The 127,425-nt window shown below is 40.5% G+C and overlaps 2 protein-coding genes across 8 annotated transcripts; both read left to right on the forward strand.

Annotated features, from left to right (window-relative positions):
- The first annotated feature begins 1,769 nt into the window (after window positions 1-1,769).
- Window positions 1,770-79,257, forward strand: slc12a7b (solute carrier family 12 member 7b). 7 transcript variants are annotated; one of them, XM_074621925.1, is made up of 26 exons: window positions 1,772-2,120; window positions 47,594-47,688; window positions 49,085-49,213; window positions 51,008-51,154; window positions 56,303-56,357; window positions 57,082-57,212; window positions 57,331-57,572; window positions 57,672-57,883; window positions 59,558-59,725; window positions 59,829-59,927; window positions 60,273-60,330; window positions 61,136-61,310; window positions 61,513-61,631; window positions 61,792-61,890; window positions 62,977-63,096; window positions 63,926-64,030; window positions 65,945-66,113; window positions 67,344-67,539; window positions 68,161-68,330; window positions 68,587-68,718; window positions 68,843-68,950; window positions 69,164-69,280; window positions 72,124-72,299; window positions 73,256-73,270; window positions 75,451-75,584; window positions 76,576-79,257. In XM_074621925.1, exons 1-26 carry the CDS (start codon window positions 1,898-1,900, stop codon window positions 76,665-76,667), a joined length of 3,486 nt encoding a protein of 1,161 aa, XP_074478026.1. In that variant the 5' UTR covers window positions 1,772-1,897; the 3' UTR covers window positions 76,668-79,257. The 7 variants fall into 7 exon arrangements, with proteins under 7 accessions (XP_074478027.1, XP_074478026.1, XP_074478030.1 ...); XM_074621927.1 differs by lacking the exon at window positions 1,772-2,120 and adding an exon at window positions 21,213-21,595; XM_074621930.1 differs by lacking the exon at window positions 1,772-2,120 and adding an exon at window positions 35,925-35,970.
- A 6,217-nt stretch (window positions 79,258-85,474) lies between these two features.
- On the forward strand, window positions 85,475-121,023 carry gfod1 (glucose-fructose oxidoreductase domain containing 1). Its single transcript, XM_074621287.1, has 3 exons — window positions 85,475-86,250; window positions 116,900-117,093; window positions 117,283-121,023. Exons 1-3 carry the CDS (start codon window positions 85,998-86,000, stop codon window positions 118,021-118,023), a joined length of 1,188 nt encoding a protein of 395 aa, XP_074477388.1. The 5' UTR covers window positions 85,475-85,997; the 3' UTR covers window positions 118,024-121,023.
- Window positions 121,024-127,425: the final 6,402 nt, after the last annotated feature.

Consider the following 127,425-nt stretch of genomic DNA (forward strand, 5'->3'; position numbering starts at 1 on the left):
CCTATCCTGAGGTTGTGACAAACCATTTATTTTAAGCTGTACACTGCTAAAGTCGTTATGGCGAGGTGTTGGCAAATGACTAAACCATCACAGATTTTTTAAATGAGAATGATTTATTGACTTTCCACAGCAGGCTATTGATAGGATAGGATAGGATAGGATGTATAGAGTGAGTGTTAATTAGCCGATCATTTTGAAACCATTAAAGAAGCTTGTAACGAGTTTAGTGTGACATGCCTGTACATGTGCTCCATTGTGACAGCAGGGCACGGTCTCACATGCACTATTTTAAGGAGTATTCTATTTACAGTCGCTGCGTTGTTTTTGCTCGTTGGCCTATCTCAACTTTAAAGGCGTGAAGCAAAAATACTCCAAAACGTAAAGAGAAAAAGGAAATATATTTTTCATCAAGGCAAGGCAAGGCAAGGCAGCTTTATTTGTATAGCACATTTCAGCAACAGGGCAATTCAAAGTGCTTTATATAAACATTCAAGAACATCGCGACAAAGTGCAAAAGAACATTAAGACATAATTAAAACAGTTAAATAAAAACAATAAAAACAAGCTAAAAATAAAAGCTAGGATCAAAGCTAAAATAGAGTATAACACACAAGAGTAAAAGTTCTAGATGATCTTTATCTGGTTTAATAAAAGGCAGCAGCAAACAGGAAAGTTTTAAGCTTTGATTTAAAAGAACTCAGAGTTGTAGCGGTCCTGCAGGTTTCTGGGAGCTTGGTCCAAATATTTGGTGCATAAAAACTGAACGCTGCTTCTGCGTGTTTAGTTCTGACTCTGGGGACACTAAGCAGACCTGATCCAGATGACCTGAGATGTCTGGATGGTTCATAACATAGCAGAAGATCAGACATGTATTTTGGCCCTAAACCAGTATGACATTGATTAAAAAATATTTGATGACTGGATGAAATATTTAGCTGAAACAGTTTACGAGAAAAAAAGTCGTAATATTATGTGAATAAAGCCATAGGTTTACGAGGAAAAAAATCGTTATGTAATGAGAATAAAGTCAGAATATTATGAAAATAAAGTCAAATGTTTACGAGAAAAAAGTCATAATATTATGAGAATAAAGTCATAAGTTTAAAAGACAAAAACTCGTAGTATTATGAGAATGAAGTCATAATATTATAAAGTAGTAATTTGACGTGTTATTTTCTTTATTTCTCGTAAAGTTATGATTTATTCTCGTAATATTATGACTTTATTCTGGAAATTTGCACTTTGGCCCTCACTGCATTAGACTTATGTACTATATACTTTGACTATAAGCTGTGGTACCTTCATCAAATTGCTCAAATATTTTGTGGCTCCAGACAGATTTATTATTTATTTTTTTTCCCCTAAAATGGCTCTTTTGATAGTAAAGGTTGCTGACCCCTGGTGTAGGTTAATTTTAAAGGCGAGAAGTAAAAATTCAGAGAAAAAGGAAATATATTTCTCATCAGTATGACATTAATTAAAAAATATTTGATGACTGGATGAAATATTTAGCTGAAACAGTACTAAAAGTATTTTTTTTGTTTTTTTTTATATAATAAAAAATGACAGAGAAATTAAATCATGTTGATGATATCATTAAAGTTGATGCAAATTCTAGAACTCCCTCATTCCAACAATTAACAAATTTCAAGCACTCTGATTCGCTACTGTGAGTGATTGACAGCGCTCCTCGGCCCTCTCAGCCAATGAGGGACGTCCGAGGGGCGGGGCCGTCTCTACTGTAATCAATCCTCTGATCAGCCCGTTCAGCGTGTTGTCTGCTCTCCGTCCTCCTGAGTGTGTGTGTGTGTGTGTTATCGCTCTGTAGAGGAAACCAGGACGGCGTGTTTTCCTCTCTAATAAAATAAAGAAAGTGGGAAGAAAGAGAGGAGGGGACATGGGGGAAAGATTTGTGGTAGTGCCGGTTGACAGAGGAGTTGCGGAGCACCACTCGGACGCAGTTGTCTCTGACCCGGCTCCGGCAGCACCGGGAACACCGGCACCGGACTCACCGGAGGAGAGAGTGTCTGCTGCGGGGGAGGACTCGGTGTTCGAGCCGCAGGAGGACCCCGACGCTGTTGTTCCGATCCTGGAGTACAACAGGGAGCCCAACAAGTACGGTAAGGACAGCTTGACCAACTCCTGGTTGTCCCACTTCTTATCTCCTCTGTGAGGATTAGCCCGGTGCGTTTCACTTTGTCTGTCTGCCTGTCTGTCTGTCCTCCGGTAAGTTATGTAACAGAACCGGGGTGTCCAGCAGCACCCCCAAAAACACACATTGGCACTTTACTTAACTACCTACTTAGCATTGCATAAAATGTTTTGCCATCACATTCAACGAGTCTGTGATGAACTACATCCCTTCTGTCACTTGAACTCATCATAAGAGTTTGATTTACTAGCAGACTAGTAGAAGACTAGTTGATATATTATAGTGTTTTTGGCACTTGTTGTACCCTTTTAAATAATGTAGATAATTTGAGTTTTAAACAATGGAAAGCACAAAAAAGAAACTTGAGATTGGCTTAACAAATCTGTTATTTAAACTCACTATTGTGTAAAGAAAGGTGTACCTGTGGTACTTTGTCATTCAGAATGGTATCATTACTATGGGCTTTTATTTCTAAAGGACATTTTAACCTGTTATATGACATGATATTTCCATCATATAATTCTACCAGACAGGGAAGACTATAGTTGATAAATAGGGTTTTGGCTTTAAATAATGTAGATAATACATTAATAATTTGAGTTTTAAACAATGGAGAGCACAGAAAAGAAACTTGAGATTTCTTAACAAATCTTTTGTTCAATATCCTGTTATTTAAATTCACTATTGTGAAAAGAAAGGTGTACCTTTTTTTTTTTTTTACTCTTGTGTATTATATTTTATTTTATCTTCTATCGTAGCTTTTATTTTTAGCTTGTTTTTTATTTTCTAATCTTTAATGTTTTTATAACTGTTTTAATTATGTCTTAATGTTCTTTTGCACTTTGTCGCAATGTTCTTGAATGTTTATGTGATGCACTTTGAATTGCCCTGTTGCTGAAATGTGCTATACAAATAAAGCTGCCTTGCCTGTGGTAATCAGAATGGTATCATTAGTATGGGCTTTTATTTCTAAAGGACATTTTAACCTGTTATATGACATGATTTTTTTCCATATTATAATTTTAGGGTCACTGCTGATGTTTTTTTATCATATTGAATGTCTTTGCTCTGAACCATAATTCGTGTGTTGTCTTGATTCTCAAGCCTCGTTCAACCAGTTGCTCACAACACACACGGTGCTTCTATAGCAACAGGTAGAGAGGGTTAGAAGGTGCTGGAATAATTGCCCTGGCACACAGTTCAAGCAAGCACGCTGAATTACAGTGTGCTGGTGGCTAAGTGTGTGTGCAGACAATCTGTGCTGAGCTGCTTAAGATGGCTCTCTTATTAGTTGTGGTTTCGTTTATGAATATAGATTGTTCTGATGAACGTGGGTCCCTACTTTCCACTTATATGATTCACACAGGCTTTTTTCATATGTCACAGTAAAAAAAAAGGAGAAAAAGGAAGACAGTTATCGTGAAACAAATGGAGGTTTTGAGCAATGAAAAATGGAAAAATATGGATAAAAAAACCCAAGAGATTGCTCTGGTGATTACTGGTGATGAATCATGGTGACAGAAGAGATTGTGGCTGTTGACATATTGTATCGGGGTGTTATGTTTGGATTGAAAAAAAATTGTCTCACTGCCCAGGGCCAGTACAAGATGCTGGGTGGGTAACAAGTCAGTTTCTGGCCCAACTACAGCTACTGATAGCGATTTAAAGTCCTGAAATGTTACGAGTATTAATGTGTTCCATTTCTTTTGTGTAGACTCGGAACAGTATTTGACGACATTAGACAAAATAGAGATTATAATTGTGATTAATCATGCATTTTTTATTTGCTCAAAATGTACCTTAAAGGGAGATTTGTCAAGTATTTAATACTCTTATGCTTGCTTTTTGCAAAATGTATGTATATATTTATTATTGGAAATCAATTAACAACACAAAACAATGACAACTATTGTCCAGAAACCCTCACAGGTACTACATTTAGCATAAAAAAATATGCTGTAATCATGACATGGCAAACTGCAGCCCAACAGTCAACAACAGCTTCCAGTGTGTCAGTGTGCTGACTTGACTATGACTTGCCCCAAAACTGTGTGTGATTATCATAAAGTGGGCATGTCTGTAAAGGGGTGACTCGTGGGTACCCATAGAACCCATTTTCATTCACATATCTTGAGGTCAGAGGTCAAGGGACCCCTTTGAAAATGGCTGTGACAGTTGTTTTTTTTAAAGTTTGGAGCGTTATTTAACCTCCTTCGCAACAAGCTTGTATGACATGGTTGGTACCAATGGATTCCTGAGGTTTTCTAGTTTCATACGATGAAGTTGCGTTAATGCATTAAAGAAATTTGTGCCGTTAAAACAAATTTGCGTTAACGCGTTATTATCATGTTAACTTTGATTACCCAACATGGGTATAAACAGTGGTGTATTCTCACCTGTAGCTTGATTTAGAGTGTGGGAATGTTTTTTAAATCAGTGCGGTTGACACCTGTCTGTTCAGTTTTAATGCACGGATTGAATTTCATTCAAAATCAGATTAAGTTACTATTAAGAAGGAGATTGGCGTGCACATGTACCCATGCATTTGGAGTAGCTTGTGTCTGCAGTGCGTGGGCTTGGTGCAGCCTTTGCCTCGCGTTTCTTTCAGCTACAGTACATGTAGACAGTGACAGAGTATATCGTGTGTGAGCTTTCATCAGCAAACACTCTAATCTCCGGAGCATTTGTTACACGTCTCTGAAGAAGATTGTATCCCCTCTGTGGACACTTACTCAACTGGGTGGTGGCTTTGTCATGTGATTAGACTTATTTGTGTGTGTGTTAACGGTTATGTAGACAAAGTTGATTAAGTCATTCAGGCCTTTTCATTTGACCCATTTTGAACCCAAACAACCTAATTAACTACTCGGAGCAGAAAGGATGAGATGTTTTATTTCACTGTACATTGAATATCTTTGGGGTTTGGACTGTTGAAGATGTCTCTTAGAAGTTGTGATGGGTAGTTCTACTTTGACCTTTTATAGACTAAACAAGAAAATTAGAAAAAGAAACCATCCTCTGCTTGCACTTGGACTCATTTTAACAGCTTTAAGTGCTGGCTAAACTGGATAATGTAGTAAAGATTTGTCTGTTGGACAGTGAATTTGATACTCAACAATCTTACTGTCATGATAAATGCTGGTATTAACCCATTTGTACCCAAAGACTATATTTAGTATGATAAGGAAAAATGCCACATTTGTTCTGAATGGTCAAAAAGTCTTGAAATTTGTTGTGGACATACTTTGGGCAAGGTATCTAACAGTGACATTTTTAGATCACTTGAACAAATCACACTTTTATGTCAAAGTCAGGATTTTTGAAAAATGAGGAAAAATGCTAACATTGTGTTTATTAAATGTTTTCCATATGAAATATTTTCTATGTGTGCATATACTTGATAATCAACTTGTTATGAGTTCATAGACACCAAATACTTGATTGTGCTCCTTGTAGTTTCTGAGATACAGCCATTTCCTCATCATACTATATCTAGTATTTGGGTACATCGGACTACTGTTTGTCCCTAAAATATAATGAAGTCTATTGCTAAACAGTTGTCCCATGTGACCAAATACTAGATATAGTATGATATGAAATACTCACTTTTCAGCCAAACGGGTTTGACTGCATTTTGTCTTCACATTTGTGCTTCGGCAACCCCAGAGAACACTTCCACCACCAAAGGAATTAAAGACATCAGTTGTGGACCTGGACATCAGGAGTAATGCATCACATTAGTATCTTATTATTGAATATTGACCCTTTGTTTTGTGAGTCAATTTGCCCTGGATTTCAATTTCCTCAGTCCCTTCCTCTACTGCAGTCATTGTGCTGCAATCAATACAATACTGATAGCAGGGGGATGCCTACTTGTTTTGCTGTAACCTATTTACTGATATCTATTGGATTAAATTAAATTAAATTCCTGGATGATGAATTTGATAACCGTAGATAACAGACGCTAGATGCAGATAATGAGTCTAGATGCATTTATACCTTTACAGAGGCACCTCCTCTTAGAGCGCATTCTACGTACAAGCAGGCTGTTCCAAAAGATTCTTCTTTCATTTTTCTTGTAAACTTTCTGGGTCAGGACAGATTTTATCAAGAAGATATTGTCTCAACTGAAGCATCAGGTTCTGGATAAAACAGACTGATTGACGCCAGTTATCTAAAACATACAGAAAGATCACAAGGTCACTGATGCAGTTTACTTTAAGGTTTTCTACTGTGAGTGTTGATTTCTATTTTTCTCTCTCTCTGTTTTGCGTTACTTTTGTCTTTGAGGTTGCACAACAGCTGTAAAAGAGGAGGTTAAGTAACATATTGTAAAAGAGGAAGCAGTGGTTATGAAGAAGTGGAAATTATAGAAAAGAACATAGTGTTGTCTGAATGATGGTGGCTGTGTGTGTGTGTGTGTGTGTGTGTTTCACTGAAAGCCTTCCAGGCGATCTATGAATGTGCTTTATGTTTGTTCCTGTTCAGTCTGCGCGAAGCAGAGGCCAAGCTGTGAGAAATGTAAATAGAATGAATACATGAACATGGCTAAAATGTTTATGTACATATTCAAAGAATGTATTTGTTTGAACAAGTATGCTCTGTAAACACAGTGTCTTAAGAGATGTAATGAATATATAAATAGTAATTGAAATCACATGAAGAGGGTTTCAGGGTGCAACAGATGATGCACTCGCCTCAGATACGTAGGATGACTAAGATTGCAATTGGATTTATGAGAGATTAAGCAGGCGGTGAAAGATAAATGAGGCTCTACGGGGATAAGGGTCTGCGAAAGGGCGTCAGATTTCAGAGCGACTGTCAGTCTATCTCCCTGACAGTTCGCACTTTGGCAGATTTTCGGGATTGGGAAACACTATTGAGGCGTGTTGCAGAACCTGTTGCAGCTGAGGCACTTTGGCGATAATGCACAGACACAATGACAGTTGCTATTGTTTTCCTATACACATACAGGGTTCAAATAGCAGGCGACCTCCGGGTCTGAAAAGTGAAGCCAATGCTGAAGTGCCTTAAACCTGCGTTCTTTATAATATCCAGCAGGGAGCGACTCCTCTTGTTGCAAAAAGAAGTCTGATTGTATAGAAGTCTATGAGAAAATGAGCCTACTTCTCACTTGATTTATTACCTCAGTAAACATTGTAAACATGAGTTTATTGTCTCAATCGCTAGTTTCAAGTCTTCTTCAATACAGCATGATGTTCATTTAGTAAATCATGGTCCCATATGGAGTCAAATAGAGAGGTGAAGTCCCGCCCCTTCCGTTTGAATTGCGCTATCAATCACACATATGATATTTTGCGAAGTCAAGAAAGTCACACTTCTGTTGTAAAACTGTTGCAGTATCAGACTGTGAAAATACATAGTTAGAAAGACGGCACACCCAAAAGTCGCGTAAGTGACGTCTCTCTCTCGCTGCAGCTACGATGCCTGCGTGTTTCCTACTGGGATGTGCTCACACCAGCAACAGGTCTCGCTCGTTGTTTCGCTTCCTGGCTGATAAAAAGTGGCAAGCTAGCTAGTGTTGGTGACGTATATTGTGTGAGATCAGAGATGTAGTTCACTGAGCGGTGTCACACAAAGCTAAATGATACTACGACAACCTGAGACTTTCTTGACTTGCAAAGTTTTATTTATTTGCGGTTATCAAATAACAAGAAAGACCAAAGATAACTGTCATGTTTAATCTTTATTTAAGTTAATAAATCTGGAGTTTCGCCCACATCCTCTAACCCAACTAAACTCCACTTTCCAGGATAATTGAAATGCTTGCTTGCGCTTTAGCTCATAAACTTTGTGTTTACTCACCGCCACCCGATCGGTACTGCGCATGTGCAGTTCTCAGCAGAGATGAGAAGTAAGCGAGATGGCGCTGCCCCTTCTTTGTCGATTAGTCGACTAATCGGTCGTTTTGGTCTATGATTTCTTTAGTCCATTAGTCTGTTTTTTCATGCTTTTTCATGTCTCTGGTAAACTCAAGTGGTGCTTTTGTGTGGTTCTTTGTCGAGAAACCCAGTTTCACAGACCTGTCGATTAAATCAACAAATTGATTTGTTTCTTTGGTCGAGGACAGAAATAGAGATGGCTCACTCCGTCATTATCTACTTCACATCATCAGCTCTGGAAAAAACAATGTGCTTAAATATTTGTTACCACTTGCAGTTGCTAGATTTCCTAGCCAGAAGTAGCATTGTACTTGCAAGCGGGCAATCCTGAGCCCTGACATACTGTGTGTGTGGTAGGTTTGTTTTGTTAAAATGCAAAAACCCTGAAATGAGGTTGGTGTTTCAGGCTGTTTAAACAGCTTTTTACTGTAACATCAATAAGTGCTGTTATACAGTACCATCTGTTAGAGTGACAGACATGTCATGTTCTAAAGGTCGCTTTGAAGTTAACACATACAGCATGTACGTATGTGAATGCCTGTGATTGTTTGATGTGTTTTACTACCCTTTGGCTTCAGCAAAACCTTAAAGACAAAGAGGACTATGTTTCAGGTGGAACCTGAAGTTACATAGTAAATACAGCATAGGTATATTGTTAGTGATTTGAGGTGGGTGCAGTAATGAATGGGTTTAATAAATGAACGTCTTCACCACACAGTATTGTGTTTGCATGCATGTGCGTGCATTCATGTTTATAAAGGCATGCACCTTGAGCTATCATGTGCTGCCCTCTGCTTTATTTGGAGCCCAGCAGGCAGCACATGGACACCAACTGGGCCCTGGCGTCCACTATATCTGCTCCTGCTTCTGTGTGACCTCCCAGTCCGACGCCCCCCCCCGCCCTGCCAATCCTGCGTGGGATGTTTGTTCCAGTTGCTCGTTATTTACACGCAACACTCAGGAGGAGGGGTGTGTCCCTCTCTGGTGAGACAGAAAGGTTCTCAGAGAACTTTCCTCCTCTTTTGGGAAATGCGCACGGACCCAGTTTAGCCTAATCCTTGTGGCGGTACTGAGTTCCCCAGACTTTAGTTGTTCAGTCAGAAGACTGAAAAACAGTTCCCATCCACATAATATAAAATAAAATGCCTTCTTAATAATAATAATGAACAAATGCCTCTATATTAACAAACAATTAAGGAAACTGAAATATTGGTTTGTGTTTTTTCCTTTTACCCTCCTTTAAAGTTTTCCCAAATAAAATACACTAAAAGAAATGGGTATAAAGGGTTTCATTGAAAATCAACAAATGAATAGAATACAAAAATACAGCCTGCAGGCGTTAGGCTATCGTAAGGCAAGCCAGCTGTTGCACAAATAGCACCTAATCGTCCAAGTGCAGGTAACCTAATTGGTTGGCACTTAACTTGTTTCCCCAACTAGGAGTCAACACTCTCAACAAACAGAACACAAAGATCACAGAATCCCAAAAGGGCCCAAAACAGACCAGAGTTTCTGGTAAAGCTGATAACACATGTTGCATTGAGTGAAGGAGAGATCAGAATGACACTGGGTGTGCAGTTTCCCTCCTCTTTTAAGCCCTACAGAAAGGGCGTCGTTACACCCTGATTGGCCAAGAGGGGAATACATCAAGCTGCTCTCAACTATCATTTAAGAGCCAGTCCCCACACCCTGCGCAACAGGTGAACTGAATAACCCTCTAATCACTCAGCAACTCAAACAAAAAAACACCAGGGAAAAGGGAAACAACAGCAAACACCAGAGAATTGGCAGATGCCACACTCTCCAAATGGCTTTTTTCCTCCAGGACATTTATACCAGTTTAACAGTATACTTAATGATGCAAGTTTAACCCCTCTGATGTGAAAAACCTGAGAGAGGGAGTCTGTCAGTGTCAATTTCAGCTGCAAATGCACTTTTACTCAACTCTGACCCCAAGGCATGCTTTCTTGTCTTACAATTCTTGAGTCACTGCACAATCCTGCATTATCCCATCTAGCAGCTGAAAGGCTTCATCAAACTATATTTGTTATTCATTATAACCCCCCACTTATGGAGGACAAAAATCAATCAATAAATGATAAGGGAAAATTGTGCATAAATAAATAAATAAATAAATGCTAAGATTTAAAAATAAATACAAAATAAATGCATTAGTAAGTAAATACAAAATAATTGCAAAATAAATAAATACATATAAAATAAATGCAAAAAATAAATAAATAAATATAAAATAATGCAAAAATAAATACATTTATTTAAAAATGATAAAAAAATAAATACATAAATAAAAGGAAAAATTAAACAGAAGAATAAATAAATAAGGGAGTTAATACAGATAAATAAAGATAAATAAATAAAGAAGCAAATTAAAACATATCAATTTATGTCACATTGGATCAATTATTTAATGGCTACATTTATTTTGTATTTATATATATATATTTGTAGTTATTTTTTATTTTGGCAGGTTCCGTCCTCTATACCCACTGATTAGCTGTGATCAGAAGATTTGAATCTTCCAATGTATGGCTCTATATTAACTCAACATTGTCTGAAGTGCAGTATAATAGTGCCTGAAACTCATAAAACCTTGTTTTACTGGCTCCATTCTAAACTTTATTTTTTGCTATTTGAGTACCGCATATCAATTACAATTCCTAAACTATTTGAGAACAGTCTTGTATCTGTATTGCCATCTCCTGTCAGGGACTTTCAGAGACTGTTTTCTCAGTGCATTTAACAATAACCCTGTGTTGTGCTTGTGAACTCATGACACGCACTACACAATGCACAAGTATATAATCATCTGAGATCCAGTGAAGGTCTTTTTTGAAAGCTTTATATTGTTTGATACAATAGCCGTGTTTCCATCAACGTATTTCTGTGCGCATTTTGAAGTACTGCATTAGCTGTATGGAAATGGCAATATTATAATAACACCTCCTCAATTGTGTAAAAAAAGTTTTTACACTTGCTTGAGGTGGTTTTTGCCTTTGTCGAAAAAGAGTTGATACGCTAAATGGGATATGGAAACACCTTCACAGAATAAGTTCTCAGTTCTCAGGCCCAAATGAAACTTGTCTGTTGTCTGGTTGATGTGCTCTCTGCAGCAGTCTGTACTGAACAAAGATCAGTGTTTCTGGAGTTCCAACAAATCCAACAGAGTGATATGTCGTCTCTCTAGCTGGTCGCGTCACGTTTCAGTCACATTCTCCAGTTAAACTTTCATTCACCTCGTCATCAATAATTATTATTTAATAGTATTTGAACCAAGACCTTCAGTATTTGGATCAAGTAGCTTGTGAAAAATAAGGTGTGTTAAATTCAGAAGCTACAGCTGTTACAGCTGTGTTAGATACATAATCAGCATTTAGGTAAATATAAGTATTAGATTGGATTGTGTATCAGCTGATACACAATATTAAAGGGCTCTAAAAAAAATAACAACCTGCTCTTATCTCTTCTCATGCTCTTTACATAAAAATGAAGCAAGTGTTTATTTTGGACACACAATGCATGTGGTCAGATAACAGTAACAAATTCCCAGCAGCTGAAAGCCGCCGCTGCTACTGAATAGACATTGAACAGACGTTGTGGGAAAAACTACTTAACATGTTTTTCCCCTGGAGGTCCTCTGCGTTTGCTGTTGGTATATTCATGGGGCTTTCCAGCACTTGCTCAGCACCATGTAGAAGGCTAAGTATTGTCAGGCATTTACACTGAGTCATTTTGGCACTATTACCTTTGCTTTTAGTAATAAATGCTGTTGTAGGACAAAATTAAGATTAGTGGACCAATCGGCCGTTTTGGTGTTAGTCAACTAACATTTCTTCTGTTAATTTTATAATGCTTTTTTCATGCTGAATGACTTATTATTCCCAAGAAATGTATGAGCACCTCTCCGGTAAACACAAGATTTAAAGTGGTGCTTTTGTAACTTTTTGAAACTCAGTGTTACAGATCCTTTTAATTAAATCAGCTAATCGATTAGTCGATGTTATTGTGTCCACCCCGAGGGGAAAAGACAGCTAGGTACAGTACTGTGGGAGTTCCTCAGTTGTGGCGTTGGTGGGTATCAGATGTCAGAAATGTGTAGGGAGACGTGTGAGTGTCATGTTCTGCCTGTCTCTGAATGAAGAGCCCAGGGAGAACCTTCTTACCCGTCACAGTATGGTCAAAAGCCAGAGATGAAACTGATACAGTGGAAGCTTCAATCATTTCCAGCATCTCTCTCATGACTTCTACTGAGCAGTCTGCCGACAAGACACTTGAGCTGTTTTTGCTGGCTGATATTATTGTATGACATATCAAGAGCGATAAAAGACCGGCATCAGATTCCCATAATATTCCTGACTTCATTTTCAAGCTCAGTTAAGTGTTCCTGTAAGTGCAATTATCGGTTTTGAAACCAGCTTTCCAAATAATAATCATTATTAATGTAGCATCGTTCTATTGACTCGGATTGTTTATTCATTTTAGATTGTATTGTCCACCCTTCTGTGTAAATGAAACCTTCATATGCCATTTCTCACACATAAACTGGTATTTACAAAAGAAGAATGTGCAGTGAGAGTGTGCTCACCTCTCACTTATTTCAGACAAATACGTACACACAAATATACGGTGAGAGACGTAACTTTATAATAAGATTGTTTCTTTAGGTTGTTTGCCAATTTCACTGATTGAGTCATTACTTTTTGTAGTCTACAAATAAAAGCAAACTTTTTATCATCGTTTCCGTAAGAAAAATTACTAACAACAACCTAAATCACATCATATGTGTACATATAGTAACCGTAAATTGAAAAACAAAGTATTCAAAAACATGGGAGGGAAAAAAATGAACAGTAATAATTTAATAAATAAATAAGAACAATTTATTAGGAATATAATAAATGACAATTTCTAAATAAAATAAATAGATAATAATGATAAATAAATAAAGATAAATGAATGAATTAAATAAATTCACATACCAGATGCCCAGTAGCTAAGCAAAGGCACTCTTAATTTTGATCAATAACTTACGAGTGCTGCATTTTTTCATTCTTTTAATTGACATTTGAGCCATCATTTTGCTGTGAATGCTCTTTAATTTATCCTCAATTGCAAAGTACTTTTCTAAGTCTGTGCGTACACTTTTTTAGGTGTCTAAAATCTGTTTTGCTGCTGCCCTCGTCCACAGCAGTACATTGCTTTGCAGGAGTGCTGGTACTCCTGTCTGTTTCTCCAAACTGGGGGCGTGCCGACCGTCATCTACTGTAGGTAATACACCGACTATGGAGAAGAACCACATGCAACCCCACTTCAAAACTGAACTATCCCTTTAAAACAATTCCAGGAACTAATACATGAAACTCAAGTTTCATCCGTAATGCAAGCACTAAGCGTATTTACAAATTTGAAAATAAACTGGAAATGGAAACGTAGTTTGAAATTCGCTCTGATTACAGAAGACCCAGCATTCACAGAAAACGGTTAAAAAAAAAAAAAAAGGAAAAATAAAGGGGAAAATGTCTTCGCCTTCAAATGAGAGGAAAGTGTCACCTGAGCCTGTTGTGTCAAATACAGTTTAATGGATGACGGGCAGGCAAGTGTGCTGTTACCTGAGATGGTCGAGGTGTGGCCGCCCATGTGTGAAGTCATTACAGACTTCATGTTGCCTCATAGCACGCAGTGAGTGGCGCTTACCTTCCCCCCAGCTACTTCACTGTGGTTATACCTCCACTTTGAGTAACTGGTTGTGACCGGTGGGATTTTAACATCGTTATTTACCACGTCAATTGATTTTTCATAGAATTTACGTCTCGCTGCAGACTGGAGTTCACCTTCAACATCCAGCTAAAGTCTCCCTCACAGACCAATAAAGAAAAGTCATGGAAATGTTTCAGAAAGGAAACTTAAAGGTTCAGTCACCATTTTATAGTCAGACATTAGGAAAATCTGACTGAATATGATGGCTGGCATTGTTTCCCCTTTAGTTTCACTTGAGTCAGTGCTCGTTAAAAAAAATAAGCTTTCCATTTGCCAGTTTACACCTGATGACACGGCTTACTGTTAACACTGCTCGGTGCTTTTGATTGGTGGTCTGTTGGTCTAGATCAGGGGTCAGCGACCTTTACTATCAAAAGAATAAAAATTAATAAATAAAAAAAATCTGTCTGGAGCCGCAAAACAAATTTGAGCTTTATAATGAAGGTAACTGATATGACATGTTCTTCTTTCTCCATCTCCCCCGTCTCAGTGCACAAAACGGCGCCGCTGCCACACTACTGTACACATCTCTACACGCAACAAACAGCGATATCCGTCTGCTAATATCTAATGATAATTAATGTTGAATATGAATAATGAATAACGTTGTGGGATTATTCCTTATTTATGGGCTATTTTGGGATAATATTACATACTCATATATATATATAAGTTTTGTTTTTTTTAAATTAGAAAACAAAGCATTCAAATACTGATTTGGAGGTTGATTACCATGGCAACGGTCTAAGCTTCGAAGCATTCGGGTCAGCTCTCCTGAAATGTTAAAACTTATTTTTTTATTCAGTGCTACATGTTTGCAGTTGGTGAATCTAATCACTTTAGGCCTATAACAATGATTAATGAAAGTTAAAATGTTAAAAGATAACCATTATTCATTTCTATATCATTTTGTTTTGAGGGGTTGCATGCGGCTCCAGAGCCGCAGGTTGCTGACCCCTGGTCTAGCTGTAGAACGAATAGTTTGTCCATATTTTGTCATAATGGTGGTGTAACTGGTGTATTTCCGGATGTGATCAAATGGGGGCAACAGAGTGTCATTATTAGTCTTCAGCTGTCTGCTGCAGTGAGGGGGAGACGGGTGAAATTGAAAAGCAGAAGCCAGTCAAAGATGAGTTTTTATTTTGTCTACTAAACTGCTGACAGTTACAGTAACACACATATTGCACAGGGATCAGGCCTATCCTATCCTTTATGTGACGGTTTCAGCTGTCAAACAACTGTGTTATATCTAATTTACTGTGAGTTCCATTCAGATGGCTTGTGTAAGCACACAATCTCACACAGACCAACTGTACACTACCTGCCCTGCTCCAAAAGGCTTATAGCCTTGAAAATGTAGTGGACCAATCCTGAGCTAAAATACTGCAGAATATGGGCATGCATTTCTGCTGGAGCCGTAACAGCTTATAGTGTAGTGTAGTATAGTATACCAAGGGTTTTCTTTTGTTTACTGTACCTTCTGGCCTGCAGTTTTGGGAGCCGGAGGAAGTAATAGAGAAAGGGGAAGATGTCATGTGATGAAGACCATGACTAAGACTCACATGACATGATAAAGAGATGATATTCTAGCTCATCAGCCACGATGATTTTTTCTAGATTCATGCACTTTTCATTGCGTTTTACACAGATTTCCACTGTGTCATTCAGAATAATGATCCTCACAGTCAAGTTGTCCTTCCTCATGCCTCCTATAGAGGGCACTGTCAGTTACTGGTGGGGATTTAGAGCATCACTGAAAAGCTCTTGAGCTGGGTAAATGGATGATGTCACTGACATATGTACAGTAAGTGACGTTTCCTGACATTGCTGCCTCAGATTGTCAATCAATTGGAGGCAATAACGGGTTGCATCATGTGTCGTGCTTTCAGATCACATGAATTGAAATATTGAAATTACTTATTTTTCCATTTGGGCCCCCGAAACATCTCTTCAGTCTCATTTATCATAAAGCATCAAAACTATAACAGAGAAATGGAGCAAGGGAATGAAATTGTAGCGTTAGATGTGAGGTCATTAAAGAGGATAAAAGTCAGGAAGTTGGAATTATCAGTATAACACTTTATCATTACAATTATTTATAAATGGTAAATTAGTAACTACTAGTTGATAGTTATTTTACTGTTAACAAACAATTAAATGATAATAAATAATATTTACTAATTATTAGTAATGCTATAATTTATGTTATTCCAACAGTTTATTGTTGCGCTCATTATAACATTAACAAGTATTTGTTAATGATTAAGATATTATTTGTAAACCTTAAAGAAATAGTTGGTAAAACATCTATAAACAGTACATAGATAGATATTAGTAATACTTTGTTAATGGTTAATAACTGGTTTGTAAACCATCTATAAAATTATTTGGATGGCTATTATAAAGTTGCAACTGATGATTATAATACCTTGTGAAATGGTTGATAAATACTTTGTAAAGCATCTATAAACATTATTTATATAGTTATTACAATGGTTAATCATTGGTTTCTGGTCCATCTATCTATGTAATATATATAGATGTTTTACAAACAATTTTTTAATCACTGGTTATCACTAACAAATACTTAATATAGTATATAAAATGTTATAATGTGTGCAACAATAAACTGTCAACACATAGTTTACTAATGTAGTCAGAATTGAATTGCTTTCGTCTCTTTATCAGCCATGATATAATATAGAATTTATAGATTAATTATTTCATTGTTTGTTAACAGTAAAATAACTATTAACTAAGTTTAATTTAATATCAATTTACCATTAATAAACGATGGTTATTATAAAGTGTTACCATATTTTGTCCTCTTTGGTTAGAAAGAAAGGACGGGTCCTTGAGAAGAAAGAGCTGAGCTCCTCTCCACGCCCTGATTCACGTCCTTGAGACTGTACTTGGTGTATCTGTTGCAAATCCCATCTTCCCTCGTAGAATCAATCAATACATCTATTCTGGGATTAGAAATGTGAGCTGATGGAGGAAAAGCTCAGCTCAGTTCAATTGTTATTGATAGATTCATCACTGTCTGTGGAGCTAGTCCTTACTGTACCACAGACTGTATATACACATCATCTATGGGTTAATGGAACTTCTGTACAGGGGTCTTTAAAACCCCCTGTACAGAAGTTCCATTAACCCATGCTTTTCCATGCAGTAGTGATCAGCTGTTTTTTGTTGCTACAGAAAAAAACTTGAGTTTGTAAAAAGTCTGAATTCTTGCTTTGTCATGTCTGTCTGCAAGACGACAAGCAAACGACTTTTAAAATGCTTGTTTTCTGAATGGAGTTTGGCTGGATCAGTGCCAGGCTATGCAGCTGCTCTATCAACACTCAAGGTAAAGTCATCTAGGCGTTAACACGGCAGCGACGTTGTTGTTTATGCCATAGACCAGGGGTCTCCAACAACTAACTAACGCTTCAAAGAATATGTACATAAATTTGATAACACAAAGTCACTTTGTAAAACTTTAAATTACTACCCAACGAAATTCACAGACATCCCACCCCCTTCTGAGACCAAATGATTATATGCCTGTCGGCTGTCAGTGAAACTAGTTAGGCTGCTGTCAGGTTTGCGATGTTAGCAGACTAGCAAGTGCACACCAGATTTGACAATGACTGCAGAAAATAGCCAAGCCAATAAAAGGCAAAAAATATACTATTTTCATGAGGAATCGGTATGTGTCACATTTACCGGTGTGAGCGTGTCAGTCAGTTAAAGATGTAACATCGTGCACCAAGTCCACAGCAACTTTTCACGGGACTTTCCGGCTGGTAGCAGTCTACGGACAAAGAAGGTAAAGGAGCCAAAAACAACGCTTAAAAGACGACAGTCTCTGTTTACCAAACTGACGAAGAAGGCCGATGAAGCAAAGGGCCATCGTTTAGTGGCGCACATCCTATCGAAACACAAAAGCCCTTTGAATACTAACAGAGGCGATGACTGCGGTGGCTGAAACATTATCAAAGGACCATAAAAGTAAGACAGAAATGATGTCTGCTATTGGCGATGTACAACTTGGTGCTTTGTGTAGCTCTCAGCCACTTTCATTTAGTCAAATTAGCTCTCGGAGGGAAAGACGTTGGAGAGCCCTGCCATAGACAGTCTGTGGTTTATACACATTACATATTTATACACACGTATTATTGTAGCTGGGTGCCCACAGACAGCATCAAAACAAGAGGGAAGTGGTAAAGTAGTAATGTCCGCCTCTTGCTTGATCTGATTGGCTGCCCGGGCCAATTTTGACAGTGGCGAGCAGTGCGACTCCGCGCATGGTGCTGAAATATTTTTTTACTTTGTTTGCGCATCTGAAAGTGAAAGTGGGCGTAAGAGAGGACCGCACAGCAGGCACGCCGTACCACAGGAAAACAATGGTTTTGCTGGTGACGTTTCTAGCGACGTGTCTCTGTGCGATCAGCCCTCTTAGGCAGCAAAAGTTCCACGTTAGAAGGAGGGGGGATTCTCGTGTAGCTTGTCCACCGTGAAAATGTGTGATATCATATTGTGTCATTGTTGTCCAAATGAGTTTCACTAAGTAGTGCCTCTGTAAAGCCTTTTGTTTTTAGTATTTTATAATTTGATTATTTTTGAAGCAACAAATGAGTCTAAAATGAAGTTATGTAATAAATCCCAGGTTGTTTTTCCTGTTGTTTTCATATTGTGCTTTTGGCTGTGAGATATCGCATCAAACACAACATGGTGGAAAAACTGTCTGAGAACTGCTTATGTCACAACATTTTAGTCTAGTTCAGTCTCCACTAAACTCTCTCATAAAAGGGACATTGTCCTCCCGGCCTGGATGCACCGACTGTCCCTGAGAAGCAGTCTGACTGTCTGGCCACTTAATCAGCAGATGCCAGTTACATCACTGCTCATCCACTGAGCAGGAAGTAGATGAGTGCTCTCTTTGTTTACCTTAGCAGCACCACAATACTTTATGAACGCTGAGTGGTTGATCATTGATCACCTCATGATTAATGTCTTCCTTTCACTATGCATAGATTCTAGGAAGCATATACTAGTTATACCAGGCTCATTCACCAAACATTTGAGGTGGCTGAATCATGGAGCCCATATTTGCAACCACATCCACTTGCTGGAATTCTCATGCTTCATTGAAACCTGATCTGCCATCTCCATAGCAGGAGGTTTGTTAGTATAGTATAGTAATTCTGAAATACCTGATTGCATGGCTGGCGCTTTACTCATGGACCTATTACAGTATGTGACAAGAGAAGAGTTCTGGTAAATAGATTTCTTCACGTTTCTCTTGAAGTACAGATTTCAGATGAGTCCCTGAAATCCCCAAAAGTTAGTTTGTTAGTTTGAAATTATACTTGTTTGTAGACGGATGAAACAAGTTGAGTGTAAGGTTTACAGGTGGACAATATTCATCAGTTTTTTTGTAGTTATTATTTATAATTTTTATATATGCATCAACAAATCAAATGACTCCTATATGCATAATAGGTCCACTCTGGTAAAGCCTGTTTATGGGAAATATAGCAATCTCACTAAGCCAGTGTCTAAATATTTCAAAGTAAAGCCTGGATTCTTCTATAGTGAATAAAATTCAAAACTCTCTCTACCACAGTATACTGTAGTTCAAGATGGGATTTTCTCGCTCAGTCTTTGGAGATGAATTCTGAGTCTTGCACAAGTTGCAGTGGTAAAAAAGAGGCACTGCTTTCCTGGAAGTTGGTCACTCTGCATGCCCGTCAGTGCCTTCCTTCTGCAGCCCCCCCACCCTTTACTGCTATCGATCTTGTATGTCGTCATGTTGGGGAACTAAAGAGGGAGAGCGTCTCCAGATGTTAAGCAACCCAATGGGGCTCCAGGGCTGTTGAATTACGAAAGACCTGCTGAATGAATGAAACAACATTCACTGCTGTTTTATGCTTTTTCTCAGGAAGTGTTTATTTCAGCATTTCCCATCACACAGGGGTGAGACGAAAAAACTTAGTATTCACTTTCACTGTACTCCTTACCTTGAAGAAATGACTCGTTGTTTTTGGATTAGTCAGCTGATGGCTTACATTTTTATTCTCTTTCACCCCGCATACTTAAAATAATGTTAGCAACTCCACACATTTTCTCAGGCTAGTCATCTAACAACAATCCCATAATTCTCAGGCTGTGTTGTCAACACTGCACTCTGTATTTCAGAGGTTGCTCTGAAGAGATAAAAGCATGAAGTTGACACTTGTATTGATTCACTTGCCTCACCCACTCTACGCCTCCCTCAGTGCTATGGAGGACGGAACCGGCCAAAATCATGAATAAATGATGACGCCAAGATGAACACATGTTGAGTGACAGCCCACTCATTTGCATAAAGAGGCAGAAATGCATAAAGAAATCTAAAAAGAAATGTGTTTGGATAAATAAATAAGGGGTGAAATACAAAGGGAAAATCATGCATAAATAAATAAATACACACATTTAAAAATTAATATAAAATGAATGCATAAATAAATAAATATAAAATAAATGCAAAAATTAATTAATTAATAAAATCTAAATGCAAAAATAAATAAATACATTTAAAAATTATTAATAATAAAGACATGGATAAATAAAAGGGAAAAATTAAACAGAAGAATAAATAAATAAGGGAATTAATACAAAGATAAATAAATAAAGAAGCAAATTAAACAATATCAATTTATGTCACATTTTATCAATATTTTTGATATATTTTTATATATATTTATTATTATTATTATTGCTACATTAAATAACTATTTATTTAAAACTATTTATTTTTTATTTTTTATTTTGGCAGGTTCAGTCTTCCATACAGTTCCTCTTCCCTGTGTATTTAAGGGTCTTTTTTGCAGTAACATTTATAATGAGATATACATGTAATGCAGAAGTTGAATGTCTGTGTTATCATGCATGCATGTGTGCTAACCCTCTACGGGGGTGTGTGTTTAGTATACGTCCAGTATACGTCTTTAAATCAGCCCTGCCCACTTGTGACTATGCGCACGGGGGTCAAATAACACTGCATAGGAAGTGAGGAAATGTATATGTGTCCACTTGTGTGTGTGTGTGCGTGTGTGTGTGTGGGCTCAAACTTTCCACAGTGGATCCGCTCTGGACTTCCTCCTCTCTTTGAACAAAAGCTGACATTGCCGGCTTTTGTTGTGCGAGAGACAGAGCGACATTCCTGGGCAGAAGATCTGCCCTCAGGCACAGAAAAAGCCACATGTATGCTCTCACACACTCGTGAGCACAAGTGCTTGTCATGTTTTTTGCTAGTGTGTGTGTGTTTGTGGGTACTGCCCCCATTGGGCGTGGCAGTCGTGCTCTTCCTTATTTGGATAGTCGGTGTGTGTGTGTGTGTGTGGGGGGGGGTCGGGGTCACATGGGTGTACAGCAGAATCCTAGCGATAGGGACAGAAACTCAGGAGTAAGACCAGACGTCTGGCGAGAAGAAAGGAGAGGAAAGTACACCGCGGCTGGATGAAGACATAAACAACTGAGAAGAAGAGAGGAGGAGTGACAGCTGTTGGACGGAGGAAGAGAGAGAGAGGAGCAGCAGAAACAGAGAGGGAGGAGAGAGCAGAAAGAGATAAGAGTGAGGCAAACAGGAGACATTGAGAGGAAGCACATGGTGTAATAAAAATGCCCACTAACTTCACTGTGGTCCCAGTGAAGGACAACGACAGAAAGGCAAAAAAGGGGAGCGAGAATGTGGATGACAACAATGTGCTGAGGGAGGAAGACGAGGGCGCCACAGGTGAGATCACATTTTGTTGTTGTTGTTTGTTTTGAGATATGTAATGCAACTTTTTAGCTAATTTACAGATTCAGAAGTGAGACTTTTTAAAGGTTTGAAATCTGTGACAGTAGATAGAGAAGTATAGTCCTGGAAAGTTCCAGACTTTGCTTACAGTGTCCAAGTGCAAACTGATAATTTGGCTTTATTGCACCGGATACTGTTTCCTATGTTTTTCAGGAACAGTTTATGGGCTGTGTGGGTGGATAATGTGTAGGTAAGATGGTTAGATTTTAGGGAAGGGTTGTTCAATTTCTAGCAAGTGCGTGAGATGAGGGTTTCCCTCGCACGCCACTCAAGGGGAAGTTTGGCATGATTTTTTGTTTCATGCCAGTGTTTCCTCTCTGGCCTGAATCTATTTCCTATTTCCTTTTATTAACACCCCTCCACTACATTGGTTACCTGTTTTTTTTTATTGTATTCAGAGTATTTAGTTTCTATTGTTCTCTATTTCTTATTGTTTCAATATAGTGCCAGGTCTCCTAGTGTTGTAGTAACAAACACAGGACCGACACAGATGCTCTAATTGGGACACACACTCTCTGTGTTGATTGACACATGACTCACCCTCTGAAGACCTTTCAGTGAGTGTGCAACAAACCTGTATTTATTGACAGTTGGTAGAAGTCCAGCTTTTAGACTTGGTAACAGCTGGCTTAACTTTGCCCCACTGATCTGAATACCTTTTCCCTGACGCCAAATTAGTTCTATCTGGACATCAATGCAAACATTAGAGATTTGTATTAGAACAAAATGTTCTCTCTGTTCTCTCTGGCTTCAAACAACAGTATCAACCTGATATCAACCTGCCTGAAGGCATAAAGCCATTATCAGCCCAGAGAGGTCACGGAGTGCATATTTAACAAACTCTTCTCTGCCACTCCATGTTTTGCCAGACCGTTGCTAGTGAACTTGCTGCTTTTACAGCACACCTCACACGGCGCAGAGCGAATCGCTTCCCAGTATTTAATTTCTGCCGCGGAGCTGCAATTACGGCCGCATGCTGGGTTAGGATTTTACAGACTGTGCGGGAGAGAGAATGGCATTTTTTTATTATTATGATGGTCATGCAGGATATCAAACTGTGGCGTGCTTTGGTTTCCCCCTGTACGCATGCAACAACTTGTCTCTGCACAATGACTGTAGTGCCAACAATAGTGGGGGGGAGCATGTCAGAGAGGGCATGCACTGGATCTGAAGCCACAAAATGATGTGCCTTCAACTTGGCTTGTAGAAGCATCAGGACCACACACTTTATTTGGGTTCCGATGCTGCTTTAAGGAGGACAACTCTATTGTCATCTACAGTGGATTCAAGCCTGTGTTCAGCAGACAGAACAGAGGACAAACTGTACAGTGTTTGTACATTTTCATCCAAGCTTGGTGAGAACTTGATGACTACAATACGGGAAAATGATAGAGACAGTGCTGGGTGGACTGGAAAGGGAGACTGGTCAAAGGTTTACTAGGGAGGGTCCTTGATAGCATAAATGTTGTTGGCTCATGCAGTCACTGTTATTGATTATCCTGCTGGCTCGCTTCCTGTTGGCTGAGTGGGGGGAGGTGAGACCCCACCCCCATGCTGTAATGTAAAGCACTCTAGTTCTTCTCATTCCCTCTGTCCTACCCGCCCTTTTCTGCGCCTATAGGTTCTGTCTCTGTTCCCGTTGCTTATTTCCTTCTGAAAGGGAAGTTTGAGTCCTGGTGAACTGCATCACGCGAGCCCACAATTTCGGAGGTCCAGTTTAACTTCTGAGACATGTCATTGTTAATATCACGGTGAAGTGAAAGCATAGAGCAAAAAACCTCTATCCCTTTTTTGGGGTGTCTTTGTGTCACCGCTTACTACCTCTATCTCACACAGTTTTGCCGTGCTTCTAACAAGAAATAGATTCAAGCTGTGTGACGTGTTCAGCTTCGGTCTCAGGTTCCTTCAACTATGCTCATAAAATATGTATATATATATATAAAAGGGGGAATCACACTAGTAAATGTAAAAGCAAAATGATAATCTTGTGCAGTTAGAATAAATATAAACATAAGTATATATACTGTAAAATAGTAATGTAAATTTGTAATTTAGTTGACAGTATTTCAGATGTGAAAACTGAATTTGTACGTATATGCATGATGAGAAGTAATATATGTACACAGAGTTGTAGACAGGAATGTAGTATGTATAGAGAGAACACAGAGGTATAACAGTTTGTAAAGTATATAAAGGTAAATAAAGGTAAAGTGACAAGCGATGAGCTCAAGAGTTGAGTCTTATGGCCTGCGGGATGAAGCTGTCATAAGTGAAACAGAAACTGTTTTACTCCTCCTGTCAGCCACACAAATGCTAAACTTGACCACCTATCACCAGCTCAAGCTTCCTCGCCTTTATGAGCTTTCTCCTACACGTTTCCCTTTCCTTACACAATTTCCTTGCACAAGATCAGACCACTAGATTTATAGAAAACCATCAGTTGGTTTTGGTGTTGACGTGCAGTAAAACTGTTTGTGGCGAACCCCGTCCCATTTCGTCCTCTTTAGAACACAACAAGTTAATTAAACAATAAATGACGTGTGGCTGTGGTGTGGAAGGAAAGTAACAAGTGTTCAAAGAACAAAGCAAGACTCTACATGGTAACATGACGTCTCGGCCAGTTCATTCTATGTGTGTCCACTTTAAAACACTTTGAAACACAATAGGAGCGCTTGACTTGTGTTTTTGCCAATGAACCAGTCTCTGTTTGACTGTGTACTGCTGAATAATCTATGTTAAGTTTCTCTGGAACTAACAACATTGCGGTGATCTGTCTCTTCTTGAGAGTGTTTCTATGTTCTGAGAATTCTTTGTCCTGAAAATCCCTTCATCATCTTATTGCACCCCTCATTTTTCTCTTGGTTGTTCCACCTGACTCAAGCAAATAGTTAACATCAGGGTCTCAATGCTTCATTTTAGATCACACTAGCTTATGCTGAAGCTGTTTCTCTTTGCTCTTATAGTCTTTTATTCAGGATTCTCTTCAGTTATCATCTAAAGCTGACTCATTAAGCAACAGTTTTATAGTTGTTTGGATTAATAAAATCCTTAAGGGCTACATGTGTCTTATTTCCTCTGCTGCGTAGGGCAGATAGATAGATTCAACAGAACACAGTGTTGCAGATGTGAGTGATCAGAATCTCCATGGGAGTTGGTGGAGTGTGACGGTGTGTGAGCGAGAGCGTACGTAATGGTGATACATTTTGTGGGAGGTGGGAGGTGGCCGGTGCGGGATTGAACAAGACTCTGTCAAAACCGAGTATATGGATGGACTGTGTGCGGTCAGTCTGTGAATTTGTGGCTACACAAACAGTCAGTGGTCATGTCTATATTGTTAAATCCAGCGGTACTTGTCCACCAGGTCGCTGCTCGCTGTTTCAAACAGAAACAACATGGCGGCCTGTTCGTAAACTTTCTGTTATTCCGTCGACACAATCCACCAAAATCTACTTCAACAAAACATTTTAAGCGAGAAATAGGCTACGCCACTGCTGAATCTGGTTTCATTTTAGAACTAGATCGCCTAGTTTGACAGCTTGGTCCAAGTTCCGTGAGATGGATATGTCACTCTGGACGGGCTCATTTGCGTAAAGTATTGCTTTCATTTTGAAAGAGCAAAGGCCGATGAGGAAACTCCAACACTCGGCCGACCAATCGTGTAACTTCATCACTTTACATCACATGACTTTTGCGTTTGTAGGGCTGATCCTCTGTGGTTCAGCCAAACAGCAGTCCTGTGCCGACCTCCAGTATTGAATGTAAGTCCTAACTTTGGCCACGTTAGTCTGTTCATTGTGCTGCTGAGGGAATCTACTCAGACCTACGCACAAAGCTACACAAAGCCACGCCTTGTGAATAAATGACACAGAGTAGGTATAATGTGGAGCTCCTGGCTTCAGTATTAGTAGTATGTGTTTTGGTTGTGACCCAATAAATCCCTGGTTTACTAAATTCAAAACTGCTATAGTGAAATGCAGCCTTGTTTCAGTGTTGTTTAGGTGGAAACTAAGCAGGTGATCAGACAAAGTGCCTGCGGTGTTGCTGCCTCTGTCCGTTGGTCCGTTTGCCTGTCTGTCCTAGACATGTGTTTCCTATTTATTTCCTAAGCAGGTCTGGTTCTGTTCAAAGCTGACATCTCTATGTGGCTGTTTTCTGTTTCTCTTTCTCTCCCTATTATGTTGTTTAATCTCTATGTTTTTGCATACTGCCCATGTCTCTAGCTGTATTTTACAAGCATCAAATGCAATATGTAATCAGCGAGCTACCATGCAATTATGATGGCAGTCTGAGCTCTTATGATCTATGTACCGCTGAAAACGATTATTTTCACTGTTGATTAATCCGTAGATTAAAAAATGTCAATCAGTGTTTCCCAAAGCCTAAGATGATGTCTTCAAATATCTTGTTTTGTCCACAACTCAAAGATATTCAGTTTACTACCATAGAGGACTAAAGAAACCAGAAAATATTCACATTTAAGAAGCTGGAATCAGATTAGTTTTTCTTAAATAATTCATCAAATCGATTATCATAATCATAATTTATTTTTGTTAACATTAAAGTAACTCACTAAGTTTAATGTATTATTAATTTACCATTTATAAATGATGGTTATTATAAAGTGTTACCAAATAAATACATAAGAAAATACATTTTCTTACCATATACAGCTTCTTAAACCCAAACATAAAAAGCAAGGATTCTCTATATATATTCTCATAAACCTTTCCTTTGACCGTATATCATGAGCATAGACTTTCTCATCCTTGTACCATTCACAAATTTGATTGTCCACAACTAATACTATAATCTCTAACCACTCTTTGTGTGTATATTTTCCAGACAGTTTTTTCTGTCACTAAATCCCCGGCATTAACCCGCCAAGCTACAATCAGTGTGGTTGAAATAAAGCAACAATTTGCCCAGAGGGGAGCTTCTCCAAATCCTCAGTGATTCAGGGAGGGCTCCTTCCCTGTGGGAACATGATGACCTGTGATCATGCCTGCACATCTCTGTTTTGGGTTATGAGGCTCGGAGATTAAGTTGAGGTTGATAACGACAGGTTAAGACAATTATGAGACGTATAAGGAATGGCTTGTTTGCTACATTCTGCTTGAGCATCATTCTAAATTTATTATTGGAAGTCCCAGTTTGTTTTGGGGGGTGGGAAGTCTTCCTGTGTGTCCTAAGCAAACATAATTTGTATTTCTATTCTCTACCTAAATGCAACGTTAGTTTCAGTCAGTTCAAGTCTCATAATCTGGTGGTCCGGTGTTAAAGACTCTGTACGGACTGGAGGCCTGTACTACGAAGCAGGATTTGGGGTTAGCAAGGTAACTTCAGGGTTAACTCTGGGTTTCAGTCCTACGACGATGGTTCACTTCTTACCGGGGTAGATCGTCATGGTAACTTATGCCGAACAGCTAACCTGCTCCGGAGCAGGTTATGTTCAAGATAACAGATCAACTTGTATAAAAGCACCGCCTACTGACCAATCAAAGCTAAGTCATTACCAAAGGGCATAATGAAATCTATTCATCCATTACATTCTGTACGTTTTTTATAACATCACTGCCCCATCTAGACAACTATATCTAACTTTTGAGTTTTCCATTAATAAGTCTGTTAATTTAAGCATTCACACATCGGCAATTTCTTCTTTTGCCAGCTGTCCGTCCTGCATGTGGCAGCTTCAACTGTGTTAATTTTAGTCTGGATTATGTGTTTAACTTCTTGGTATTTGTCTAATATTATAGTTTGCTCTTGGCTCTACTGACAGTAGACTTGTCCATGTCTGGGATTGGTCATATGCTGCAAACACCACCCCCTTTCATGTGAAGCCAGATGGAGAAACCCTGGGTTGATTTACCGAGTTGATAACCACCATCATAGGACCGCTTAGCGTGATCTCGTTTGTTAGGGTTAGTTAAGCCAGATAACAAGAAGATACCCTGGGTATGTTGAACTTTGCTTTGTAGTACAGGCCTCTGGTTCTGGTCTCACTTTCATGGCCTTGCAGACCTCTAGTCTAGAAGTAGCTTGACTGCTTTAGATTATTTATACTGCAGCATGTGTCCAGCCTGACCCTACAATGTTGCTCAACTCATACTGTGTGTGTTTGTGTTGGCCACATTCCTTAGTTCTGCGTGTTCCATCTGCTACACCGAAACCCAATCACCCACAGTTATTCAACGTGAGTAGTTACACCATGCAGACATGAGCCATGGAAACATTATTGAAATAGATCTCCCATATAACTCTTTAATATTTGCTATCCTCTTGGTTGCAGAATGCTTTTTGAGTCTTGAACATGTAGGGCATCGCTACTGATTAGAATAATAGATTGCAAAAATCACCAATAGCATCCATATAAATTCTGTACCGTATGCAAATAATTCAGACATTCAAATTTATTTCCACTGTATAGATATATTAGTCAAGGCTGAGCATTGTCTCTGTGGTGTAGTGTGCTGATGGGTGTGTGCTGTCCGTAAGCGAAGAGCGAATGTAGGAAATAGAGTTACTTTAGGAATGTAGGGAGTGAGACGAGGACTGGGACATGACATAATGTCGTTTACGAGCCAACAGATTATTTCATTAAGCAAGGCCAGCCCTGAAGAAACAAACATTTGTGCCTGATTCTTAGTGTTTGTGTGTGTTACACATTAAAAAAAGGAATAACAAAGGCAATCACAGCAGTAAGAGCCACCTCTGTTAGGCCTCAAACATTTGCTAAACACTTAAGCTAACTGAGATTTGGCCCAACATGGGAAGTTCCCAAAACTACAAAACTAGTATGAACACGTGACAGTTTTGAGGCTTGCAAAGAAAAGGACTTAAAAAAAAAAAGTTCAGGCAAAATATTCAAGGTGACTCTTCACTTAGCCTGCACCCTATGAACAACACATCCTACACGTGATGTACCAACCCGATCTCATGGCAAGGCGTATAAATAGCACAACATTTTAAGGACTTTCCACGTCATTTAACGCCACGTTGTTACCGTGAAAGGGTATTTCTTTATTCTATGTCACTAGCTCTGAGCGTAGCATATTCACGCAGATTTGTTTGCCTTGCAGTCAGTACAGATTACATGACATACACATGATATGGCAAAAGCAACAAAGGCATTGTTATTGCACGCTAAATGCCTTACAAATTACTGTGTCGTTCGCACGCCATTTGGTGAGACCTGGCTGGATGTACACACATCATCATTATCGTCAGAGCTGCCCAGCAACTGTCCAGATGTCTCTGCCATTGGAGAAATCCCTCCATAAAGCCATTACCTCTTTCAGGCCTTCACTTGGATGAATTCCAAGGCAACACCAGGCAACAATCTTGAACCGTTCAGCCAAGTGAAATATGTTTCATACCCGCTGATTGGATGGTTTAGTCGGACCGCCCTACGTTCTCTGACTGCTGCTTCCTGCTTCCCGTTCAGTGATCTCCTCCCCACCGGTACCCTGCTCTCAATATGGTGTCTCTGATAAGACTTCAGCCAATAAGCACATATTTTCTCTTTTCTCTCTCTATGTATTCATTCACTGCTGGCTGTAATTTGTGTGAGGCCCTCAGGGTTCATATGGCCTTAGTTCACATAGCTTTATACAGACTGTACAAACACTCTTTTGATTATATTTACAAGCATAACAATTCAGATATCTGCTACAGTAGACATGGTGTGACCAGTGGTGGAAAGTAACTAAGTACATTTACTCAAGTACTGTATATACTTGTATTTTACTTGAGTATTTCCATTTTATGCTACTACTTTCTACTTCTACTCCATCTCAGAGGTAAATATTGCACTTTTTACTTTACTACATGTATTTGATGATTAAGTTAATCTTAACTTAATCTTAAATTAAGATTAATAATACAAAAAAATAATCAACTAATAAGTAATCAAAGTGTTGAACAAATAAAATATCCCAAAATATTAGTAAAATAGCAGACAAATATTAAAAGTGTCAGGCAAAAAAGTGTAAAATATCCAAAATAATATCAGTAAATTATCCCACAAAATAGTAGTGAAATATCAAAAAACACAAGTAAAATATCTTCAAAGAATATTAGTAAAATATCAGAAAAATATTTATACATTATGTAACAAAAAATTGTAAAATATCCCCCCTCAAAAAAATAGCTCCATCTTTATCAGCTGCAACATCAAAGTGTTGAACAAATAAAATATCCTAAACATATTAGTAAAATAGCAGACAAACATTAAAAGTGTTAGACAAATTTTTTTTAAATATCCAAAATAATTTTAGTAAATTAACTCCCAAAAATATTAGTGAAATATAAAAGAAATTAGTAAAATATCCCCAAAGAATATTAGTAAAATATCAGAAAAATATTAGCGGTGTCAGACAAAAAATTGTAAAATGTCCAAAATAATATAAGTAAATTACCCCAAAAAATATTAGTGAAATATTAAAAATATAAGTAAAATATCCCAAAGAATATTTGTAAAATATCAGAAAAATATTAGTAAATTATCTGACAAAAAAAAAAATAGCTCCATCTTTACCAGCTGCAACATTAAAGTGCATCCATAATTATCATACAATAATATATATTATTCTGAGATTTTGAATGCAGGACTTTTACTATATTTCTACACTGGGGTATTGTTACTTTTACTGAAGTACAAGATGTGAGAACTTCTTCCACATCTGGGTATGACTTTGCTGTTCTAATCATAAGCAAAGCAATAAAGATGATTAACGTAGCTCTTTGGTTAAAGTCTGGTTAGAACCAAGCTTCATTTTAATATCTATTAAATGTCCCCACCCTTGATGTGGTCACCAACAGCTATTAGCAGGCTTACTCTCCACAGCTAAGTGCTGGGTTAATACTATTGATGTGCCTGGATTTCCACTATCAAATGTGAGAGGACATAACACACCCGTATATTCATAGTGGTGGTTTTGGACATAAACGGTTGTTTAAAGGCGGCGCCGAGTGATCCGTTTCTGATCTGATCTAAGAAAGACAAGTAAATCTTCAGTAAATTACCCGGAAACGATTGTTTCTTTACTAATTGTTACCGACCACAAAGGTGTAATTTTGTAACGTGAGAAATAGGGTCGGGTATCGTTTCAATATTATCGGTTTCGATATTTTTTATACCCCGCGACAACATAATCGGTGTCACACTTTCATTTCCAGAGCAGAACTCGAAAATTATTTAACTTAGGAACTTCAAATTTGGTATGATGGTTGACAGTGTGGTCTAGTTGTGCCTTTTGGGGGTTAGAAGTCCAGGGTGCCCAAAATTTGTTAAATTTTTCCAAAAGGGCAAAACCTTTGGCACTACTTTAGCAGAGGTCAAGCGGTGAGCGGGGGTATGTGAGCAATGCAAACTTTTGCCTTATTGGAGGGAAAAAAGAAGCAAATATTTTATGAACGAAAATTAGATTACCTTTATTCTTGGTACATTTGGGCTATAATCAGTAAACTGAGGCCAAAAAGCCATGTGCAGTAGTAGCCAGGTCTAAACTCTTCTCTGCTGAAACGTCTTTGAACTTGACACTGAATCGCTGCCAACTTTTGAGATGCTGTTCTGTAGCTTGACCTTACTGGCCACAACATCATCACCTTGCTGGGCTTTGGTGTTGATGGCTGCACACGGCGCTGCAGTCCTCTGACTGATTCAGCATCCTATTGAAAATAATTTGGACATTGTACATTTATACTTTTTTCAAAATAGATGGCATTTTTAGGGAGCACTGAAATGGTGACATTCCCCTTTTCTTTATTTCTTTAAATACCTCCCACCATTCCTTATATTAAACACACTCATACTCTAGGAACCAGATCGAGCCCATCATATCCCTCTAAACTGACTTTTGAAGACACATTTGAAGACACTGGGAGTTATTATAGAAGGGTTAGAGATGGGTCTGGTGTGAATCAGGATGAAGTCCTAGGATTTAGCTTTGCCTACTACAGCTACAAGTCATAGTAAAAAATGTGATGAGGGGCGGTTTTGTATGTTCAGTGTTTTCTTCAGATTATGAGATGGTGAAACTATTCGGAGAAGGGTGGACTTACTTTCTTTGTGTGATTTCCGTGTTCCATTTTCTGCCTGAGGTCATAAAATAATGACATTGTTTGTCTGGCTTTGGGTGGAGGCTGCTTAGTTTTAGGGAAAAGGGTTTGCCTGCCTGTGAGCAGCAGTCAGATGATTTCGTCATTGCTCTCACATGACCAATGATTCATTTGCACTTTTGGTCAGAACAATTGGAAGGACTCTGTGATACAACCAGCTGCTGTTTTAAACTGTATTTACTTGTGACGATGCAATTTAAAGCACAGATGGATTGTTAACTATTTCTAGAATTATATTACTCTTGCTTGCCGGCCGATAGGTTTTCAGATTCTGTTGCGTTTATAAATCATCTAAATAGTTTTGATGCTGTTGATTTGTATTTTAAATCATGGAAGAGTACTTTGACTTGTGGAAGATTCATTTCAATTTGATGTGTCTTGCAAGACAAGAGGTGCTCTTAAATAGGGGTGTCAGAAAATATGGATAATCTTGAGTATCGCGTTATTATGTTTTGTGATACTGTATCAATTTTTGATTTTTAATTATAAGTTTACATCAATTGATTAATCAATCAAACTTTATTTATATAGAACCTTTGAAAGTATTCATGACAAAAACAACAGACTATTTTTTTCCGTGCAATTAATTCACAATCGCTCAAAAAAACAGTCTCAGGCCTCTTTTTCTATCTCAGCTCAAAAAAAAACAGGAATATTGTGCTTGTCAGTATTTAGCAGTGGCAGTGGAGAGGTACCTAATCTGTGCCAGCAATATAACGTACTATTTTTTTGTCTCACCCATCTCATGCTCAGTGTTTACACATGGGAGTGAGGATTCAGGTATAAGCGGCACTAAGTAACATTGATCCCTCAAACCTTGGCTGACCCCTCTCCCTCTTTGTGTCTTTCTTTTCTTTCTGACATACTCCCACATTGTCTCTGATAGGTTCCTCTCACTCAACAGTCAATCAACGATTTCCCCCATCACAGTATGGATGTTTTAAAGTATCATAAACCCTCAGCCCTATATAGACACTAGTACACGCTGTCAGCAACCATTGTCTCTCTCTCTGTCCTTCCTCTCACCCGCCCATGCTGAGGATTGCATAACGGACAGTGTTGTTTACCTGAAGGGTTTAAAGGCTTAGGACATCATTAAGTGCAACACACAGACACTTATGCGCACACACAAAATAACTATGACAGCAGCCATCTGACATGAAACCAAGTGGAGCCCTGATACTACTAAATCCTTCTTACTGTGTGATTTGATAGTCCCCTCTTTAAGCTCTGCCTTCACACATCTGTCAATTTAATGATGTCTGCAGCGGATGTTCAGTTTTGTCTTCACATGACGGGTGAGAGCTGGGTGGACGTCGCGGTGTTTTTCTTCAAGTTATTCAATTATTATTTATAAATTGCTCTCAGAAATCTTACAGATTTGTCGAAACTGTTTTAATCCTCAGTGAGTCAGCGATCACAGTCGCAGCGCCACACATAAAGTGTCTCCATCCAGAGCCTCTGCTGACTGACCATCAGCCAGTATGTCTCAACCCGGTTGAAGGACACTCACCTGGCGGCCTGTGGCCAGAAGACGGCAGCAGAAACTGAGCTGCAGCTTCGTCTGCGTCTTTAAAGCCGTGTCTTCTTCAACCCCCCGGAGCCTCGACACGGCTTCTTGTGCTTTATAAAAAGTTCGGGATTAGCCTAATCTGGTTAGGTGATTAGTGCCCACTTCACATGCTCTTAGACGGGCAGATTATTGGATAGCCAAGACTCTGCCGGGGCAGAGTTTGATCTGCCATTGTCTGGCCCATTTGTGGAGCTGTGGCACATCCTTGGCAACCTTCTAGCTCAGTCTGTCTCACATGAGTTCAGATTAGGGGTACATGATACTAGAGCTGCAACGATTAATCGATTAGTTGTCAACTATTAAATTAATCACCAACTGTTCTCTGATTCCAGCTTCTTAAATGTGAATATTTTCTGGTTTCTTTACTCCTCTATGACAGTAAACTGAATTTTGAGTTGTGGACAAAACAAGACATTTGAGGACGTCATGATGATCCATATTTTTAACCCTTTTCTGAGCTTTTATAGACCAAACAACTCATCGATTAATCGAGAAAATAATCAACAGGTTAATTGACGATGAAAATAATCAACAGAAATTACAGCGTGCAAAATATAGAGTTTACCTGAATGCTTTGATGCTTTAATTTTATTCCATAATGATGAAGTCAGAAATAAGCATGGAAATCTCAAATATTAATAATGCTAATAGTAAGTAAAAATATGAAAACAATAGTGTCTTTTCTAGACAGATCAGAAGGACACACATATACACATGGGAGAGGAATACAGTAAATAGTGAAATGATGAGTCAATTAATTCATCTTGTCATTCAACAAAAAGCAATCCACAGCAATTTCGATCATCAAGTAATCTTTCAAGGCATTTATTAAACAATAATGCCAGACCTTCACTGGTTCTTCTTTGTAGACCTCACCTTAGCCTGATGGGTGTTTATCTTTTGATATGTTATATGCATAATAGGCACATACTAAACCATTAATTGATTCATGAGAAAAATAGTGCACAGTTTAATGGATAATTAAAAAATGTCCTTAGTTGCAACCCTACAGTACCTTTTTATGTTTATGGGGTTACCCAGTATTAGTTAAGTTTACTATAATTATATCATATATCATATCTGTTAACATTGAAACGGTTGTACCTATGATTGCATGGCTCCATACCAGTATCCTATGAAATTCCGCGTGTCATTTGTACGCCACGTAAACATCCGCAGGTAGGCTTAGGCAAGAAAACCACTTAGTTAGGGTAAGGAAAAGACATCATGGTTGGGCTTAAAATAAGTAAGTAAACTACGTAAAACAGAAACAACTACGGAAAGCACGTCACAGATGTCAACAAAACAAAACACTGGTCAACGACGGTCTGGAACACGGGTCTCCTGGTTAAAAGTCCAGTGTTTTTTTAATGTAAATACCACCGATGTACCTTTTAAACAGAGGGAGATTTTTTCAGTCTGCATTTGGACTCAAGTTGACACCATTTATAGCCCACATGTCAAGTAAATGATCTTAAAAGCTTTCAGAAAAGGAACAGTAACAAGACTGGCATAGTCTTAATAAATCCAGATATTTAAACCTAAAGTCTAAAGCTGACTGTCACTGAGTGCTTCAACTTACAAATAATTAACTTATTGCTGTGTGTCACAATCATATCATCAGTAATGGACACATATGTGCCTGTTGCAAATCGTCCCCATCTGTAGATATGCACTTTTTAATGATACAGCACAATTTTATGATTTATAGCAAATTATTTCGCGGACCCCCTGACAGAGTGCCACGGACATCACTTTTAGAATCACTGCAGTGTGTTGTCGTAGCCACCAGCTGTGTCATCCTGTGTGCTTTGCTGATCGATCGACCATTTCTACCTCTAAGGCACCCTGGAGGTCAGTCAGGAGGTCACATTGTAAATGAAACTGCTCACTGAGGCAGCACCTGCAGTTTAAAACAGTAAAGGGCTATCGATTCAAAACGATGCACTGCACAGCTTTTTTACTTCGGATGGCGAGTGTTTCCTCTGCTTTCTCAGTGCTCCCAAATGTTTTCCCTGAAAAAGAAGTCGATTGACTTTTCTCAGTTTTTTTCTTGCTGTCTCATCTCTCCTGCTTGTCCTACATGTGTGTGCACATCCATCCATCCATCCATCCATCCTCCTCTTCTCTCCTGCCACACTCCCCTAAAGCGGTTTTACTACTGCTTCCCTCGCTTTCTTTGCTCCTCCCTCTGTATGTGTGTGTGTGTGTTCAAACATGCACGCGCACATGTGTAGCAGGGATCAGAAGCTCAGGGAAGTGTGTGTGTGTGTGCGCAGGTCTGTCGGTGGGAGGGTGCTTTGTGATGCATGGCTGATGTCGCTGACATCGTCGTCACAGGCCACTTTTCTCACACACACACACACACACACACACCAACACACACCAACACACACACACACACGCTGTCACAGAAATAGCTGATCCTCACATTATCCACACAGAACAGGCAGCATTCCTGACTCCTGCACCTTACTAACAGTACCTCTATACTTTGGACCCCCCCCCCCGTTACTGGAGTTACCCAGGGACCACTGCTAGGACCCCCCTCCCTTCCATCCCCCTTTTTCATCCCCGCTCCTCAGAATGGAGCCGAGGGGGAGCGCTCGACGGAAGGGTAAGTTTCCAAAAGTGCTCCTTCAGCTGCCCTTTACTAGCAAAGCTATATTCAAGCTAATACATTGAGACTATGTTGTGGATATTTTTTTTATAGGATTAGTTTGGAAGGATAGATGTTTTATTGATTTATTTATTTGATTGCTTTTTCTTTTTTTTTTGTCTTGTGTTATGATTTTCCTCAAGAGTAATTGTTCCACCAAAGACACATCTGTGTTGGTGTGTTTGTGTCCCTATACTAGATTTAGTGTGAATTGTTTAGGTGATGAAAAGTATTGACAGCAAATGGCTTAGCGGTGCTCCCGTTGTTAGGGGGCTCAATAAGTCAAAAGTCATATTTGAATGAACTCTGGTCCTGTGTGGATCACCGGGCACAGCATGGCACTAACTCTGCCAATTAGAGTTGAGAAATGTTGCCTTAGAAATGTATGCACTGTGCTGCCCAGCAGTTACATTAAGTCTGCACTAAAAGTCCATATAAATAAAGTAAATTTGCTTTTATTTTTCTTCTGCTTCTTAATCGTAAAGCTGAAAAAGTGTGTTTCCTTTTTTACGTTCACCTTGAGCTAAAGGAACTGATCTTTGACTTGTCTGGACTCCCAGTTCCTCCTAAAGCTAACCCTCTTTTTTTTTCTCGGTACAATGAGCCATGGGCTAACTCCGGCAGTGTTAGGCAGCTTACAGCGTCGTCACAGTGTGCAGCTTAGTGGTTATAAATAGGATGCATGGTCATTTATTACCACAGTGACCAGAGAGGCTGAGCCTCGCCGCTGAGCACATCCTCGGTGTACCTGTACCTGCTGGTGAATCTGTACCGGTCAGTAAGCAGAGTGCTTCTGTAGCCTGAGATTGTGAGCACAAAGCAAAAAGCACAGATGGCAGAAGTGGGCGGTTACCAATGTGACATTCAGTCTTTCATTTACAGCAAATAATATGCTGACAGACTGACAACTGTCCTGACTAATAACTCCTTTCAACTGTGCAGAGCGCTGGGGCAGGGAATCCCACTCCCTTATGTAACATCACTGCTCTTTAGAGATCAGATGTTGGGGCAGTTTAGCATGCATCGATGGCGAGGAGCTTCAAAACTGATGAGATAACTTCTGTTGTGATTTGACACTATATAAAAATAAATTGAATTGAATTGAATTGAAAAACCGCCTGCACTCGTAATTGCTTTATCTTGCAATGATACCTTGACCGAAAATATTGTAATGATGGGAATAGTATTGGGCCATATGGTAAAATTGTCCAACCGGCCACCGTCAGTCCAACAACCGGCAATTGCCGTGTGTGTGTGTGTGTGTCGATGTGCGCAACTCCTCCTTCGTTACTGTATAGTTTCAGCTGGGAAATGAGCTTTTCTAGCGGTGTAGCAGATTAAAACACACTTCATTCAAACTCGACAGAAACAAAATAAAACTCTTGGTCTTTCCATTCTAACAATCACCAACTCTGGTTTGGTCGAAATAATCCCTTATTTCACCGAGTTAGATGTGAAAATATGCCGGCTCTCGTTCTTCTAGTCCCGTTCTTGAAGGCCATTAAATTAGCAAAATAAAATGACAAACAGCGGCCAAAAAAATCGCCCCCAAAAAAATAACTGATATATTCGTGCAATCGCCTGACCCTAGATGAGGGGATTGTTCACTGGTACTTGAATATTTACCTATGTATACCTATTTCAACTAAATTTAAAACAACAGTCTGGTCCTTAAAACTTGAGGCCTGCATGGCTCTTATTACCGAATGATCACCTCCTGCTAAAGTGTTCTAAGTAACATGACTCAAAAATGTTTTTGTTCATTTCCTGACAATGCTCAGAGCATAACATTGTCTTGGCCAAAAGCCTGAGTTGTCTTCGACAGCAAGCTCTTTCATTAATTATAATTTATGAAGAGTGCAATGAATTAAAGGTAGAGTGCTCCAATAGAATACATAGTGACGATGAGCCATATCATATTCAGTTCCTGTCAAACTGCTCATCACTTCTCATGTTTCTCTGCAGAGTCATGCTTTGGTGTTTGTGTCAATACAGGGAATAACTCCTTTGAAATGTCCTTCCTAAATGGATCTTATTTTTAATATATATATAAAACTAACAAAAGTAGTTCAATAAATGTCTAAATTGTCTCAAAGTGAACTGAACTGGACTTTGCATAGTTGTCATTTTTTTTTTTATCAAGGTGTTCTTCCACACTAGCTTTGGGTTTTATGGGAGAAGAGGATGTTTATCACCAGAGAGGGGTTGATTTAATCTGTGTTAGTCTGTGTATGGTCATTTTCACTTATACACTGTATAGCCTCTAACAATGTCACATTGTTTAGGGGTCACCTAATGCGCTATAGCGCAGGGACACTCTGCTCTCCACCTGCAGAAGTGGAACACACCTGCATTCATTCATCAACAATTACACAAGAGGTTTCACAATCCTCCCTCTTCTCCCTCTTTATTATAGACGGACCACTGGGTCTCTTGGATTCTGTATTTAAGTTCAATACTGTTGGCATTAATTTATGACAAAATTGCACAAATCGAGTTACTGAATGACCTCTTACGTAAGTGTAGGTAGTGCACGTTTGTTTAACAGAGCTTGAACACTACAGTTTATTATATTCAAAGCCCTGTTGTTGGCCCTGTTTGTTGAATTAGTTTTATCAATCACAATAATCACATGGGTGGTGGTGGTGTTTTGTGTTCGGACACCGCTATGTTTGTATACATGCAAAATAAGAAGGGTAAGTAATAATAAAGGAGATGCACTGTAATCCTAAATACACTATTTTACTGCCATTTAAATACAGCTCATAATAATCTTTCACCCTAATATAATCCAGCAGGAAGAAAGGACTCTGATGTGTTTTGTAGTTTTCAGTAAGGGGACTTTGCACACTCTGCAAAGCTCCTCAGGTCCAGACAGATACAGAAATCCGCTCAACAGCCCTGTCTCCTAAAAATTACATTCCCATACAACTAAATTGCAAATTATGTTTCGAGAGAAATGTATTTTGGCAGGGATTAAGTTTTTGCCGTAACACAAATGCGTCTAATTCCCCGGAAGTATAAATATAAGTATTTTGTTTAAATGTTGTATTCATTTTAAGCCAAACAGTGATGTTTTTTTTTACAAGGGCTGTCAATCAATTAAAATATTTAATTGAGATTAATCGCATGATTGTCCACAGTTAGTCACGATTAATCGCCATTTGTCAAGTATTTAATACTCTTATCAACATGGGAGTGGACAAATATGCTGCTTTATGGAAATGTATGTATATGTATTTATTATTGGAAATCAATTAACAACACAAAACAATGACAGATATTGTCCAGAAACCCTCACAGGTACTGCATTTAGCATAAAATAAATATGCTCAAATCGTGACATGACAAACTGCAGCCCAACAGGCAACAACAGCTGTCAGTGTGTCAGTGTGCTGACTTGACTATGACTTGCCCTGAACTGCATGTGATTATCGTAAAGTGGGCATGTCTGTAAAGGGGAGACTCGTGGGTACCCATAGAACCCAATTACATTCACGTATCTTGAGGTCAAAGGTCAAGGGACCGCTTTGAAAATAACCATGACTGTTTCTCCTCGCCAAATTTTTGCATAAGTTTGGAGCGTTATTTAACCTCCTTCACAACAAGCTAGTATGACATGGTTGGTACCAATGGATTCAGTAGGTTTTCTAGTTTCATACGATGCCAGTATCTTCACTCTAGCTTTACCAAGTAGTTTTGTTGGGTCCTTGTTTTGATTCAATTCACATCTACGTGTTTAAAACTGTTAAAAAAAGCAACCATAATCCGGGTGAAAATACTTTTACCTCAAAACGTAATTGAAAATGCAGTTTAGTTGTCTGGGGAAGTAATTTTTGACAGGGTTGCCACTCAAATACTGTTTGCTAAAAAAAAAAAAAAAAACAGGTCCACTGCTTCAGTGTAGTTTTAGGTTTAATGCGATTGAACATGTCTTGTTTGAGTAGTAATGGAATGTTCTCTACAGTGCAGTTCCATTTATTAATATGTAAGCCTCTATCATAAATAGATTCCATATCAAGGAGGGTACATGTACGTACATTATAGAGTCACAGGATAAGCCGTATGAGATTAAGGGTACATCACTGGGCTTTAAAGATTGGACATCCTTTGCATCCATTACCAGTTTCACTTGAACACACACACATAGACACACACACTCCTCGCAGCTTTCATCTTCAACGGCACTCTCGTTCTTTTTGCTGTAGGCCAGGTGCAAATTTGCCAACATTTATTTTATCATTTGCTCCTTATGAACACGTTTGCATGTGCAGTGCACGTTCAGCATTCCTGAGCTGACATGAGAACAGCTGATGTAAGGACTTTTGTGCAATGCAGGATGGGTAATAATAATGTCAGAGCAGGCTGATCTTTGCAGTATACCTGGTCAGTCAGTATAACTCCGCTGGTTATACTCCTCTCCTCCAATTTCCAGCTCAAACGGAGGGATAGCTTAAGGTTTTTTGATAGCCTAAATCATTAATTTCTCGATGCTGTAGCAAAAAAAATCTAAGCAGGCAAACCAAGGTTGTTCAGTTAAAGGTCAGTCCTCGTGCTCCTTTCTGTTGCCCCATGAGATAATGCCTACTGTAGATATTTGTCCCATTTAGTAAGAGGACATAAGCATGAATTTCCAGGAAGCAGAGTGAATTAGTCCAAGATAAATGGCAACATGTGTAATGTGCACAGAGGCTAACAGCTGTTATCTAGGCCAGGGTCTTGTCATTGCTACTGTAAATGAATCTGGACCATGTCCCACAGGACCGTTCGACAGCGCACACCGAAGCACGCTCACACATGTTCATGACATTTACACACCGACAGTTAGACAGACTGGCAGACATGTACAGGCATCCTCATCTTCCATATCATCCCCCTGTATGTTCTTTGTCCCTGTGTTTTTTTTTTCTTTTCTGCATAATCTACAACAACCGCTGCAGGGATTTTGCAGTATTTGGCATTGACTGGGAGGATTTGTGGCAGCTGGCACCTTTGCCTACTTTGGAGTGGTGATATTCAAGTGCAGCTTGAGGTCACTGGAGGATTTAATAACATGGAGGTGCAGGAAAAAAATTGTCGCCACACATCAGACATTTTAGGTATTTCTAGTTTAAAGAGGCATGAGATCCCAGCTCCCCTTGACCATAAAGGTCTTTGCACACAACGTCCGTATTTTTCATATATGCATTGTTTTAATCCCTATGAGAAAAACTGAATTATTACGTAGGTGCAATGGGTAGCGCTAGTCCCAAAATGAATGAATGACATGAGCAAGAAGCTATCGTTCAGCTGCCTATAGAGTACAATCACTACTCTTCCCTACATCCTGTGCGCTGTGCAACCATTCCTGATTCCAAGCTGTTCTACAATCACCAGCCACAATCTGTCTTTAAATTCCAAATCTGTATTCTTTACTTAGATTTCATAAAGTACTTTGTTCTGGGAGACAAATGAGCCAAGTGGATCGGCTTATCAGATGCACCAGATGTTTGCATTTAAACATTCACTTACCACAAGCAAGAAATAATTTCTCCATCTCTGTATACTTTTATTTACTTATATAGTGAAGTGCTTTGTGCTTGGAGACGAAGTGAATGTTTATCATCCCATTTTGGATGATGACGTGTGCACGGACGGTGGCTCTGAGTGGTCAAACAACCCTCTTTTGCCTTTTGATGGATGCAAAAAAAACACAGAAAATCAAACCTGTCCCGAAAACTTTAATGACAGATGAACGTTTCGGTGTGTAAACGTGATTGACACAACGTGAGGTCGTATTTATTTTTAAACGTGCAACAATATCGCACGCAAATTACGGACTTGGTGTGCAAAGGCCTGAAGAGTGTCGGGGTGGGGTGGTGACATTTGTATTCCACATTCGGCAAAAAAAACAATTAAGACACCGAGATGCAAATAACGAAACAGAGAAAAATCTATAAGCATAATACCAGGATTTTTTTTTTTTTAGTTGTCATTAATTCCTATGAAAAGTCTCAGTTTGCTACTGTATTTGCAACAGTCAGAAACTACTGCTATTTTTTGTATCTTCTCTTTGCCTTGTAGTAAATACTTGATGTTTTGTGCTGTTAAGAAATAACTGTGTCTCCGGGTAGAAGTTGCTTGCAGTTCTTTTTTATTATCGATCAATCAATCAATTATATTTTGGATTAATCAATTAATCATTTAGCCTATAGAGTACCAGACATTTGTTAAAAAAAAAAAAAAAATCTCAAAACCCAAGATAACATGTTTAAAGGTTTTTGTCTGAAATCGACAGATATTTAATTTATCATGATGTACAATAGAGAAAAGCAGCAAATCCTCACATTTGAGAAGCTGTCCTGCATTACACTTGATAATTAACTGGAAAAAGTTCAGTTTTATCTATTTATTTATTTGTTTGTTTGTTTGTTTGTTTGTTTATTTATTTATTTATTTATTTGTTTGTTTGTTTATTTATTTATTTGTTTGTTTGTTTGTTTGTTTGTTTGTTTATTTATTTATTTATTTATTTATTTATTTATTTATTTATTTCAAACAGCGGGAGCCATTGAGTTCAGGAGGCAGACCTCCAGTACAACATGTACTACCTTCAGACTGTGCCATTGTACACCTCCGGAGTGATTTCAGTGTCTCGGTTCACTTCCTGACTGAGTGACGTCTAAACCACCTTACATGTCGGCACATTCTAAAAGCGGAAGCCTCACCTGCATTTGGAAATCGTGCTGCCGGTTTTAGCCTGCCCCCGGGGCCTCAAAGAGGATTTAGCCGGTATCATTTAAGACAATGATTACCTGTGGTGTGTGTAGCATCCTACCGAGCTAACCGGTGACTGACGGGGGTTGGTTCACCCTTGGCTGCATCCTCGCAGCACAATGGTTATCATCTTAAATTCCTTCCCCCCGTTATCCCGGCTTATTGAAACATTGCGCCCTCACCTAATATGCTCCGCTATCTCTCACTCAGACTGTGTTTAAAGAGCTACACAGTACAAGGACATAGTGACTTTCCCTGTGATTACCAGCGGGCTAAGCCATGCTGCAAGCCTCTTATTCCCCCTGCAGCTGGATCAAGCAGTAAAAAGTTACCCATGAAATCCCCACTGCGGCCAGAGTTCACAGAATGCAGCTGATGAATGAAGAAGTACCTTTAAAACAAACTGTTGGACTCTGAATAAACTCCTAAAATGGTTAGGACAGTAGGAATAAAGCTCTTAAAAGTGACTAAAAGTGAAATCAAAGAGCGGGATGGCTTGCATCGTCAGTGTCGTGACTTTCGGATAAAGAAGTAGCCTGCCACACAGAATTCAACTACTGCGTTGAGCTGCTAGTATTCAGTTAGGCGTTGAGTCATTCAAAGTAGTGGATGCTGTTGCCAATTTAATGGTGACTGACTGTTTCTGCAAGAAACGGCTGCAGGAATCCCTGATAGTTGTTGTTTCTGGAGGATAGTTCACATTTTCTATCCTCCATTGTCCTTGTGCTAGTTCTTTGTGCTCTGGTATGGACTTCTTTGCTCAGTCTAAGAGGTTTATAGTCACCACCTATATTTGTTTCCTGCTGTATTTTTCTTCTTTCATTCCTTTTGAACCTCATATTTATTGTTTTATGGTGTTTTATTGTCTATAAAGCACAATGTAACATTTTTAGTCTCTGTGTTTGTCTTGCAGCAACAGAGTTTTATTATTACTAGGATTGTCAAAGTTAACGCGTTAATAATAATGCATTTAACGCAAATTTGTTTTAACGCCACTAATTTCTTTAATGCATTAATGCAACTTGCGATTTTTAGGTTGTACAGTTTCAAGAAGGAGGTTAAATAACGCTCCAAACTTACACTAAATTCTGGCGAGGAAAAACTGGCATGGCCATTTTCAAAGGGGTCCCTTGACCTCTGACCTCAAGATATGTGGATGAAATTGGATTCTATGGGTACCCACGAGTTTCCCCTTTACAGACATGCCCACTTTATGATAATCACATGCAGTTTGGGGCAAGTCATAGTCAAGTCAGCACACTGACACACTGACAGCTGTTGTTGCCTGTTGGGCTGCAGTTTGCCATGTTATGATTTCAGCATATCTTTTTGATGCTAAATGCAGTACCTGTGAGGGTTTCTTGTCATTGTTTTGTGTTGTTTATTGATTTCCAATAATAAATATATACATACATTTGCATAAAGCAGCATATTTGCCCACTCCCATGTTGATAAGAGTATTAAATACTTGACAAATCTCCCTTTAAGATAAATTTTGAACGGATAAAAAACTGTTTTAACAATCGTTAATCACGATTAACTATGGACAATCATGCGATAAATTGTGATTAACTATTTCATCCGATTGACAGCCCTAATTATTGCCTGTGTGTTGTATGGTAGAACTGGGATCTACTGCATTGGCTGACACTTTTTCTCTCTCCTTCTTACTCAGAATCAGAGCTTTGAGACAGAGCAGCTTGCAGGTCATATTATTTGGACTTATTTTGAACCCCTCAGACGGAACAGACAAAATCTGCTAAAGCTGATTATGGGAAATAAACAAGTGGATCTTCCTCCTGCTTAGTTTGGATATTTTTTTCTTCACTAAAACAAACCAAATGTTGTTTTTTTTAGCGTTTACAAAACACTGCATCACAGTTAGTCGCATGTGTGAAAACAGTTTCAATCTAAGTAATACAGTATGATATGATTATATGTGAATTAAACCATGAGAAGCTTTTCCATCTTTCATATGATAGAGGAAAGAGAAATCCGATCCCTCACTGTTTACACTTGGACTTGGCAGCAGCATGTCGGGTATCTTAGCTCCTACACTCTAAGCTGTGTGTTCATTCAGAACGTTTGCTCAGTGCGTTGCTGTGTAGGTTGGCGGCCCCAGCAACAAAGACACAACGCGGTTCACAGTTTGGTGCTAGAATGTGGCCTCTGAGGATGGCTCGGTTGCTGTGTGACTTCTGTTGTGGTTAGTAACATGGAGAGGGGTGTGTGTACTTCTCAAAATTAGCCTACCATTAGCGGGCCTAAAGAGCTGTTTGGTTGAAACACAAGACCTTAAAGGGGACCTATTATGCTTTTGTGCTTTTTCCTTACCTTAAAATGACCTTAATAGGTCCTCTTTAAAAGTTGGACATCTATTGTTCTAGCTAATGGGGTAGGAGCTTGAAATTAGATCCAATTGCATTCTGTTAAAGCGTATTATCCATGCTTTTCCAAGCATAACAAGTGTACATCTTTGAGAGATGGGGTGAGATGACAATGAGACACTCAGCTACTGTCAGATCAGACTGTCTTAAAATACAAATTTGGCATGCTAGTTAGTTAGTTTGTTAAATTAGTCATGGAAATGATCCTTAATTTGTCCTCTCATTTGCATCATTTTCATCAATGTGCTGTGTGATGAGATCAACACATCGCTGGCTATTCTTCCAGCAGGCCATATGTGTGTTTTAACATATTGATCCCTTCTCTTCTTATGTTCCACCATACTGCCAGATTGTCTTTTCTTTATGCATCATGTTTAATTTGTTCCTTTATTTATCAGTGTCGATGTTTTCTTATTAATTGATGTACTAGTGCAGTCCAAGTGAGCGATTCAGAACGGGCCGATTGCTTGGCCTGTGGTGTTGCTGCTTGCAGCTTTCTGGAGAACCTACTCATCCAAGAAACGACTTCACACTGCCCTCCCTCGGGTCCTGAGCAATACACCTGCTTTGACATAGTTGCATCCCCTAGCAATGCTAGAGTATACGTCATGTCATGTGGGTGCAAAAGCTCACACGAACATCTACAGGGAGCGAGCTGTAGAGGTCCCCTCTCAATACACCACACAGTGTGTACATAATGCACTGCTATTAAATATGTCCTGTAGATCTCAAGAGCTCGCACTCGACACTGCACTTTCTTGAGTCCTCAGCAATACACCCGTCAAGTGTGAAGTCAATCGGGTGTCGAGAAAATCGAAAGATAGACAGACAGAAACTCCTTCCATTTTAGTCCGATGTTTAGTAGAATCCAAATCGTACTTATTCATTTGCCACAAATGGGTGTGTGTGTGTTTCATAGAGTGAGAGTCCATTTACCTTTTTAAAGTATGAATTATTAATGCATATTATGAGAAGTCCTCGTCGTGATCTGATTTATTGTAAATGTATATAAAAATACAGAACTCGGATGCACATGAGTGCAAAGCCGAGACTCCAAAGTGGTCTTGGGGGGCATTTAGTCTCCACTGATTCCAAAAAAGAAAAATGCCTCCACTCTGTGCAAAAGCTTGTTGGTTACCAACACAAACAAAAGGATGTTGTACCCAGCATTGGGTACGGTCCAGACATATTCTAATGGATCAGATATTGGCTATGTAAAGCCCCATCCATTTTGGATCATTTGTTTTTTATTCACGCTGGAGTTGACAAGAGCCTGTCCAAACCTTCCTGTCATGTCTCTCTCCACAGATATACAAAATACTGAAAGACAATATACAAAATGTTAAAGCATTTTCTAATGCAGAGCTAAATAACAAGCTTTATTATGTATACTGAAGGCTAAATGTGCACTATGCAGCGATAATAGAGAAATAAAAAAATAAATACAAAAATATTGGCTTGTAACATATTTGATATTTAGCATTATATGGATTGGGTGCAAAGCTATGATTGTGACAAACACTGACAGCCTTTATGACCGGCAATATGACCATATATATCGTCAAAATGATATAAAAATGTCTATCATATATATTTTTCTTTATTGTTTTGTATAGGCTAGGCCTATATTTATTTATTTTTTCTTTATAATTTCAATTAAAACTGTTATGTTCATTTTGCACTCAAGTTCTTAAAATAAGTAATACTTTTAATTTGTCAAGTATTTAATTCACACAGGAGTATAGAAACACAGCCTTTACCATGTGGTACGCAGCCCCATACGCCACAAACTGCTCCTCACTGTGTGTTCTGACACCTTTCTATCGGAACCAGCATTAACATTTTCAGCAGTTTGAGCTCCAGTAGCTCTTCTATTGGATCGGACAACACGGGCCAGCCTTCGCTCCCCACGAGCATCACTGAGCCTTGGGTCTGACCCTGTCGCCGGTTCACCTGTTTTCTTTCCTTGGACCCCTTTTGGTAGGTCCTGACCACTGCAGACCGGGAACATCCTATAAGAGCTGCAGTTTTGGAGATGCTCCGATCCAATCATAGCCATCACAGTTTGGCCCTTGTCAAAGTCGCTCACATCCTTACTGCTTACCCATTTTTTCTGCTTCCAACACAAAGTTCAAAGTTCAAAATGTTCACTTGCTGTCTAATATATCCCCCCCCCCACTTCCAGTTGCCATTGTAACAAGATAATCCATGTTATTCACTTCACCTATCAGTGGTCATAATGTTATGGCTGTTTGGTGTATATCGTTACAAAGGTATGAAATGACCTTTAAGGAAGCAGGTTCTCGCAAACATGGCTGACAGTGGAAACATTGGAGTGCATCTTTGCCGGCCACCACCCATATTTTGCTTTGCTCACATGACATGTTAAACCGATGCTCCATTTGTTGTAAAGAAACAACTGTGTTGTGTTTCCACAGGTGATGGCCTCCCAAAGGAAAACAGTCCCTTTATCAACAACACAGACAACGACAAAGGCAACAGCTACGATGGCACCAACATGGCCCTCTTTGAGGTAACCTTCAGCTTCATATAGCCCTTAGTCTCAGGACAGGGGGATGTTTTACTGCACAAGGAAACATGACAGTGTGATTTGTTTTGGCAAGATGTTATAGAAAAAAACCCAACTGTGAGGTAAAAGCTGCAAATGCATCAATATCCTTTTTAAGTAAACATTTATTGCCAGACTATTTCTGCATTTTTAAGTCGGTGTTAATTTTTCGTTAACAAAAACTATGACGAAATATGTTAGTCAACAATTTTTTTTTCCTTGGCTAAGATGAGACGATAACGATGCGGCACCGATGTCATTAAACACTAACGGTGACGATATCAAACATGCAATATCGTTGGTGAAAAAAGACGAGACCAAACTGTTGTTTAAAAACATAAAAGCTTTATCAAAATCTCTCAAACAACACACACAACGTACTGCGGCAGTGCTCAGTCCATCTCTTTCCACAGTTGTGCTACTATGATGCATAAAGTTGGCATCATCAATGAGCGCAGTCAGTCAGGAGGACTCATACTAACTGCAAAGCTGCATTCTTAATCATTCAACCTGTGTTTTTCATCAGATAATGATAAAATACAATTTTATGTGAAATAAATTTGACTAAAATGACGGAAATGTTCAATATAATCTGATGACTAAACGGGACAAAGATTAAATTAAAAAAAGATGACAAAATTAAGAGAGAAAACATTTTGACTAAAATCGAATGACTTTTTGCTGACTAAAACGATGAAGGATAAAATGTGAAAAACTAATAAGCATTTTTGTTTGAAGACTATGACTAAATCTAAAATAGCTGCCAAAATGAACACAGTTTTAAATTAGAACTAACCTACAGTACGAAGCTCAAACGATTCATTAATGCACAGTATGCTAAAGCATCGGGGTAAATAAATACACAACGAGATGAATGTACCAATCTTTTAGCTCAACAGTGCGTCAATCAAAGAGTTTATTTGCCATAAAAGCTTCAGGAACATTGGGGCTGAACTCTTTCCAGGTGCTTTGCTCTGCCATTTGGCAGACCGTGGCACTCTGTGGTCACTGGCCCTTGTAAAGAATCAATTAGGCACTGCGGCGTCTGTTTTCCCCACTCTGCATGAAGCCGAGCCAGCCATGCTATTCTAAGACGCTTTGAACAGTTCACTACATGTTGCATTTTGAATCCTGGAAGACTTTTGTCCTCCCTTTGAAGCATGTGGTAGCTGACCACTCAAAGGCCAAATTAAAGTTGTAAAATAAATCATATTATTTCATGTTGTCGACACATGCATTACGTTACTGTAATTTGGGAATAAAGGAATCCTGAGGGAGAAACATGAAACCAAATGATATGTTTGTGATCATGCTCTTTTCCAGCATATTTTTAAACAAAACAATATTTTCTCTATTGCAGGAGGAGATGGACAGCAACCCCATGGTGTCGTCTCTCCTCAACAAACTGGCAAACTACACCAACCTCACCCAGGGGGCCCAGGAGCACGAGGAGGCTGATGAAGACGGGCCCAAGAAGAAGGCTGTTAAGGTACAGCACGGCAGAGAGCCTTGTTTTATACTGTGGTGGAGTACAGTTACATACCGTGCAGTTGCATATTAACAGTTGTTCTTTTAAACCCACTGAGCTATCATTACATAACAGGGTCTTTGACCGATGAAGCCCTGCTGTTTGTTTTATTCTCACGTCTTTCTGGGGGTGCACAAACTTGATCACCTTATGTTCTTCTCCGTAGCGTTTTGTGTCCCTGCTGCTCACCGTTTACGCTTACTGTGACACCTAATGAAAAAAATCTAATGGTCAAACCATCGTAACTAACTGTAAATAACCGCTTTTGTGCTTGAAAGTTAAATAATTGGTCCCTTTAAGTTACTGCGAGGAACTTTAAACTGTTTATAAAACAGTCTCGATGTAATACTGATGCCTCTTTATGACCTACATAAGTAAACGAGACTACAATAGATAATATATAACAACAAGCCGTTTTAAATAGAGACAGTATTTAGTTTTACTAAAAAAACCTTGTTGACCCTGTTGTCAGAGAACAGCAGTAAAAGTAGATGTAATAGAAATTATACCACTGGCAGTCCAGCAGCTACTGTCAGCACAAGCCTTTGTGTTGCTCTCGTTCCACAGTCCATCCGTGCGGTTTCTCCTCTAGGATCCTTCGACGCTCATGTTTTTGGTTTCTTAGAAGAGAAAAATTAAAAGTAGCCACAGTGCTGCCAAGCGGCACATACATAGATGCTTGTGTAACCACAGCTTCAGTCCCATGCCAGTTGCTCCATCATGTCCCCTGAATGGAAACGGGGCCTCGGGAGCACCTCCCATCGGCTAGCAGGAACATCTTGGTAAAGAATGAAGCTGACATTGTCGCCCCTCTCTTTGTCTGGACCGGTGGGACTCGCGCTGTACATTTGGACATAGATGGCTAAAAACGTAGCTGCTTGTCAATACGAGGTGATCGATTCAACATTTTGTGTTTTTGCCAGACAACTTTAATGTAGTCCTGTTGCTTGTGCCTTTTTACATGCGGTTACGAAACAGTTTTTTGCAAGGGTGGAAGCACTGAAGGATTTTGCTGCTGGTAACTGGATAGAATAGTGCTTTATATAAACGATGCCTGTGTCACTGAGATGTAAGTCTTGAATCCTCATCAAACGTCAGCTCTTTTTCATCAAACATTCATGATTTGGAGAACACGATCTTCATGTTGCTTTTGCTTTGACTGAAGATTTTATTGTACATTTATAATGCTGCCCTATCAAAGAGACAGGATTTAACCGGAGTAAAACCACAGCGTATAAATTATTAAGCATGGGAAAATGAATCTTCACCACTGTCTTAGATAAAAATACTATATAAATTAAGTATTTAGATTAGATACAGTGTTGATAGAAGGTATTGCCTGCATTGTATTTAGGGATTTGATTTCATCTTAAATAACAGCACTTTGATAATTAAACTGTTGTTGTTGTTAAACTTTTGTTGCAACTCTGAAAACAGATTTTGTTTTCATGATTTTATTTTTGCGTGATTAACTGAATTGACTCATACCTACATGTATTACCATGTAAAACAATGTTTTGTTCCTGTTTCACTTCCCTTTTAAATATGCCTTATTCCCCTTAAACCCTCTTTGTCTTTTTCTCTGCTCTTATTTTCTCCAGTCTTTATTTTTTGCTGCTTATAGTTGCCAACATTGCTGCCATTCTCGCCTCATGTTCCTCTCCCCCTTTTCTAGCCCCTAATCGCCACACATACACATTAATCTCTTTTCTGTTCTATTGTCTTTTCCCATCTCACCCCCGTCCCCCCCTACAGAGCCCTCAGATGGGGACCTTCATGGGTGTCTACCTCCCCTGCCTCCAGAACATTCTGGGGGTCATCCTGTTCCTGCGACTCACCTGGATCGTCGGCGGCGCCGGCATCTTGGAGTCCCTGGCTATCGTCGTCTTGTGCTGCTCTTGTGTGAGTACTCAACCCTCGTGATGACCTACATGACTCGCTTCTTTTTATGCCTTGAAGCCGGCTACAGCGAGTGATCCGAACCCAAGTGGACAGCTTTAGGTACGTCTGTTCACACCTGGCATTAGAATGCGTCTCCACGTGCGTCTTGAGTGACCACATGTGATCCGATCTCACTTCCCCCGCTCTAGATGCAAATAAACACGTAGTAAACACACGGCTAAAACAGCAGACGTTGTGACGTAATATATCAGGAATGTCAGTAGTAATATCCTATATGTTTGTGAATTCGGGTACATTTTATCAACATCAAAATCTAAGGTTAGTGTGCTGGCGGTCCCCGGCAAAGAGCTTCAGAGAGCGGAACAAAAACACCGACACATCTCCGACAATATGATAATGATGCACGTCCTGTGTCTTGTCTGATAGTTTGTAGATTATGAAGCCTATAGATAAGATATATTTTAATAAAAATTTCCATGCTGCGAGGCAGACAAGCGCTCGTGTCTTCCTGTCTTTTCACATGAGGAGCGCAGAGAGCCGCGGATCCCAGCGGGGACGTCAGTTGAGTAGGCGGTCCTTAATGTGACCAAGGACACATTCACGTACACACTGTTAAAAGAATGTGGCCATATGTGGCCCAGACCACCTCTGAATGTGGTCTGAGTGATCGGATCTCAACTCGTCTTGAGTGCGTTCACACCTGTACTCAGAGCTGTCCACTTGTGAGCCGATCACTCAGGACGCATGTTAATACCAGGTCTGAACAGGGCCTATGTTTTTGGGTTGTCTGTCCGTCCCTTTCTCATGAAAGCGATATCTCTGTCCACTTGGACTCAAGGATGAACTGATTAGATTTTGGTGGTCAAAGGTCAAAGGTCACTGGGACCTCACAAAACATGTTTTTTGGCCATAACTCACAAATTCATATGCTAATTATGACAATTTCAGGATAAAATGATGACGTGATGACATTTTGGACAGACATGGACGTAAAGTGACATTTGACTGGTTGGGGGAGGCATACAGCCATGAGGTGGTAACTCTGGTTATTCTAACTATACTTTATCCATCTTTAGAATGTAAAAGATATTCGAAGATAAGATAGTTGAAGCTTTGGGTCAGTGCCGCTGCTGCACTACTGTACACACACACACACACACACACACACACACACACACACACACACACACACACACACACACACCTCTACACATAACAAACAGTGATATCCATCTGAGAATAAGTCGAATACTGATTTGGAGGTCGAATACCATGGCAACAGTAGAAGCTTCGAAGCATTGAAAGGGACGTTTTAACATCTGCTTGTCCACTCTGCTGTAGTACAAACTGCAAGGAGCTGGTCTGACCCTTGGCATGGATTATTATTTGTCCTTGATCAAGGTTTTCGAGCCATTAGAGCAACGACATGCAAGATTATGTAAGAGCGTACAGTACTTAATGTACATCCAGCTCTTTAATGCATCATGAATACATTAGCACACCAGAGTGAATATGTATGTATATATGTATATAGTATGTGAGTGTTTGGGTGACACCGGGGGGGCAGACGCTGCCTCAACTTTTAATGGCAGACGGGTGCAAATGTTGGACTGACAGCAGTAATGAATGACAGGCAGGTTGACTTAGTGGTCACTGATCCCTCCTATATTTAGCCACTGTGACTCTCCATTTCCCATACACTCCTAGCTTCTAATGGTACGTGGCAGCTTGGCGTGTAATCCCTCCATCTGCAAAGTGTCAGAAACATAGCGACATGCACACCCACACAGTGGCTATATTTGCCAATCCCCCCGGCAGACAATGGATTACTTCAGCTTAATCAGGGAAAGTACAAACAAAAAAACCTGGAGTACTATCTCAGTTGAATGCTTTTTGGCCTCATAATGGGACGCTCTAATGGTATAACATGACACTTACAATATGACCAGAGTGACCACGTCTCGGACAAGTAAAGAATTAAACCTGAAATGTATTCCCATTCCCTTGTAACTGAAAGAAGCGATCACAGCCATACATCTCAGACAGTTATTTGTGATTTTATCTATTGGAATGATTATATATTGTATTGCATCCCAGTCCATTATAGCGCTATGAATTAACATCAGCTTTTGTAGATGTAAAAACGGTGTGCGCAGAAAGATGGGGACTCCATTTTATATATTACAATCTAGCTAAAGTGCGTTAGGAGGGTTTACCCTCCACTGCATCGCTGCTGCTGCTGCTGCTGCTGTTACGTAATAAGAGAGCCGAGCTTAGTCAAACAGATTAATGTTCATTTTCTCTGCTTAGGCCACATCTGACTTTGCACTGATGATTCCACATCAGCCACCTGTTTATAGGTCATGTTTTGGCACTCTAGACCCAACACCAGAAATGTCTAAAAATAACTTGAAACGGGAATTCAGTTGATTTCAATTTAGACCAGTTATGACTAGGGCTGCACAATTAATCAAAAACGCAATATGGCCCACTGCAATTTTCATCCATCCATCCATTTTCTTTCCGCTTATCCGGGGTCGGGTCGCAGGGGGCAGCAGGCTTAGCAGGGAATTCCAGACGTCCCTCTACCCAGCAACATTTTCCAGCTCTTCCTGGGGGACCACTGCAAAACAGTTTCTTTTATTTGTCCTCGAATTCTCCTATTATGTATCACTCATGATTCAATAACCTTTCCTACTTTCATGAAAACAAACAGTTTCTGTTTTATTCCAACGTAAAGAATTACATATGGAGAGACAGATGCATAGATTATTTTTTATAGGATGAAAACATAGAGAGGCTCAGTGAGTCAGGATGGCTCTTATGAGGTCAGATTTCACGCAAACATATTGAGAGTACAGACACACTATTCCATTAGCTCAGTACACAGCTCAGCATGCAGAGTAGTTTCCATCATGTCACGATTAGTAGGTACAGTAGGTGCTTTGTGTTTATAGGTCACTGCCAGCACCTGGTTTTCTAAAAATGCATCCACATCAGCGTGGTATTCACTGTGCAACACAAACATACAGTAAGAGACATGCTTTCAATGAATAGTGGTACAAAAGGTATGATTTTTGTTTTTGATTCATGATAAAATTCAAAATTGATCATTGATTCTCAATCAGCGTTTTTTTCTGCGCACGGGTTTTGTATGAAAACTGTTATTTGTCTCAAGACAGAAGACCAGTTGTTTTTCTATTATATCTCCATGCCGTAATGTTCATAATGTGATATAAGACTAGATAGATACCATGTGGGATTTTCCTAAATGGGATCTTTGTCTTATTGACAGTGTTATTTACGAGTGATACATTTGTCTGAACATATTTAACTTAAAGGGGCAGTTCATATGTTTTGTAGTGGGATTGTATGAGGTACTTCTCCATAGTCAGTGTATTATCTACAGTAGATGGCGGTCGGCACGCCCACAATTTGGAGAAGCAGACGGGAGTACCAGCACGGGAGCAAAGCAATGTACTGCTGTGGATGGGGGCAGCAACAAAACACATTTTAGACACCTGAAAAAAATCAATATTAGTTGAAGTGTACGCTATATTTAGATTAATTTCACAGCTTTACCACGCCGTCAGACACCCCTTTCCGACGGGGAAGTGTACGCTGAAGCAGTTATCTATGCTCTCCTCAAAGCAACCAGATTCCATTCACAAAAACAGCAATTTTACCTCGTAGAACACAGGAGTTGCTGTTCTACCGCTGCCTCAATTGGTTAGTTTTTTTGTGTTATTGTGCGACTTTGGTGAATCCGAACTAACCCTTTATAGCACCAAAGTCACACAATAACACAAACAAACTAACCGATCGAGGCAGCGGTAGACCAGTAACTCCCGTGTTCTACGAGGTAAATTTGCTGTTTTGTCAATGGAGTCTGGTGGCTTTTTCCCAAAAACATTTTAGGTGTCTAAAATCTAAAATCAACTGTAGGTAATACACTGACTATGGATAAGTACTTCATACAACCCCACTTAAAAAAATGTAAACTATACCTTTAACAACACTACTAATGACATTGTCACATATTGAGGTATTTAGTTAGAAATGACATGCAATTTGATTTATTCAGAATTGCCCACTTCTTAATGTGGACCATTAAAGACGTGTGAAACAACAAGGGCAAATTAATTTAGCTTTTTTTTTGGTGATGACTTGTACTGTCAGTAATGTATTAGTTAACTTTGAGATCCATTGAAACACAAAGTTTTTTGGTTAATGCAGTTGTTGGACCTTGTTTGGGGTCTGACTGGCCTCTGGCTCTGATTGAATTTCTACTAGAAGCCCCAAAATTCCACTAAATCCTGTAAAAACCAGTACTGTACTGTAAGAAATGTCTCCACATGACTTATGGGAATTGTGTGGTATTTTTTAACAGAGGACATGTCCCCCAGTACTTTCTTTTGCTGTAACTTGGTGGTTAAGACAAGGGTTTGAGTGCAAGCGGAAGGTGAAATTGTCAGCTAATTGGCTTTACTCCAGCACTTAAAACCGGACGTCCAGCATAAGGTTTATCTTGGTCGTGTCCTTGCCCCTCCTCCTCCTCCTCTTCCTCTTCCTCCTCTTTCCTTTGTCCTCTAACCTTCACACTCTCTCCTCTCCCCCTTTCTTTCACCCTTTAAGTTTCATGTCTTTCTCTCTTCTCTTGTCTTTGTCCCCCTTATCTCGTCCCCCTGCCCTTCTCTCTCTTTCTGCTCTGTCCTCTCTCTCTCTTATCCAGAAGCACTGTTAGGTAACAGGCTGATGTAAATATCCTCCGTCACAAAGGACTTCACGGAACGATTTCATGGAAAAAGCTCCTATCCATTACCAATCTTTAAGATTAGAGCATAAGCCCCCTAAGAAGTATTTCAACAGGCTTTCAATGCTTTTTAAAAGCCCTCCAAGTATCCTATTGTTGGGGAAAATCCGGAAAATTAAAGTATTATTAGGTGCGCATGAAAAAATGATCAAGGAGGATTGTGTTAATTGTCATACTTGGTTTTGAATGGGTGATAATAACAGCACAAACTTCCTGGTTACGATACAACATTGAAAATGAACGCACAGTAAATTCCTCACATTTCAAAGTGTATGCGAGTGTGTAAGGTCTTTAGATCGGAAAGTTTTGTTCTGATGTTGTTCTTCTGTCCACAGACCATGCTGACAGCCATATCTATGAGTGCAATCGCTACTAATGGTGTCGTGCCAGGTAAGACGCTTTGATATTCAGACATACACAAACAAAACAAACAAGCGATGTATTATACATAGAGAAATTATTTAGAGATAAGATTTGTCTTAGCAATTGACTTTTTTTATTTTTATTTTGGTTTGTTATGAGGATAAAATGGAGTAATAGGAACAGGTTGATGTGCTGTGGCTGCTGCTGGAGTGCTGCTATTTGATTGGTTGCTTAATAGAGTTATAGATAGATATTTATTTATCAAATGCAGTCCACCTTTTTCCCTTCTCCTTTGTTTTAACACACCGGGTTTTTTTTGGAACAAGGTCGATTTTGAGTAGTGCCCTATTTATGAAACAATAACACGGAGGCTCCGTAGTCAAAACAGCGCGGCAGACTTTACTCTACGTTCCAAATCGCGTACTTCATCTTTCTACTTTTCATACATACTGCAGCTGACATATAATATTTGCAGGCGAGTATTTCACATTTTTGTGTCGTTTATCCATCACGCCCCGGTGTGTAAAGGCCTTTATGGTGATAGCAGATATTGTCTGCGAATTTTAGGCACATATACATTTTTTTAGGTCCAAGGGCTTGATCAAAACCGTGACAACATTTTTCATTGTTCATTGCGTCCTTGGATGTATATGAGAACTTCTTCTTAGTACCTGAAAAGCTGACTTAAGAGAAGTTTCCTTCCTCTCATAAAGCTCTTCCCCCACTATGCTCTCCTCCTTTTTTCTCCCAGCTGGAGGCTCCTACTATATGATCTCCAGGTCTCTGGGTCCAGAGTTTGGAGGAGCTGTCGGTCTCTGTTTTTACCTGGGCACAACCTTCGCTGGCTCCATGTACATCCTTGGTACTATAGAGATTCTGCTGGTGAGTGAACACTTAGCGCTGACTACTTGTTATGCAAGTGCAGAGATAAAACTTGGAGTGGTATAAGAGATACACTTAAAATAATATGTGTGTATTCTTTTTTTTCTTCCCCATTCAGACCTACATCGTGCCTAAAGCAGCCATCTTTGTGGCGGAGAGGAAGGAGGACGAGGTGGATGCCCTGCTCAATAACATGCGTGTTTACGGCACGTGCTGCCTCGCGCTGATGGGCATAGTCGTCTTCGTAGGGGTGAAATATGTCAACAAGCTGGCGCTGGTCTTCCTGGCCTGTGTCATCCTCTCCATCTTCGCCATCTACGCTGGAGTCATCAAGACCATTTTTGAGCCACCGGACTTTCCGTGAGTCCATACAACAACCTCCAATCCAGTCATAGTTCAGTAGTATTTGTATCAGTTTGATCAGCGTGTCATTTTAAAATGTCTCTCTCCTCCACACAGTATTTGCCTGTTGGGGAATCGCACTCTGCAGAACCAAAACTTTGACCGCTGTCTTAAGACGGAGGTCATAGACAACGTGACGGTCACTACCCAGCTGTGGAAGCTGTTCTGTGACGGATCTGAGCTCAACGCCACCTGCAACGAATATTTCGTCAACAACAATGTGACCGAGGTGCAGGGCATCCCCGGGCTGACCAGCGGAGTCATCTCAGGTTGGAACACAGACTTTCCTCTCGAGGTTTAAACAGCAGTGTACAAATGTGGTGGAACCTTTTTTTTAAAAAAGGCTCCGTGACCTATTCTCTCTATAATACTTTGAACTTTTCCGATGCCTAATACACAACTCACCCAGAGTTAGTTTTCGTCTCACTGAAGCTCATCCACCTATCAATACTGAACCAGCCAAACTGCACTTTGAAATCATTGTGAAAAAGATAAACGGAGAGGCTCAGACAGTGTTTGTTAAACACTAACATCTCAGTAGGAATCAACCCCATCATGGACTGCAAACGTTGCAGTGCAAACTCAGGATATTCCTCGTGTTATGCAACTGTTGGCCATGACAAACTAGTTTTACTCCAGTGCAGACGCATTCCTGTCATATTTCTAGTGAAGCGTCTGAGGCAAGCGTGTGCAGATGCTGACTGATTTCATGTGTGATTATTTGACTCTCTCTGCTTCCTCCCATCTCTATTTGCTTCCTTTTGCTGCCTCCTTTTTGCTTCGTTCCTCCCCGGTTGACCATATATTCATCCTCTTTCTCTGAAATATGTTTCCTTCCCTTCTCATTGAAATCAGATTAACTTTTTGTCTATGCAGAAGTCTGGACTGCTGCTCTTAATAGTGGAAACATGAGCTGTAATCAGTTTGCCTCTCTCACCTGCTTTTAACTACCAATGCTCACTTAGCACCAACCGCTCACGTGTTGAATCACTTCTAAATCTATGGACACTGATATCGGATTCATGCTGATGTCAAATAGTTATATAGATTATGTGTAATTTTTGCTACAGTATTAGTTAGGGCTGTGCCAAATAGTTATAGTCATTCAGGCCTTCGAATTTGAACTCAACGTTTGAATGCTGCGCTGCTTTTATTTAAAATATCTATTCATTTTATTTAAATTCGGTATTTCTGCACAGTTGCAGATAAAGATCAAGCTACACTAATATTATTAGTATTTCACTATTTGTAGTATTAGATTCTAGTGGTGGCTGCGTAGGATTGTTTCAGACTCGTGTGATCCAAACATTTCCAATAAAATAATAATAAATAAAAGTAAAAATGTATTGAAAAAAATAGATGTAATCATTTCAAAAATTCACAACAAATTTATCCCATATTTGTTGCCGTTTAGCCTTTCAAAAACAACATTTTCACTGCGGTCAAAAAGCTGTTTGCTCTCACGAGTTATATTCATTAAAGATAGTTGATTTAATAAAAAAGACTACTCATGTAATCCGATGAATCACTTTATTCAAATATTCTACTTGAGCATTTTCTTCAGGGATCTTTTTCTTTTTCTCGGGTAATGAAATCATAAAATATGATGACAGAAGCTTCATTCGAAAACCTCAATAGAAGCTTTGAATGTAAAAGCTGTAAAAGCAGCTGTAGTATTAATGACATGTTGGATTCTGCTCTATTCCTCTGGTTATTTCAGCCAAAGAGTGGAATTGTTTTTGTTTTTTTACCTCACTGTTTCACTGCATTAAGGCTAAAATGGCACAAACAGTAACCAGTTGCTTGACTGCAGCCTCATGTCTCGTTGGTCGAGTTTCCTTTTTTTGACTCAGGTCCCCGAAACAGAATGGAGCTCTTGAAAACACGTTTGAGTCGCCGGCTGTAGGCAGTTACTAATCACTCTGTTTCTGTCTGTCTTGTAGAAAATATGTGGTCAGATTATGGCCCTCTGGGTATGTTGGTGGAAAGCAAGAAGTTGTCATCTGTTGAGGGAGGCGACCCTGCCCAGGACGTCTACATGCCCTATGTAGTCAACGACATCACCACCTTCTTCACTCTGATGGTCGGCATCTACTTCCCGTCTGTCACTGGTGAGACACAGCCATTATGGTTAAGAAATTGCAGAGCATAGAGTTTTGTGTCACTTCTAAAGATGTCCCGTTTGATTCTCTGTCGTGATTCCTTCCCTTTCAGGTATCATGGCTGGTTCAAACCGGTCAGGTGACTTGCGGGATGCCCAGAAGTCCATCCCCGTTGGGACCATCCTGGCTATCGCTACCACCTCTTTCATCTGTATCCTTAAACCTTATTTGTGACACGAATACCAGAAAGTCTTGTCACATGGCTAGAACTGTAGCGTTAAACATGTTTTTCTAGCTTAATCAGCTGGGCTCTCAAGATAAGGATGGAAGGTTATCTATCAGTCGCCACAGTTGCCAGGTTCGTAGGTTGTATAAGGCTATTGGGAGGAGTACCATTGGGACAATAATCGAAGCCTGCCAAAGGCCCAATACAACAGAGCAGGTACCACCAGTAGGATTGTGGGTAGTGTGTGCATTACTTTAGCTTTACAGCAATATGAAAAAGAGAAGATTTTGTCCGTGGATTCAATGTACTTTCCTGAACGGTGCTTCCCAGACGTCACCTGTGTGGTTCTATTCGGCGCCTGCATTGAGGGAGTTCTGCTTCGAGACAAGTAAGAGTTTAACACACTGTAAAATACACATGGATATGGTTTATAAAAGATGGTTTTGTAAAAGGAATCGGAAGAAAAACAGTTCACAGATTGTATCATTTAGGTTTTTGTTCCCCCTCTTCTCTTTTGGTATCATGTCTCGAGGGCAGATGGATAATGATCAAGTCATTAAGTGCCCTCATCACAAGAGGCTCAGATTTCATGTTTCTCAGACTCGGGCCCTCGCAAATATTTTTGCATTCATATGACGTTAATGGACCACTGTGCACATTTTTATGAGTCCTGAGAAGTACTGTGGATTCTTTTTAGTAATAAAATTTAAGAGCTCCATTGAAAACACATCAGTGAGCCACTCTGTTACACCCACTGACATGTTCCTTCATTACCATGAACACACACACACACACTGTAGTTTATTTGGACTCAATCCCAAATAATCTGCAGCCAAAAATAGTCCCCAACAAATTCACTATTTCCTCTTGTTAAATGATTTTTTTGCTCAAGACAATAAGGCCCAGATGTTTTAGGAAATTATTCAGTATTTTTTAAGAAATTAAAAGTATATATTTATGACCGGTTTTCTTTGATTTACAAGAACCACAGACAGGCTGGGTAGATCGTAAAGTATTGAGAGATGGACTAAAGTACGGTTGGTTTTGGTCTTTTCATGGGATTTGTTTTCAATTTAAAAAAGAAGAATATCACCACACTTCCTTTATGTTAAGGAAATGAACTATTTGAAATTCTGTTACCACACCTACATGATGTATGGCTGACGACCCAATGAATGTATTTTGCTTTGCAGATTTGGTGACGCAGTGAAAGGGAACCTTGTCATAGGCACACTATCATGGCCCTCGCCGTGGGTCATTGTGATTGGCTCGTTCTTCTCCTGCTGCGGGGCGGGGCTACAAAGTTTGACCGGCGCCCCACGCCTGCTGCAGGCCATCGCACGAGATGGCATCGTGCCTTTCTTGCAGGTTTGACACGCGACACAAATACAGTTAAAGCATCTTCAGTCTCGTGCTCTTCTGCTTATTTTCATTGGGGCTGTCGAAGTTAACGCGATAATAACGCATTAACACAAATTGTAGCGGGCTCAGTTTTAAAGCTAGAGTGAAGATACTGGCATCATATGGAACTAGACTTGACCTAATTGTCATACTTGGCTGTGTGTGTCAGGTGTTTGGTCATGGGAAAGCCAACGGAGAACCTACCTGGGCTCTGCTGTTGACCGCTGGGATCTGTGAGATCGGTATCCTCATCGCCTCCCTGGACGCCGTGGCCCCTATCCTCTCCATGTCAGTATCTGTTTGCATAGTAATATTACACACTCTCTTTCCATTAAATCAGATCAGCAGATAAAGTCCATGATCCCTCCAGTATTTGGCTTCTTAAAGCCACTTACGGGAAGTCATAAAGTGGAGATTTAGATGATAAGTTGTTGTCTGTCTTCCACAGGTTTTTCCTCATGTGCTACTTGTTTGTCAACCTGGCCTGTGCACTTCAGACCCTGCTGCGGACGCCCAACTGGAGACCACGCTTCAAATACTACCACTGGTGGGTGATGAATTATTCAGTCTGGCAAGTACATTGTCACTGTAGTCCACTCTCTACATTTACGTTCTCACGGTGAAAGAAGAGGATATTGAAAGTCTCTGAGGGTAAATAACACTAACAATTTGTCAGGTTTATTTAGCCCACTGGTTCCCAACCTGGGGGTCCCAACCCCCACTAGGGTTGGCCAAAGCTTAGGGTGTAAGACAACCTTTTTTAAAGATATACAGTTGGCCTACATCTCAGCATTACATTAATTTCTGTGAAGAAAATTGTTATTTTTTGAAGTTTGGATTATTATTTAAGATTGACAGCTGCTCAGAGATGGCAAGGCTCCAGTGTTGCAGATGCCATTAGGAGCTTTGGAGGACACAGAGGCACATGATATTTTTCACATTACCTGTCTCATGCACTACTGTCAGGATATAGTGATTTATAAAAAAAAACTTTTTAAATCATATTTGCTCCAATTCTACCCAGTGCTGCTTTAAGTATGTATGATTTAAAAAAAAAAAAAAAAAAAAAAATACAGACAGACAGATAATTGAATTAAAAGTTCCTAAAAATAACAGGGAAACTCATCTCTGATGCAATATTCACATGAAATAATCTGCTAAAAATGTTTCCGCATCGCCCGTTTTTTTTCCACAAACTTCCTGCAGTTATTGCGTTCACTATTTGGGTTAATTGTACAGTTTATCAGCTGTTCTGTTATTATTGATATGCATTGAATATAATATGAAATATCCATAAAATATGTCCCTTAGTCAGGGGTCGTCAGTTTACTCAGTGATAGAAAAGGGGTTTCCTGAAGGAAACAGGTTGGGAACCACTGATTTAGCCTACTGCTGAGATGACTGAGGCTTTCCTTATGAAGATTGAAGGACACGGATGCCAAGAAGAAGTACTGCCAACACATTAACACAAGGTTAATGTGTTGGCAGTACTCAACAACTCTAGTGGTCCATTCTGAACTGGTTTCATTTCCATGTATGTGCAGAAAACCTGAACCAGTTGCTCTGTAAATGGATGGGTGTGTAGTTACTGGACTGGAGTTGTGATCTAAAGTGTGTGTCTTTTCTCCTCCAGGGCTCTGTCCTTCCTGGGAATGAGCTTGTGTCTTGCTCTCATGTTCATCTGTTCCTGGTATTATGCGATTGTCGCCATGGCCATCGCTACCTGCATCTACAAATACATTGAATACAGAGGGTGAGAAGGACTTTGTATGCAATCATTTTGTTTCATGGATATACAGTAAATCCTTGACAAGGAAAAAGTTCAAATATGGCAGAAGTTAGGCTGGGACACTGTGCATATAGAAACTGATAATTATATACAGAATATAAAATGCTTTAATCAGACATTTTGACATTTATTACTATACATTTAACAGGCAATAAATACAGCTTCCTTCAATGTGTTGTACAGTGTTATACTGTACCATTTGTCTCAGCCAGTCAGTACAGTGTGATCCTTCAGAATAAGATATTAAAGATATTAAAACCTTAAAATGTCCCCAGAAGGCCTCTTGAATGATACCAAATGTAGCTGTGACAAGTTTTCCGTAAATGTTATGTTTAAATATGCAAATGAGGCATTATCTAACGCTAACTTTTGGTGAATTTAGGAGAAATCTACGAACACAAATAGACAAAGTAGTAAAATAATCACCTAAATGTGTATTTCAGATGTCTTCTTTCCACTAGTCTGAAAGAAGAAATGCTATAGAAGCAAAACCAAAATCTTAAAACTGACCAGGGCATGAAAAACAATGTTTTTGCCAGGAGGCGTCTTAACAAAAAGATACTTGTAGAACGATGTTTTTTTACTGATTTGTTGAAACAAAAATGTTCTCAGATCTAAAGGAACTGGACTAAATCAGCAAAACACACAAGAAACCATTTAAACCACACATGTGTGAAAACAGTCTAAGACTGTTGACATCCATCTACTAGCTTTGTTTTTTATCATTCTGAGTGTGATCTCATGTTTTCTTGTTAACGTTAATAATTCCTGGTCAATCGTTTGTTGGCTTTAGGGCAGAGAAGGAATGGGGAGACGGCATCCGTGGCTTGTCTCTCAATGCAGCACGTTACGCCCTCATTCGCCTTGAGGAGGCTCCACCACACACTAAGAACTGGAGGTACACTACATTTTGTTTGTGTGTGTGTGTGTGTGTGTGTGTGTGTGTGTGTGTGTGTGTGTGTGTGTCCTTTTACTTGCTAAAACAAGTTATTTGAGGACATTTTAAGGACAAAGTGAGTTAATTTTATGTGGTCTTCACTTCTTCAAAGGCCTGTTTGAAGGTTAAGACTTGGTTTAAAGACTCATGGTTAGAATTAGTTTTAGTTTAGGGGTTAATCTCTATAAACAAAATCTGTTTGTATTCCAAGTAGTATCGACCAATCACGTTTGAGCGGGCTTTGGTTGCATTCAGGTAAACGGTCCGTGTGGAGAGCAAAAATGCAGAATGCATTAGCCGAAATGCAATCTCAGGACTCATTGGCTATCAAACTTAACGCGATGCGTTAACAAAAATTAATTTTAACGGCACTAATTTCTTTAACGCAACCGATCTTTCAGAGGTTGTAGCAGTTGTTTTAAAGTTAGAGTGATGATACTGGTATCATGTAAAACTAGAAAAACCTAAAGAATCCATCGGTACCAACCATGTCATACTTGTCGCGAAAGAAGTTAAATAACCCTCCAAACGTACAAACTACATTTTGGGCGAGGAAAAACTGGCATGGACTTTTTCAAAGGGGTCGCTTGACCTCTGACCTCCAGATATGTGAATGAAAATGGGTTCTATGGGTACCCACGAGTCTCCCCTTTACAGACATGCCCACTTTATGATAATCACATGCAGTTTGGGGGCAAGTCATAGTCAAGTCAGCACACTGACACACTGACAGCTGTTGTTGCCTGTTGGGCTGCAGTTTGCCATTTTATGATTTGAGCATATTTTTCAGTACCTGTGAGGGTTTCTGGACAAATCTCCCTTTAAGGTACATTTAGATAAATAAAATATTTTAATTTAGATTAAAAAAATGTGCGATTAATCACGATTAAATATTTGAATCGATTGGCAACCCTTGTAAACTGGCTACTTGTGAAACAATCCGGTCTTAGACATCGTCTCTCAACTCAACAAGCTTTTCAAATTGCTAGTCAGACTGTAAAAATGACCAGTGCATGGAAGATGAAGTCTTGGCACTGATATCTGCTGTTCCACCAGAACCCCAGAAGAATTGTCTGTTGCCCCCCCAGAGACGTATCGTCGTCAGACCGATAGTCGATGAGTTCTGAGATTGGGGTTAGGGTAAGGGTCGGGGTTAGTCATTTAGTTGTGATGGTTAAGTTTGTGTAAGGAAATTGCATTTTATCATTGAAGGTCCTCACAAAGATAGAAGTACAGGGATGTTTGTTTCATATGAATGTGGTCACAGTTGACATAGTGCCACCTGTCACTGTAGCGGTGGACTAAAGCGAGACAGGAATAGACACAGGGTGAATTTGATTAATCTCTTGGTCCTCTACCTAATCTGACAGAAGAGGTTGATGAGCCTTTATACTGTACAGAGGCGGCACACACACTGGCTGACCTCACAGACTGCCTGTCTGCCTGTCTGTCTGTCTGTCCCAAAGACCAAACACGTTTCATTTACTCTCTACTGGCATGTTCAGGGTAGATATACTCTTCCTAGGGATGTGATGTTTCCAGTTATACAGATGGTTGTCATTAAAGGTAACTGTGTTAACTGTTAATGCCCCTCTTCTGTTAGTCTGGTGCCAAAGACATGGCCTGTAGGACTGACAATACCACTGTAATAATGTTGCCACACCTTCTCTACAGAAATAATGTGCTTTTTACTGTGGTGTTGCTTTAATTAAATTATGATGGGCCTGTGTGACGACAAAAGAGCACATTTGTTCTGATTTGTACACATAAAGATATTTGTTGCTGTTCATGAACCCTCTGAGATGTGAGCATCTTCTGTCTTTCGAAACCTGACTTTATCCCCCCTCTCTCCTTTTCCTCTCGTGATGTATCCAGGCCTCAGTTGCTGGTGCTCCTGAATCTCGACTCCGATCAAGGTGTCAAACACAGTCGTCTGCTGTCCCTCACCACCCAGCTGAAGGCAGGGAAAGGCCTCACGATAGTGGGGAACGTTTTAGTTGGAACCTATCTCACCAAAGAAGACGAGGCCAAGAAGGCTGAGCAGGTACAGTTGAAATGTATACGCCAGCATGGTAGTGTGTTTTAGTGCAAGAGCACAACATGCAAAATGCAAATGCAGGCACAAGCATAGTAGTAGTAGTTTTAATTTTATTTAATTTAGTTTTGAGTTTTTGATTTCATTTTAGTTTAGTTATAGTTTTCAGAGTGTGTTTGCCTGTTTTAGTCTAGTTTCAGTTTTTCAGAAAGGTTTAGTTTTAGTTTTTATATATTTAGTTTTTGTTAAGTATATGTAGCTACATATATACTAAATACATGGTTGGGGAACTGTGTAAGAATCGCCATAACATGTTTAATGTTGGATCTTCGTGCTACTTTAGTGAAGCAATTGTCATAGTGCCATCTCCAGGAATATCAAGTCTGTTCAATTTCTGTGAGTCAATGTCACAAGAGTTGATGGAAATTCATGCTGTCTCCTTTTTTTTTAGTAGTTATATATTATAGTTAAATAATTAAAACTGAAAAACTAAAACTGAAATGAATTTACGTTAATTTTTATTTATATTTGTTTTTTTACCCAGGCAATATCATTTAGTTTGAGTTTTTCTTAAAGGAAATTGTTTTTATTTAGTTTACAATAGTTTTCACTGCTTATTTGCGTTTTAGTTTCAGTTTTAGTTTACGATAATAACCCTGCTCTGCACTCCTCAAACAACAATTTCAGGTTTCACAGCTTCTGATGAAACACCAGTTGTCTTTTATACAAATTCATTTCTCACCTGTCCATCCGTTGCTAAGCGTTACAGTCAAACTCAGTGTTTAAAACTCACTGCTGGGCTCACAATAAAACCTGTTGTGTGTCAGTCAGGATTTACAGAGTTAGGAAGCATTTTAAACCCCAACTGCAGATGAACTCTGACATCTAGTGGCCAAACTGAGTAGCTCATTTGATTCTTTTTTTTTTGCAACCTGATTTGACTGTGTCCTCAAAAGTATTTTTAATCAGTGGATTATTTTTCCTGTAAAAGCAATCCTATGCAGAAGCTGGATTCCAGATTACACAGACTGCTGCATTCATGGGCGTTGTTTAGACCCATCGTTATGAACTGTCCTGAATGGATACTAATGAGAGCGCTGAATGGTTATTTAGAGTTAGTGCTCATAATTAAACAGGGAATCTTTGCCATTGAGTAGACTATTGAGTGCTGTATCAGTAATGTGTTACACCTCCTTCATACTTTATGTTCATATGTATATTCTGTCTTTCTCTGCCCAGAACATCAAGGCTGCCATGTCAGCAGAGAAAACAAAGGGTTTCTGCCATGTCGTGGTGTCTTCCAACCTCAGAGACGGCGTCTCCCACCTCATCCAGTCTGCAGGGCTGGGAGGCATGAAGCACAACACAGTCCTGATGGCCTGGCCCGGCACCTGGAGGCAGTCCAACGACCCGCAGTCATGGAAGAATTTCATAGGTACCGAGCAGGAGACGGTTCAAAATAAATTGGAGTACATAGAAATGTATAATCAGATGAATATTATACAGAAAAGTACATCCGATTTGATTTTAAAAATGCATAGGAAGTAATGATGATACATCTTACATTGCATATTTGCACAGCTGTTTGTGCAATCTTTCCAATGAGATGGCAATAGATTAATGTCCCATAGACAACACATACTGATTGATAGGCCATGTCTTCACCTTGTCGTGCCACAGCGTGGTCTTGTGGGCTGCCATTTTTTTAAAACTCGGTCAAGTACATTTTTTAAAATGCGGTTGGCTATTTAAAAATGGCAGGTTTGTGCAGGACACGGGACACCGCGTCTTGCAAGTGACAATTCTGGTGACGATTCTCTGACCAACCAGTGGTCTGCAGTGTTTTAACTCCACCTTCTAGTATCGGCTCAGCTCACTTGGAACCTCTCGACAGAGGTGATACCAAAATACGTACCATGTACTATCCACAACTTTTGTCAATGGAAAAAACTAAAAAGAGCGAGTCGAGTCGATTGGAGCTGAGTTGAGCCGTAGCATGCAGTGGAAAAGAGGCAGTAGACACTCTCTCTCTCTCTCTCTCCCTCTATCCATCCAGAGACAGTGCGGGAGTCCACAGCGGCCAATCAGGCCTTGCTTGTGGCTAAGAATGTGGACAGCTTCCCCACCAACCAGGACCGCTTGGGGGAGGGCACCATCGACGTGTGGTGGGTGGTCCACGACGGAGGCCTGCTGATGCTGCTGCCCTTCCTGCTGCGGCAGCACAAGGTTGGTTATGTTCATCTCTGAGATATTGTACAAATCATGTTTTTCATATTTTTCATTCCTCTCTTTGTATTCATGCCCAGTATCCCTCCTTCATACTCACCTAGCTATCATCTCTCCATGAATTCTCCCTCTTGGTGTCACTCTCTTCCCTCGTCCCCTCCCCTCGGCCCTACTTTACCTCACTGATCCATCCATCTATCCCTGACTGACTGACGCTCTTGCTTTTCCATAACGACGCCATCTGTCCCTCCTCCAGGTGTGGAGGAAGTGTAAGATGCGCATCTTCACCGTGGCCCAGATGGATGACAACAGCATCCAAATGAAGAAAGATCTCCAGATGTTCCTTTACCACCTGCGACTCAATGCAGAAGTGGAAGTGGTGGAGATGGTGAGACTGTGTTTGACAGAATAGCACTACGTTATATCCTGTAATGGTAACAATGCATCGCTACATTGGAAATCAGGGCTCCATATTGTATCGCTAATGGTGTTTCCGTCCTCATCCTGTGCAGCATGATAACGACATCTCAGCCTTCACCTATGAGAAGACGCTGGTGATGGAGCAGAGGTCTCAGATGCTGAAACAGATGCAACTCTCCAGGACTGAGAGGGAGAGAGAGGTAATGTACACTTCATCTACCTGAACACAACCCTGCACTCACACTCGCTTTGTCTCTGTAGTTGCATTCCAATTCAACACAAGTAAATGCAGTATTTTTTATGGCGTGTCTTAGAGTAGATACTAATAATATTAGCGCATAAACATCTTCAATAACATGGCATTTATTGTTACTGAATGTTGTTTGCAATTTGCCACGCCGCACACCGCTCAGATTCAGAGTATCACTGACGAATCGCGTAGCTCAATCCGGAGGAAGAACCAGGGCCCCGTCCCGAGCACGAACCGCAGCCGGCCTTCCTCCATGGTGGAGGACAATCAGGAGGACGAGGTAGCAGATGTTGTCAACCCACTGTCCCCTTCATTTTTAGACACACAAACCTGTCTTCACAAAGCTGGATCTTTGGCTACAGTCTCCTCCGCAATCATCATGGTTTAAAATCTGGACCCATGTTTTGAAAAATAGATGTGCAAGTAGTCAGTCAGGCATACATCACACACTCTGGTGTGGACGTCAGAGTGTGATGCGTATAAAGTCTAATCAATCAAATGGGAAGGAAGGAAGGATGGAGGAGTAATAATTAGTAGTGCCATAGGAAATTAATTTTCAGTCTAAATGTGGGCACAGTTATTATAATTATATAAAGACTGGGCATAGTTACACTCCTCATTTCAAAGGCCAGACAATCGTGGTGCTAATCAAGAATGAGTTTATGAGACAAGATCAAGTTGTTTAGTGAAAAAAGTACAGATTTTATTGGAGGTTCTCACCAAGGTCCCTCAAGCATTTGTTTAAATATTAAAATGTTCTCATTAGGAGTTATTGCTTCTTTTAAAACAACACATCTTTAGCATCATTAAGGCTTAAAGTGTGGAACTGGAAATAGAGGACAAAATGCTTTTGCTCTCTGGATAACCCTTTGTGCCTTTTAACCATCTGAGGGCTTATCCATAGCATCAGCTCATGGCTGATTTACCATGTGCACACAGCGTGTTAGCACTAGTTCAGGATACTTAGATGATGAGTAACCATGTTACATCAGAGCTAAAGCTGCTTCGGGGCCAGCTCTAGTCGTTCTACATAGAGTGCACCAGCGTGAAGTCCTAGTCAGCTCAGGACTACGGGTTAGTTATTGTAGCATTGTGTGAAACAGTAGCCTGTTTGATAAGAAAGAGAGTCCATGATTACAGATAGCATCTTGTACATCTAACAACTAAACCACCAAGTCCAGACTTGGCCTAACAAGTAGTGCTACTTACTGTATAGTCACGGAGAGCTGCTTTGTGAACACCAGACCGTTGCCTGAATTCCCATTAATCCCCACCTCATCCCCACCTCCACCTCCCCGACAGACGTGAGGGGAAAGAGTGGACAGTATTGTCTCAGAAACCTGAAAACAGTGTCAAACATTTGCTCGGTGTTAAATTCTTGAGACTTGTCCCGATGTCCTGAGATCTTAACTTTGAAAAACTGACTCAGATCTATTTAAAGGGATAGTTCAGGTGTTTTTGAAGTGGGGTCGTATGAGATACTTCTCCATAGTCAGTGTGTTACCTACAGTAAATGGCGGTCGGCACTGTTGTTTATTGAGCATTACAGCCTCACAGGGCTACTACACCAGGAGTGGTTTATACTGACAATACTGTACTCTCTTTTTTCATTCCCACCCTCGTACCTGTAGCCAGTGTCCATACTGGACACTACCAGTCACAGCTAGTAGTCAACAAGCATAACAGGTAGAGGATGATATTGAAACAGAAACTGAACACATAGCCTCCCTTCTACAGAATATTAAAAACAGAGAGGTCTAAATGTGTGACATAGTCAGCCTGCTGTTTTACTAGCACTGCCTGTGTTTTTATCAAGATCCATTTTGCATGTATCAAATATGAACTGGTACCAAGCAGCACAGAGGCCATAATCCATATCTTTATGATGACAGATGTCAACAACCCCATCATTTATTGTCATTGGCCGTGGTTACATAACTGTTGACATTGTCCGCTGTAGTACAGGAACAGCAGTGAACAGATATGCTGCCATATGTAATGAAACCAAATTATACTTTATTCTAATAATGATGTCTATAAATCCTACTCTGCTGTGCTACTGCTGTATTATCCCTGCACTATCCCTCATGCATTATAGGCTGCTTTATACTGTTTAAGTCACATATTTGAGCATGTGTAATAATCCCCTGGAAGCCCTGTATCCAATTTGAACACCTGGATAACGTCATGCTGTACCTTCCCACCACTCTGTTCTTGTCAGTCATCCATACATGTTGTGTTTCAACCATCGCTGAGACCTCCAGCCATGTCTGGTGATGCCCAATGTGTTCTTTTATGGTCCATGTGTGTTGTTGTAATTGTTGAACAGCTGAACAGGTTTGTATTATTCTCATTATTCTCCAGCATGGTTTCACCCCAACGTGTAGAAGGAAGAAGTTGTTTTGTGCAGCATTTATTTAGTCACCTCTAGTTTTGATTCCTTTACTCCTAAAGAGTGCTACAGGGATGACGTATTTTTGTAGGCCAACCAGGAAATTAGCATCACCCTGGTACAATCAACTTTTGGATTATTGGAGACGATAATCTCTGTGGTACACACATGTTTATGATGCTTACACGTTTTGTTCAGGAAGATAATCTTGCGTGAATACAATCACCGGAAGTAAAAAGGTACATCAACAACTACATCACGGTCGCATGAATACTGGTATATACAACGAGGCTGTAAAGGCTGACGAGTCAGCGTGATGACGTTTAGCAGTCTCATTTAGCCACTCGTTAGCAACCACCTTTTTTAAGACACGTAAAAGCTTCAAAATTCACGAGTTGGTTATTTACTGACATATTTTCTATCGTAGAACAAAACGTTAAAATCTCTTCAGCTTGTGCAAACATGCTGACTCATTTCCGGCTTTTAGGACTCATTCCTGCACCGCTCTATTTCTCTCCATCAATCCCCTTCTTTTGTCTTTCTGGGATTCTATTAGACCTCCTTGTCATCCTCTCCTCCTTCTTTCATTCCTTAGCGTTATCGTTGAGTTACCACCTCTCCTCATCCATTCTGTTCATCCTGTTTCATCTCGTCCCTCCCCTGAAATCTCTCCTGGTCAGTACTAAAAATGTCCTCCACGCTCTCTCTCTCTCTCCCTCCACTCCCTCCAGGCCCAGCTCATCCATGACAGAAACACGGCGTCTCACGCCGCGATAAACGACAAGGCCGAAGCTGGGCCCGATCGGGTCCACATGACCTGGACCAAGGAAAAGCTCTTCACGGAGCGTAATCGGAACCGCGAGCTCAACGCCAACGTGGCTGTACGCGACCTGTTTAACATGAAACCGTGAGTATACGTTTGTTTAAACACCACCCAAAGGACGAACCTCTGTACGTACATTTTGTAGCTCAGGAGCTAAACAGAAGGGAAAGTGAACAGTCTGTAACTTTAAGGAGTGTCAAGTCTACTGGATATGTTACTGAAAATTGCTGTAAAGGTGGTGGTACAAAATAGGATGTGATCGCATGTGCCTTGTGAGAGACATCTGCACCATTTTGAACATCAAGTTTTAACATGTCAAAATATGTGAAGTATTAGAAGTATCTGAAGCACACACCACAGCACACACAGTACTGACAGCACTTCAGGATGGTGCCAACGCCTCAGTGCAGGAGGACAGCATGTGTAGATGTAGTAGTAATAGTGGTCGTACTGAGCCTGACAGGGTGAAATGGGACGACTTCCTGCATGGCGTGTGCATTCAGGCTGCATTTGGTGTGTGTGCGCATGTGTGTACACTTCCAGCCATTTCAGTCTTAGTGCATGGCCGGACCACGCAGATCACATGCACACATTTGTTGCCGTTTAGACTAACACCTCCTCATCCCATACTGTCCATACCACAGATTGTATATAAAGATGGTCTCCGCTTCCTCCCCAGATGTTTTGGCTTCACTTTTGGGGAGCTGTCATGCCGTCCATCTTTATATGCAGTCTGTGGTCCATATTATCAGTGTGTGGACTTCATCAGGTGTGTCCCAGTCCACTTCTATTGGCTTTTAAGAGTCGTTGTAAACACATCGTATAAAGTCTCACAGGACGAAATGGAGTTTTTTTCACAAAAGCCTCACCATTCATTATCAAACGGTTCCATGTCACTTTCTGGGGGTTTCCGTGGGTCACCTTTGGGTGTCACGACGGGCCGTTTGGGACAGTTGGAAGCATGCAGTGTGGTGGAGAGAGCTCAAGTAGAAAGCATCTAAGCCTATTTCTGTTGTTCTGTCCCATTTTCCTCCTTCTAGAGAGTGGGAGAGTCTGTAAGTGGCATTCTTTTTGCTCTAGGCTGTATGTATGTACCGCTGCTGTGGTGACTGTAGCTTTGTTCAGTGTCCTCCAGCTCGTGTGCTAGCGCCTCTGTGTATGTGTGTGTCTGCGTCCTTGTTTGTGTGTCCTCATATGCTAATATGACTTCCTGTTCAAACAGGGTTGAGTTAATTTGCATGTTTTATTGAAGACATTGTTTGTAGGCATGAGCAACTTTGTGCTTTCCATTTATTTCTGTATTTCAAAGTGAATATCAAATACAAAACAAATGTTCATTTGGTCTTTACAAGAAAATATTAATGTTTTTCTTATTCAGTAGAATGGAAAGCAGAAGTTTGTGAAATTGTCTTGTTTTTCTCCTCATATATAAAATGGCTTTTGGCAGTCGACGTCATGTGCTTTTATTGCTTTTGATCTAACATTGTGAAGGTGACGATAAAGAGGCAATATTTAAAGAGATAGTTAATGAATATAAGATTACAGCATGTACAATCAGATATGCTATGACAAACTAAACAATAATAAACACCACGTGGACTTCAGGGTGTGATACTGCATGTCCCTTAAATGCTGCCTCTTTATTTGGATTTAAAACACGCTTCAGTCCCTTAACCATGCCTTGTTCTCTCATTTGTGTCTGACGCTGACATACAGAATGCTTTAAAATGCAAATGTTATTAATAGTATATATGTTTATGTGTTATACTGGTGTTTTTCTATAGAAGTACACAGTGTGTTAGTGATGTTTTAATTCATAAGCGAGTCAGAAAAACATTTTGTTACATTAGTTTTTCCATCATATAACCATATAAAAAGCAGAGCTTGTTCTCACTGAGTTTTATTCATTTAATGAGGAAGGCATAAGCAAGCGCTGGCTCAAAAGTTCACTGAAATGTTTCCAGTGTGCAGCTCCTGTTTCCCCAGGAGTGGGGACACAGTAGGCCTTTCTCACAGAAGACGTTTTGACATGTCGCAGTAGGTGTAAATAACGGGGCTGTGAAAGTTAACGCAGTAATAACGTGTCGTTTTAATGCCACTAATTTCTTTAACGCATTAACACAACAAGTTAGAGTACCTCAGGAATACATCGGTACCAACCATATCATACTAGCTTGTCGTGAAGGAGGCTAAATAACGCTCCAAACTTGCGCACAATTTTGGCGAGGAAAAACTGGTATGGCCATTTTCAAAGGGGTCCCTTGACCTCTGACCTCAAGATATGTGAATGAAAATGGGTTCTATGGGTACCCACGAGTCTCCCCTTTACAGACATGCCCACTTTATGATAATCACATGCAGTTTGGGGCAAGTCATAGTCAAGTCAGCACACTGACACACTGACAGCTGTTGTTGCCTGTTGGGCTGCAGTTTGAGCATATTTTTTTATGCTAAATGCAGTACCTGTGAGGGTTTCTGGACAATATTTGTCATTGTTTTGTGTTGTTAATGATTTCCAGTAATAAATATATACATACATTTGCACTCACTCAACACTCCTATGTTGATAAGAGTATTAAATACGTGACAAATCTACCTTTAAGGTACTTTTTGAACAGATTAAAAATGTGATTAATTTGCGATTTATCGTGATTAACTATGGACAATCATGCGATTAATTGCAATTGAATATTTTTAATCGATTGACAGCCCTAGTAAATAATAAAATACCGAGCCATCGTTAATGTTATTAATAGTCGTAATGGTATTAGTAGTGGTATTAGGATGTCGCCTGTGCTTTTCCTACTATGACTAAAGCTGTGTCCCAAATCCGTACTACATACTATTACTATACAGTGTGTAGTACCTGCTATACTGGTTTAACAGTTAGTAAACAAAAACATTAGAACAAAATTTACTATTTCATATTAACAGGAAATGATACAATATGTGACGTTGGATATCAATCAAATTAAGATATAATAGGTTTTCTGTGTTTCAAGATATATGGGACAACTATGTATTCTATGAAAAAGGCCTACTGTAGTTTGATGCCAGCATAAAACTATAAAGTTATAAAGGCTACAGTTCAGTTATTGCACTGGTCTCATAAGAAGTGAAGAAGTCCCAGCAGCCACTTATCACCATCACTGTTCCCACCTTATCACTTAATGAAAGTTAGGGTTGTTTTTCTTCAGTGCTGTCCTCTCTCACTGTGACCTTCTTGTCAAACCAGGAACCAGTCGAATGTCCGTCGGATGCACACGGCTGTCAAGCTGAACGGGATGGTGGTCAACAAGTCACAGGGAGCTCACCTGGTTCTGCTCAACATGCCCGGACCTCCTAGGAACAGAGGAGGAGACGAGAACTGTATCCTTAAAGCAGCTACGATCTAGATATGTTTATAATATCAATGTGAAAGAGGTCGCTCGTAGCAATGAAAGAAGTATCAGCTGATTCTGCAGCTCCTCTCGGCTTTACAGAACTTTATATAGTGAGTTTCAGCTCATCGTTTGGGTGTCCGGGCCCACAACTTTACCGTTTTGGTTCACTCTCACTGCTCTCATAGTGTTGTTTTCAGCAGCATCAAGAAGCTGTTTTCAGTAGAAAATATTTTTAAAACCCACTGAACAATACCCGCACAGCACCAGCCGGCAGACAGACACAGTTAGAGACAATCTGGTGAAGCATTTAGCAGCTAAATAGACAGATATTCCCCTCAGTGGTTGGTGGAGACCAAAAACGGAGCTAAAAGTGAGTGAATATTGGACAAACATTCATCATGTGGACACGAACACGACTCCAAATGAAGGCTAATGTTGCTAACTATTTTGCTATATATTGTTTTAACATACATTTATTGATTTTATACATTTAAAGCATTGTACAAAAAAAAGAAGCTTCCTCCAAATTGAACATATGGCAGTGTATAAAATAGTAAAAATAAAAATCCCTTGAAGTACACATAAACTTAAAATTGATATAGATTTACCATGAAAATACAATGAAGCAAATAAAAAAAAAAAAATGAAATACATTAAATTAAGAGTACAGAGTACAACACATTCCTCACAATAGATTAGTCTTTTTTACTCTTTAATGTTACCATTTTTTTTTTTTTAATTCCTAAAGCATTTCCCAGATGTCAAAAAATTCTTCCTAACTATATATGTGAGTTTCTCAAAAAAAAGTTTTGTATAATAACTTTAAGGTGATGGTATGTTATTGTTATTGCAGGTTAAATTACTACCATTATACTGTGGTGAATGCGCACTGTGATGGACAGTAGGAATGAGGTGTGGCGAGGAGGGATATAATGTGGACTACAGGATGTTTTATTTCTTAACTGCCGTCCTCTCAGACATGGAGTTCCTGGAGGTTCTCCTCGAGGGTCTGAACCGGGTCCTCCTGGTGCGAGGCGGCGGCCGTGAAGTCATCACCATCTACTCTTAAAAAAAAAAAAAAAAACACTCTCACGCCCCACCCTGCACACATGGGCTGTTCCCATGGATACCGGTCACCGGGCATTTTCGGGGAAGAAGCCTAATTTGATTTTTATGAAGGGGGGCGGGGGTTGTTGGAAGGCGGGACCACATGTGATTGACAGACGGTTTTGAAGGACCCCAGGATGGAAGGAAACAGCGTTGAATCAGTTGACTGGCTGAGAGAGAGCGCAGCGTGCGTCCACGCCGGGCCACAGCACCCCTGCATTTGGAAGATAGAGCATAGAGACACTTTATATTGTTCATTTAACTCTGAAAAAAACGTTGTTATGTTCTGTTACATTTTCATATTCTTTCCCTCTCGTGTCGATGTTGTTACTGGCGCTCACTGTGTGTAAAGATAAGCAAAAGAAGTGAATGTGTGCTGAACCTCGTAGTCTTTTATGTTGCACTCTGGGAGATGCAGAGATGTTTGCCGGACCTGAGACACGTTACAGAACTGAAAGGTCATACTGGATTTTCAATATTAGATACAGTTTGGTGGTCTGTATGTTCTGCATCACCACTTGTGCTAAATATTTTCATTTAAAATAACCTTTAAGAAAGTGGTTTCAGTCTGTACAGAGAGTTTCTGTTTAGAAACATGCTGGTTAGGGTTGCAGAACAAGAGTTATTGTGTGCAGTTGAAAGGTCGTCCCTGAAGCAGCATCTGTAGTCGTAGCGCTCTGTGGTTGTTCGCCTTGTCAATGATTTAGTGACGGACCGGCCGGGAGGATGTTGAACGTGCACCACATGTTGGATCACCTTCTGTCGGGTGGATATGTGCTACTGATACTTGATGATCCCGCCCTTAAAGAACACTATCGATGTAATAGGGGAAAATAGCCATAGCTAATATTCTAGGACCCTTTGTAAGCTTTATAAAAATTACATATTAAATGTATACATATTTATGGTGACTGAAGTAGTGCTCAGTTGGGAGTGAGGACTGTTTGACAGTAGCTTAAAGAAATAGTAGATTGGCTCTTTTAATTTGCCCTCAGAATTATTGTGGGCATTTATTTAAAATGTAAAAAGCACAAATCGACATGCGAATTAGCGTAATTCTTCCCATACGGACGTAGTTACAGCACTGTTGACTTTGCACTACTCCAACTTTCAGCACTTAATTCATCGTGTACTCTCACCTGGTTCTACCGCCTACAGTGACACTTCCTACTGGTCAACAACACACACCGCTATACATTCTTCTCACACAAAGTGGAGCGACATACTGATGAATGAGCTCATTGGAGGAAAAAAAAGATGCAGACAGCAAGTGATTCCATACTATTTCATGTTTCAATGTTGTTTTTATATTATTTTACCAAACAAAACTCTTCAGGCTTTTGAGTCGCAGACGGAGTAGATTCATAGTAATGAGCATGTGTAGGAGAAAAAGTGCCAAAATGACTACAAAAGAAACTGTGGACGTATTACTGATGCATCTTAGAGAGCATGGCCACGCAGTAGCCGCCGCTTTTTACATTGACGATCTTTAAAAGAATATTTTTTTATGATAGAGCTCATCCAGAATTCTTTTAAAATTCTGCAAATTAATAATAAAACAAATGTAACTAATAGTGCAATTTCCAGGGCCGTCTAACGTGGTCTAAATGCTGCAAAAAAATGGGTGAGAGGGAAGAAGGAAACCAACATCAACCCTTTTCTCACGCGTACCTCCACAGTTTCTTTTCCAAAATTAGCTGTGCAGTATTTTGTAAAGCAGAAAGTAGTGTTCTCCTGCACCGATCTGCAGGGAAATGAGAACTTACTGATTGTCAGTTAATGCAACATCCGTGTTTTGTTGTGTTTTGTTCAGTCGTTGATGTACGCCTGTGTAACTCTATCATTATGGTCTCTGTAGTGTTTGTTACATTATAATTGATCTTCTGTTACTTTAAGTGTTAATTTTTCAATGTGATTTTTATGGGAGGAGGCAGAGAGGAGGCGGCACGTGTGAAGACGGCAGCAGATGTTTTTGTGTTTTGTTCCAACCCGTCAGAAACGCATCATGCACAACACACAGGACTGAACCCCCCCCTCAGGATACAGTGGCACCCTGGACTGAAAGTATTAAGAATGAAGCAACCAGGGTACAAATGATTGGTTTAACTGTCACTGTATGAAGTTCATTTCAGTTTCCTTTGTTCAGTTTTTATATTTTAGCCACCAAAGATAAAAACATAGTTCTGTATAAATAAACTTGAAATTGTCTTGTTTTAAGAAGTTGTTAAGATAAATTATTAAAGAAGTTTCTTTTATTTTTAATTTGGTTACTGAGCTGAATAGCAGTAGCTGTGCATAAAGAAAAAATACATGAAGACCCAAAACAAAAGATGCTAAATTGAAAAAAAAAAAAAAAAAATAGGATTTTCAGCAGTGTGTGTTTAATGTTTGAGGTGACTGGAGAATGTTATCTACCTCAAGGTGTCACTGAGGCCCGGCTGAAGAAATAAAAAAAAACTTGTTCAATCACAGCTCTCTTTCAGAACTGATGTTATATATGGATTCATGAAAGGAAAATAAAAAAAGCCTCCGCGATGTGAGAGGACCAGCAGAATAGTGTGCATGTGTGAGTGAATGTGTGTGTGTTCCTGTGTGTGTGTGTGTTTCTGCTGTTGTCCGCCTCAGCTGGCAGGCCTCACAGACTGGAACAGGAAGTCACTTGTGGGCGCACATGTAGAGGAAGGTAGCCCTGTAAATTGTATTTGTGCCTCTGAGTAATTATTAAAAGTGCTGAAATAAACCAAAAAACCTGTCTGCGTCCTAATTCTAGTCACACTGGTTGAGCGAAAGCATCATTATCATTATTTTAAATATTTATCAATGGTCTCATTCTATGAGCTAGTGGCTTTATTAAAGTCACTTTTATGACTGATATCATGTTACAGTGATGGAAAGACATGGTTTTAAAGGTGCAGTGTGTAGGATTTGGTAGTGGTGTGGTTGCAGATTGCAACCAACTGAAACTTCCCCCATGTGTCAAGTGTGTGGTGTGCCGATGCCAAAACTTGAAAACATGAATGTCCCTATCTACAGCCGGTGTTCGGTTTCTCCGTTCTGGGCTACTGTAGAAACATGGCAGCCAGCATGGTGAATAAAACCCGCTCCTTATGTAGATATAAAGGCTCATTCTAAGGCAGCAGAAACACAAGTCTTATTTTCAGTCGTCTAGCCGTCACAATATGGCCCTTGTCAAAGTCGCTCACATCCTTACGCTTGCCCATTTTTTCTGCTTCCAACACAAAGTTCCAAATGTTCACTTGCTGTCTAATATATCTCCCCCACTGCCAGGTGCCATTGTAACGAGATAATTCATGTTATTCACTTCACCTGTCAGTGGTCATAATGTTATGGCTGATCAGTCTATAGCTTCACATTAAGGGGTCACAAGTTAAAAAGGCTGGAAAACACTGCACATATTGAACGAAACTCAGAATCATTCAGAAACAGTGAAGGTGTATTGGTGGTGGTGGTACTGTGGGTAGTGGTGAATGTGCTCACTAGTAGTCCCATTGGTGGAACAGCTTTTATCCACCAGAGAGCAGCCTTGCCTTCCCTTGAATCTGACTTCATGCTGCAGCTCTGTGGCAGCCGCTGATGTAGAGATTTATCTCTGAGTCAAATCAAGCATGGGCACATTTTTGTATCAGATGACGTCTAGAGAGACATCGTTCCAGATGCTTGTCAACACAGTGATATGTTACACAGGATGTCTAAGGCTTGTCTACGCAAACCCCTTGATATACTGAGCAGCTGACTCCAGGGCTCCTACCTACTGGAGACGTAGAGGTGCAGAGATTGAAAGGAATAAGTCATAGTTACAGCCAGAAGCCTCTGCTGTTAAAAAATCTTCAATTCCTGCTCTTTTGTTTTCCAGTTTTGCCACAAGTCAATCCAACAAAACTTTACCTTAAAGGACCAGCGTGTAACATTTAGGGGGATCTATCAGCAGAAATGGATTGATGTTTTCTTTAGTGTCTAATCACCTGAAACTAAGAATCGTTGTGTTTTCTTTAGCTTAGAATGAGCCGTCTATATCTACATAGGGAGCGGGTCCTCTTCACGGAGCCGGCCGTCATGTTTCTACAGTAGCCCAGAACAGACAAACCAAACACTGGCTCTAGATTGGGCCATTTGCGTTTGAATGTTTTTACATTGGCCACAATAGTTCTCCAACGAGCTTGGCACAAAATTTCAATTGGTTGCAATCTGCAACCTCACCGCTAGATGCCATCAGATCCTACACACTGCACCTTTAAAGCTGCAGTGGGTAGAAATGGAGCAACTATGATAAAAAAAAGGTTATTTTTATAATATATCAATATATCCTGACAGTAGTGCATGAGACAGGTAATCTGAAAAAAATCATGAGCCTCTGTGTCCTCCGGTGTTCTCCGGTGCTCATAACAGACAGGAGGAAAACAACCAGTCAGAGCTGATCTGGAGTCTGCCGTCTCTGAGCAGCTGTCAATCACTCACAAACTCATATCAAACGGTCAAACTAGGCAGCGCTGATCAAATATGAAACAATATTCTGTTACTTTAATGCCTATTTCTCTCCTCAAATATTGTCAGAAACATCTTGTAGTGAACTGTTTAGCTGTAAAAATTAGAAAGTTTGTGATCCGGCAGCCACGTTGAGATCTGCTGAGGAAATACCAAGCACCGCCCACCAGCCAATAAGAACGCGCTCTCTCTGAAATGACCCGTGATTGGACAAAGTCTCCCGTCACAGGCTAGATTTTCTAAAGCCTGAAAACAGAGCCATGAGGAGGTGCAGAAATCTAGTTTTCTCTCAGAACACTTGAATTACAATATGCTGAAAGGTTACTATGGAATTGTTGCCCAATGATTGCCTACTGCACCTTTAAGTATCTTCCAAATTCAGATTTTTTTCCCGTTATCTTCAAGTCAAACACACTGTTAAGGAAAAGTGCCCACACTTTGAGTCCATCCTCACCATCCATCCCTTTCTTGAAGATCTCCTGCCCTCTCCAGATTCCAAACAGCTAGTATGAACATTTGTGAATTGCTTTACTACTTCGGTTTCTTCAGATCATTTATTCATTTGCCTTCACATTGCTCCCGAGATTTTGATGACAACATTTTTGAAAAAAAAAACTGTTTATGTAATCTTGTAAACTGTCCTCTTTTTGTAAAATTGTAAAGTTTAAATAAAGTATTAAACACAGTGCTATGTTTACTGACCTGTAGCCTATACCACTCATCTCTCTGTACAGCAGGTTATCATCAGCCCCTCTGCTGTGGGAGGTGTCAGCCTGCTCCTGCCCCGTCTGCACCTCCCCTCCTATCTAACTGGATGATCAGCTATCCAGAGCGGACAGGCCTGACCTCGACTGGTCACATGACCTGTCTCACACAAACAAACCATACCAACATGTGATTCAATTAGAGCGTGACAGAGAAAAACAAGAGGGAGAGCAAACCAGAGACTGTTGGAACATGATGCTTTACACGTACAGGAAGTTATGTATAGCTGATTGCAACAACGACCTGAATCCTGTTTCCAAATAAACCAGCGTTCAAAAAAGGCTTCAGCTGCTGGTTCCTTTGATTTCAGCAGAGAAACGCACAGCCACACGCTCTGCCAAAAAAAGTCTTTGACAGGAACACCCTTGAGCGTTGGCCTTGGCTGACCTTTGACATCTTTCACCACTTTCTCTGCACAATCTGTCAGTCCAAAGTACTGTCTCTGTCTTCTGTTTGCTCTCTGCGTTGTTGACCAAATCGATAGGAGAGGCTGGATGTTGACAGCACGACCTGACGTGGGTCGAAACTGTATGAATGTCTGTGTGAGACATTTTCTCATTGATTCTCAGCAGCAGCAGCACTACCACTATGGACGGTATAACAGTGAAGTGATGAGTGCACTTCACTGTTATATTGTACGCTTGTGCCCATATTGATTCCAGCTCTGACGCTCAGCTTTTTCCATCCATTGATATGTTGTTGATTAATCCCATCAGCTGTATCGAACACCAACAGCTGTGACAAAGCCTCAGTATTTGACGCCCTGGGAATGAGAACGGACTGTGCAATCGTTCTCCCGAATATCTGTAAATATATATAATATTCTTCAAGCTACAAAAAAGAGCGGTATATTCGTAAGTCTGCTAATATGCTAATCATGTTATTATATAACTTTATTCCTTAAAATTAACAATTCAATGTACACAAACAAAACTATTCTCTCCCAAAACCTCCCTGTGCTCTGTCAGACTTTTATAGTCCTTAGCCCAGGTGTGCCAGTTACATCTTTTAGGCTACACGGTGAAAGGCCGGAAATCCCCAGAGCAGCTTTGTAATTTATAACAAAGAACATGATATTAATGCAACTTAAAGATAAGATAAACAAATAGAAGAAGTGTCGACAAAAAACCCTCAATGTTTCTTTCTTTCTCTGTATGTCAAAAATGCTAATATGCTTATGCAAAATGAAATAGTGTTGGCTGTTTAAATACGGTTTCCTGTCACTGAACTGGTTTGGCCATCACATCTTGCAATACACTGACTGTAGCTTCAACAATGGCTGCAAGTCATTGTGCAATGGAAACATGTTTAGTATCTTTAAAAACAGGTTTAAGGTAACTGGCTACAGTGTGTGAGATGTGTGCAGAAGAAGAAGATGATGTGCAGTGGACTCAGCTGTGATGACATTCAAATCCTCTCTTCTCTTGATCCCTGCTGCAGAGAGCAGAGCTACTCTATCATATCTTAAGCCTTTAAAAACTGTCTTTCCTGTTGACAGTCTGCGTCTAGTTGCATCCTGTCAGGCTCTGTGTTTCACGGCTCTATGGAGCGTAAATGGTGCAGTGTACTGTAGGGCTAGGGGTTCAGCTCCCTGTGCAGCAGTGAGTGAGTAAAGCTGCTGGACAGCAGAGCTTGGTGAAGAGTAAAGCTATACCAGTATGATGACTGATAATAATAGATGCATGGTAAATATTAACAATAAAGTGTTTTCATTCACAAGTAGGCAGACAATCTGTTTTGGACTTCTGGAACCACTGATGATCTGAAAATAGCACCTTTAATTCCCTTAACGAATATAAACAACAATATGACGACACATAAATGATGAGATAAAGATAATATAAAGCATAGCAAGTGCTCTTTAACCTCACCTGGGACATCAGAGGAATATTATAGTGAGTGTTATTATTTCTGTCCAGCAGCTAAAGGGTTAAACTGGGAGGAGAGCGCGCTGAGAGCTCCATCAAGAGACACACAGACAGGCAGGAAGAGACCGGAAATGGTCCGTAGAAAGGTTGCCATTAAAATAAAAGTTGTTATAAACAGTTGTTATAATAATAATGATGATGATAATGATGATAATGATAATAATAATAATAATAATTATAATAATAATAATAATAATAATAATAATAACAGTAAAAACAAGAAGAAGAAGAGTGTAATTCTGCGTATTATTATTATAATGATTATTATTCATATTATTATTGTTGTTATTATAATAAAGCCAAGGGCACTGCTGAATAGTATGAGGAGGAAAAACTAGGGTACTTATCATAAATAAATAAAAAATATATATACAAGAATAACAATGATAACAGGCAGAAGAAAGTCCAAATTAATTAATTTTAATCTAATTTTTTATTTGATTATTATTTGAAAATTTATATTACAGTATTTTATTATCTTATTATAATTAGAGACACCATTCTCATGATAACTAACACAAATTTTATTTTATTTTTTTTAAATGCGTCCATATATCAGAGGTGGTTGGTCTTGCAAATACAGATTGCTTTACATTTATTTAAGAAAAGATAAGATAAGATAAGATAAGATATTCCTTTATTAGTCCTGCAGTGGGGAAATTTGCAGTGTACAGCAGCAAAGAGGATAGTGCAAAAAACAAGGAGCATCATAAAAACAAAAAGCAAGATACAACACAGTAAAAAAAAAAAGCAAAAACAAAAGTGAAACAAAATATGAACACTTTAAATAGAAGGAAATGTAAAAAAAAATAGGAACAAATATAAACAAGGGGAAATATTCAAATTATAAATTCATTTGTGCTTTAAGGGTAATGTAATTAAAACAAAATAAAAACAATTTAAAACTGAATATCTCTGTATCGTTCTTTTTTTTACGTCTTTTTTGATACTCCATACACAGGCAAATATCAAGCGTGTCAGTCAAGTGCATATAGTGAGTGGAGGTGGTTGGTCATGCAAATACAGATTGCATTACATTTATTTGTACTTAAAGAGTATGCAATTAAAAACAAAATAAAGAAATAATTTAAAACTGAATATCTTACTATTATTATTATTATTATTATTATTATCATTATTATTATTATTATTATTATTATTATTATTATTATTATTATTATTATTATTATTATCATTATTTTTACATATTTTTTGAAACTCCATACACAGTAAAGCTTTTATTTTGACACTTCTTTACCAGTAGCGCTTCATGAGTCATACAAATACAGATTGCTTTACATTTATTTGTACTTTAAGAGTCTGTAATTAAAACAAAATTAAAAAAAATTATTTAAATCTGAATATCTTATTTTCATTATTATTATTATTATTATTATTATTATTATTATTATTATTATTATTATTATTATCATTATTATTATTATTATTAATTTAATGTCATTATTATTATTACTATTATTATTATTATCGTTATTTTTACGTCTTTTTTTTAATACTCCATACACAGTCAAGCTTTTATTTTGACAATTCTTTACCAGTAGCGCTTCCTGTCGCTCTCTCTGACTTCACCTCGCAGCTCTGAGCTGCAACATCAACAGCAGCCTTCAGTCTAGTAGCTTTACTGCTGCTGCTGCTGTTGCTGCTGCTGTGGATCCTCCAGGGAGCTGACACACAGAGAGAGAGAACCAGGGCCGTGTTTCTGACTGCATGCAGCCGGTTGAAGAGTCTTCCTCCCGGCTGTATCTGAAGGGTGAAGCGGAGGCTCCAGAGTTCCAGAACCGGTGGAGGAGGTGACGCGCTCTGTCGCTGCTTGGCGCAGTCGGTGCGCTGCTCGCTGTCAAACGAGGACAAGCTTAAAAACCGGAATTTACATTATTTATTTATTTTAACGCTGAGGAAGCCTGGCTCGGTTTTACATCTTTTTTTTTTGTTGATCATTTTCCTGGGACATTACATGCCCGAGCCTAGAGCCTTGTCGACGGGGGAAATGCATCGCAGCGGGTGTTTGGCTGCAGGTGGATGGCCAACCTGACGGTCCCGTTCAGCCGACATATATCTAATAATACAGCCGAGCCATGCTTCCAGGAGTCGGCGTGTTCGGCACCAGCCTGACAGCCCGAGTGATCATCCCGCTGCTGAAGAACGAGGGCTTCGCCGTCAAGGCGCTGTGGGGCCGGACGCAGGAGGAGGCGGAGGAGCTGGCCAAGGAGATGAACGTGCCCTTCTACACCAACCGGATCGACGACGTACTGCTGCATCAGGACGTGGATCTGGTCTGCATCAACCTGCCGCCGCCTCTGACCAGGCAGATCGCAGTCAAAACACTGGGTGAGTGCTGGATTGATGCTGCTGCTGCTGCTGCTGGGTGGGATGGATGCTGCGGCCCTGGGGTGGTGGGGGTGGAGGATGGAGGGTGATACCTTCATATGTCAACTTTGTGGGTTTATCATCCAGCAGTGAGGTTGGAGTGTAGTTAGCCTATATAAGTGGAGGCTGGGGATGAACACCATCACCCCCTCCTTTATTGATGGAGCTGCCCTCTTGGCTGACCTTATTAAGGTGGAGGAGTCAGGAGTGCAGTGCTCTTGAGCAAGGCCCTGGACTTGTCTCCATCCAGGTGCAGCAGTGTGGTGTGCAGTAGCTGTAGAGTTAAGAATATATCATTCACATCATGAGCACAGGATTTAAAATGTGACCTCCTCTGACAGGATGCAGTTTAGCACTGACACATGAAGGTGGAGGGTGGAGGGTGGGTGGAGAGCTGACAGACAGGACACCGGGCCACTGATACCTATTATGTCAACTTTGTGGGTTTATTGTCCAGCAGTGAGGTTCATTCATTCATTCATTCATTCATGGTTTATTTAATAGGGACCAATACAATGTACGTTGACAACTTAAAAACAGCTATCTGATGCCAGTATCACAGTGCTTATAGATAGGATGCTAATTTGCAACACATGTCCCTAGAAGGGCTTTTTTTTTGTGAAAATAAGAGATTAAAACAGGAATGGGTACATGAAAAAATAAATAAATACAATAGAGCACACATTTAAAACATTACATGTAAAAACTATAGACATGAGTACAGGTTTGTGGCTGAATTAAACAGGATTTGGTTGCTCTCTTAAAGCTGGTGAAGTTTGCAGCAGATTTTAAGTGATCAGGTAGCAAGTTCCAAGACTTCGCTCCTTTCACAGAAAAAGCTGTCTGAGCAAAAGATGTTCTGCAGAATTGAACAATTGCCACCTGGGGTGTAGTTGGAGTGTAGTTAGCCTATAGGTGGGAGCTGGGGATGAACACCATCACCCCACTCCTTTATTGATGGAGCTGCCCTCTTGGCTGACTTATGTGAGGCTGCTGCTGACTGACCTTATTAAGGTGGGAGTCAGGATTGCAGTGCTCTTGAGCAAGGCCCTGGACTTGTCTTCATGTGCAGTATAGCTGTAGAGTAGAGGTAAGAATATGTCATTCACTCCATGAGATTTAAAATGTGACCTCTGACAGGATGCAGTTTAGCATTTGACACATGCCCCCCCCTCCTCCTGTGTGACGCTGATGTATTGTATTAATAGAGGCCTGCTTGTCTTCAGTATTGCTACTAAAGGAAACAAACCCACAGCAGTACTGGATGTGGGTTTTAGGGGACTCCCCTCTAAAACAAAGCCCTTGGTTAAACACTGAACTTAACCTGCGTTAGTGAAACTGGCAGACACAGAGAGGAGAGGCCTGAAAGCAGCGAAAAAGAGAGACACACACACAAAGAGAGGTTGTTCTAGTTTCAATCTGGAGCAACGCAGCTTATTTTGGGGATCGCAATTCGGGAGCTGCTGTGAAAGAATGGAGGCTAGAGGAGGGCTAGTGAGCTGTGTACTCCACACAGGCTTTATTTACCCCGCCGTTTGGCAGCAGAGCTGTGAGCTGGCAGTGAGCTCTAATAGGTCAGGTTTGTGACTGAGAAACAAATGAGTCCAAAGATGCTTAGCGTTCGTTGGATGAACTGGATTATATCTGGAAGAAACACATATTGGATCTTAGCTGCAAAATTGTTTGCAGGGGGGAGTACATCAGGGCTGCAAGTAGTGATGATTCATCTGAGAATTTTTTTACCATTAATCAATCATACGTTTGTAAAAACGCAAACTCCATCTGCTGGTGAAGCTCATGCGATACAGCGGTCAAATGGTGTTTCCAAGGTCAAGAGCAAACTTTGAAGCTCAGTAATAGATTCACATTGCAGCCACAGCATCTGTATTGCAACAGCTAAAAACCTGAATACTCCAAATATCTGAAAAATACATGTGCACCCGATTAGACTGTTATCAGGCCATTAAACAGGCGTTATCAGTCGCTATAAGCACCATAGATGTGGGTCAATGGGGGCCTACTGCGCCTACTATGTTGTAAAAGTTAAAAGCAACACGTTCTAACATCTTGTAAAACTGAATGAAATTGAGCAAAATCAAAAAGGTTTCTTTAGGTTTAGGCAATAAAACTACAACTTCTTACGGTTTAGGCAATAAAACTACAACTTCTTTAGGTTTCAGCTACAAAACAACAACTTCTTTAGGTTTATACAACAAAACTAAAACTTCTTTAGGTTTAGGCACCAAACTATACCTTCTTGGTTAAGTTTAGGGAAAAACATTGTGGTTTGGGTTAAAATAACTACACATTGTTTGTTTTACACGTGATGCGTACTCTGGTCTCCTGGGTGAAAACCCTGTGTTTTGTTTCCCATCTATTGTCCCTGACCTCAACTCCATATGGAGTTTCACACACACATTTTTACCATTAATCAATTATACGTTTGTAAAACACAATTTCCCAGAGCCCAATGTTGAGCATCTGCTGGGGAAGCTCATGTGATACGACTGTCAAATGCTGTTTCCAAGGTCAAGAGCAAACTTTGAAGCTCAGTAATAGATTCACATTGCAGCCGCAGCATCTGTATTGCAACAGCTAAAAACCTGAATACTCCAAATATCTGAAAAATACATGTGCACCCGATTACACTGTTATCAGGCCATTAAATAGGCGTTATCAGTCGCTATAAGCACAATAGATGTGGGTCAATGGGGGCCTACTGCGCCTACTATGTTGTAAAAGTTAAAAGCAACACGTTCTAACATCTTGTAAAACTGAATGAAATTGAGCAAAATCAAAAAGGTTTCTTTAGGTTTAGGCAATAAAACTACAACTTCTTTAAGTTTAGGTATTAAAACTACAACTTCTTTAGGTTTAGGTAATAAAACTACAACTTCTTACGGTTTAGGCAATAAAACTACAACTTCTTTAGGTTTCAGCTACAAAACAACAACTTCTTTAGGTTTATACAACAAAACTAAAACTTCTTTAGGTTTAGGCACCAAACTATACCTTCTTGGTTAAGTTTAGGGAAAAACATTGTGGTTTGGGTTAAAATAACTACACATTGTTTGTTTTACACGTGATGCGTACTCTGGTATCCTGGGTGAAAACCCTGTGTTTTGTGTCCCATCTATTGTCCCTGACCTCAACTCCATATGGAGTTTCACACACACATTTTTACCATTAATCAATTATACGTTTGTAAAACACAATTTCCCAGAGCCCAACGTTAAACATCTGCTGGTGAAGCTCATGTGATACGACTGTCAAATGCTGTTTCCAAGGTCAAGAGCAAACTTTGAAGCTCAGTAATAGATTCTCATAGCAGCAAAAACAGCTAAAAAACCTGAATACTGTGTGTATATGAACAGACGTAATCCTGATACATCACATTTTCATGAGAGATCCTGTTGTAGTGAGAACATTCTATTGACACTGACAACACCCCGGGGTTATTCTGCACCGTTTATCCTGTCATATACAGCAAGGACCTACAGAGACTACGATCCGAACAAGTGACGGGTTAAATGACTGTGTGCTTCTAATGAGTGAGGATACAGAAGTGATGCTGCTCTTGTCAATTTCCATCACGTCAATCAATCATCACACTTTGTGGGGAGCATGTGTGACCTGACAGCGACAGGAGAGCCTGCATTTAGCACTATCTCTAGATGTGTGAGGGGCTGAGCTGTGTGAGTGTGATCTGCAGAGGGACTCATATGGAACAGGTCTTGTGACTGGACACCAGACTTTTTGACTTGTGATGTTTTTGATTGTCATAAATTGCGAGTTTCAAAGGGTCACATGCATCTGCAGGCATGACATGGTTGGATTGGGTGTATTTCTAAAGGGCTGTTCCACATATTAGCATGGTTGAGAATAGGGCTGGGATGATTCACCTATCTACGGATTCGATACTGTCACGATATTTGGGTGCTGATTCAATATGTATTGCGATTCTACAAGTATTGCGTGTCGATATTGCGATTTATTGCGATTTTTTTGGTAGCTTTTTTAACACAAGACCATGGGAAAAAGTTGAATCATACACTTCTCGGGGACTTTTACTTTGGAAAATATCTAAATTAATACAGTAAGAATGTTTGATTTTCAGAATGTATGTAGTCATAGATGTCCTGAAGTCAAATATATCAGTTATGGTCAGGCATTATTTATTACATTTTTTCCAGCAACCCAAAAATATAAAGAATTAAAGACATTTCCCTCACAAATTAGTGGTATTTTCTTTTTAATTTATAAGGGAAATGTAATGTTTTATACTTCTGGTGTATATAATTCAATCAATCTTATTTCCATATATGTATTTTCTATTATAGTTCATTTTGTTAACACCTTTTTGGAAAACCGGACATAGTCACACGTGTATTACTTCCTCTAACTTCTCCAAGTCTGTCTCTAGCTCTCCCGTCAGCTCTGTTCTCTTTATACATCCATGGTCAGTTTCATCGGAGCCGTTTGAATGCATTTAACACAAATGTCAGTATATGGGTGCTCTGCAGTTGTAGCGTCGGACCATTTGACCACGGAGATGAGAGTGACTGCCGGCTCGACCGAACGTTACCGCTATACGCTAACGTTTCCTGTCCGTGACAGAGTTAACATGCAGCTTTAGCTGTGATGTCTAGCTCTGCTTTTCCTGTCAAAGTGTGAAACCCAAAGTGTTTCAATACTTTACATTATGTGTAGTGTTTACCACATTTGATTTAACATGGGAGGGTTCAGGTCGTATCCACGTTGACCCTCCGCCGTTTTCTACTTCCTTGTTTCGGCTCGCGGCGGTTTGTTTTGGTTGACGGATACGGAACGGATATGACGGCACGTTACTCAGACTTGTGCAACAATAAAAGCGGTAACTTCCTTCAACCTCCGTGTAGACTCAAATGAAGCAAATATATCGATTCTGGCATTAAAAAAATGGATTTCAAAATTGTAAAAAAAAAAAAATCGGTATACATCGGTGAATCAATTTTTTTTACCACCCCTACTTGAGAAAGTGTCCGTAAAGTAGCCTGTGACTCCCTAATGTAAACGTGTAACTTGTGCCCCGGCATCCCAGCATCAAGATAAGCCCTCTGTGGCTCCATTCATTCTCACACTGCTGCTACTGTTTGCTCGTTGGCTTCAGAGGCAGCGTTGAGTTAACAAGAGGGGACGGGCCTGAGGTACAGTAGAGAGCGTTTGTTTACACCATGACCACACTAATGTCAATATATACTGTACATGCACACGCTAAATCATAGGCCGCATTAACACATGCAATCTCAGACAGGAAGTCAATCTTCATCCCCGTCTACATTCATGCATGTGTCAGACAGTGCTCGGGAAGTCCTGTATGAAAGTTGCACAAGCCAGCTGATCCTGAGCCAGAATCACTAACCGGCGTCCCAGTGAACTTGATTCAACCTGCACACCAGACGCCCGCCGAAGACATGTCAGTGACCATTCTTTCTCTCTTTCCTCCGGAGATCATTTCCTCACGGCTTCATTGTGTTCCTTCCCCACCGGTACCGCCTGGTCCTGTTTGATGACAAACACATAAAACAGTGTTTGCAAATTCTGTTGAACCTGGTTTGAATTATAAGACCAAGTCAGAGTTGCATTTTAGTGTGTATCAGTTGGGCTATTTTATTGGGCCATAGTGACTTTATTGTTGTCAGTATTTATATAAACAAATATAATGTTAATATATTTATAATGTGCTGCACCAATATAATCATGTATCATGTAACTAATTATTATTTTCAATATAAAATGATAGAAAAAAGTGAAATCACAGCTCAAATTGATGTCTTATAAATTACTTGTTTTGTCTGACCAACAGAAAACTCGAAGATGTTAAATTTTCAATGATATAAAATAGAGAAAAGTAACAAATCCTCACATTGTAGAAGCTGGAAGCAGAGAATCTTTGGCATTTTTGCTTGATAAACGACCTAAACGATTAATCGACTAATCGTCTCAGTGGTATAGATAGATAAATAGATAGATAGATAAATACACTGACACACTGACAGCTGTTGTTGCCTGTTGGGCTGCAGTTTCCCATGTTATGATTTGAGCATATTTTTATGCTAAATGCAGTACCTGTGAGGGTTTCTGGACAATATTTGTCATTGTTTTGTGTTGTTAATAGATTTACAATAATAAATATATACATACATTTGCATAAAGCAGCATATTTACCCACTCATGTTGATAAGAGTATTAAATACTTGACCAATCTCCCTTTTAAGATACATTTAGAACAGATACGAAATGTATGATTTAATTTGCGATTAATCGCAATTAACTATGGACAATCATGCGATTACTCGCGTTTAAATATTTGAATCGACTGACAGCCCTAATATACACACATTTCTGTGGACATATTTAATAAACACACAAAATATTACATTTTTGGTGTAATTATCTTTAGTATATTTATCGTCACAATAACCAATAAACTACCAGCTATGACAAAAAGTATGGAGAACCACTGCTGCTAAAAATACAATGGCAAAGAAATGAGCAAAGATGTTAGCTAGTATTTGATATACCAAATATACTGTATATTTGTCATTGTCCAATGAAAATGTATTTTAACGTGTTCCTTTATGGGTCCACTTCTTAAGATAAATAAACCAGTATAATGTGAAACATGCATTGTCAGACAGGAAGCTGAAAACACGGCTGTTGGTCCGCGCTCATGAATATTTAAATTGTCAATGCTTTGGAGATACATACAACGACAAAAGTCTAATAAAGCCGTTGTATAGAAAGTAGACGCATAGTATTGTGAAATAACAGTCATATGTTTTAGTATCATCAGATAATCTCCATAAAAACTCCAGTCAAAACTGTCAGTGTATTGCATCACTATAATACTTTGACGCCTTCAGGGAAGGATTAGTCAGTCAGTGAGTGGTCAGAAAGCAGCCGCCAGCTGCGTGACAACGCACAACTGACTTCCTCTTGTGACAGGGCGTGAGCTGATAGTAACCTAGATACCACTGAGATAAGTTGATAAGTGACATCAGACTTCTTCAGCAGAGGAATGTGAACGTTGAAGACATTTCACTAGTTTATTGTCTGCCTTAATTAGTCTTTTATTCTATTATGCTCATTTTACATAGAGCTCCCTGCAGGGTTTATGATGAATATATGTCCTTCCTTGAACTCAGTGCTATATGCAACCGTCTCAGGTCATTTGGGATGTCCTTGTGTTCACCAGCCATTATAACAAAAAAGTCAAAATCATTGCACAAAATAAAATAAGCTGACTAAAAGGAGGCATGTGATATAGAATGAACGTTAACCACAGGGACTTGAGCGATGAGGAAAATGGAAAAACACCGGTGCGAGTCAACAACATGCTCCGCGTGTCGGTCAGGTTTTACCAGAGTAGGATCGTCGTCCCCTCGATCCAGCGAACCAGTCGGTCTGGTTGAGCCTCGTCTCTCCTTCCATAGGGATCGCTTTCACTTTGTTTCCCCTCCTTTCTTTTCTCTTTCTTACTACGGTGGCATTCCTGAGGCGTCTGATGTCACTCAGGCTTTCGCGGTGTGTTGTTGAAGGCACAGGGAAACCACACACTGTCTGGTGTGAGCCTGAAGGATTTCTTGGCCACCAGCTTGTGAAAGTGTGATTCTTAAACCAGAAGAGAGATTGAAGCGTCTTTTGGTCTGTTTGAATACATTAGCATATCCAACATACCGCAGGCTGAGGAATTCAGACTGGCTGCTGTCTGTGTCGGCGCTTTACATAAGATACATTTTAGTACGGCAGGTTGTACGTTTATCAGTAGAATGATTTCTTATCTATGTTTTAGATCTCTTAAAGGCAGTAGCTCTTTAAAGGTGCTCTATATGATATCCAGAGCGTTAATACAGCAGCAGATATAGAGGAGTAATGTCTACCTGAGCAGAGAATGAAGTCACTCTCCCTCTGTGTGTGTTGTAATCATAGTATATAAGAAGTGGACGTAGTCGTAGTGACGTCACCCATTGGTTCGGCATTTTGGCCTTCGCCATCTTGGTTTTTGGCCGACGGCATCTTGGTTTTTAGCCGTCGCCAACTTGTTTTTTGGCCTTCACCATCTTGGTTTTTGGTCCACTTTCTAGCTTTTTTTTACAGAGCTTTCAACCACACCTTATAGTCTTCCTCAGTGGAAGGAGTTGGATTTGTTGTCATAATGGAATTGTAATTTTCATCACATTTGTCACAGAGGCAGCTCATCTGTTCAACTTCATCTGCTGAGGAAGACCATGAGATATGCCTGAAAGCTCTGGAAAAAGCTAGTAAATTGACCTTTTGTCATTTTTTCCCCCTTTGTTTTGGTAGAAAATAAAGTGTATTTTGCCAAAAACTATGTTCCGAATAAATAAAAATGATTACATCTCTAAACTATTGTCATTTCTGTTTAGGGCTGTAACTAATGATTATTAATCGATTAATCTCGGGATTATTTTCTCAATCAATTTAATATTGAATCTATAATCTGAAAACAGTGATAGATGATCAAAGCGATGTCCTTGAAATTGCTTGTTGTGTATGACCAAAATCCTCCAAAACACAGAAAATTAAAAATATTCAGTTTAGCAGTGCCATCACTTTGTAATTTGTGCTTTTATTGTGGTAAATTGTCATCCTATTGCTCCTGCTGGGTGTGGTCAGGGCAGCAGCTTGTGTGTATGTGGGCCGGATGCTGAGGGGGATTCTGAGAGCTGAACTGAAACGTTACACTAGCGTAAACTTTCAGGTGCACTTTCTATCCCTTTGTGCAGTTTTGCTTTGACTTATGAAGGAGGAAGTGGTGGGAGAGGAGCCCCCCCTCCAGCTCAGCTCTGTGTGACCGTGGAGAGCTTTGCAGTGATGAGTAACAGGCGTGGAAGTGTGTCTTTTTATAACGGCACTTCATGACGTTTGTGTAAAATCCCCATCATCTCTCTGTTCCATAATTCATCAGATTGTGAAACGGAACAAATTCTGTCATAACATCACGTATGAATGTAACACAAACCACAAGGGAGGTGAAAAGGCCAAGCAGCACTACATACTGCAATAATGACTGATATCACATGACTACTGAATAGGAAACTGACTCAAACCTTTTTTAAAGTATATATCCAGAATGAATATGATCTCTTGTCTCTCGTCATATCAGTGATAGACGCTATCAGGTATCAGGTCAGTGTGTGCTGAGCCGACTGGACCAGACCGTTCTATCTAATAATAGCATCTAATACTCATCCCACTCTAATAATATTTTGAATCACGGTAGATGAGCAGTTTGATTAATTATCCGTCCTCCATTGCCTCATACATTTTCCACATGTACCCTTAAAGCTGCACTAACCAATATTTTTATATGGATCAAATGACCAATACCTGATTTCGTTACGGCGCCTGGCGTTCTGAATCTCAAAGGATAGGTCCATAATTTTTGTTTTTTTTAGGTGTTTTACATCATTCTGTAGCTTCCCAGTTGTATTCCTCATGCATTCAAATCCAAATTTGGTCAAAGAATGTATGTTTTAGCGTCAAAATGCTATTTTCCCAAGCCCCTCTAAAAATGTTTTCCCACGTGACCTGACGCAGGTTTCTGCAAGATGACGCTGCTACATGTACAGTATATATACACACACATATATATATATATATATATATATATATACAAATCCTTATAGTCAGTGTATTGATGTTACATACAGTAACTTAGCTGGCACGCTCCCAGTTTGGAGAAGCAGACAGGAGTACCGGAACGGAAGCTTGTTGTTCTGCCAGGTAAAATGACTGTTTTTGTGAATGGAGTCTGGTCTGATGGCTTTGAAGAGAGTGAAAAGGGCTGTCTGAGGGCGAGGTAAAGCGTTGAAAATATTCTAAATATAGCGTACACTTAAACTGATATTGATTTTTTTTTCCGGTGGCTACTGCTGCTCTCATCCTCAGCCGCTTTACCTCGCTGTCAGACAGCCCTTTCCAACTGGAAACTGAAGCCATTATATTGCTCTCTTCAGAGCCACAAGACTCCATTCACAAAAACAGCAATTTGACCTCGCAGAACACGGGAGTGTACATACAACCCCACTAAAATCAATAAAAATCCAAACTAATCCTTTCAGTTATTTTCAAACTTAGCACAGCTGCAGCACAATAGGATATTATTTCACAAATTACTTGGTTACAAACTTTGTCATTTCTCTCAAAAGAATTGAATTGAATGAAAGTAGTGCCCGTTTCAATTAAGAAGAAGCTGAGTAAATGGATTAAGATGTCAGATGCTATGAGGTTGATTCATGGCAGGCCTTTCTTAGATAGTTTATCTTGACAGCTGGGCTGTCGTGGAAACTTTAAATTAGGTTATTGTGACACCCATGTATTTTTACCTCCACCCTGATGATTATCTCCTGTGATGAACTGTCACATGTCCACACAGGGTGAGCCATCCCTAGCACACTGACCTTAGGTGTTATTTAGATGGATTTATATCTGTATATACTAAGTATTAGTGATTTATTAAGGTGTCTCTGGGTGAGAGTAAACAGAACGAATGGTGGCGATGGTTCATCCGTGTTGTGATGAGCTCTAAGACACCTGCTCTGAAGGGCCACCCAAAGGCAAAGAGCTATTTATAACCTGACTGCAAAGGGCACACAGGCGTCATCATAAATACATGTTCCCACCACTGATGCTCTTATGCAACTGCACTTCCGACCGGTGATGAGCTCTTTGGCAGCCCACTCAACTTTGTTTAAAGGGCTAGTGGACCCCAAATGTACCTACAGAAACCTGCTAGAGGTTCAGCACGTCATACTGTAGCCAGCTGTTTCTCACATCACATATTCTTCGTTTCAAGTACATTATTTGACAAATTAAATGGACATTCACAGTTTTTGCAAGTAAAATTGAAATTCTCCTCACTTTTTGTTTAACAAAAATATAAACTATAATGATACAGCTATTTTCCCATTTTTTTTGAAAGATGATAAAACCATTTTTGGACATATTTGTGGAAACAACGGCAAAGCTTGAAGTCTCACGGTAGGTGTTGGCATGGTGTTTCTCATGGCAGCATGTGACAATAGGCAAGAAACTGCTAGGCTATTTATGCCCTTTTTAACTTTTGGAAAAGCAGTTTCTTCTCCACTTATGAAGCACAGACTATTTCTATTTTCTTCTTCTATACGTACAGCTTTAAAAGTACAGTGTGTAGGCACACTTGCCAACCCTCCCAATTTTCCAGAGGGACTCGCTTTTTTCATTGCCCTCCCCCCAGTTTCCTCCCGGGGTCAAAATTCTTCCGTATTTCTCCCAATTTATGACACATTTTCACACATTTTTTTTTTTTCCTTTTCCTTATCTCGGCATTGTCCTGCATGTATAAGCCCTACTGTTTCCTCCCGGATGACAATACAGCTACACCTAATGTCATTTCCTGGGGGGAAGAGATGCTCACGATGGTCAACGTGTAGCGCCCAAAGTTGGGCTTTGTTTGATGCACTGAAAAGCCGTCGTGGCGTTGGAAATAATGGGTTTCAGATCGCAGTGGTGCAGTTGTTACATTTTGTCTGAAAGGGCCTTCAGTGAGGGAGAGATGGAGAAAGAAATGGAGAGTACTAACAGAAAGGAATACTCAAGCAGGAGCAAAAAATGAATAGAATAAAAATGGCCAGAGGGGCAAATTATTCAGTTTTCTTTTCTGAGAATTAAAAGTAAAATCAAAAGTAGGCCTATTTAACATAAAAATGCTGTTGCAGTGTACTTATTATTTTGTTATTTTCATTCTTTAAAAGTCTCCAGAATGCAGGAAACAAAGTCTCTGAAACTATTTTTTTTGCATGTGTGTGAGTAGGATTTGGTGGCATCTAGTGGCGTCGTTGCAGATTGCAACCAGCTGAGTATTCCTCCGCTCGCTCCTCCCTTTCCAAGACGGCGGTAACGTGAGCCGCTGAGTGCAAAACCGTGGTAACACCGTTCACCTCGCTCAGAGGCCGTCCTTACCATAATAACACTACTTTAGGATCAACGGAAGTCAGACGGCGTATGGCGGTACCATTTTTTTACACTCTGCGGCTCACGTTACCGCAGTTCCATAAGCGTGTCGGAGAATTACGGTGGCCTTTGGGTATGATGGTGTAGATATGAAGGACTCATTCTAAGCTAAGGTGATTATACACTAATGAAATCATAGTTATGAATAATATAGTCCATCCTTGCCAATAGATCCCCCGAATTGTTACACACTGTCCCTTTAAAATCTACCTACAATTAAAATTTGATTTGTCCAACTTAAAGTAACCAGGCTTGAGAAGACTTTCCAGACCAGACAGAGAGGCTGCATCAGCTTTTTCTTTAGTGCGACTTCCCCTGTATTCATCAGTCTGATGGATTAGGGTCTTTGGGTCGAGCAGTGTTTCCGAGCGGGTCTGGAGACGGATCAACGGACGGAGTCAGCCAAGAGAATGCCACAGATAGAGAGGTACGCTGCCATTCCCAGGCCTTCTCTCTCAGTGTCGCCGCTTGTGTGTTTTTTTCACCACCAGTTTCCCACCGGTTCACGTTCATGTTCTCCTGAACGTCCATTAGTATGCTAATGACAGCGCGAGTGTGTGGGAGAGAGAGAGAGAGGAAGGGACGAAGACTCAACGAGTAAGTGAGGAAGAAAGGCAGAGAGAAAGCTCGTCTTCCTGTGAAATTGCCTTTGTGTGTCCGATGAATGGCTGGATGGGGGGAAGTCTCTTTCAGCCCCACCGCCACGCTGCGCTGACAAGTGAGCATTCCTGAAGACCTCCTGGTCACCGCCCCTTCAAAGTGATGCTTTTCTCCTGCATGGACCCATAAGGGACTGCTGTGTGGAGGTGACTCAGGCTCTGGATGAGGAATCACATTGTATTATTAAATTCAGGGGGGGGCAAGAGAGAGGGCAAGCTTTTGAAATGTGGAATTATTTCCAATAAATACAAAGGATGGAATTGGCTTTCAGTTATGAATAATTCTGCCTTATCAGACTCGAGTCTTAATGAGGATTTTTTTCTCTATTATTCAATTTGAGCAGAGGAAAGACTGCTTTGTGTCCTCGGGTTAATCTGTAAAATGTGGAGGGCTTTTCTCTTTGAATTTTTGCCTTTATTGTCATATAGTGCACAGTAGAGGTGATAGGAAATGAAGCTGGAGAGAGAGAGAGAAAGGATGACATGTAACAAATGTCCCCAGCAGGACTTAAACTGGGGACGTTGTGTGATCACATGGACGGTGTCTTAAACTGCTGGGCCATCAGGGCTTGAAATAATAATTCATTTTTAATCGAATCAAATTATTTCCAGCACGTCTGAACCTCATGATGAAAACCTGCCTCTAGCTGACGATGATGGCCGTGACATTTTACAAGTTTAACCCACTTAGACTGCAGTTATCACGGATGAAATCATTTCAAATTTTGCAAACCGCCCCAGTGCGTGCTGAAGGTCACGGTCTGATAAAGCCAACAGAACCACATCATCTGCAAAGAGCCGAACTGGACACTCTCCTCCCTTCTGGCTGCTGCGCCTTGAGATCCTGTCCATGAAAATCACGATCAATTATCACTAAGCCCTACCAGCAATGATAAACAATTAACTATTGCTTATAATAGAGACAAATGTTTCAGTCTAATACTAACTGGTCAGCTCTTCATCAGAGTAGCTATTCTATCATGTAATGACATGCACAGCAGCTGCATTAATTCACAGGCTTACTGCTTTTCCACCTTGAAATACTTCACTGATGAGACTGTTAAAACACACCCACGCACTGTGTGTGTGTGTATGAGCTAACTGTGGCATGCCAAAACAAGGATACCTGCGTAATCAGCAGTAGTATTGGGTAATCACTTGTGAAATATCTTCATCTTGCACCAACACATTAAGTAGTGTTTGTGTGTCTACCAGCTTGTCCTCCTGTTCCACACACGTCTGATCATTTTCTACAATGTGCGACCGACTGCTGCTCTGTGTCGTGAACTTCAGATGGCTCTTTATATGCCGTCCTCAGTTTATCCTGTGTATTCCCAAGGTGAAGCCGTTCCATTATAGGCGTGCTCAGATGTCCTTTATGTGCCAGTGTTCAGGAATAGGCCTGTCTGTGTCTCTTAATTGGCCATCTGGGACCGAGGACACGAGGCAGCTGCAGATCTGAGAGCAGGGCGGCGACGCTACTGTCTGTCAGGACCTCTGAGCGAGCGACCTCGCTCTTCGCCCTTGGTACCGACGCTGTTACTGTTACAGCGTGTTTTGGGCTTATTCTCTCAGATATTAGCTTTGTAGTACAGGATGTAAAAACATTTAAAATAGGTTGTGGGAATAAATTTAGCATTCATATTTTTTTTAAAGCAGCTTTACAGTCAAACGGCTGCAACAGGAAGTGATATGTTGGTATCTTCACCGCAGCGAAGTGTGTCTCGCTTCCTGTTGTGCGTGCGGTAGGTGGAAACAGTTTAACATTGAGAAGGCTTCTCAATCACTTCCTGTTACAACAACGTTATCTATCTCTCCGAGCTCACGTGGAATATAGTCTGCCGTCCAGTGAAGAGAGACACACACACACTCTTCTCTCTACTGCTTCCCTCCATTTCTAAAATATCATCTTGGTTTCAGGTTCATGTTACTGAATGGCTCATATCTCTTTCCATCCTTCCTATTTTTGAGAAAGAGCGTTCCAGCTTGATACAATGCATGACTCAGTCGTACTGTTTTCCACTGACTCAACTAGCCTGTCCGTTAGCTGGTCACAGGAATACAAACAGGTGCATTTCCTAGTAGAAGTGAATGATGTCGATGTCTCGGAAAAGAAGAAAAATGATGCAACTGATGCATGAAGTGGCCACCAGAATTATAATCTTTAGTGTTTGAAGGACTAGTTCAAAATATTGGGAAATATTTGCTTTCTTTCTGAGAATGCAATGAAAAGATCAATATTAATCTCATGTCTATGATGCCTGCTGCTGCTGGAAAGGACGCTAATGAGAGCTGTAAGACTCAACCAAAACAGTCAATCTACAGGCCGTAAAACCAAAACAACGCTATCAGTGGTCAGTAGTTTTAGCATGCAACTCAACTTTTAACAATGCGCTGGTAAGGGAACTTTGGAGGGTTATTTCTTTAACTTTGGACAGAGCCAGGCTAGCTGCTTCCAGTCTTTATGCTAAGCTAGGCTAACAATATCCTGACTCCAGCTCCGTACTGAACACAGAGACATGAACTATTTTTTTTTTTTTTTAAAGGTGCTCAATACGAAATTCAGAGCATTTCTATTGCCTCCACACAGCTCTCAACATGGCAACGGCTGAGCCGGCAGCTCGCAGCTAACGAAGCTAAGTGCTAAGAACTAAGTGCTGACAGAGCTAACAGTGTTAACCTGGGGGTGAACCGCGCCCGCGCCGACGGCGTTGATCGGGATGGCGTTATCAGCTGTAACCACCGTATGAGAGCAGTGCAGAGTGGCGTCCGCAAGCTAGACTCGCATGCACTAAAAGGAACGCACTGCCGGTCCGGCTATGCCAACAAAGCAAGGAGAAGCTCTGATTACAACACACACAGAGTAGGAGAGACTTCATTCTCTGCTCAGGTAGACATTACTCATCTATAACTATCTCAAATAGTTGTTTGCTGCTCTATTAATGCTCTGGATATTGTATTGAGAACCTTTAACGGAGGCAGTAGGTCAGGCCTGCATCTACTTGGCCTGCCTAGTCTCTTCAGTCTCTATACCAGTGGTTCACGACCTTTTTGAGTCCCCCAGAATAATCTGAATTGTGACCCCATGAAGGCCCCGACCCCCAGGTTGAGAACTACTGTCTCTATATGCAATGCTGTAGGCATGCATTTTAATGACTGATTATGTTTGGTTTAGGAGGAATGAAGTGAGAACATGCAACATGTACTTCAAGGAAATATAACCTGAGGACAACATAGTGAAAATCTGAAATGAAAAGTGCAGAAATTATAATGAGAAGCCTAGAAAAGAAGCCTCCGTGGCAGTATGATAATGAGCGGTCAGATTAGATCAACATGAAAAGATGCAAATAGGTGACTTTGCATACAGCAGAAGACAAGGTTTACTGTTTATATTCAGTTATTCAAATCCACACAGGCTGCTACAAAGCTAGTGTATTTCTTAGAGTGACAGATGAGTCATATGTCAGTGATGATGGCTACATACCACAGCACATCTGGATCTCTGAGGAGACTTTGGCGAGTTCACAGTGACGCAGGTATTATTTTCTGCTGTATTCGGTTTTCTGTTTGCTGCACAGTCATGAGCTTTGCATTGAACACCTTGTTTATCTCACACCCCAGAAGAGCCGAACATAAATGAATCATTGTGTCGGTGCCACGTCTGCTGTTAGCCGGCCAAAGTGAGTTATATCCTCCCAAAGCAGCCAGGAGACAGCCTGCCAAATCCAATTGTGGCCGAAACAAATGGCCCAAAAAAAAGGTATGAAAGGCAGTATTTCAACTCGCCGCGCTGTCTCAAAGGGGCAGGAATGTGTCAATAGTTAATGGAGGTCATCTCGGTTGATTTATGTAACATCATTGTTGATCTCAGTCTCATGTCAGTGATTCAGAGCCCCGGACCGCAGACTGTTATGTGTCATGTCTCAGTAGTAATTGGGCGGCGTTCCCAGCGATGATTGTTTATAGAGACAGGAAACACTGTTTCCTCTTAGCTATGATATCAGTGACCCCAAAGAAAAACATTTGACATTTTATGTGATGTTCCTGTCAGCAGAATGATGTTCTTCTTTCTGAATATTATCTTTTGTAAAATGACCAGGAGTTTAAAATGTTTAATAATGATGTAAACTGGAACGATCTTTAACGATATTTAATGAAAATAACAAAATGGATGAAGTTGCTTAACATAATGCATTTATAAACTAAATCTGAAACACATATTTCTCCATGTATGCAGATATAAGAAAACCTACATTTAACGTCCATACTTAAGAAACGCCACTTCATGATCTTTTCCTAAACCTAACTAATGTCTGGAACACACTACACAAGAATCAAGCCGATTTTGGGCCTGATTCCTCCTGACGATCGTCAGCAAAGCCCCGATTTTTTCAATGGTTCTAAAGATTATCTTTCTAGATATTCCTGTGGTGTGAGGTATGTTAAGAGTGTTTTTTACATCCCATGGCCACACCGATTTCAAATCGTAAATATTACGCATGTTCAATATTTACGATCAGATATCCTGTTGGACTATCCCGAGGAAAGCCGATGACGCAGTCGATAGCCAATTGGGAACCAAGCTGACTGAAGAAGGAAGGACAACCACCGTCGTCATGGCGGCCGCAGCTAATGCACGAGCTAATGCACGAGCTAATGCACGAGCTAATGCACGAGCTAATGCTAAACGTGAAGCATAAAGTAGTAGTGAGATGGAGCTCAAAAATGGAGGACCAATTTGTTTATTTAACGTGTCTCCATAACTTCATCCATCCATCCTTCGTGAAATTTCAGTACAAAGTAAAAACTAACATGGCTAGTTCTTCCTGCCCGTCGTCCGCCATGTTTGTTTACACTAAAGTCTCGTTTGATCGCCAGAGATTTTGCGAGATTTCCCTTTTTGTTTTAGTCGGGATTCTTGTTGTTGATGAATGAATCTGTTAGTGTGTGGTGTGCTGTTTTGGCCAAATCGTTTCAACATCTGTTAAGATCTTTTAGTGTGGTTTTGTTGCCTAAACCTAACTAACTTGATCTTGTCCTAAACCAACCAAGTAGTTTTGTTGCCTAAACCTAACGGACATTTATTTTGAAAGGACTCTATGCATGTAACGTGCGGAAGATGTTGCTGGACATTCGTAGGAAAACGCTCGAAAATAAAAGGAATATCTTTTCGTAAGCTACCATTCAAACCGTTGTATGAGTGTACGTTGACTGACTGAACTAACATTAGCTTGCCAATGTATGTTCATGGTTGCTTTCTATAGGATGGCGCTACAGATGTTTCTTAGCAACCGGTTAACACATCACTAAAGATATTCTTGAGGTTTCAATGGTGCACCCAGTACGTTGGCCTCCATACTGATATTAACTATTCCGTCACCAAATTCAGTCGTCTCCTTTCCCCTCTGCTCCTCTTGACCTCGGTTGGCAGACAGACAGCGAGGGGTGTCAGGGGTCGTAATCACCATGACAACAGTCCAGATTCAAGCAAGCATCAGTGAGCATTCTCTCCTCCCCTCCTCCTCTCTTTATACCGAATTAAAAAGGGAAGTTCATCTGTCTGCGTCCCTCTCCAGAGCGGCCCTGACAGTGAGCTGGATAATAGCAGAGCGGAGCCTCACTGGCACACAGCTGTTCAGGAGGAGCGTCTTCGCCCCCGCGGTGAATGCGATTTAGTGAAGATGTCTCCATCCATTAGCTCGTGCCTGAAGTCACTCGGCTGCCCGTGCGCCTCAGGACATTAATGGTTATTAATGAGCGCTCGCTGTCTTTTATTACAATGTCAGCTCGCGGTACTAGTGTGTTTTCTCCCCTGCTCATGTCAGTGTCGCTTCTCGGGGATCTTCTCAACATCCTAAATCAAAGGTGGGACTCTTCCGTCAGCACATAGTATGGAGGTAATAAGCTTAAGAGGCAACTGAACACCGATCGCGTGCAGTGAGTCATGTGCTCCTTACAAGAGCAGTGTGTATTAGTGCTCACAGCTGTGTGTATGATGGAAAAAGTGCATTAGACCAGTAACTATTAGCTCTCTGCTGCTTATTAGCATTCAGAGCTTCCTCCCCGCCTCCTTCATTCAGTCCCTCAACAGCCTCGTCTGACACAAAGATGCCCTTCATGGCCCCGACAGAAGCCACCAGAAAAGAGGGGTCGAGCTCACCTCATGTTGGTCAAAAGCTTGACTTTTCCCACTGAGATCAACTGAAACAGAGCCCTCTTTTCTTTTAATGCTTCTGAATTCAGATCCATAGAGAAGGATGGAGAAGATGATGGAATATGGAGTTTTATCCTGGTCCTGTTTTGTCCAAGTAGCTGGCAAACTTAAATAGATAATATGTGCATCCAACTCAGTCCTAAATCATTGTTCATATTTAAAAAATAAATAAATCAGTTTCTATGTTTCTTACTAACTACGGAGCCCCGGAAGGGGAAAAAAACATACTTTTGCAGTTTTTACAAAACTTAGGCCAGTAAAATTTTAGGTCAATGTACTTTCGGGTCAGTTCGGCACCATGGAAACAACCACAACAATGAAGTGCACCCACCCGTGGGAGAGGTTCATAGAATTATATTTTGAGTTTGAAAAGACAAATGAGTCAAGAATTAGCTAGCTAGCTCGCAAAACTTTTTCATTTAGGGACCCTATGACAGCTACGGTGGCTTGGAAAGTGGCAATATGGGGCACCGAATTTGATGAATTTACTGTTTATCAGACCACAAATGCAACAAAAATTATCTAGCTAGCGCTGCCCCGCGGTCCCTCCGCCTCACTCCTCGCCACCAGGAGACTTCTTCAGTTGGCGTCTGTAGCAACTCTAAATCAGCCAGCGCAAACCCCAACACCGGGGGTCACGGCGGGCTGGTGGCCAGCGGGGGCAAGCTGGATCTGACCTTTCCGTTGCTGCCGTTTCAAGTTGCTACAGCCGCTAACTGAAGTTTCGTCTCCGAAGCTACTGACCGTTCGCCTCCCGGCGAAGTAGTCTCCTAGCATCAAAGAGTGAAGTGAAGGGACCACAGGTTGCGCTAGCTAGCTAATACTCTCATTTACGGTCTGATAAGCAGTAAATTCATCAAATTCCATGCCTCGTGTCACTATTTTCCGAGCTACTGTATCATAGGGACCCTAAATTTAAACGTTTTGCATGATCTCGCAAAAGAGTACACTTCTGATTTTTTTTTTTTTTCCCTGCGTGTCCCTTCTGGGCCTCCATACAAAACACATATTGCGTAGTTCCTGGTATTACAAAAGAAGAAAAAGACAATAGAAAAATGTTTTTGAGATGACACATTGGACAAAATCTACTTTACCATCCAGCTTTATGCACTAAGTGGTAAAATGGGAACATTAAAAGATATTCTTAGATAGATATTATTGGATATTGTAGATGGTAACTAAACAAGAAAGACTTACCAACGTCTTTTACCGCCTGCTCTTTTGTATTACGGGATGGAAATCACATCACATACCTGTCAGGTCAGTTTTAGAGCTTCAGACATGCAAAGCTTCCTAAAGCTTAGCTTTAATACATTTCTTTAATATATTGATATGACATTGATACTCCTCGTCGGTGTCAATTTCAATCATCTATTATTTACGACCTCCCCTCACTGCTACTTTTAATAGAACTTACTGAGGCCAAACTCTGTCACCAGAACATTAGGAGCAGTCACGGCACAGTTTCTAAGGGACAAAGAATCACTTACCTATATATTATTGATGAGCGCTGGCAGTCTCAGTGGGTGTTGCTCACTGCAGCTTTCCTCAGACATGTAAGCAGTCTTGTGGTGAATTGCTCACACATTGCAGGGCTCTATCAATGTTTCCCCTCTTCAAAGGTCTGACATTTTATTCTGCGGTGATAATTAATCAATTGGGACGCATACACAGAGGTAATTTATAACCCGCCGCAACCAATCATTAGTATGTAAAACGAGCTCAACTGCTCTTTGGATCACCTTCATTTGGTAATTACAGGAACAAAAACAAGACCCGTTTCTGGTCCCGTCTTCCTGCTTGACCTATACCTGACAAAGGCAAATAAAGGCTGTCCGGATAGTAAAATGCAAATGGCACAGGGACGGTCTGAGTCTTTGTGTGGAGGCAGACAGCTCTGTCTTTGGCAGCCATGTTTTATTTGTCTCAGTTGTGTGTGTTGCCATAAGAGCTGCGAGGGAAAGTGTGCTGATTAGGATGCTGTGTGTGTGTGTGATTAGAAAGGAGGGGTAGCAGTTCAGCTCAGCAGCTAATTAGACCCTGGAGGACCACAGGGAGTGCAAGGGGCTGCAAGTGGAGGCCTGATCACACACACAGAAACACTCACATTTGCTTTTGCATGAGGTGTGTTTAAAGAGCAGCAGCACATCAGTTTTTAGGATATGATGTGTTTTTCTCCATTTTGCAAAATTAGCAGCCCGTTTGCACGAAAAGATGTATGAATGCCACAATGATGCATTTAGCGTGCAACAAGCACACCTTTCTTGATTTCAGTGTGTCATTTGTACGCTATGTATCCTCTACTTACTGCAATATAAATGCATCTGCGTGTAGATACTACGGTAAGAGTTAGTGACGTAGTATAAAAAGTGAGAAAGACAACTTATAGTGGGCTGATGAGGAGGTGAATGGGTCCAACAAACACAGGACTAGCAGACCCGTGTTCAAGACCGCTCGTTACGTTACGTTAGTGATGTTTGTCACGTAACTATTGTCATTTGTTTTTTAGTGTTACGTTGTATCAAGATGTATTTGACTTAGTTTACGTACTTATTTTAACCCCCTTTGGGGAGCATGGATGTATAAAGAGAAGTGGATACAGCGTTTGAGGCTCCCTTTCATTCCTCAGTGGCGCATGAAGCCAAAATGGCTCGACTGCCGAGTGATAAAGTACCCAGATCATCTGGTGATCTTCCGCATCCATTGGGCCCATAGAGCAGGTGCAGTAGCGTTTCCTTTAACTCCGCCTCCCAGCCCTCAGTCCAGTCTCAGTCTGGGTCTCATTCCCATTTCACATGAACGGAGGAAGGGAAATAACTCTGGATTCAGCTTTTAGTGCATTTTACAACTTTTAGGACCTAATGATTTAAATAAGGACTATTCAAGTGTTCATACTGGGAAGTTGAAGTCTATGGAAAAAAGTATTTTTGGGTCCAATGGCATCACGTGACGGACACGGAAGTTGTAGTACCGCTGTTTGGCCACTATGAAAATTTGCTTCACAGCCTGACGCACTTCCTGGGGGCTTGATTAGAATATACCACCCACAGCTTGACATTTAATAAACCCTACTAGCCTGTCAATAGCATGGTTACTAATGTTATAAGGGTCAGTGGCAGTTTAAGATACTTGTTACTGAATCATTCCCAAAATGATCATTTCCTAAAATCCATCAACAATCCACTGTGGAGAAAGTGGATCTGGGATAAGTCACACATGAGCGTATTGACAGCTTCTTTAGCCTTAAGTCGGCTAACTGTTATTTGCAGTGTGTCTCTGTGCTGACGTAACAGCCTTCTGAGTGCACGCCCATCACCATTAACATGTGCTTTTAGTGCACGCATTAGGAACCACATGGCCAGAACCGAAGACACTCCTTCGGTTACTATTCATCTCTATAGCCAGCCACTCTGGTGAAGGGGTTAATGGTAGCACTTAAACACATTTAGGAATGCTAAACTCCTCGCAACTCAGGGGCATTAGCTGAAGGGGAAAGCCAGTTGAGTGAGACTAATGCTTGTCATCACTCATAGCTGTGCACTAATGGACCTGAAGCTACAATACAGACCCTAAATGCAATCTGCAGTTGTTTTATCATCCCTATCAGTGCGTTAGATGTAGTCCATTTGGTTGATTTTTCAACCAAAGACAGATGACTGTGTTGCATGATGATTACTGCTATATTTGAACAGAAAGGAAACACACAATACCACCAAAACCCATCTGTCTCATCTGAGGAAAATAACTGCAATTGTTCTGACAAATATTGCGATTGTGATTTCAATTTCAAGTATTTTCTGTGAAGGCCTGTTTGTATTTGTAGTCTACATTACAACATGAGGAGTTTTCACCAAGCATCAGCACAAACTTATCTTGTGTCTGCATAAAATAATGTAGTTGTTTGCTGTTGAGGTCCTCCCAGGCCAGAGAAAAGTTAACTTCCACATATACTTACCTAGTTTTCTATTTAAAAAATGGACCAATTAAGCCGTCATGTATCAGGATGTTACAGTGGAATACATCAGAGTCACGTGACTAAAGACTGACGTGACAAAATAAGTCAACGTTATACTTTTAGTTTCACACCGGACACAAACACCGGCCTTCTGGTTGAAAGTCCTATGTTTATTTGACCCCTCCACCTGTACTCTATACCTATAGAAACATTCAGCACTACTAGTTGTAAGCTGTTTGTATTTGACAACAGATCAGTCAATGGCTTAATTTTTCCAAAAGCTCTCTTAGAGTCCCTCTGAAATTGAATGTTTTGTCTGCTACAGTACACATATCTGCTCTGTAAATCACTTGTCCTGTGTTCTCCTTTGAGAAAAACAACAACCGTCCACCTCGTGACTTCATTGAAACACAAATAAAAACTCATTAAATCCCATTCATCCGATGACAAACTCCAGTCTTATACATCGACCGAGTGTTCCTGCATAACGGCAGAGGGCTGTGCCTCAGCTGCAGGAGAAAGGCAAACATCACAGTGATCATCCATCACCGCTATCAAGGTCTCTATTTACATGCTAATTTCAGACTGGGAACGCATGCCAGTCGCACAATAAGGGCAAATTAGTCAGCAGGAAGCTTGTTTTCTCTGAGTTACATCCAGCGAGAGAGCTATATATGCTGAGGAGAACGTATAGCTCTCCATTTCTGTCTCGGTGTCCCACCCCCCTCCTCTCTTTGTAATTGCTTTAAGCTAAATTTCATTTGGGATAATCAGCAGAAAGATGAGCCGGGCCTGTCTGAGCTGAAGCCAGTGTATACACAGCTTACCATACCATACCATTTTTTTTTTTCTTGGATACTTTGGCGGTCCAGTCTTCTTAATATTTGAGCTTCACTTCTCGTTTCTGTTATCAAGCAGACCACACACAGAGCAGCAGGCCCATTCTGTGAGGATGAGTCAGTAGTGTTCCTTTGAACATTTGCGAATGTCTCGCTTGATTACACCGCGTGTGTGTGTTTGTGTGATTTTCAGAGCTTTTCCACCTCCACTGTCTTAAAAGACAAAGCTAATTACTTTTCCACTGCTTGGGTGCGTGCTGCAGGATGCTTTGTGATCTTTTTAAGGCCCACTCGCTTCCCTTTGTCTGATCGCCGCAGCGCTGCCGCACACAATATTATATACACTAGTGTAATCGTGCACACATTTCAGCACACACACACACACAGACTGTTTTTTAAAGCAGGCAGGCAAACGTGAATGCACTGTAATAAAGTCGGCAAATGTGTTAGCAAACAGTTGCTTTGCATTAACAACATAAGTATTCATTTGGAGTTGTATTTGTGTCCACCTGTTTTCACTCTCTTTTAGCTCTGTTTTTGGTCACTACCAACTCCTGACGGAAATATCCGTCTCTTTAGCTGCTATGTGCTCCACTGTGTTCGCCAGCTAGTTGCTAACTGTGTCTGTCTGCTGTTTGCTGCTGAGCAGGTAGTGTTCACAGTGAGCCGATAACACCCGCATTAAAGTTGCAGGGAACTTCAGATTCAGGTGATAAGTCTTTGCCACTATGAGTGGCTTTAAAATATACTGATGTATAGTCTAAAAATGTGAAGAAATAATGACTGGTGCAGATTTTTGTCTATCTATGTAAGTGTAAAACTCCAAAAGGCTTTCATTTATAATATGAAACACTAAAAACATGCAGAACTTTACATCTAAGAAGCTGGAGACAGAAACGCTTTTTATTATTCTGTACCAAAAAATGACTTAAATGATTAAAGGACCAGTGTGTAACAATTAGGGGGATCTATTGTCAGAAATGGAATATAATATTAATAAGTATGTTTTCTTTAGTATATCACCTGATAATAAGAATTGTGTTTTTGTAACCTTAGAATGAGCCGTTTATATCTACATAGGGAGCGGGTCCTTTAAACACAAGCTGATACTATTCAATACGGCCTGTAAATCATGAACGGCGTGTTGGCGTTGTCTCTCAGACTCTACACTTCAAATCATTTTCATCAGCGGCCTATGTAGGAATCTAAAAAAAAAAGCTCTTCCCTGACTCGTCTCCTCCTCCTGACCCTCGCCCTGCAGGAGCACGTGCACGGCACAGCGTGGCAGATGGCTATCACTCCCGACCGGTTATCCTCCGCTTTTCTATTTCTGGCATCCTTTTACGCGGACGTTCTATTGTGTAGCTCTGTCATGATGAAGCGTTCAGCATCCTTCTTAATCCACCTGGTTTTTCCTCTGCGGTGATTTCCAGCTGTTGCCAACGGGGCCGCATTAAAGATGGATTTCATTTCATTTTAGCACGGAAACATGTGGTCTTGTAACGCAGCTGTGGACATTTGTGATTCATTTCCTAAAGAAAAAAGGAGGGGAGAAGTGTTTGTTTCTTTTAGGCCATCAGAAACGGTTCAGAACTACAGTTTCAAGTGTTAGGGGTCAAGTGAATTATATCCCAGTTGTCATGGCATGTTTCCATCTTGCCGTGATAAAATATAACAATAAAGAATCAGTAAGAACAAATCTGCCAGCCTCGCCTTCATTTACACACAACCTGACCTTCCTGCACAGCCGCCACTTCCAGCCCTTCCTTCCTTCCTCCGCATTACATGCTCTGGCACACAATCACTGGAGGTGTGAACGCACAAAATCTCATGCAATGATGACGTTCCCTCTGCCACACACACATTTACAGCCCTATGTAGCTCCTTTTGAGGCCATGCCCTGTATGTGTGTGTCTCAGTGAATATTGGTGTTCAGTAGAACACACTGGAGCCATGCAGCGAGGCCCAGATGATGTGTGTGGCAGCGAGCCGAGGCGGGCGTTGGACTGGAGAGAGTTGGCCTTCACTCGTAATGATGCAGCTGCTCTCTCTCCTTCGTCTCTGCATGTCTCTCCCCTCACCCTGTCTCTGGTCCTTTCCCTGTAACTGTGTGCGTTTTTCCAAAAAGAAGCGTAACCTGTTCTTCCTGCTGCTGTGTGAGCCATAATGGTAAAAAGACACGTGTCTCTTAAAGGCCCTAAAGTATTAGATAGGTCGTTTACTGTGGTGTAGTTCACACTAATTATCAGTGATAATATGCTTTACTTACAGGCGCTCTGTGTAGCTTTTTTTTTTTAAGACAAATATGTAATTAACATAAATCATTTAACAAATTGTGGAATCATCATCTTAATCACCTGTTTGCATTATCAATACTCGGGCTGTTCTCATACACCGTTCATAGTCATTTGTATATATCCCACTTTCGCACAGGAGACAGCTGTTCGTGTCCCATGTGAACCAGAAGTCAACATTCTGTAGTTATTTTATCCCAGATGTTGACATATTTGTCACATAACTTCGGTACTTAAGTAACGCCACTTCCATAGTTATTCTAACCTAAACGTTGACTTATGTGTCACGTAACTTCCGTACTTCTGTAACAACAATTTCATAATTATTTCAACCCAGATATTGACTTATTTGTCACATATTTTGGTACTTAAGTAACGCCGCTTCCGCAGTTATTCTAACCTAAACGTTGACTTATTTGTCAAGTAACTTCCATACTTCTGTAACAAGTTATTTTAACCCAGTTGTTGACTTACTTTTCACGTTACTTCTGTACTTAAATAACTCCACTTTTGTAGTTATTCTAACCCAAACCACGATCTTTTCCTAAACCTAAAAGTAAGTTTTGTTTTGCAGAAATTGACATGTATTGCTGGACATTCGTAGGAGAACGCAGGAATAACTTTACGCAAGGTATCATGCGAAACGTTGTGTGAGGATATGTTGCAATGCGTTAATGACAAGAACAGCAAAGAAGTACCGCAACTTCAACCCTTTGTGTTGCACCAGCGAGCTACTCAATTAGAACATTGCTACGTGTCACCCCACCCCACCAAAGCTTTGTTTGTTTATTGTAAGTGATTATTCATATATGTCACCCGTCTGCCATCGTCAGAATCTGTTGATGCAGATTTCCTGACCAATCTGACCTTGTTGCACCGGTAGAACAGGCTGCTAAGTTAATGTACAATAGCTGATACGTAATGCTGTAACGATGTTAAAATGCTTCACACGGCACCTTTTAATGAAGATTCAGTGAGTCATCTGTTCCATCCAATTAACCGTAACGCCTCTCTTTCCTTCTCGTTCTCCTCTCTCTGTGACGAGATTAAGGAATTCACATTTGTTTTCCAGTAGGCGATCATGAGCAGAACGTGCAGGCAAATTATTAAACTTTCATGAGAAAACTGTTCCCCTGCCGCTGAGTGCGTGTTTCTGCCTCACTATTTGGTGACAATACACAGCTATGTTAACCGCTTATACTTGGAATTGTTTGAAGAGTTTTAGGCCTCAGGTCTGTGAGACAGCAGGATGGCATTTCAGTCTGCGAGGTTAGCTGATTCTCTCTGACAGGACATCAGCAGTCTGCACATCAACAGCACCTGGAGGCAAGTGGGCCGCCACCATGCCCTGCTGCTGAGGGAGACACTTCCTCTAATCTTAGAAAGCAGAGAGAGATGCATATGAACTGTGGTCCGGTACCCACCTGTTCTGCAAATGTCCGTGGTGTTCTTCATGCTATATGAGATGCATCTTGTTGTTTTGCTTCTTCTCTACTTCAAAAAAGCACAATATTCCTGCTTCAATAAGGAGTTCTGTAGTGACCTTTTTCTGGCATCTATAGCACCAAACTTTACGTTTTAATAAATCCATTTGCGACCTATAATTGTGCTTTAATACTTGCATGATATGTACAGGATTGCTGTTATCTCTCTCTGCCTTTAAACTCTCTAGGTTAGATATGTCCTGCACATGAATTATTGATGTTGAGGGACTGAGCTGCTGAGCTGGAGGTTTTTTTCTGCTCCATTACTGCTCTCCCACCGGGCCAGGAGCTTTACCTGTCAGTGGAACTCCACTTTGCCCTCGCTATCACAGAGTTACTGTAGCTATTTCACGAACCCCAGCCCCAGGTGTCTTACAGTATATCTGTTAAAACTGGTCTAAATAACACAAGCCTTACTATCATTGTAGTCAACGTTACTTGTGCGTTTTATGCTCGTTGTTGGAAAATCAAGACGTTTAGTCGTTTTAGTTGCTATCAACATCTATTAGCGATTGAGACCATAAACTTGTGTTAACAATGTTTACTGAGGTAATAAATCAAGTGAGAAGTAGGCTCATTTTCTCATAGACTTCTATACAATCAGACTTCTTTTTGCAACCAGAGGAGTCGCCCCCTGCTGGCTGTTAGAAAGAATTCAAGTTTAAGGCACTTCAGCATTGGGCTACTGAAATCAACCAGTAAATTGAGATCTTTGGCTTCCTTTTTCACCATGATAGTCCGGTATGTGGTGGTCCACATCACTGCTGACGCTGCAGCAATCCCCCTGTGGCTCCTGGGTTCCATTTTACGGCCAATTGTTAACCAGACTTGGGGGAGCAACTCACTCCCAAAGTACAATGGCATCAAACTTGGAGGTCTTTACTCTCATCCTATAGTTGTAATGACGATGACATAGAGTCAGTGAACTGCTTTCTCCCTCTTCCGAACATACAACACCTGGGCCTTTCAAAGCATTTTCCATATCAATTGTTCGATTGACAGATGCTCACTTTCACTTTCTCACTTTTTCCTCTCCTCCTTTTATGATCCCTCTACTCATTATTTCTACCCTTGTCTCTCTGTTTATGCTCCTCTTATTCCCCCTTTATGTGTTACTCTCATCCGTCTGTCCTCTACTTCTCCTCTCTACTACATGCTTAGTCCAATGTCATTTTATCTCCAAACTGTTGGTTTACTGCAGTAGCTGCTATCTCATGCTCAGGTGCATCCGTAACACTACTGGACACTGAGCGAGGCCGTGGCTGAGTAGTTCTGATGACTCAACAGACTGACCTGCTTAAGCCAGCCTCGACCTTTCAGAGCGCCGTACGTGAGAAGGAGGAAGGTCATTGTTGATCTGAAGAGGAGCTGTTTCTTTATCTCTGTAGAGGTCATGTACTGCATTAAAAGCCTTGTATTGGCTTTAGTGTTGTATAGCTTCATGGACCTTTCTAGAAACTTGTATGTATTTTGGCCAAATCCTGAAGAGAATCACTGTGGGAGAATGAAATCTGCCTTTAGGCATTTAAGCAGCCAGCCAAGCTATTGTTCCGTAAAGACATTAGGCTCAACATGAGTGCCAACAATATCAGTCAAGAGCATTTAGCATTTACCCAGAAGGGCCTTACCCAGGACAATGCATCTTTTCCAGTATCTGTTTGTGTGTGCTGCTGCCAAAAAGAATGGGACGGGGATGCACTGTCGTTGTTTGGCTTTGTGTGTCTGCAGGGGTTGGGTGGCGGATGGCGGATGACGGGTGGCGGGTGTGGGCTCCCACGGTGCTCCTCAGAACTGGGTCAGAGGGATTAATTTCCTGGCCTGGTCGATTCAAGCTAATGGCAGATTAGCATGGGAAGTTTCACTTCCAAAACAGCTCCTTCCACCAACAACCCTCAGAGCCAGGACTGGGAGTGAAGCGGCATGCTGCTTTTTCACACTCCGGGGGCTTGAGGAATGTGTAGAGTGATGCCCCCTATATGCTTTCTGTCTGACTCCTTTGCTGACCATGTGTGACCATCGCAATTTGAGGTTATTGTGTGCAGCAGCACAAGAATATTTACATGTAACATTGCTCAAAAATAAATCCTTTGACAGTCTGACACGGCTGAGAGGTTTAGCCAACCAATATTTTGGTTTGGAAAATGAAAAAAGATTGCTATAGTTGCAGACCTAATCCTGAAGAACTGACAATGAATGAGTCAAATCCAGCTAATGATGTATTTTTTATGGCATTCCCTGGCTCCCCATCTGTCTCCTTCCAGTCAACTGTCCAGTAAAAAGGAATAATAGTAAAAGACATCATGTTTCTGTCTGCCTCTATTCACATTACTGTCCAAACCTCTTCTTGTGTTTGGGTGTTGCTGGCACCAGTGGACCCTTTAATGTGCTGGAAGTGATTTTAATTAGGTTTCGTACAGTGTCTACTACAGGCTCTTTATCTCCTCTCCTCTCCATCTCTTCTGCACCTGCTGCTGCGCTTGTCTTTTCATCAACCTGCCGTCGGGCCTCCGGTCTGTCTCTCCAAGCTGTGCAGTCTCACCGTACACCACACAGTTATGACTGCAACATCTTGCATACCTGCCAACGTTAAAGCCCTTCTGAATTGCATTCAGGGATCCAGATTTTGTCCTTGCACGATTTAGTATTCTAGCTATTGTTTTCCGGTTCTGTATTTTGATTGTGGAAATGGGTTTGAATGTTGTTAATCTGCTAATTTTAGCAGGGTTGCAGCGATATAATTAGGAGTCTCTACATATATGTTGTGTCTTTTTGCAAGAACCCTCCTTTGTCATAAGGTTCCCATGACTCAGAAGGAGAAAGCCCAGAAAGTTTGGGAATTCTTAAGTCAGCTATTCTGGGAGTTGCCGCATTTCGCAGCTCGGCATTGTTTCTTCAGGGCATGTTTTCATACTCCAGAGGATATTATGTCTGCTAGTGTAGCTGAGGCTGACCACATTACTTCTCTCTCTCTCTTCCTCTCTTGCTCCCAACCTCCTCTGTCATCTCAACATTGACTTTGTCAAAACTGTCAAAACAATAAAATGCTGCAGCAAAACAGAAAAGCTCACACATGGCTCATCCCCAACTGTCTCTCCTCTCTTTTATAAGGTATTGGAAAGAACGTCATCTGCGACCGGACAGCAACGCCTCTGGATGCCTTCCGAATGATGTCAGCAGCCCAGTACTACCCCAAATTGCTGAGCATTATGGGGAATGTGTTACGTTTCTTGCCGGCCTTCGTTCGGATGAAGGAGCTGTTAGAGGAGGGGTACATCGGGGAGCTTCTGGTCTGTGAGGCCCAGGTATGACAGTTTGCTTTCTTGCCATTTATAATAATGATTGCTCAAAGTCACTTTAGCAGCGTGGGTACTTTCTGACACAAGATTTGACCTCACATACCACCCCAACTGTTTTATAGTTTTGTTCTTTCTTGTCCTGATCACATCAGCTGAAAACAAGACCTAATACGGTATCAAATCTTTGCCCTAAAGGTCCACAGCGGTAGTCTCCTGGGGAAGAAATACAACTGGAGCTGCGACGACCTGATGGGAGGCGGCGGTCTGCATTCCGTGGGCAGTTACATCATCGACTTGCTCACGTTTCTCACCGGTCAGCGTGCGGCAAAAGTCCATGGCTTCCTCAAGACCTTCGTCAAACAAACGGATCACATCCGGGGCATCCGTCAGATCACCAGCGACGACTTCTGCACGTTCCAGATGGCGCTGGAGGGGGGCGCCTGCTGCACCGTCACGCTCAACTTCAACGTGCCCGGAGAGTTTCGGCAGGAGGTGATCGTCGTGGGGACGGTTGGAAGGTTGACGGTCACGGGGTGCGACCTGTACGGACAGAAGAACAGCGGAGGCGGAGGAAACGGCGGAGGTCCCGAACTCCTGCTCAAAGACACCACGCCTCTCGAGAAGGCTTCCTTACCGGAGAAGGCCTTCAGCGACATCCCGTCCCCGTATCTTACCGGAACGATCCGCATGATCCAGGCGGTGCGGCAGGCCTTTGAGGACCAGGACGACAGGCGGACGTGGGACGGGAGGCCTCTGACAATGGCCGCTACCTTTGAGGATTGCCTTTATGCTCTTTGCGTGGTGGATGCCATCAAGAAGTCCAACCAGTGCGGAGAGTGGCAGAACATTGTGGTGATGACGGAGGAACCGGAGATCAGCCCGGCCTATTTGATCAGCGAGGCCATGCGGCGGAGTAGGATGTCGCTCTACTGTTAACCTTAACTGATGGTGGCACTGGAAAAGCCTCGGTGTTGGAACTTTATTACAGCTTCGGGGTTCAGTTCCGAAATTCGTCACCCGTTCGCTACTGTTACAGACAGAGAGGTTACACCACTCTGATGCAGTTTCCTGATACTCTGGAAACACAATGTGATCAATAATCAAACCTTTATTTATAAAGAAGCCTTTCCTGTTTTTCCTTCTGACTAAAGACTTGAGTCCTTCCGGGGAGATGCACTTGTAAATTAGACTGATTCAACAGAAAGATCTACAGCGGAGGCGGATCAGGGAGTGAAACTAATGCTTCTGTGTTCTGCTTGACCATAAGGGTATTTGCGCCTCTCATCTCTGCTTCTCTTCTATATGACCGGGTCTGGAAGACAACACCTTACACTGTGGGTCCAAAACGAGGACAGCCAAGGAAGAACGATAGTCCTCTCGGTTCAAACTGTGCCGCTGTATTGTTGCTGTAGTCTCAAGTACTTGCTAGTTTTACCAAGTGAATGTTTAAAAAAAAAGAAAATCAGTGTGCTTGATAGCTTCAGTCTCTGTCTGCTCGGTATGCCTCCTCTGTGTGTGTGAAACAACAGAGAAAAGAAATCAATAGTTTGGCTGGTGGGTTTTTACCTTCTGGTTTATGTATGCAATAAATCCAGGCAGCAGAAACACTGTTATCTTCTAGCCTGGAGTTAAGGGTTAAAACACACTATGGTATGCCTTTATGCAGTTACAGTAGCCCGTGCATCAGTTTGCGAGTCCCGTACGAGTGGCCAGTGCAGTGATACTTTGATGTTCTTCTTATTTATTTCATGCATTCTCTATTGTCATGAAGCATGGCCATGAAATACACTGTGTGCACATCTGTACCGAGCCTTAAGTGTGGATATTAATGCAGTCTTGCACTAAAGGTGTGAGTGAATGCTGAGCAGTGTGCGGGTTTTGTCCCGATATTGCAATGCGATGGGTCACACTTGCATCTAGCTACCGCGATTTAGCATTTAGCATGCTTTATAAAGCTTCTCTAACATGCAGGTTTGTCAGTATGCATCACATGTGAGTTCAGTTTGGACCCACGCCGACAGTCAGACTGAAAACGTTTCTTTCAGTTTCCGTAAGAGGTGTTAATCGTTAAGGCTGGTGTTACTCTACGTTCCCGGGATGAACAAGCTCTTTTTATTCGTATTGAAGGTATAAACCTTTAAAGCTGCACCAATCAATATTTCTTATTTAACAATGTGCCAGATGACTGTGTTTATTGTGAAAGGTGTCACTCGTAGTAATGAACCCACAGATATTTATCACCTGACTCTTCAGTCCCCCTCAACTCTACGTAGTTTTAGTATCTTTCAGCTCATTGTTTTGGTTTTATGGGCCACAACTGTGCTGTTTTGGTTCACTCTCACAGCTCTCATCAACCTTGTTTCCTATCACAGCAGGCAGCTGTTTACAGCGGAAAAAGGTTTGATACACCTATGGTATGCTACTTTAGGCCCAATCAAAGAGAGTGTTTTTTTTGCATTTTGCTGCCTCTTTTTATTTTTTATGTTGCTAGGCAACCACTGAATGAGTGCTAACGTACCTTATTACAAACCATGAACTGTAAGCGAGCCAAATAGTCAATAGAATAGTTTAAATTAATGAAAAAAACTTACCTAAAATCTCAAGTACCACACTAATTTGTCTCCTGCTGTTTTCTGATCAGATCATGATAACTATAGTTGGTAAAGTCATAAAGCTCCGGGTATCCAGCAAAAGTCACCACAATGAGAAAAAAACGCTGAAGACTTCGGGAGCTGTTTTTTTTTCAACTCAAGACGTTCCTTTAAAAAAACATGAGGCACTCAGCAACGCAAAAGCAGCGAGCAAAACGCTTCAATCTCATTGAAAACAATTACAAAAAGCCACCCCAGCAAGCTAAAACGTACTCTGTCTGATCGGGGTCTTACAGCACCAAAGAAAGAAAGACAGAAAAAATTAGCGATTAGAAAAACAAAGCTAAAACAGAATGAAGGTTGGACGTACAACACGTTACTAACGCGTTAAAAACAGGTCACAAATATATAATGTAATTTTAAAAAGACGGATTTCCCAAAACAGCTGGACACTGTCAGTTTTAGCTCATGTTATCCTAACAGGATTGAATAGAGCATTTGTTGGCAACTAGTTTCAGCTCTTGAGTAATACACATTTGGTACTCTAGTAAGAAACTATAGAATATCACCACCCTTTTCTTTTTAGGCATAATTTACATGAGTGCAGCCGGCCTTCAGAACTTCAGATTCAATTAAAAGATTATGTTAGTAAAGAAAGCCAATGAAGAAGAAAAATTAAAAGCAAGATTGAGTGATTTGACACCAGCATGACAGTTTTTAAATCAAAAAGTGATTCCAATTGAAAGGGATGCTTAGGTTGATTTTATGATGCCTACAAAATCATACCTGACTCTCACTGTGTTTGGAGCATTTTTGCCACTAATATATCAGACACAGGAAATCCTACTCCCCGTCAGTCACATGGGAAAGTTAAAACAAACAATCGGAGAGTATTTGCAAATACAGTTTGACTTAAAGGAGCAGTGTGTAGCATTTCGTAGTAGTAGGGTTATTATGGTAAGGATGGCCTCTGAGCAAGGCCAACATTAGGCGTTACTGCGGTTTTGCACTCAGTGGCTCATGTTACCGCACTCTTGGAAAGGAAGGAGTGAGCAGAGGGGTACTTAGCTGGTTGCAATCTGCAACCACACCACCTAGATGGCACCAAATCCTACACACTGTCCCTTTAAGGTTTAGTGGCACTCAATAATACAGGTGAGAGAACTGCACCGACCTACAAGCCAAAAGATTGATTTTCTTTTTTTGATGTCCCCCTTGTGTGGCTTCAAGTTCTTAAACTGTGCTGAAATATTATCTATGTAACGACTACTGAAAATGTACATATGAAAATATTCTAAAACAACAACATGCGTTTGTCTAAAGAAATAAATGATTACTGTATGTATTTTATTTGTACAAACCAAGGAACTGGGACATGTTTTTGATGAGTGTTACGGTATTTATTCTTTGTTTTTTTGCTGTTGACGTATTGTGGGCTGACCTGCAGTGTATTAGGGAGATTAACAGCACACTGAGGCCTTGGAGCATTCAGCTTCTTATCCCCGTCTATGAATTATTGACCAAAATACTCTTTCTTTTAACGCTGTTACGAAAAGCTTTATGGTTGCTGTTGAGATGCATCATAAATCATCACAGTCATAATCCAACATAACTGTCATGCAGTGTAAACTGTGATGTAAACAAAGTTGTAGCTGTTCACAGCTCATAGTATCTGACATGTCTGACCCCTTTTTATTGTTTGGCATGTTGATTTAAGCTACATGTTTTAGGGAAAAAACACCTCTGCCTGACAAAGAGTCCAACACTGATAAGCTATCACTCTTTAAGATAACTCCAGTTATAATATTGCCCCTTGTGTACCAAGCGCCTTATCAAATCTGCATATAGACTTTCCCCCTTTGTCCGATAGCAATATATTCATGATTTGAACCTAGACACTGGAATTTTTATTTTTATTCTCTGTTCTTTTACGAATGCTGAATATTTATGATTGAGGAGGCCTGAATTGTATGTTGTCATGATTTAAAGGGGACCTATCATGCTCTTTTTCAGGTTCATACTTGTATTTTGGGTTTCTACTAGAACATGTTAACATACTTTAATGTTAAAAAAACATTATTTTTCTCATACGGTCTGTCTGAATATACCTGTATTCACCCTCTGTCTGAAACGCTCCATTTTAGCGCCTGTCTCTTTAAGAGCCCCTCCAGAAAAAGTTTACATGTTTTCTGATCTATGCAGCCCACAAAATACTGACTGGGTTGTCTCATTTCACAGTTTGTGGGTTGCTAGACCCCTCCACACCCAACACAAGCACTGGAAAAAGTGAGTTTTTCATGATATGTCCCCTTTAAATTTGAATTAAGGTCTAAGCAGCCTCAGTGAGAGGGCAGACACTGGACAGACGGGCATCGAGCCAGGATCCAAATTCATATTTTGATAGCACAAGGTTGTTTTCTTCCCTCATCAGGCCTGTAAACATACTTTATTACTGTCTGATTTACGGCTCTATGATGGAATAGCCTCAGCTGTTTAGTCTTGTTGAGTCTGATTTGGATGTAAATGATCTCCCGCTGGTTAACTGATAGACGTGTAACGGGGAATCTAAGACATAGGTGAGCAAACATGCAGCTGAAAGTGAACAGATGCCAGTGATGATAGCAAATAAAGCTGACTGGAATTCCTTCACAAGGAGCCCAGGATGCCCCTTAAACCCTTAAAATGGCTGAGCATTAACTCAAATTCGCTTTAACGCCACTAATTTCTTTAACGCATTAGCGCAACTTGAACAATTTTTAGGTTGTAGCGGGCTCAGTTTTAAAGCTAGAGTGAAGATACTGGAATCATATGAACCTACAAAACGTAAGGAATCCATCGGTACCAACCATTTGCAACCGCTTGTTGCAAAGGAGGCAAAAAAAAAACGCTCCAAACTTACACAAAATTTTGGCGAGGAAAAACTGTCATTTTCAAAGGGGTTTCTTGACCTCTGACCTCAAGATATGTGAATGAAAATGGGTTCTATGGGTACCCACCAGTCTCCCCTACAGACATGCCCACTTTATGATAATCACATGCAGTTTGGGGCAAGTCATAGTCAAGTCAGCACACTGACACACTGACAGCTGTTGTTGCCTGTTGGGCTGTAGTTTACATGTTATGATTTGAGTATATTTTTTTATGCTAAATGCAGTACCTGTGAGGGTTTCTGGACAATATTTGTCATTGTTTTGTGTTGGTAGCCCTAGTTAAAATACAGACAAAGTTCTCAGACTGTTATTTCAATTCATAAGTTCAATTAGCTGGGTTGAGATGTCCATGAAAGAACCGGAGCTGCAGACATTCATCCAGCCCCCAAAGAAACACACCAGTACTCAAAGATTTAGGGAAATTAACTCCACTTTAATCACATTCAATTTTAAATATTTTTTTGCACCTATTTCTTCCCCTTTATCCCCCAATCCGTCTTCTGTTTTTTGTCCCGTGGTGAACTTGGTCTGCTTGTGTCTCATGCTAAGATTGAATTAACTATACTGAGTGTCCCAGGGGAGAAAAGATCTTTAAGAAGCAACAGTGACAGATGACATTAGCTTTACCAGACTTGGATTTACTCTCAGTTTGTTATGCTAACTGGAAGTTTATGCATGTCCACACAGACCCATTCTCCTCCTCCATGGAGATGTGATCAAACAGCTGAACAGACACATCCTCAGCCAGCTGCCCATGTACTGTGGTAAATGTGCTGTTAGCATCTGCTTCTAATGAAGAGCATCACAAGACCAGAGGGCTTTTCATTTCAGCACATACTTGGCAAGATATTGAAAAGTGCGGGAATTTAATTTGGTGTCATTATGATGCTGAAAATGATAGTTGATGCAATATTCTCACATCACAACCTTAATACTCCTAACCCTTTACTGCTTATTAGTGAAGCATCTGCAAATCAACCCCAGCTATGCATAGAGCCACACATTCAGCGCTGCATGGAGGTGCAATAGATAGATGGCAATATCTAGGTTCTGAAGCACTGAATATTTAATGAGCTGTTGTCAGGCTATTAAATAGGCGTTATCAGTCGCTATAAGCACCATAGATGTGGGTCAATAGGGGCCTACTATACCCACTAGTAGGTTTTATAATCTACTCACATGGTAGATCGCCAAAAGAAGGTATAAAAGAAGACAACAGCGACCTCTAGCGACCGTAGTAATTGTGACAGGAGCAGAAGCCGAAGTCAGGGGGCTGTGGTATAGACCGCGTGAAACTCCATATGGGGTGCAGGTGGAGGTCGTGGACGCAAAACACAGGGTTTTCACCCAGGAGGCTGAAGTTTGCATCACGTGTGAAACCAACAACGTGTAGTTGTCTTTGTGTTTGTAGTAATTTTAACCCAAAACACAATGTTTTTTCCTTAAACTTAACTTTTTTTTGTTGCCTAAACCTAAAGAAGTTGTATTGTGTTGCCTAAACCTAAAGAAGTTGTAGTTGTATTGCTTACACCTAAAGAAGTTTTAGTTTTGTTGCCTAAACCTAAAGAAGTTGTAGTTTTATTGCCTAAACCTGAAGAAGCCTTTTTGTTTGTCATCAAAAAGTGACGTTTCATTCAGTTTTACAACGTAGTAGGCGTAGTAGGCCCCTATTGACCCACATCTATGGTGCTTATAGCGACTGATAACACCTATTTAATGGCATGATAACCGTCGAATCGGATGCTACGGTACAGTATGAGGATTTCATCAATTTTAAAAATGAGTTCACTTGACTGTTTTTCTTCTGTTTTCTTTTAAAAGTTGAATCACTGAATATTTGATTTTTTTTATGCTTATTGAGAAGTTGTTCTATGTCGTAGCTCATGTTCAGACATCATGTTGATGTGGAGGTGACGGAGAACTGTGGACAGTGGAGCTTATGTTTCCCATCATACAAATGCTGTGCTTTATGGACTCAGTTTATGGATCTAGATTTAGCTTGCTGCTTGTGGCCTGTTAAGAGCGAACCGGCTTCAGAAAAATAACACAGGAGGTGCCCCAGTTCCAACTTCTTGCACTTTGACTGCCTTGTCAGTCGGGACTATGAATTGCTTGTTCTTGGTTTGCCAGCATTCACAAACTGCTCAGGAAAGGTTTTCCCTATACTGAGGGAGAGAAGGGTGGAGGTGGAGGAGGTGGGATGGGCTGAAAATTGTTCATTTTGGAGACGAACAACCTCAAAGAGGGGCTTCTTCTGCCCTTGGAGACCGTTACTTAGCAACCGGAAGCCACGTTGCCGAAACTAGGTCCTGTCTTCTTTTTTTCCCCTCTCTTTCATTTCCCCTCACACACAGTAACACGCTACACTCACTGCTCTGTATCTCTACACCTCTTCCTTTCACGCATCCGTCCTCCATCTCTCCTCTCTTTCTCTGACTGACTGGTCAAAGGGTGAACTCTGAACAGTTTTACAATCAGTGTTGTTGAGGAAGGTAACGGTTTCTGATCTGCTGCTCGTTGAGCTGTCGTTTCACGTTTTTCACAGGGTAACCCTCGAGATCAGTTTCTCCAATTTTTCTCTCTATCTCTCTCCTCCCTCTTTTGCTTTCTATTGTGAGTCCGGTTGAAGCCTGGAGGACAAGCTCACTGGTGCTTTTTCAGACCTTCCCCCAAAACATTTACCCATCTCCTCTCCTCTCCTTTCCTTTCCTCTCCTCTCGTCTCCTCTCCTCTCCTCTCCTCTCCTCTCCTCTCCTCTCCTCTCCTCTCCTCTCCTCTCCTCTCCTCTCCTCTCCTCTCCTCTCCTCTCCTCTCCACCTGTCTCCTCTCCTCTCCTCTCCTCTCCTCTCCTCTCCTCTCCTCTCCTCTCCTCTCCTCTCCTCTCCTCTCCTCTCCTCTCCTCTCCACCTGTCTCCTCTCCTCTCCTCTCCTCTCCTCTCCTCTCCTCTCCTCTCCTCTCCTCTCCTCTCCTCTCCTCTCCTCTCCTCTCCTCTCCTCTCCTCTCCTTTTCCTCTCCTCTCCTCTTCTGGAGCTAGGAGAGGAGTAACCACGGTAACCCCTTTAATAAAACTACAAACAGACAGATAACAGGTTGTGAATGTCTTTCCTTGGCTGGTTTATGAATGCTGACTCCTGCCATGTCTTGCTGTACCCTTAAAAAAAAAAAACGATGCTGTATTAATGTGACTATATCCAATATTTATTGTTATGTATGTATATTGTGGATGCATGGACCTCTGTGCATACTGTAATATGAGCTCTCAAACGCATATTTATGGGTCTTGCAGTAATCTAGAGAATGTACCTACTGTAGGAATAAGTTATATTTTCTATCCGTTAAGGGCATTTTTAGGAGGTCTGCCACATGTGTCACGGAAATAAAAGCCCCTCTGAGTTCTCAGCGTGCTGTAAAGTGTGACGATGCACTTCCTCCCCTCCCTCTTATACTGTTTTTGATTGGCTGTGTGACTCCTGCCTCAGTGTTTTATTGTCTCATCTCCCTGCACCTGTGCTCGCCATTGATTGAATGTGTGTGTGGATGAGGGTGTGTGTGTGTGTCTGCAACATGGTTTATGGCTTCAGCACTTGTCTTATGCTGCAGTTTCTATGGAATAAAAAAATATGTACATCCATAATGACACTCATTTCATGTTCTTATTTCACATCTTTTGGTGACGGGATTGATATCACAACTAAACCCATTTAAGTGTCTCATCCTCTCTGCATGCAGAGATGTCAATGATACAAAAACACCTGCTATTGCTCAGAGATTTTTTAGTTTCATGTTATTAAAGAAGTCATTTTTCATGGGAGGATGTGCAGGAGTCCTTCAGCTTCTCCTTGGCTGCACAAAACATAATAAAGCTTGTGCTGCCCCCTGCTGGCTGCTGTAGATGCTGCACATTATATCCTTCTACTGCATATAGTCACACATCACCTCCCATTTATACATTTGTACACATTGTGTTATTTGATGACATGTTTCTGGTGAATCAAATAAAAAAAGTTGAGTATACTGTTGCATTCTGGGGCAGGCACATCTTTTCAGGAAGCAGCTACATGTGGCACACTATCAAGGGTATATTTGACTATTTGCCTTTTTTATCCAGTCTGCCTGGTCTCCTTTTGTAATAATGCATGTGATGCACAATCATGTTATTTACATCTCTTTTTTTAGGACAAACTGAGCTATGTATCCCGCAATGATGTCACATGAATTCATAAACAGTTATATGACCAAAAATGCAAAAGTAAAACAAAAATGGAAATTTAATATTTTTATACTTTCTTCATTTTTGACATTTGTACATTAAGTAAATCTAAAAAAAATAGCATTTCCTCTTTGAATCTGGGATGCTGTATAGACTATATTAATATTTTGGGTGCACTGGTGCAGTTTATTGATTTTGTGTGTTATGTAATATTTAAGGTAATGTATATTTTTGCCTCTCAGAGAAGCTTTTTCTGCAGAAAAGCATTTTTACTGTCATCTGCGATATTAATATTAATATTGTACCATACATTCATTGTTTTCATTGCTTTCTTGTTTTGTGAGGAAGAAATGTTGACAGATATAGATCCATTTCTTTCATAAATACAAAGAAATTAGGCTTTTTCTTTTGGTAAATTTACACTTGTGAATGTGGAACTTCGCAAGAATTAAAATTAAATTAATAAGAAAAAAATGCATTACTGTCTTTGTTACTGTAATCATAGCAACCAAATATAATATTTCTATAGTACAGTGCAAAATCTGAGAAAATTATAACAAGTATAAAATTATTGACATCTTTCCACAACTCACATCCATATCAATG

The sequence above is a fragment of the Sebastes fasciatus genome, chromosome 21 (genome assembly GCF_043250625.1).
Source record: "Sebastes fasciatus isolate fSebFas1 chromosome 21, fSebFas1.pri, whole genome shotgun sequence".
NCBI lineage: Eukaryota > Metazoa > Chordata > Actinopteri > Perciformes > Sebastidae > Sebastes > Sebastes fasciatus.

Bases quoted from the DNA above. Each gene is read 5' to 3' on its own strand.
- gfod1 (XM_074621287.1), top strand. From the start codon at position 85,998: ATGCTTCCAGGAGTCGGCGTGTTCGGCACCAGCCTGACAGCCCGAGTG. The intron at 86,251-116,899 runs GTGAGTGCTGGA...CTCTTTTATAAG, and splicing joins GATCGCAGTCAAAACACTGG to GTATTGGAAAGAACGTCATC. The intron at 117,094-117,282 runs GTATGACAGTTT...TTTGCCCTAAAG, and splicing joins TTCTGGTCTGTGAGGCCCAG to GTCCACAGCGGTAGTCTCCT.
- slc12a7b (XM_074621925.1), top strand. From the start codon at position 1,898: ATGGGGGAAAGATTTGTGGTAGTGCCGGTTGACAGAGGAGTTGCGGAG. The intron at 49,214-51,007 runs GTACAGCACGGC...CCCCCCCTACAG, and splicing joins CCAAGAAGAAGGCTGTTAAG to AGCCCTCAGATGGGGACCTT. The intron at 61,632-61,791 runs GTCAGTATCTGT...TGTCTTCCACAG, and splicing joins GTGGCCCCTATCCTCTCCAT to GTTTTTCCTCATGTGCTACT.